Below are 105388 nucleotides of genomic sequence, written 5' to 3' on the forward strand. Positions count from 1 at the left end.
TTGTCGGTCTTTCCTCTCCTTTTCCCCAACCCCAGCCTCCCTACTGAACTAGAAAAGACCTCCCCACTGAACAAACAATTACCGCCTCGGGGGCAGAGCTAGAAAAGAAATTTAGTGAGGGTAAAATTAAGATATAAAATTTTACTAGTTACAATATGAAAAAATATGTTTAACTAACAAAGCATGAAATTATGCGTATAATTAGTCTATAATTTAGCAACAAAATAAAGTATCTCTCAAATGTCAAATCCCTAATAAAGGTGACAGGTGCCGAACCTGTACAATAATAAATATCTACTCGAGAAAAATACAGATTTTGTATATAGCGGTGAGTATGGTCGAACCCACAGGGACTGGAGATAATTCGTTTTTTTTAGAGTCCAAAGTATGGGGGGTTTTGGATTGAATGCTAACTAAATAAATTAACTGCAGAAAATAATTAATTAAAAGAAATAATTGGAGAAACTCTAGCCAAGGGTACACTTCAGAAATGGTTCATGCAACTGATCATCGATTCAAATATAATTCCAACATTTATTAATATATTAGTTATAGTTGTCATGCATGCGATAAACAACCAACCTTTCCTTAGTTTTTCGATAGTTAAGGTACGACCGTTAACTATTTCTCTAACCCAAAAATAATCTTAAGTACGACCGTAAGATTTAATTTCTAGATTGCATTAATAATTAGAAATACCCAATCCTAACTAACAAACACGCTACGAGGGTTTGTTTAAGCTAGATCGTATGTTCCCCTGACATAAACCCAATTACGCCAGTTGCTACTGAGATAGAGATAACGAACAATTACAGATTTCATTACCCCTATTTAGCAAAATAACCTATTTGAATAATTAATTATTGCGCACTAATCAATCATACATAAGGGTTACAACAATTAAAAGCAGGAAACATATAAATACCAATAAATGAGAAAAACAATTAAAAGTGGTTTAGATCTCACAGTAATTGCTGAACCAATTCATCAGTTGTCCCCTCGACTAGAAGAATTTAGCCACGCCTCATGGAAAAATCTCCACGTAATTTAACTGAGGTCCAGGCCATCAAAAGAACCAAGAAAGAATAAAAACTAAACTATGCCAAAAGCTAAGCTAAAACTATTCATTATAGCCGCCTGTACCTTTCTCCCTTTCTAAAGCCAAAAGAAAGTCTAATGCTATCGCTAGTGGTCCCCACTCAATTGAGAGTCCAAGGGCCAAAGAATTGGTGCTTTGCTAAAGTCCTTGTTTTTAGTTTCCTCTCTACCCGTCAGACTCCTAGTACAAGTCCACCCTTTTCAGCATAAAGAGAGGAAATCCCTTTTTGTAGCATCCTGTGGAGCCCCGCTTGTATTTCCTTTTAGAACTTCCCATGTGTGGAGTATTTTTCTCAATAAAATCTCCTTTTTAGCACTTGTTTGCTCCACTCCCTGTAATTAGAGCCAAATACCAAATATAAGTACATTTCAACAATTAAAACAATATTTGGCAAGAACAAAGAGGGAAATTAATCATAAAATTAACAACAAATTATGCCCTATCAAAAGGATTCTTCCACTTCTCCACTCACAACTCTAAAAATTTTCTCTAGATTTTTGTTAAAATGAAATAAAAATGAGCAATATTTGTGAGTTCCAATGTGTTGTGAAAAATGTTTAAAAATTTTCAAATGGATTTCTATACTGGGAGCATATTAGAATAGATTTAAAAAAAGAATAAATGTAATTTGAATCTCTTTCTTTGTTTAGACAAGGTAGTGTCATTTTTTTTAGTTGTTGTTAAATTATTTGATATAGGAGATACAAACAAAATATACACAATTATTTTAAATTTTGTTTAAGGATAGTGAGGATAATTTCATTTAAGTGTGAGGCCAAGCCTGCAATTTTATATGCAGATACAAAGAATTTAGTGGGGACAATCCTCTAATACTTTAAATTTTATTGAAGAGTAATGGGGATAATTTCATTTAAGTGTGGAAACAAAACCATAATTCTATACATAGATATGGAGATTATGGTGGGGTCAATTGCCCTCCACTAACCCCCACACTGCCTCCATCACTGTTACCGCCTGTAATCAAAGCGGACGCAAGAACCTCTGCGGACGCTATCTCAATCTTCTCCTCAAAAATGTCCTAGAATACATTATGCTTCATTTTGTACACCAAAGGAAGCAAGTCCATCCCAATTATAGCCCTTTTTTTTTTCTAACATTTTCTTGACGAAAGCAAGCATTTGACAAATAAATCTAAAATTTTCGAGCAACTTTCATAAGCCGGCAAATAAACCAATTATAGCCCTTTCATGCGGGGTTTTTGTTGATCCCATCAAAATCAATGTACGTCATGGTGAACGTATAGCTATATAGCGGTGCTAATCACTTGCTAGAGGGTGATATGTCATGTAGCATAGGCTAAAAGGCCAGCCTTGATAAATTTGAATAAAAAAAAAGACGTGGGAAAAACCAAATCGATAATTCACGAAGTCATATACTGGTACAAAGTTCTTTGTTCAAACAATGGATCGTCACCATTAGCCTTTATTTGTTCAAACGTCTCGACTCCAACGGACTTTGCGCACTCAGAGTCAAATTATTGGACTTTTGGTCTTTTAACATGCTATATTTCTACAATCCTATTCGGGTTTTGCCCTCCGCGACGCTGTTTAAAACTTCTAAATAACACAAGAAACATGACGAAAAGCATGTTTATTTGATTATAACAGGAAAACATATTGCCTAGAACGGTTAATATGCATATGTTAAGCAATTTGACTCAACTTAAAATTTTGTAGTTACAAGATATTAGGGTTTCTTTATTTTTAGTTAAAAACATTAAAATTTTTTAGTTTTTGAATAAAACTATATATATTATTCTGACTTTCGATCTGCAATAAACAAGTTCTTACTTCTTGGGTGTGCTCAAATTATGGATGATATGTAAATATTCAAAGATTGGATAGATTTTCTTCAAGACGCTATTCTGCTTATATAATATAGGAAACTCTAGTAGATGTGCCCTTTTTTGTTTTTTAACTATATAGAGGGTCTATAGGGACTCACAACAAATATGAATTTAGAATACTTAACCAAACAAATTATGTATTCACGAAAAGAAATTGCCTTGTTGACGTTAATTTATCATGTGATTTTGACACATAAACCTATAAATAATCTAGGTTAGGTTTGAACGTTTATAATTACATAAATACTTGTTGATGACACAACATGATCCAATCCTTCTATGCACTCGCATGATACCACATTTCGTGATAAGATCGCGAGTGTGTTTGGACAGGAGATTATTTGAAATAATTATTATAATACTTTTTGTGATGTGATGTATGTGAGATAAAAAGGTGGTTGGAAAGATAAAAAGATGTGTTGGAAATATTTGTGACGCAAGAAAATTATTTTTGGCCAAATAATGGCTATCCGATTTTTCTTCATTATGCATCTCATATTTTTATTTAGGGTTAAATGCAAACCCCCCTCCCCCCCCCCCCCCAAACAAACTATATATGCAGTTGTAGTTTACCCTCTAAACTATAATAATAAGCATTTTGCCCCCTTGAACGATATGTTTGAACAACACTATCCGTACTATCTTATATTTTTTCTTTTTTCTATTCTTTTTTTTCATTTTTTCCTTTACTCCCCTTTCTTTTTTCCCCTTCTCTCATAGAACTAGCCAATATTTCCCTCCAGGGACGAAAGACTTACGTCAAACTTTTTAAAATTTTTAAATTGCTTTTTAATTTGTTTATTTGTTAAATTCATTCTTAATAATTCATCATAAACTCTTTGTTATTGCAAAAGATATGTAGCTTGTAACATAAAGTGTGTTAATCTTGTAATTCAACAATTTAAGTACCTATAAACCAATTAGAGTTCACAACTATTCAACTATTTATAACAAAATTAACATATTATATATCACGTAAGAAAGAAAAGTTATATGTGCAGTGAAACAAAAGATAAGAATAAACAACAATAGTAGTTCATTTTTTTTTATTTGTTATTGATACTAGTAATAATTGATTAATCAATATCTCTATTTTGTTCTTATATATTTGAATATTTCAATTTCTTAAATGACATTGACTTCAACATTTGGAAAAAAAATCTTGTATACCATAAATTTATTTTCTAAAACATTGACACACGAAATTAAGATATAAACAAGTTTTGACTAATCTAGTATACTGATTTAAACAATGCTTAAAGAAAATAAAAAGGAAGAATCTAAAAGAAAATTATAGGGAAAAAAGAAAAATAATGATGCTTAAGATAAAAGATATAGATTTGTCCAAATATAATGTGAAAGGGGACAAAGTACTTATAAAAGTAACTCAGAAGGTAAAATGCAACCAGGTATATGGTTGATGGAGGAGTTTTTTACATTTGCTAATAATTCAAGAACATTTGAAGCAAATGTTAATCTTTTTATTTTTCCGATAGATTCGACTTTTACAGTCATCAACTTAATATTGACATAATACTATATATATCAATGTTTTGAAAATCAGACCGGTTCGACATATTGAACTGCAAACTAGCCATATCTCTAATCCGATTCAATTGAAAAATCAAAGAATTAATTGAACTAATCAAAATTAGTCAAGAACCGATTGAATCGGTAAAAATAGAGAGGTTCAATCGATTTTTATTAAGTTTTTATTTTATAAATAAATATTTTAGTTTTATTCAAAATTCTTAATACTAAAATGAATAAAAAATTATTAAATATTTGAATCTGGGTCGAACTGTGAACCAGAAGATTTTTCGGTTCACACTTCAGTTCGGGTTTAAAAACATTGATATATATAGTAATTAGAATCCGAAATCCCTGCAGTTGGTGGGCCAACTGCCATGCAATCATTTGCTCAAGATCATGCAAGAAAGATACGATCTGATCTAATTCGCATTAAAATAAACTCAAAAAATAGACGTTATTTGAAGATAGATGCATCACTCATTGTTAAATAGAAAAGAAAATCGATCTATAGCTATTCTAGGAAGCGTTATAGCCAAATATAGTAAATCCTAGTCTTACCCAAAAAAAAATTTTAGCAAATGCTAGTTACCTAGTAAGAAAGAATTATTTTATAATATATTACAAGAAGTGAATTTTTATTACACATAAAAAAGCTAGAGAGAACAATTTTGCTAAATTTTCAACTTCCCAAAAAGATCAACAATGCATAGTTATTAAACCTATCGGGGATGAACCTTTCAAAAAAAAAAATTTTGGGTCCACGGGTTACTGGTTCAATTAATGGGTGAGTGGTTCAACCGGTGGGTCACTAAATATATTTAAATATTATGTCTCATAATTTTTTATATGGTTGAAATTATAAATTATGCCATAATAAATGCTCGATTAGTCTAATTTATTATAGAATCATTAATTCTTATAAGAATTAACAACCTAAATTTAATTAGTAATATACCAAATTTCAAGTATAAAATTTTATCTAAATGTAATTATTTAGTTTATTTGTGAATTTTAAGTGCAAAAGTTTATTAAGAATGATATTTATCTTTAAAATGAATTGTGTAACATATTATTTTTTAAGTTAATTTCATAACTTATAGAGCTTGAGGAATAATAAAATGTTATTAAAAGATTCCAAATAGAATTTGTTTTCAAGAGATAAAATAAGAATAAAAGTCTAACATATAATATAAGAAGGATAAAATCATCAACAAATGGGTGGCTATTCTGGGGGCAACTGTAGTCTACTTTCTTGCATGAGGTTCTAAATTCAAATGTCTATTCTAGTATCTTCACAAAATTTTTCCCTTAACATGTAGCCGGTTCCTCCCGCCCGGCTCAACAGCTGGTTCATCGAATCTCTACTCTTAACATCTTCACAAATTTTTTGCCTTTAACATCTATTCTAACACAGTGACTTGTACATCACTCATTTTCCCTTAACAACATGTGATGCTGGAAAGGCAGTAAATCGAATCAATTGGTCGGTTGGTCCACCCATCGTACCACCCAGCTTCTATATTTCAGCAAGTTGTGCACTCTGCAGGCAAGGAGGAAAAAACCATAATAGAGTTCTAAAGTTCCGACAATATTTCATGGCAAACAAATCCGGCAGCTTACATGTTGTCATGTTCCCATGGTTAGCCTTCGGCCATTTCATCCCTTTTCTAGAGCTCTCCAAGTTCATAGCTCAAAAGGGTCACAAAGTTAGCTTCATTTCCACCCCCAAAAACATCGATCGCCTCCCTAAACTCCCACCGAATTTAGCATCTTCTATTACTTTCATAAAAATCCCACTTCCCCCAGTTGATGGGCTACCAGAAAATGTGGAGGCCACGGTAGACCTCGGCGGTCTTGATGTTGCCTTTCTCAAGAAAGCCTATGATGGCTTCGAGCCCGATTTGACTCGTTTCTTGGAAGACTCAGCTCCGGACTGGATTATTTACGACTTTGCTCCATACTGGTTACCTCCCATTGCGGCTAAGCTTAATATAGCGAGATCGTTCTTCAGTATTGTTAGCGCCTCAACTGTGGTATTCTTTGGACCATCTTTTCATGCAATGATCAACGGTACTGATCCCAGAAGTAAGGTGGAGGATTATATAGTTCCGCCGAAGTGGATCCCATTTGAGAGTAAAGTGGCTTATAAGCTGTACGAGAGTAAATGGATTGTGGGAGCTAGTAATCTAGATGGCTCGGGTGCATCGGATATGTATCGGATTGGATCGGTTATAAAGGGTGCAGACGTCGTTTTAGTGAGACATTGCCGCGAGTTTGAAGGCCAGTGGTTAAATTTGCTTGAAAATTTGCAACAACGGCCTGTGATGCCGCTGGGATTGATGCCACCCAAGGTGGAAAAAAGCGGCCTTGAAAGCAACGAGTCATGGATTGCAATCAAGAAATGGTTGGATGGTCAAGGTAAAGGCTCGGTGGTTTATGTGGCATTTGGGAGCGAGGTGTCCATGAGTCAACTGGAACTCGGTGAGTTAGCCCTCGGGCTGGAGTTATCCGGGGTGCCGTTTTTCTGGGCTCTAAGGAATCCATCTGGGCTGCCAGAGGGGTTCGAGGATAGAGTCGAGGGAAGGGGTATTGTTTGGAAGAATTGGGCACCTCAGCTTAACATACTGAGTCATGACTCAGTGGGTGGGTTCCTGACTCACTGCGGGTGGAGTTCGAGTATAGAAGGACTCATGCTTGGTCATCCACTCATCATGCTGCCGTTCGTCATCGATACAGGGTTGGTTGCTCGGATTCTGGAGGAAAAACAGGTGGGCATAGAAATACCAAGAAATCCGGTAGATGGATCGTACACGAGAGACTCAGTGGCCAAATCGGTGAGGTTGATCATGGAAGAAGATGAAGGAAAATCCTACAGGGGCAAAGCAAAAGAAATTAGCGCAGTATTTGGAGATCGAGAGCTGCACGACGGCTACTTACAGAGGTTTGTAGATTACTTGGAAAAGAACGTGCGCAAATCCACATGAGAAGAATTAGTACTATCTTGTAAAATTTGGCACTAGTATTATTGTACAATAATCAGTGCACTAGTATCCATTGTGCAATTTAATTTTTCTGGTTGCATTCTTGATCTACAAGCATATAACTTCAATTAATTATGTTGACTGAATCACTATAATGTATTGCTGCCTTAAAACTGAAGGGGTTTTTGATATTCAACTTTCAACAACACATTAACGACTCCACATAATCTGCTGCTCCATGCAGCAGCTGTCCAGTGCAAGTATTAAAAGAAAAAAAAATATTAAATAAAAGATAAACAGGTCGCCTTCAAATTTGTTCATTTGAATCATTCCTTTGGCTAAATGAATCACGAAAGCAAACGCCCATTAAATCCCGGGGAATAAGATACAAGAACAACTTACCGCGGAACACACTGATTTTTCCATCAGACAACTTCAGATCTTTCTAGTGTCATGAAAAGATTCTCAATAAACAATTGCTGACAATCTAGCGGAAGAAAACAAGAAAAGAAATTGTTAATATATGTCAACATCGACCACCAACTTCAGATCTTTCTAGTGTCAGTAAATGTAATACATACCCAATAATCGACCACCAACATCTAATAAATGTCAACAAATTATTGTGCTAAGATGTCATCAAACAGTGAGGCGTGATTCATGCTGTCTACAACTATGTAATACCATAGAACTCTTTGAGGAAAAGGAACTTAAACAATACCCCAAGTTGAAATCTGTCTTCCTAAAGCCCTGAATTTGTCCATGGCCAACGAGTCCAAGTTGCACTTAGTAGTGATGTTGCCTTGGCTGGCCTTTGGGCATTTCATCCCATTTTTAGAACTCTCTAAATTCATTGCTCAAAGGGGTCACAGAGTCACCTTCATATCCACCCCTAGAAACATCGCACGCCTCCCAAAAATCCCTCCACATCTTGTTTCTTCCATCACCTTTGTTAAAATACCACTGCCCCAAGTTGAAGGACTACCAAAAAATGCTGAGGCCACCATGGACATCCACACAGATCAAATGTCTCTATTAAAGAAAGCCTATGATGGGCTTGAACCTGAACTGACTCAATTCTTGGAGAATTCACTTCCTGACTGGACCAGTTTCAGCTAAGCTAGGAATTTTGAAATCCTTCTTTTGTATTATCAGCGCCTGGTGAGGATGGTCATTTCGGCTCGGATCTCCCGAGACCTCATCCGGTGGTACATCCTGAAGGACCACCTCGGCACATTATTCACCCAGGCGGTCAATACTCTACTGCCACCTCGTCTTAGACCTTCAAGTCGGTCGCCGAGGTGGCGGCTGATTAATAATGCCTGCAGAGGGTAGAAGATGACGTCTGACACCTGACAACCGGCGAACTGACACCCTGACATGCCGTCCGAACCTGGTGAAGATCCTGCCACATCCTGTCACAAAGACTGGTCAAATCAACTTGATACTCCATCATGTCAAATCCCTGGGGACCTGTGCAGGTAGTCTCCCTCTCTCCAGGTGATTCTCTATAAATACCCAACATCTCTCCGAAGGAGAGAGATGACCAATTTCTGGTAGAACACTATCTCCACTCATTGCTTTCCTACTTCTCTATATCCGAACTAACTTAAGTTTCGGAGTTATACCGGGGGATCTAGCCCCTTTTCTTATCCAAACAGGTGACTTCGTCCAAGAGAGTTGCCCAAGGTAAAGATACTCCTCCATTCGAGGTGACTCGCTCCTGCAGGCCGAAAATCACCTCTTCAATTGGCGTCGTCTGTGGGAAAGCAAAGACATTAGAAAATGAAGCCTGCGCGTTCTAGGAGCAGAAAAGCTCTCACTATAGAGGCTGAGCAAAGCAATGCAGCTCAACATGAAGATATCTCTGGAGGGCATGAGTTCCCAAGGACTCAGCCCGCGAACGAAGAAGCCATAACTCGTATGGCCGAGTTCGTAACAGAGAACCCCAACATCTTTGAGGAGTTGGGAAGATGCCTAAAAAGACAAGGCAAGCAAAAGGCCGAGTCTTCTAAGAGGAAGTCGGATGGGTCTCCTGAGGACTCGTCTGAGGAAGAATCTGATGGGAGGCGCTTAAGCCGAAGTGCCTCAAAGCGAGCATTTTCTAAGGCCACCTCTAAGGTAGCCTCCTTGACCAAGGCATTTTCTCGAGGGCTCTTGGGGAGACGACCCGAGGAAGAGCCTCGGCCCTTGGGAATACCTGGGGTGGACTGCATGAGGGCTCCACCATTCACAGATGACATAAACGAGGAAAGGCTCCCTCCTAACTTTAAGCTCCCTGCAGTACAATCTTACGACGGCCGAGGTGATCCCGAAGATCACATCCATGCCTTCATCTCGACCTTCCGCCTATACTGCATTCCAGACCCTGTTATATGCCGGGCCTTTCCAGTATTCCTCCGGGGAACAGCTCAAAAATAGTTCTGGGCCCTAGAACCTAGAAGCATCTCGACCCTGGGTGAGTTAGTGAAGAAGTTTCTCCACCGGTTCGTCTCCTCCCGACTTACGACCAGGACCTCGGCTTACTTGCTCACCGTGCAGCAGAACCCGGGAGAGTCACTCCGGTCGTATGTCCGGAGGTTCCATGAGAAAAGCGTTCAGATACCTGACCCCAATGAGCAGGTAACCCTCGCTGCCTTTACCCATGGACTCGTTGTCGGAGAGTTCAATACGGGGATCCATAAGAAGTATCCCCGCACATTGCATGAATTGTGGTTGAATGTCGAAAAGGGCATACAGGCCGAAGACCTCCACCGCATGAAGAAAGAGGTCCAAACCACTCGCCCAAGGGCTGATCCCAGAAAGGGAAAAGACGCTGGCCAAACTGAAGTGGGGTCGGGAAGTGGCTTCCGAAGTCCTGGCCAAGACCGCCGCAGCGTGTTCGACAGGATATCCAAGGGGAAGTCACCCATTCCCGAGTCCGAGTTGACTCCTTTGAATACTATCCGATCTCAGGTGTTGTCCGTAATGGAACAAAACAACCTCGGGAAGGCCCCACCGAGGATGTTTGGAAGCCGAGACAAGAGGAACTCGAACCTCTACTGCTTGTATCACCGTGACATTGGTCACGAAACTGAGGATTGCAACGATCTCAAGAAGGAGATCGAGAACCTCATTAGATGGGGGCACTTGAAACAGTTCATCCGCCGAGGTGGAGGCCACCAACGCGACGAAAACCGGCGTGACAAACGAGGTGACCAGCGCCGAGATGAGCGGCGGACCACCAGAAGCAGTTGCCGACCCCCTGAGGATCCCAGAAAGACGAAAAGGCCTCCCCCAGACGGATCTGCAGGACATGGGTTGGGATATGGGCCGAATATCGCTGGAGTCATTAACACCATTGCCGGAGGTCCGACGGGAGGGGATAGTCAGAACTCCAGAAAGAGGACCTATAGGCAGGCCAATCCGGATCAGGTCGAGTCGAGTTCTCGCCTGTCTGAGATGATCACCTATGGACCCAGTGATCCCGTCCCAGCTGCCTCCAGCAGTCATGAAGTTTTGGTGATTGAAGTCCTCACCAACAACTACATTGTGAAAAAGGTCTACATAGATCCGAGAAGTTCAGTTGACGTCATGTACCTTCGCACCTTTGAAAGTCTTAAACTGGCCAGGGAGCACATGACCCCGGTGAGAACCCCTCTTGTAGGGTTCGAGGGGCACGTTGTGCACCCCGAGGGAATGGTAACCCTGACGGTGACCGTGGGGCACCACCCCCGCTGCCGAACTATCCCAGTGAATTTCGTGGTGGTTAAGGCTGACTCCCCATATAACCTGCTCTTGGGTCGACCCACTATTAATGCTCTGCGGGTGGTGTACTCTACCTACCACCTAAGCTTTAAGTTTCCTACCCCCGCAGGGGTGGCCGAAATCAGTAGCGACGTCTGCGCTGCCCGGGAGTGTTACCTCGCCACTCTACAAGCGGTCTCCCCCTCAATCTCCGGAACGAGGCCCGAGAAGAGGTCAAATATCCTCTCAATAGATAGTATCGACTCTCAGCGAGTTGAGAAGGTCCCGAGGCTGGAGACTAGGGATGAGGTGGAAGAGTTTCCCGTGGACCCCACGAAGCCTGATCAGACAGTTCGCATTGGTACCCGATTGCCCGGTCCTGTCCGAAGAGGTATGGTGGACCTCCTCAGAGAATATCGGGACGTCTTTGCTTGGGCCGCCGAAGAAGTCCAAGGAGTCCCGCACCACCTCATGATGCACAAGTTGAACGTCGACCCCCAAGTCCGTTCGGTCAAACAGAAGAGAAGGCACCTCGGCCCTGAGCGCAGCCGAGCTGTCGGTGAGGAAGTGGACAAGCTCTTACCCACTAAAATAATCCGGGAAGTCCAATACCCAACTTGGGTGTCCAACCCGGTCATGGTCAAGAAGGATACGGGGGTTTGGAGAATGTGCGTCGACTTCACCGATCTCAACAAGACCTGCCCCAAGAACTGTTACCCATTGTCCAAGGTTAATATCTTGGTAGACTCGGCAATGGGATACGAGATCCTCTGTTTCCTGGATGCGTTCAAAGGTTATCACCAAATTGGTGTGAGCCAAGAAGACCAGGAGAAGACGGCCTTCTACACTGACCGCGGCACGTACTGTTACACTACCATGCCATTCGGGCTGAAGCATGCCGGAGCCACTTACCAACGCTTGGTCAACCAAGCATTCAAGTCTCAGATCGGCCGGAACGTTGAGGCCTATGTGGATGACATCCTCCTCAAAAGCCAGACGACCTCTGCTTTTCTGGCCGACCTGAAAGAGGTCCTTGATATTCTCCGGAAGACGCGAATGATGCTGAACCCCAAGAAATGCGTCTTTGGGATCACCTCGGGAAAATTTTTGGGTTACCTCGTCTCAAGACGAGGCATAGAAGCGAACCCGGATAAGGTGCGAGCCATCCAGGAGATGTCTCCACCTCAGTGCATCCGCGATGTCCAGAGGTTGACGGGGCGATTGGCCGCCCTGAACCGGTTCCTATCGCAGTCAGCTTCCAAGGCCCTGCCATTTTTTAAAGTCTTGAAGAAAGCTGACCACTTCTCCTCGACTGAAGAGTGTCAACAGGCGTTTGAGCAGCTGAAGGACTACCTTCACTACCTTCCCACGCTCACCTCACCTCGTCCAGGGGACAAGTTGATCTTATACCTCTCTGCTGCGGTCGAAGCCGTGAGTGCCGTGCTGATAAGGGAGGAAGGAGTCCAAATGCCCGTCTACTACGTTAGTCGAGTTCTCCGAGGTCCCGAGACAAGATACACACAAGCGGAGAAACTTGTGCTGACCCTGATCCATGCAGCCCGCAGACTCAAGCCCTATTTCCTAGCTTACCACATCTGTTTGAGGACTGATCAACCACTCCGGCAGATCTTGACACGACCTGAAGCATCGGGACGTCTTACCAAATGGGCCATTGAGCTGGGGGAATATGACCTCTCTTATGAATCTCGCACGGCAATTAAGGCCCAGGCTCTCGCGGACTTTTTAGCCGAGCTCACCTTTGATGAGGTGAAAGAACCCATCCCAACTACCATCCCGGTCACAGCTGAAGTGGCCATCGCAGGGCTCCAGTAATGGATTCTACACGTGGATGGATCGTCCAACAGTGAGGGTAGTGGAGCAGGCTTGCTCCTCGAAGACCCCCAGGGAGATGTGTGCTCGTACGCCCTGAGGTTCGACTTCGCTACCTCCAACAATGAAGCCGAATACGAAACTGTCATAGCCGGCTTACAACTAGCTCGAAAACTCGGGGCCGCACACATCTTGGTCTATAGTGACTTCCAACTCATCGTGAACCAGATATTGGGTGAATACGAGGCCAGGGATGAGGTGATGCATCGTTACCTCTCTAAGGTCCTCCAGCTGGTGGCGCACTTTGAGTCTTTCGAAATTCAAAGGATACCGCGGTCACAGAACCGGAGGGCTGATGCTCTCTCCCGACTCGCTTCTACTTCTTTTGGCGACCTGAACAAGACGGTTCTCGTAGAAGTCCTAGTCGAGTCGGGTTACGAAGGAGAGGTTGTATATCCCATTTATCCCGGGGACACTTGGATGGGGCCTTTGGTTCGATTTCTCAGCCGGGGTGAGCTCCCAGACGATCGAGCTGAATCACGGAAGCTTCAACGAAAAGCAGCTCGGTACGCCCTCCTACAAGACCTCTTATACAAGAGATCTTACCTCGGCCCCTGGCTACGATGTATCACGCCGGAGGAAGGCTGGAGAATCCTCCAAGACATACATGAGGGACTCTGTGGTGCTCATGTCGGCTACAGGATGCTCGTTAAGAAAACCCTGTTGCTGGGATACTTCTGGCCAACCATGAGAGTAGATGTCCAGGTCATGGTCCTTAGTTGCTCCTCCTGCCAGCATCACGCCCTTGAGCACCACCAGCCGACCAACCTTATGATCCCCATCACCTCGCCATGGCCATTCGAGCAATGGGGAACTGACATAATTGGTCAATTCTCCAGGGCTCCAGGCAACTATGCCTACGTGGTGGTGGCCGTGGACTATTTCACCAAGTGGGTTGAAGCTGAGCCCCTGAGAAGCATTACCGGGGCTGCCGTGCAGAAATTCTTTTGAAAAAACGTGATTTGTCGCTTCGGCTTGCCCCGGGTGGTAATCTCGGATAATGGCAGGCAGTTCGCAGATAATCCTTTCAAGGAGTGGTGTGAAAACTTGGGGATTAAGCAACATTTCACTTCGGTTGGACACCCTCAGGCAAATGGACAGGTTGAGAACTTTAATCGAACTCTCCTTCATGGTCTCAAAACCAGGCTTCACCGGACTGGATCGTCCTGGATGGAAGAGCTTCCTAGCGTGCTGTGGTCCTACCGAACGACGCCGAGATCAGCAACTCAAGAAACTCCGTTCTCTCTAACTTATGGATCCGAGGCTGTCGTCCCAGCCGAGTTCATCACTCCCAACCCGCGAATGGCCGCGTATGCTGCCGAGGTCAACGAAGAGGAGCGACGAGTTGATCTCGACCTCGCCGAAGAGAAACGCGATATGGCCGCGGCCAAAGTTGCTATTTATAAAAATATCCTAACTGGTTATTATAATGCTCGAGTCAGACACCTAAGCTTCAGTCCGGGAGACCTGGTACTCCGGAAGAACTCGATTAGCCGAGCTGAACCCCAGGGGAAACTTAACCCCAAAAGGGAGGGACTCTACCGTGTTGTTGAGTCCAGCAAAAATGGATATTGTAAACTAGCTTACCGAGATGGTTCTCGGGTGCCCCGAACTTGGCACGCTGAAAACCTTAAGTTGTATCACCCTTGAAAGGTACGTGTTCTTAAATTTCACTTCTTTAAGTTATTTCTCACTCATTCTTATTTCATTACAAGTGACAAATAAGGGGACAAAGCAGTAGTCAAAAGAAAACTGAACTCGATCGAAAAGAAGGCACAAATGTGCAAGGATAAAAAGTCAACTTTATTGAAGTAAAGGCCGAGGTTGTAAATGACCTCGGCCCCATTGACAAAAGTAAAATACCGAGGCTATCCATGACCTCGGCCCTCTATTACAAAAATAAGTGCTTCTAAGCACCTCCTGCCCCGGCGTCCTGCTTTCCAATAGTCTCGCCCCCTGCCTCGATTTTTTGCTGTCCTTCACCTCCTCCGCCGGCCTGGTCCTCTCCAGCGCTGTCACCATCTAGATCGAACTTTTGGAGCTATTTGTTGAACTCAACACGCACCTCGGCTAGGTCTCTCCCACATTGGATACCCTCAGCCATGCGGTCGCACAGTTCCTTGGCGTCCTCGTTGTAGTGTTAAGCACTTTGAAGGGACTGCAGCTGCTCAGAAGAAAGAAAGGACGCCACCTTGTTAATGGCTGAGGTATACTCGAACATGAACCTCGGCCGGGTGAGCTCGCCGAGGTCACGAGTAAATGACTCCGACTTCCGGAAGGCCTCCACGGCAGTGACCCCGGCTTCGTTGATGGCCTCCTTGGTCGACTGTTCTTCTTCAACTCTCCTCCTTCTCTCCTCGTCAAGAGCAGTTACGAGGGAGCTGTTTGCGACCTCGGCCTTCTCCCTGACCGCGTCGGCTTCGTCTCGTTCCAGCTCGATGGCCTCTAGCTTCTTTTCCAGATCGGCGATCTTCTTCTTGAGCTCGGCAGGAGGCTCATAATTTTTCATGAACTTTCCATACCGTTGGATCATCTCGGCAAAAAAGGCCGTGGTGGAAGCCCACGACACCGAGGCGCTCTGCATCAGCTCCCTTGCGGAGAGCTTTCTGGCATAAGTACTGTCTCGAGGCAGCACCGAGTGCACCAAAAGCTCCTGAGCCACCAGAGGATTCTTGCAACGATCGTTGACGTTAATATCCCACTCCGGATACCAATGTGATCCGGGGTGCCTCTTATCCTCCTCGGCTGCTTTGTGGGGCACGTGGTGGAGGTTGAACAAAGATGACCTCGTGACGGGGTTCTCTGGGAACACAGTCACACCCTGACCTCGGGGGGGAGTGGCAATTGTGACCTCGCGAGAAGGAATTCCCACAGGAATCGTCGAGGCTCGGGAACCTCCTGGAGTGGCCGAGGTGTGCGAGTCCTCGCCCACGATCATCACGGCAGGCTCGCGGTAGTCTCTTGCCGTGGCGGTTTTCTTAGCCGGCCTGGTAGAGGGCTTAGCGGCGTCCTTGCGCTTTTTGGGAGCTCTCTTGACCACCTCGACATCTCCCGAGGTTATCAGGTCGGAAATCTTCGTCACTGCAAAGCATGAAGAAGAGTTAGTTAGAATTCAAGAAAGATAAACAAAAAGGGAAGAAATGGAAAAATACAAGGTCTGTGAAGCCTAGTCGAGAGTAAGACGGGCTGATCAGAGCTCGTCAAGGCTCGACTAATCCCGCCTTCCACGAGCACCACTTCGGGGAAATCCCAGCAGTTTATCCTGAGGCCCGACCCCGTTAACTTCTGGAAGTTACGCTCTTCTAACTTCCCTGAAGATGTCTCTTTGATCGAGGTGGGAGGCCTCCACCAGAATCCGCGATGGAAGTCATCAGCCGAGACGAAGAAGAAGTTTTGCTTCCACTCTTTTATTGAGCTCGGAGCATCAACCACCAATTTCGGAACTTTGTTTCCGAAGTAGAACCATCCTTTTTCACTCCCGCTGTTCTTGAGTGAGTAACAGCGGCGAAAGAGGTTGACCGAAGGTTCTATCTCCTGATGTCGGCAGAGTAGCTGGAAGCCGACGAGAATGCGGATGGCGTTAGGGGTGCGTTGAGTGATTCTCACCCCCCAGTACCTCAGGCAATCCCGAAGAAATCTCGTCGTGGGCACTCTGAGCCCGGCCTTCAGCTGTTCCTGGTAGATAGCCACTCTGCCCTTTGGTGGCAGTGCAGCTGACTGATGAGGCTGGGGTATATAAATGCTGTAATCCCTTCTCCAGGGATACCTGCGGACCACCTCGGCTATTGAGGCGTGTCCCATACCACTAGTGAAGAACGGCATCTGGCCGTAGTTGAGAGTTGCTACGTTCAGAGGAGTGGAAGGTTCTTGTACTCCCTCGTATCTAGGGATCTCAGTCCCGAGGTCATTATTGTATAGGACATCGGGCTCGACCTCAATCTCTTCGGGCTGCACCTCAGCCGCCTCAACTCGGCGTGATGCCTCGGCACTTCCTTCCTCAGCTCGGTGAGACGCCTCCGTGCCTCCGCCCTCAGACGCGGTCCTTTCTTGGGTGAGGTCAGGCCTTACTGTCTCTTTATGCGTACGAGCTGTTCTAGCCATTGTCAGAAGAGGAAGAAGTGAACTTACTTAGAAGATGTGATTCGAAAGGAGTGCCGAAGAAGATGTGGTTTAGAAGGATTGCCGAAGTGAAAAGATGAAGAAACAGAGCTCTGAGGTGATTCACGATTTTTGGTAAAGAATGAAACGGTAAAAAGGGGACCTATTTATAGGCACCCAGGGGAACAGTGAAGAGGCGCGTTCTCTCTCTCTCCTCATTAATGAAAAGGCTGTTCGTCTGCCTCCGATTTCGCCCCTGTTCATGCACCTGCCGCTCAGACTGGCAGCCATCGCGTCGATCCCTCAGTAGTCCCATCCGCGCAGTCATGATTACTGCATCTCGTGTCTTACACGCTTATCAGCTTCGGGAAGTAACGACTTCGGGAGACCACGACCTCGATTTCCTCGAAGCTTGGGGGGCTTAGTGAGGATGGTCATTTCGGCTCGGATCTCCCGAGACCTCATCCGATGGTACATCCTGAAGGACCACCTCGGCACATTATTCACCCAGGCGGTCAATACTCTACTGCCACCTCGTCTTAGACCTTCAGGTCGGTCGCCGAGGTGGCGGCTGATTAATAATGCCTGCAGAGGGTAGAAGATGACGTCTGACACCTGACAACCGGCGGACTGACACCCTGACATGCCGTTCGAACCTGGTGAAGATCCGGCCACATCCTGTCACAAAGACTGGTCAAATCAACTTGATACTCCATCATGTCAAATCCCTGGGAACCTGTGCAAGTAGTCTCCCTCTCTCCAGGTGAATCTCTATAAATACCCAACGTCTCTCCGAAGGAGAGGGATGACCAATTTCTGGTAGAACACTATCTCCACTCATTGCTTTCCTACTTCTCTATATCCGAACTAACTTAAGTTTCGAAGTTATACCGGGGGATCTAGCCCCTTTTCTTATCCAAGCAGGTGACTTCGTCCAAGAGAGTTGCCCAAGGTAAAGATACTCCTCCATTCGAGGTGACTCGCTCTTGCGGGCCGAAAATCACCTCTTCACCTAGTGTTTGGGCTTTCTTGGACCATCAGACATGTTGATTAATGGCACAGATCCAAGAAGCAAGGCTGAAGACTTCATGGTCCCGCCGAAGTGGGTAGCTTTTCAAACAAAAGTGGTTTACAAGATCCATGAAACTAATTCCGTTCTGCGAATTGTTAATCCCAACGTTTCAGGTGTCTCGGATGCATACCGAGTTGGAATGATGACCAGGGATTCAGACGCTGTTATTGTAAGACACTGCTTGAAGCTGCTAAATGAGATACATCCCACTCCAGTGATGCCTCTGGGATTAGTGCCACCCCATTCCCGAATTGACAACAAAATTGATGATGAGATGAATGATGAAGCTTGGTTTCCAATCAAAGAATGGCTCAATGGTCAAAACAGAGCCTCTGTACTTTATGTAGCATTAGGGAGCGAAGTGCCACCCAGTCAAACAGATATCAGCGAGCTGGCTCTTGAGCTATCAGGGGTGCCTTTCTTTTGGGTTCTGAGGAAGCCACCCGGCTTCAGTGAATCTGAATCAGTTCAGTTGCCTGATAAGTTCAAAGAGAGAGTTCAGGTAAGGGGAATGGTATGGAAAGGTTGGGTGCCACAGTTGAAGCTACTGAGTCATGAATCCATTGGCGGGTTCTTGACTCACTGCGGTTGGGGTTCAACTATAGAGGGACTCGCATTTGGTCATCCACTTATTATGTTACCCTTTCTGCTGGATCAAGGGTTAAATGCTAGGGTTCTATAGGACAAGCAGTTGGGGATAGAAGTGGCAAGAAGTGGACAGGATGGGTCATACTCGAGAAACTCAGTGGCCCAGACAATTAGATCGATCATGGTTAAAGAAGAGGGAAAGATAATCAGAGACAAGGCAAAAGAAATGAGCGGAGTAGCAGGAAACAAAGAACTACATGATGCTTACATAAACAAATTTCTTGAGCTTTTGGGGCTAATTTCTTAGAATATTTACATTAAAAAAAAACAACCGCCAAATGCACCTCTGACATGGAATGTTTCTCATTCTATAGCTGCCGTGCTAACTCAGCACGACAGCACAGTTTTTCACTGCAGACGTCTGTAAAAATGTCGGGTGGCAGCAGGTGTCAGTCGCGGACGTGCTGATTGGGCACGTCCACGACTGACAGAAGCAGACTGCCACGGTCCTGTAAGTCAGGTGCGGACGTGCTGACTAGGAGCAGACTGCCCAGTCAGCATGTCCTCAGAACTTGTCCTCAGACTCGGAGCAAAGAAATGAGGTTGTAGAAAGATATGGGATTTTCTTAAGGGGGTTTGCCCCTCTCCTGAGCCAGTGACTTTCTTCTGTTTTTTGCCCCCGAGTCTCCACAAAGCCAACAACCTTTCAGCTGCAGAAACTGAAGATGTTTTCTAGCCATGGATCCATGGACGAATTGAAGTGCGAGGTCTGTTTCTGGTTCCTCATCATCAATCCACAATATTCATGCTCTTCCAAACACTCCCAAAAAAAAAAAAGGAAAGAAAGAAAGATCACGGAGGACTGAATTTGAGACCATGATGATAATTTCTCTGAGCAAATGAAATTTTGGCACTGAGACAAAGTGGCCCGTATCTTGGTTGGGCAACTCGGATGGCAGAAGTAGGAGAATCTGGTATGGGTTCTCTCCGACATGCAACCGATTTTTGCAGTGATGGCGGTTTACTTCCTCATTGCCTTACTGATATGACGGATCTGAGCCTTAACTAAGTTCCATTCTTTTTTTTTTTTTTTTGTTGAGAATCCATATTCAACAAGCTCGCTTCTCACCTCAATCCTCATTAGAGTTTTCTTTCTTTTCCTTTCTATCCTAAACTCACAAACTAGCCTTGGTCTCTACATGCTTTATCAGCTTTTTCAGATCGAGAGGCGTCGGTAGAAGGAGGACCCCTAGAATGAGGCAGTGTAATTGTGGGGGAGGTAGGGAGTTTTGTGGAGGGTTCTTGCCCCTAGAATGGAGGGTTCTTTCTTGCCCCTAGTTAGATTTTTGAGCTAAGCCCGTATCTTGGCTGGGCAAGAATCACAAGTACTACTAGTGATTTTTGCAGCCATGGCGGGCTTGAGCCATTTTCTGTCTGATTAAAGGCAAATCTGAGCCTCCTTTCTCTTTTTTCTTTACTTTGCTGATTTATTTTTCCCTTATTTGCTCTGTTTTCTTGTACAGTTTCCTCATTATGGTATTATGTGTCAAAATTCTGTTTTCATATCCGAAGCTTTTTTTTCCTCGTTATGGCTAATTTTCACATGGCGTTGTCGGCCTTTGTCACGGGCAGAAAGCAGGCGCCTGACACCTTTTTTTTTTTTTTTAACTGTCTTCTGCAGCCGTGCTGACTGGGCACAGCCTCAAGCAAGCATTGGCTTTTTGACCGTGCTTACTTTTTCCAAAAAAAAAAAAAAATCAAATTTATTATGCGGTCGTGCTGAGTCAGCACGGCACGTATATATTAAGAAACACCCATGTCAGAGGTACACTTGGCGGATTATTTTTTTTTTTTACCTATAATCTAAGGAATTAGCCAGCTTTTGGAGGATACTCAACACAAACCCAAGAACTAATTCCGACTGTAAGTTTTTTACAACAAATTTGATCAACTTGAAGTTTTTCACAACAAATTTGATCAACTTGCGCCCCTCCCACAATATGTTTATCACTAGTTAATTCTTTTTCTTTTTAATTTTTCTTTATGAAAGTGCCATGTAGTAATTCAACTCTTCGTTTCTTTATATTAGCATGCCGCCTATTAATATAAAATTAGTGTCTGGTATAACTTTTAAACATCAAATAACGAATTCCCCTTAATTTCTTTTTTGTAAAAATGTCCTACGGTGATCTAACTCTTACTTTCCTAATATTAACAATCGCAAGTATATCACTTTAATTTAGTGTATGATTACTTTAACTTTTAAATAGCAACTAAGAAAATACTAATTTTTTCTAGATATTAATTATTAGAACTTTGAAGTAGCAACTAAAAAAACACTATACCAATAGGAAACAAAAGACGAATATCTTCATGGCACAACAGCCCACACCCAGAATCAATAAGTATTAGCACAATAATTTCATCTGTAAAATCTTTTTACAAAATTGGCATTCTACAACAAACACTAATATTTATGTAGGATTATGCTATAGAACTAAAAGAGTGGGAAAACTTATCAAAGAATGGTACCTTTACATCTATACGAGAAGGTATTTAACTGAATTATCCTATGAGGCATGCAAAGTTAACTCATTTTCCTTGAAATCAGGCTTCAGTGCGGTATCCCTACCCATCAATTCTTGGAATCCTTTGATCTTTACAGGAGGAGGCCTGACCAAGCAGCTGGGAATAGAATTGTGCAGAAGTGAGTATAAAATGGGTCACACACAAGAAACTCGGTGGGCCAGACAGTTAGGTTGATCACTGTTGAAGACAAGGGACAGATATTCAGAAACAAAGCAAAAGAAATGAGTGTAGTTGGAAACAAAGAGCCACATGATACTCAAGTCAACAAGTTTCTTGAGTTTATGGAGGATAATCAACACAATCCGAGATCTGATCTTGACATGCACCAGAGTCACAGATTCTCTACTCCACATTGCAGAGGTGGTTCTGGATCTTCTAAATATTTTTCCTTTATAAATTCATCTATCCTAAGAGCAAAACATTAAAATGTCAATATCAATAAGTAATTGCAAGCTACTTATCACAAAATGTTACAGGCTATCCCAAAAGACAAACGTAACAGGCATTAGTCCAAGTGCACAGTTGATTGTCAGCATCGCAAGTGTACAGCTCAAGATTGTCATTGTACCTCGGGTTGGTCGTAAATGTATTGCTATGTATATTATATATTATCCTGGCATTCCTGATCCAATGCTGTTTTTCCCTAACATAGGGTAAAGGTTGCCAATTTCCAAAATAAATTTGAGATTATATTGAAAACAGAAGGGTCAAGTGTTAAGCAAGTAAACATCACTAAGAAACCCATAATCAGTTAAAACAATGCCTCTCATATTGCCGTGTAAAGGGCTGTCAACAGGGCCCGGTTAGCCCAAGCCCGGCCCATTTAGCCTGCAAAAGCCCAATGAGCCTTGTGTTTGATCGGGCTGGGAAGAGCTTGGTCATAATAGGCCCAAATTATATGTGAGCCAAACTTGAATCTCATTAGCCTCAAGCCCGATTGAGGCCCAGCCCATTCATATGTATAATTATAATTTTATATATATATAAATATATATATTAATTGCATATTGAATAATATATACAATTTATAAATATACATATTATAACATTAAAATATTAATAATTTATATACAAATTTATAATAATTTATAAACATTAATATATTATATATAATTATGTAATTAATTATGAACTTGAACCCAAAGCTCATATTATATGATCTGAGCCCAAGCTTGAGCTTTCTGACCTAGGCCTGAGCCCAAAAGCCCCATTTATTTTTTGAGCTGAGCTTGGGCACACCAAATCCTGCTCATGGAGCCTGATTGCACCCCGAGAGTATAACCCACAACTCAATACGAGTTTAAAGCTTTGGCTTATATAATACAATGTGCCTATATGGCAACAGAAGCTGTCACACACCTCTTTTGATAAATGCAGAAGCTATCACCCAATGGTTGATTCGAAAACAATCTGAGAATTAATTTAGAGGTCACTTCAAGGGCTGCAAACGAGCTGAACCGAGTTGAGCTTTGGCCTTATCGAGTCGAATCTTGACTTAATTTCATCGAACTCGAACTTTAGCTCGAGCTCGACGAGCTGGTAATTTTCAAACTCGAGCTCGAGCTCGACTCGATTCGAGCCGAGTTCGAGCTCAAAAAAAATAAAAAATAATTATTTTATTTTCAAAAAAATAAATAAAATAATATTTTTTCTTAATAAAATATTAAGGATATTTATGTAATTTTACTATTAAAAATAAAAAATATATATATATATATATATTCGAGTTCGCGAACTAACGAGCTTAATGTTTTGAGCTCGAGCTCGACTCTGGCTCGACCAGCTCGAGCTCGAGTCGAGCTTGAATCAAGTCGCTCGCGAGTCTCGATTCGTTTGCACCCCTACTTCAAGGTATATCTTTTCACAATATCTTCCCATTAGCATTTCGAGAACCAAGTACAGTAAGACAAAAACAAATGAAGCAAGCACATGAGTACACAAACGACGAATAGCAGCAGACTCCACACAACACTACATATACTTTTTCAAAAGTGAAAACATGGAAAACAAATAATAGATTCTTTCCGGGTGATACATTCTCTGCCATGAATCAAAAGTCAAGTGGGCCACGTATTGAAAGGACATTCCTCTAGAACACTTATTATGTTTTTCAATATGCTTCATATGTATCCTACCACTAATGGAGGAAAGCTGAGATTAATTACACAAACAAAAAGAAAGAAAATAATAAATAACGCTAGTAAATTTTTTGCAGTATTTAATGGACATAGGCATCTATTACCAACATGAGAGAATCAATAAAGTTAGCATAACAATTTCATTTTCAAAATTTTTTCAGAAATTGTCATTGTGTAACACATTAGATTTAAGTAGAATTTGCACATTGGAACTTGACGAGCAAGAACACTTCTAAAATAGTACCTTCTATGCCGGAAGGTATTAAACTCAAAGCTATACTATTTGGCCGGTGATGTTAGTTTGTTTTCTTCCGAATCATGTTTAAGTGTAGCATCCCCACCCATCAATTCTTGAAAGCCTTCAACCTTTACAGGAGGAGCCCTAGCCATCCCCATGTTCCTAAAAAGGAAGCACATGTTAGTAGAGATATTGTCACATCCTAGCTAGTATTCAACAATCAAAGTTCCTTACGGGGACTGCATTTGAGGAATTTGAGGCGAAGACATGGGCCTGAACTGATTGCTAGTTTGGAAAGATGTCATAGCAGCGATTTGTTGCTGACGAAACGGCTGCAGCTGGGAATGCCGGGAATTGATTGTGGCAAAGGTATTATTGTCCATTGGGAAATCAGATGGATTTTCAACCTTGACTTCCACCATAGGCCTATCCTTGTCCATATTTATATTCATGTTCATACCAGGACGAGGTGTTGACTGCTGTCGTCTTCTCATTCTCTCCCATTGTTGATGCTGCTGAAAAGCCAGATTCTGGGAATTAATCATCTGTTGAAGCTGAGGAAGCATTTGCCTTGGAATCTGTTAGTAGGAAGAATATGTTACTACGTTTACAAGGAGGCTAACAGTAAAACTTGGCAGACTAATTTATTCAGCCAAATTCCTTTACTATTAGACCAAATAAGGAGCACAAAATAAAAAAAAAATGTAAAAGATGAGCCAAAAAAGGGCAGACGTACGCCTTTTTTCCACAAATGACAGTTCTCCTACATGTGCATAGTCATAAATTGCCTTGGAATAAATGTCAGGGACGACAAATACACCTAAGCCAACTACAACTTACTGGCCAATTTCTTATTACTACTGCCTTTTAGAGTTTAAAGATGGTTTGAAAACTGTAGCAAGACAACTTGCATGAAAATTTCACCATGGACAGTCCTCTGATCTCCCAGAAAGTTAATTGTAACACTAAAACATGGTGTCATATTCTATACACCTGCTGCGATGGCCGGATGGGTCCTTGGTTCTGTGATTGCAATTGCAACTGAAATCCCTGTACTTGTTGCTGAGTTTGCGGTACAGGATTCCTGGTAGCATCCTTCACAAGCTCAGACAGTACCACAAGATTACTGTTGAGGCAACATGGGGGAATGCATTAGAAATAAACTTGAAAAGAAAAAATGTTGTCAACAAAAATAATTACCGTATCAAGCAGATTACTCATTAAGTTCACCGCTCATTCTTTATATGGTTGCTAGCATGGCATCAATATTTGCAAGCTATAGAAATCTATGTGTAAATTGGCTACCAAAAGTTTGTTCCCCTGAAAGTTTACACTATCAGATTCTGGATTACCATGCTTCAGGGAGATCTTATATTTCTTGCAAAAATTAGAATGTGATGCATAATTCAGTACGCATAATTGAGCATCATCAGCATTCAGGTATAATCAAGAAACCATTTACATTAACAATTATGAAATTGACAATATAAGACTTTGTACAATCTGATGTGACAAGGATTGATGTTCACCTATATCCAGTTGTGTGAAGGAACATCTTTAACAACTCCATGACTGAGCATTGCTTTCTGTAGCTATCAGCAAGTAGCTTTAATGTACAACCTAATTTGCATACACGACTGCTTAATAACTGAGACAAAACTTCCAGTGGCATTTCTGAGGAACCTTCAAAACCAACTTTAGATAGGAAACGAGCTATCACTTTCTGTGATAGCTGTGATGCTTGCTCCTGACCCAGAAGTTTCCCACGCCCATCATAACCAATCCTTCCACGATTTTGATTTCCTTTCGGATCCATACTTAGGTATTCTGGTCTGATACCTAGCCTTTCAATCATGATAGGACTCTTGGTAACGATCTGAGGTAAGGTGTCTAGAATCCCATTGAACTCCACTTTTACGTTCAGTGAAACTCTATGTTTCTGCAAGACAGCACTATCTGGAACACAATTCATACTAAACATAGTTTCAGGGAAAAACGGTGCTTCATCATCAAGTGCATTGTTGTCCTCCACTATTGAGGTTAACAGCATGTTTGACCCGCTGTCTAACATGGAATTGCCAACACCAATGTTCTGATCTACCTTGAAAGCAACTCTCTTTCTCTTGTGATTTTCCGCAACCCTAAGATAATTATACATATGTTCAGGAGTCCTTTTTTCTGTTTCCTGATCTCCGAAGGATAGTCTGTATGATTTACTTGCTCTATACTTCTCAAAAAACTGAGCATACCATGTTTCAGGTAATTCATCGAACTTGAACCTTTGGGGCAAAGAACCAATTTCTGATTCAGTGTGTCTCGATCCAACACCAAAAGATGATTTGCTCTGAAAAGAGAAAAGAGTAAATAAGTTGGTGAAGTAGTAGAAATGGAGAAGAAAATTAAATTAAAAAGACCAATGCATGATGTCAAGTCAAGCATGAACAAGAAAAACTTCTTTTTGTGGTAGTGCACGAAAAGAAAAGAATATAACCTACGAAGGAAAGCACAACTCTAATACACATAGTACAGGAATGATAGAATCTCCTACTACCAGATAGAATGCGATGAGAAGTTTAGCAAGCAGACCTAATTACTAAACTTCATAAGCTCTGGAAATAAATTTCAGCTGAGTTAAAGTATTGGTGCAACAAAATATGAACGAATTGTCAGCCAAACTTGGTAGAAAGGAGTGCATACAAAATGAACAAAAATCCCCAGGGCGTGGCGGGGGCGGGGAAGGCCTCTTGGTACTTCATCATTGATGATTTGACCAAGAAAAAAAAGATGCTCTAACCAGAACAAATTTTTCACATCAGGAAATAACCAACAAATTAATGAGAACATAAAGAGGAAAAGAAAGAAAGAACAAAAAAAGCGAAAAAACTTCTAATGTTTATCGCAGATGTCAGTGCATAACCTTCTTGTTTGTGAGAGAGAGAGTTTTGACTAAATTCCGACCATTCTATTTCCAAGAAATTACAACTATAATCACCCAATTAAGTTTAAAATTAGAATATCATCTAACCCTTCCAACTAAAAAGCATTTTTGATAACGCTAAAGCTCTAAGGTTGGCATTTATAAATTGATACTCAGACATGAGTCTTCAAGAGACATGATAAAAGCTCTTTTTTCCTGACGAGCCATTCTGAGCAAACAGTGGCTAAAAAGCTAATTCAAGCTTTGCTTTCAGCTTCCATTCAGTTAGGCAATGACATCTCCGAAAAAAAATTAGATGCTTCAGATTTTAGAAGCAATTTTATTCTCTTCTCAACAAAAAATAACAAAAACAACTCAACCATTTTCATTTTACGTTAACAAAATTTATAACTCAAACACCTCTGGCAAATGTGATCATACATCCTCATCATTTGACACCTATTATCCAAGAATTCATGAGAAATTCAACTTATCTAGCAATATCATCCCATAATCTTACATATGGAAATCTATTGACTGGAAAAACGCTCAATCATATTCCTAATTTCATCACTTTGACTTCAAAAATCAACCAACAATTGAGAAAAAGAAAATAAAGAAAACAAAACCGAAATTCTGAAAAGGAAGAGAGTTTATTTAGCAAAATGAAACCTTTGATGCCGTCGCATTTGTAGAAGAAGCAAGAACACTATCCGACCGTTGAGCAGCTTCCTCCAAAGTGAAATACACATCATCACCGTGCAACTGCAAATCTGAGAACAGAAAATAAAATTAGTCAAAACATAACTAGAATACTCAATTCCTTAAAATAATTCTAAACTCAGTAATTTTCCCGTACAATTTGGACTCAGTTTCGAGATTGCATTCGAGGACGATGAAGGTGATAATAACTGAGGATTATTATTAGGAGATCGGAGGAAGAGAGAAATTGAGGCTTTATCGAAAAGGAGAGCTCGTGCTCGGAGCTGGAGGTGTAGCAGCGCCCTAGTTTTAAGCGAATCGACGGCGGCGGTGGCGGAGGACGAGGAGGAGGTTGAGGAGTCGGCGGGATAGTCAGCTCGCATGAAGGCTTCCCAAGCCGAAGGAGAAGCGAGGAAGTGAACGAAGCTGGAGTGGAGGGATTCGCCGAGCCACGTGCGCCATACGCCGTGGCTCTCCAGCTTCCGAGCTAGCTCGTAGCCTCTGCCGTCGTCTCCCAGCAAAGCCATGTGTGTGTGTCTGTCTGTCTGTGTGTGAGGAAGATGGGAGTGATGACTCGGAAGAGCGATGACGGGTGAGTTTTGCGGTCGGGTCAACGATGCGGCGGGTGGGTAACTTGATTTTGTTGTTAATCAGAGTATTGGTCCTTTTGGACAAGTTCCCTAGTAAGCCCAAGTTGAAGTTTTTTTTTTTTGGGGGTTCTGAAAAAAGGTTCGCTTTTTTTTTTTTTCCCCCTTCTGTAAAGACAAATTTGACTGGTATCCTTATATTGTATAAGAATGAATTTAGGGTAAAAATTTCAATCGTAAGAATGAGACTATTTTGAAAATATGAGAGTATTTGAAGTGTAATTGAAGTATTTAATATGAATCATTATAACTGATTTGGTTTTTTTATAATTACTTAAATGTCCTCAGACATTTAAAACTATGGATAAGTTTAACATGTGACAGTATTCGATATCCAATTAAATATTCAGTACAATTGAATTCAACTTGTATTTTAGTGACATTACATAAAAATTCTTTTAATCATTTAATTGTATTAACATCTAAATCTCTTAATTTCTTAAAACCTTTCTCAACAGTTATTTGCAAACTTATGATATATAAATGTTAAGACACAATTAATGCTGATTAGTAGAGAAGTTTGGTTTCTTGGCCGTTACCATAGTAACTCTCATCTATTCAAATTCATTTCATTTACCTATAAACTTTGTTCCACTACAATCATGTAGTCTATTGAATTCAGATGTTGCTATATTAGCTACTACTCTTTCCCATTTTACAACATCTTTCTCAATAGGTTTGTTTTCTTTAACTAATCTACTTTTTTTGTTGTAAGAAATTTGTAATCTTGCAAGTTATATATGCAATACTTTTTTTAGTGTTTTAATTCAATTGCCCATGTTAGATAGGCTTGATAGGGAGGAGATCACATTTGTTAATTGTTATTTGTGGTTTAGAATAAGTTTGTCATCATAAATTTTTTCATTAATAGATTGCATCTACTTCTTTTGTTGTTTTAACTATTAGTTACAGTAATTTTCAAATCATTTGCTACATTTTTTATGATTCCATTTAGGCAATTTTTTACTTCATTTGATTTGCCAATATATTTAACTATCTACTTAAAACTATTTGGCTGCAAATCTAAAGTATGTACTTTATTACTTTTAATTGTTTTCTTGAATTAAGTGGATTAAGATGTTTTAGTACTTCTTTAAGGTAATTATTCATCTAGATTAGCATGTTAGTTATTGTATATCTTTGCAACTAGGTCAAAAACTGATGTTTTGTGATTGTAATCCCATCGAGAAGGAAATGTTTTGCTATATGTCCTAAATCATACAATAAATCATAATTGATTGATTTATCAATGTGAAATTTTCATGATGATATGTCCTTGGAATCAATATAAATCCAAGAATTTGGCTTGCAAGAACCGAAATTCCACTAGCAATGATTTCTTCAAGTAGACTAATTTTTCAAATCTCACTTATATGACAAGATAATAAGATAGATTGCCCTCATATCAAGATCAAATTCAAACTAAACGATAAAATTTAACATCTCTAAAATGCATGAGTAGATATAAGTAGATCTTTTATTCTATTAGATTAGACGCAAAGTTATTAATCGTATTTTATAATTATATTTTATTGCATATTATATTTTTTGACTCAATATGTAATTTATGATTTTTTTTGTTTAATATCACATAATAAAATTGTCATACTTCAATTCTTATACTACAAAATACTAAATAATAATTATTAACTATTTTTACTTACAGGTATTAAACTCCCGCGCATGGCGCGGGTTTTTTCCCCTAGTTTTTATACTATATAAGAATGAGTTTAGGACAAAGATGATTTTTGGATTTTGACCGTAAGGGTGAGGCTATTTTGGGAATATAAAAGTGTTTGAAGTGCAATTAAAATATTGAATACAATTCATTATAACTAATTTAATTTTGTTATAATTACTTAGATGCCCTTTCAGACATTTAAATTAAGGGCAAGTTTGACATGTGACAGTGTTTAATATTCGATTGAACATTCGGTACAACTGAGTTCAGCTTGCATTTTAATAGAATTATATCAAAACCCTTCTAATCCTTTAATGTATTAACATCCAGGTCTCGTAATTTTCTAAAGCTTTTCTCATCAGTTATTTACAAACTTATGACATATACATGTTGACAATTAATGCCAATTAGCAGAGAAGTTTGGTTTCTTGGTCGTTACTATTGTAACTCTTATGTTCAAATTCATTTCATCTACTTACAGTTTTGTTCCACCACAATTATGCAACCTATTGAATTCAGATGTTGCTATATTAGTTACTCATCTTCCTCATTTTGCAATACCTTTTCTCAATAGATATGTTTTCTTTAGTCAATCTACTTTTTGGTTGTAAGAAATTTGTAATCTTGCAGGTTGTATGTACGATAATTTTTAAGTGTTTCAATTCAATTGTCCATATTAGACAAGTTTGATAGGAAGGAGATCATATTTGTTAATTGTTATTTGTGGTTTAAAATAAGTTTATCATTATAAAATTTTCCATTTATAGATTGCATTTACTTCTTTTGTTGTTGTAACTATTAGTTATGGAAATTTTCAGACGATCCATTTAGGCAATTTTTTCACTTCATTTAATTTGTCAATATGTTTAACTATCTGCTTAAAACTATTGGCTGCAAATCTAAATTATGTACTTCATTACTTTTAATTATTTTCTTGAATTGAGTAGATTAAGATGTTTTAGTACTTTTTTGAGATAATTGCTCCATTAAATTAGCGTGTTAATTATTGTATATCTTTGCAATTAAGTCAAAAACTGATGTTCGTGATTGTAATATTTATCGAGAAGGAGATGCTTTGTTATATATCTTAAATCATAATTAATTAATTGGTCAAGGTGGAGATCTCGTGATGATGTCTTTGGAATCAATATAAATTCAAGAATTTGGCTTGTAAGAATCGAAATTTCACTAGCAATAATTTCTTTAAATATGCTAACTGCTCAAATCTCACTTATTTGACAAGATAATGTGGTTGATCAAATTCAAACTAAACAACAGATTTTAATATCCCTAAAATGTGTGAGCATATATAAATATGGCTTTTATTTTACTTCGTCAGACGCAAAGTAGTTGATCGTATCTTATTTTGACTCAATATGTAACTTATGATTTTTCTATTAAATATCACATAATAAATTTGTCATACTTCAATTCTTATACTACAAAATACCAAATAATTATTATTAACCATCTTTAATTACAGGCACAAAACTCCAGCACGACGCGCGAGCTTTTTCCCCTAGTCTTTATACTATATAAGATTGAATTTTGGTCAATGAATAGGTTGAATTTCAACCGCATAGGTGGGGGCTTTCTAGGAATGTGAAATATTGTATATTAGTTTAAAAATTTTACGTACAAATTAAGGAAGCATGTATTTTGATATGTTTACTGAAATGACCCCATTTTAATACATTTAAAATTGTCACTGATGAGTCATCTGGGTATTGATGGAATGTGTAATTAGTGTGTAATTATTTTTCCATTTTGTACAACCCATATATGCTTGTATGTTGGTGTAATTACCAGAATATCCCTTAACTATCAATAATTCCCCTTTTCAGTCACAGATAACCGTTTGAGATGTTGCTTTGTCTGAAACATTTGAATGTCAATCGGATTTAGAAAATGAGCCAACGATCTCTCTATCAATGGTAGGAAGCCATTTCTCTATCATTTATAATCTGCATTTATGAGTCACAAACGTTGGTCATTTTATCCCCCTTTTAGTTTCAAGAGTTAAGTTTTTCCTTTTTGCCTTTGTCTATAACGATTTGCCTCATCGTTTTCTCTTTCATTTGAGCTCAACTTTGAAATTACCTATTATTTCGTCATTAATTATACCCAATTCAATTGCCAAACCGTTGGTATCTTAAAGCCTAAATGATTGATTATCAGTTTCTCCCTATTAGCATTTTAGGATTGGGATAATTCTACCTGGTTTCATACTAATCAGCTCAAAATGCTCTTCAATCTCAGCTACTCCTGGTGATTCAGCGTGAGGTTAGATTTCACCCCCCCTCAATTTTCAGTTCCTCCCTTAATTTTGTCAGTGTGTTCTTAGTATCTAAAATTAGCGACTCTTATCGCGTTGTCTAGTTGCAAGATAGCATTTTTCGTGTTACCTAACCCCAATTGGTCTGGGTTGGTTATAACCTTATAGGTTTGGAACAACAGCAAGAAAGAACTCTCGATGGGAATTCTGGAATAAGATTAGTTTTCTGTGTTGCTCTGCCTTTTGCATTATCAACGACCTTCAATTTGATACAATTTTATTGTAATGCTGTGTGAATTGATTGATTATATCATTTATTTTTTCATACTAAATTTTATTTTTTCTCACAATGTACTATTGTTTGTTCAATAAAAAAATCTCCTTCCCCATAAGCACCAAACACCCGCGCGATGCCCGGCACTCCCCCTAGTAAATAATAATACGATGAGTTCTCGAAATCCAACTTAATCGGTAGGAGCATTAACTAGAAGAAGTGAAATCTCTGGATGTGGGATCAAATTAACTATTATTGTAACTTAGAAGATATCGAGTTTCATCTTATATTTAAACATATAAAATAGATAATGTGATTAAACAACGAATAGCTTTTTGTCTGATTAGTACTTTTGATTGAGTCTGGCATAATCTAAAATGTATGTTGTACTATACGTGTAATGTATGTTGTGGTATACATGTAATCACTTTGAGAATATAATTCAATGGATTGAACTAATTATTGATTCTTATTAGCATTACGAAGTTAGGAAGACTTATAAGCTATTTTACAGTGGCTACGTGCCTTGTTTTTTGCAATATATACCAATCATGGTAGTACAAAATTTTTCCCCCTTTCATAGGAAAACTTCTAAGTTCTAGCAATATTCTTGAAATCCCAACAAATCAGCCTCAACAAAATTTTGAAAGCTTCAATATGGATGTTATGCTGATGTCAATTGAAAATTTTTGCTGGTGTCATCATCCCAGAAGGAGATTCTCAAAGGAGGTGTCAAAACACTCCTTTGAACTATAGTAGGATCCGTAAACCTGCTATCCCATTATATAACCTCTTTAGACTCTTCCTTCCTATAAGATAGAGTAGTTTAGATTATATAAATGTTATCGTTGTAGAAAAAAATAGCATCGTAAATGTTGGATTTAGGTAGGTACAAGAGTAGTAGCTAGTCGAATTGGGCCATAGTCCTCAAACATCCACCGATCACCCATTGGATGGAGGGGTATGCAAATCTGAAAATTTTTAAATTTTCGACTAAATTTGATTTGAATTCAAAAATTTGAAATTGAGAATTTGAAAATCAAAAAGAAATTCTGAGTTTTGTATTTGAAAGTGGCAAAGTTGGTTCAAATTCGAGGCTATGCTTCTTAAAAGCGAAAATTTCGATTTCAAATTCACAAATTGAAATCAAAATTCGACTACCTAATTCGATTTCAATTTTGTATATATAATAATATATAATATATGTAAATCATTTTATTATATAATAATAATAATATAATACCTCTAACTCACTAATTTAGGTTAGTTTTTTTTAATATGAATTTGGTGGATTCGATAGGATACTGAATTCCAAATTGAATCCAAAGCAAAATTGAATTTGGAGTTTTGAATTCAAAAACAAAATAGGTCAAAATTTACAAGGTTCAATTTACCAAATTTTTTGAATTCAAATTTCCAAAGTATCAATTTTGAATCCGATGCACACCACTAATCGGATGCATATTTTGGACGAACACCACCTATTAGGTCTGTCAATGGGTTGGATTCGGGCTAGAATTTATCATTCCAAACCCGGACCCGTCATGGTATACCCGTTCTGGATTCAAATTGTCTACCTAACGAATCTTCTACTCTATCTCCTGGAACGGGGTTCAACAGGTCTCGAATCTGGGTCAGGTCTATCAAAAAAAAAAAGAGTCCCTAGTTTGCCAAGAATTAAAACAAAGCATGTTTTGCATCAAATTACAAAGTCATTCAAAGCCAATCACAAACCTAAATAACAAATTACAAAGATAAAACACAAATCACTCACAATATCAAAGAAAATCCAACGAAAATTAACAAGAACAGACCTCAATATATCAAACCGATCGCGTCTAGAATTCAAAACAGCAATCTGAACAGTCTTGAAATCCCTAGTAAAATCAAATCATTCCTCTTCAACCGTTTCAAATCAATTAAAGCCCACAGTTTCCATCATACCATCTTTATCTCTCTTCTCATGATCAAAATAAATCTGCTACACTATTCTCTCCATCAAGTCAATCCACTCAAGCCACGGATAGACCAACTCCACTTCCTTTATTTTACCATCCAACAATTCCCTAGCATTCTTATGACTAACCTCATTTTCATCCTTCTTCGATTCCAATTTCTTTTCTGACAACTCGGCCTCGACCGGATTTAAGTATGTGGAGGGTTGTTATTGTTGTTGCTATTTATTCTCGAATTCGCGCTAGGCATGAATTCACTGCAGGGTTTGATCTTTCTAGGAGCGTTCCTTCTCAATAGCATTGATTTGTTCGAATACAAAGCTCATATGAGCTGATAAAGAATAGGGTTTTGGAGTGGGGTCTGAGAAGGTAGATGGTATGGGACTGGGCAAATGATAAAGAAGAGAAGGGTAGTTTGGGGAATATTCTGTTAGGGTGGTTGACAGGTATCGAGTGTGTACAGTAATAAATACTTGCTCAAATAAAATTAAATTTTATATACACTAGTAAGCAGGGTCGAGTCCACAGGAACTGGAGAAATTTGTTTCTTCTTAAGTTCAACGTATGAGAGATTTTTGGAAAATACAAAAATAACTAATTATCCAACTAATAAAATAACTAATGGGAATAAATAGGAATTAATCAACAGTAGATACGATTCTAGCCAAAGGTGCAACTTTTCAGACATGATCCATTCAACTGATCATCGATGCAAAGATAATACAATTACTCGTTAATAGATTAGTTATAGTTGTCATTCACGAGATAAACAACTAACCTTTCCTTACATTTTTTATAGCTAAGGTACGACTGTTAATTACTTTCCTAACCAAGAAATAACCCTAGATATGATCATAAGATTTAATTTCTAGATTGCATTAAGAATGAAAAAATCCAACCCTAACCAACAAATACACTACGAGAATTTGCTTAAATTAAATCATATGTTTCCCTAACATGAGACCAATCATGCTAGTCGCCACTAGTATTAATTTGGTAATAGATTATTAGGTTAATTTGAATATCGGACCCATGATATTCAAATAACACAACAATCATAAGAAGTTAAACCAGAAAACGTTTGAATACTAATGAATAAAAGAAATAAATAAAATAATTTGATCTCACAGATGTTTGGTACCGCGTTTTCAAGTTGACCTTCGACTATCAAAGAAAATTAACTACTCTTCATTGAGAACAATCTAAGCAATTTCATTGACAAAACTTGTACGAACATTCGATAATGGAGTAAAGATAATTCAACGAGAGACGAATAGAGAAGCCAAGCGATCGCCCTCGGTTGTGACTACTCACAATCCCAATGTCTCTTCTCCTCCTTATTCGGTTTCCTATAAAGTCCTAATACTTCGGCCGTTCATTGGCCAACCAAAAATAGAATTCTAATTGCAAAAGGAAACATCTCCAACTAATGCTAATTCTTCCCGAGTAAAATATGTAAGAAAAATGATAATATCCTAATTTTCCGCCAATAATCCACGTAATCTCCTTCTTGAATTGGGAAACTTTTGAAAAATCACTTCTTTTATCACTTTTTACTCCACCTTCCTATAATTAGCACCAAATACCAAATATAAGTAAATCTATCAATTAATACAATATTGTCTAGAATAAAAGGAAAAACAATCATAAATTGAATGACAATTTCATACCCTATCAATTTTTCGCATACCTAAATCATACTTGTTCTCAAGTATGAGAACAACAAATCAAGCAATCAAATTCAAACAATGGCTATCGCTCAAACCTTCTATTGCCAAGATACAATTAAAATATATGTCAAACATTAGTGGCAATCTTCAAGAAATGTCTCTCCAGTTAGCTTTACAGATCAAGAACTCTACCAATTTATAACTAACTAATATAAGAATATAAAATATCCAATCACCATTCGTTAGTAAACGATTTGACTATTAAGCAAAATCTCGACATTAAAACTCATGGATCAGCGGACTAGTAACTCATTCACACACTTTCATATTCATATACACTTTTCACTATTAGTACAATTTTTTTTCTTTTCTAAGAAGTTCCCTACACTTGGATTTTTCTTTTAAGGAAAAAAGTTTAGTCTTCAGCCATTCAAACCTTTTGACGTGAATTTCGACATCATCTAAATGAAGGAATCTAGTTACTCAGCTTTCATCGCTTAAAAATTACATATTCATAACTATCACCGCTTTTTGACGCGAAAATCGACACTTGTGGTGAAAACCTCTGATTACTAGGTAATGATACGAGCGGAGTATAGTCAAATACTATTCATAAATAAACACCAAATTAAAATTAAAAATCACATAAATTCGCTTCATTTCTTAAACACGGAGAACTAAGATTAATGGCTGAATCAATTTGCACAAAAAATGCTTGATAAATATTTACAATATTTAAAGAAATTAACCAAAAAATACAAAAGTCACAAAATCTTAAATATTCACCAAAGTTACATCCTTAGATTTAACCATGTCAAACTTAACACCTTAAAGTATAAAATCTTAACAATAGAAAAATTTAAGAATATAGCCATCATTTATCAAAGATAACCATTCATTTGCATAAAGATAGGCAAAAAATAGATAAAATTTGAAAAAAGATTGAACAAAAAATTCTAACAAAAAATGTCTACACTTGTACTTTTCTAATATACTACTCTCCCACACTTAAATATTATATTGTCCCTAATGTAAAAAAATAAAGAATCAAAAGATGAAATAAAAGAGACAACGAAACTTTTCTGAGAACTGAGGGGGTCCGTGGACACCTACGGGTGAAGAGCAAAAGATATGTAGGGTTCAATTGTGGCCAACCAATCATCCAGTTGATGAACTTATCCATGTAGGTGCAGCAACTTGGCATCGAGGAATGATGGTGGTAGAGGTGCAAATGTAGACAAAAATTGACAAATTAGGATCACCATCAATTTAAAAATTTCTCCTTTAATGACACGATGGCAAAACTGATGAAGATAAAAGCTATGATCAGTAGCCGAAGATGTCAGGTGGCTCATGATGAATGAGAAAGAATCACGCGCGATGAGCGGTGACAACAGCAATCGATGAGCAGCAGTGAAATATAAGGTCCTAAGGTTGCGGCCTTACAGCTGGAAAAGGAAAGAAAAGAAGAAAAAGAAAAAGGAGAGAAGAAAAAAAGTGAAAGAAAGAGAAGGAGAAAAAAAAAGGGAAAAAGAAAAGGAAAAGAAAGAGAAATTTTTTTTTTGATTTTTTTACCCTTTCCTAGGACAAGACGTAGGCATGTCATGATAGTAAGAACCCTTCTGATAATGATTCGTTGAATTGAAAGTTACCACATGCCCTGTTGACGCGGGCACGTCATGTCGGCCAATCTGCTCTAAAATTGAAATAGGAGCTTTCCATACGGGTTGGCGTGGGCACGTCATGATAGTCCAAATGCTTCTGACGAAGAACTTGAGAATTTGCACATTACCATGTGCCCTATTGACGCGGGCATGTTATGTCGGGAGGATATCTACAATCATCCACAATAGAAAATTAAACCAAAAAAATTGTGAAAAATCTAAGAGAAACATATTGAAACAGACAATAGAATTTAATAAACAACTAAAATAAATTGGATTGCCTCCTAACAAGCGCCTTTTTTTAGCCTTTGGTTAGACGTTGTCATGTTTATTTATGGAAAATAAAATCTTGTGACTCATTTCAGTGATTCATCTTCTATATAATCGTGATAGCTCTTGTAAATAGAGTAATCCTTGAGCATACAACTACGGTCTTCCATGGATTAGTACATAGTGCCAAACAAGTTGACAATAAGTTTAATTTTTCACTCACTCCTCCATGAAATGCACTTACTAGTTCAAGATATTTTGCCATCACCACTTTTAACTTATTCTTATCAAAATCTTCTGATATAATAAAGTCAATCTCGCTAACAGGAAATAAAAAATAAGAGTCAAGAGAATGTTGATTAAGAAATGGAGGATATGTTACCATATTTGGAGATTATTCACTGAATTCATTCACTTGAGCGATTTGATAATGGGGTCTCATTTCTTGCACTTGAATTCTCTTTTCAGCTACATCTTTAGATCATTTTTCTTGAGAATCTTACAACTCCATGTCATTTGTAAGGATAATTGCATTTTCATCTTTCTTAAGGTCAATGATAGTCTGTGAGAGCAATTCTTTATAAATTAGAGAAATCAATTTGCTCATTGTAGATGCCAATTCACACCCTCCATCTTCCATCTTTGTAATTATCCTTTGTGTCTCCTGTTAAAAATAATATTTTATTTTTTCAAGAGACATATCTGATGTAAATGATGGTTCTTGACGCATTTCATCCTTCTTCTCTCCACTTCTCATTTTTGTCTTCTGTTCAAATCGATATATATATTAGCAGTTAGTAATTTTATCATTTCTTCAAAAAACATACCTGACATGAATGATGATTTTTAAGACTCTTGTTGTTGAAAACCTCTTGTTTCCTGCTGAAGTCGATGTATATTAACAGTTACTAATTTCATTATTTCTACAAGGAATATATCTGATATGGATGATGGTTATTGCTGTTGATATTGATGTTGAAGACCTATTGGTACTTTTGCATAATTCAAGTTGAAATTATTTCACCATCCTTGATCATATCTGTTTGAATAAGGATCATACCATATTTGAGATTGGAGTGAAAAATCTCTAAATTTATTGATTGAGGCATTCAGGTAATTTTGAAATTCAAGACACATACCGGTTGAATGATCCATTGCATAATAAATTTCACAGGTTGCAGCAGTCTTTTTTCTATAAGAAAATTAAGTGAATGTGAATATTGATCATCAGAAAAAGCACAAGTCTCATTATCTTTCATAGGAATAAAATCCAGTTTATTATCAAAATATTGAATGTTAGCAGCCATAAACTAGTGAATAAATGCTAATAAGAGAAAAATAAAAATAAAAATAAGATGAGCTTAAAAAAGAAATAAATTAATCAGGCACCAGTCCCTCGTAACGGTGCCAAAAATTTATAGGTGTCGAACCTGTACAATAATAAATATCTATTCAAATAAAGTATAAATTTTGTATACAATGATAAGTAGAGTCGAATTCACAGGGACTAAAAAAATTTGTTTCTCATTGAGTTCAACATATAAGGGATTTTTAGAAAAAATAACTAATTATCCAACTAATAAAATAACTAACGGAAATAAATAGGAGTTAATCAACAGTAGATATAAGTCTAACCAAAGATGCAACTTTTCATACATGATCCATTCAATTGAACATTGATGTAAAGATAATTCAATTACTCATTAATAGATTAGTTATAGTTACCATACACGCGATAAACAACCAACATTTCTTTACTTTTTTGATAGTCAAGGTATGACCGTTAATTATTTTCCTAACCAAGAAATAACGACTATAAGATTTAATTTCTCGATTGCATTAAGAATTAGAAAAATTCAACCCTAACCAATAAATACGCTACGAGGGTTTGTTTAAATTAGATCATACGTTTCGTTAACATGAGACCAATTATGCTAGTTGCCACTAGTATTAATCGATCAATCAATTAATCTGACAATAGATTATTAGGTTAATTTAAATATCGGACCCGTGATATTCAAATAATACAATAATCATAAGAAGTTAAACTAGAAAATGTACGAATACCAATGAATAAAAGAAATAAGTAAATTAACTACTCTCCGTTGATAACAATCCAAGCAATTTCATTGACAAAACTTGCACGAACATTCGACAATGGAGTAAAGATAATTCAAGGAGAGATGAATAGAGAGGCCAAGTGGCCGTCCTCGATTGTGACTACTCACAATCCCAATGTCTCTTCTCATCCTCATTCGATTTCCTATCAAATCCTAATACTTCGGTCGTCCATTGGCCAACCAAAGATAGAATTCTAATTGCAACAGGAAACTTCTCCAACTAATGCTAATTGTTTCCTAATAAAATATTTAAGAAAAATAGTAATTTCCTAATCTTCCGCCAATAATCCACGTAGACTCCATCTTGAATTGGAAAACTCTTGAAAAATTACCTTTTTTTTATCACTTTTTGCTCCACCTTCCTATAATTAGCACCAAATACCAAATATAAGTAGAATATATTAATTAATACAATATTGGATAGGATAAAAGGAAAAATAATCATAAATTGAATGATAATTTCACACCCTATCAGTGGTGGCAGTGGTAATGGTCGAAATGTGCTAGAAAGTGTAGGTTTTTTAGGCATCTGTAGAGGAGGAGCGATTTGGCTGGTGGTGGAGAAGTTAAACCTTGAGATTGAGAGAAAGAAGAGAGAGAAAAAGGTGTCTATTAAACCCTAATCAAATGGGTCACAAATATGAGTTTTCCCATTTCCCTAATCAAACATCTTGCTTCTCTTGGAAGCTTGGAAACCGGACGGTGGACTGGCAGAGCAAAAGAGAAGAGAGAGTGAGAGGGATGTGCAGCTAAATTGGGGCATTGGGGTTTGGAAAATTTGGGAATAGAAGTATTATTGTTTTTATAAGTATAGATTTTTTTAAATTATTAATTATTAATCTATTTAAACTGGTTCGAGTCAAAATTTTATATTCCATATCCAACTTTTATTAGAGTAAATGGATCTGAATCTGGGTTCAAATAATAGAATATTTCCCTATCCATACCCAGAAAAATTTGACCGGTCCAGTCCGGTCCGAATGTTGACAAGCCTACCATCTATCACCCGTCAGGTTCGGAACAAGTAAACAATGATCTCGTATTTAGATCTCCTCGAACAATTTTCAACCAAAGGAACCCGACCAACATCATTAATTTCAATTTGCTTTTAGTACGAGGCCCAAAATCATGGGAACAACTCCAGCAGTCCAGCCCGATCAGCAAAGCACGAAAAATTTTCTGGTCGTAAATAAATTGCAATTATAAAAAGTCAAAACCCAAGACCGAAGACCCATTAATATCTAAAAACCCTAGCGTTCTCTTCCTTCTGTTTCGCTCAGCTGCAGCTTCTCCTCCCCAGTCCAGCGGGGTTTTCCACCACCGCTACCCTTCACAGCGCCGCCACCACCTAGAGAAAATGGAGGTGGAAAACACTTCTTCTTCACTCCCGGTAAAACCCAATTTCCAACCCTTGAAAGCTCACGAAATCTCCTCGGGCCAAGTCCAATTCCGCAAAGTCCCCGTCCCACCTCACCGCTACACTCCTCTCAAGAAAGCCTGGATGGAAATCTACACGCCAATCTATGATCAGATGAAAATCGACATCCGAATGAATCTCAAGGGCCGAAAAGTCGAGCTGAAGACCCGACCAGACACCCCGGATATCAGCAACCTCCAAAAATGCGCCGACTTCGTCCACGCCTTCATGCTCGGTTTCGACGTGTGCGACGCCGTTTCGTTGCTGCGATTGGATGAATTGTATGTCGAATCATTCGAGATAAAAGATGTCAAGACTTTGAGAGGGGAGCATCTGTCGAGGGCTATTGGGAGATTGTCGGGAAAAGGAGGGAAAACAAAGTTTGCCATTGAAAATTCGACGAGAACTAGGATTGTCATAGCTGATACTAAGATTCATATACTGGGTTCTTTTGCGAATATTAAGATTGCGCGGGATTCACTTTGTAGTCTTATTTTGGGGTCTCCCGCAGGCAAGGTTTACTCCAAGCTTAGAGCTGTCACTGCCCGTTTGGCGGAGAGGTTTTGAATTATTTTTAATCTGATAGTAATTCGATTGTAATTTAGTTAGTTAAAAGAGATGGATTCTGGAATTCTGTTTTTGTGAGATTATATATGTTGAGCATCATAGAATATGAATTATGGTGAGAGAACGTTGAGCATAGAACATTTTTGTGAGGATTTTATTTTCTCAATTTTACTGATGCGCTCACTTTGAGATTTCAATTAATGGTGCAATTTTGTCTCAATTGTACTGGTTGCTGTATTTGAGATGTGAATTTATGGTGCAAATTTTACTTCTCGATTTTTGGGGACAGTTCATTTTGTTTGCTGTGATAATTATGACCGATGATTAGGAGATTTTTATTGATCATCCTGAACAACTACATTGCCGTCCTGAACGAGTGTTGCTTTCATTTGATAGGAGTTAAGAGTAATAGCTACTGCAAAGGTTATGAACTTGTGAAGAAATAGAGCTTTTCTGGTGCCTGTTCGATGTTGTATCTGAGTTTTGTAGTAGTGTGACTTAAACTCAAAGTGGGAGCTGTATCTGTCTCTTTGAGCATTGCATTCTGCGACAGTTGCTTTAGGTGTCTTTTCGCCCTGAACAGGTGTTGTTTTTCATTTGGTAGCAATTAGAGCAATAAGGTTATGAACTTGTTAAGAAATGGAGTTTTTCTGGTCACTGCTCCATCTTGTATCTGAAATTTATAGCGTAGTGACTTAAATTCGTAGTGGGATCAGAGCGTTCACAGGTGAAAGTGCCATGGAGGTATATCTGTCTCTTCAAGCATTGCATTCTGGATTACAGTTGTTTTTGGTCTCTTTTGGGAGCATTAATATTTGTGGCAACTAAAGGGAGAAACATTGGTTGTTTGCAGTAGTAAAGACGTCTCTGCTCTTTTCCAATTGTGTCTTTCACTCGGAACAGGTGTTGTCTTTCATTTGTTAGGAATTAGAGCAATAAGGTTATGAACTTGTTAAGAAATGGAGTTTTCCTGGTCGCTGTTCCATCTTGTGTCTGAAATTTATAGTGTAGTGACTTAACTTCGTAGTGGGATCACAGTATTCGCAGGTGAATTTTAGGTGTCTTTTGGGATGGATAAAACTTTGTGGCAACTAAAAAGGGAAACATTGGTTGTTTGCAGTAGTAAAGGCGTCACTGCTCTTTTCCATTTCCTTTAGGTAATGAAGCAAGAAATAGCACTTTTCATTTTTTGAATCACAAGCCAGTGCATCTGTGATTTTGAGTGCGTGCGAAATTTGTTAGCAATACTACCACCGCTATGCTCGGGGTCTATTGTGAGTGAAAGCTATCATCAAACTGTTGCTGTAGCTTCTTTGTCCTGTCCAGACTCCCTATGATTAGGCTTAGGAACTAATGCCTTAATTTGATCTTTGGAAGTTGGTCTGAGTACAATCATCCAGTTATTTTGGTATGGTGATCATATTCTCGGGTGCAGTACTCGTGTGATCTTGGGGTTTATTTTCAGGTTATCCAGCTACGTGTGATTATCTATCTGATGTTTAGGGTACCTTTTAACAATTATCAGAGACTGAAGGTGTTCATCTGCTTGTTTTCTCATGTAGTTATTCCTGAATTTGTCTTTCAGTCAAGGACAGCTATAATAATGAAGAAATTTCTGATACATAGGCTACCTTTAGATGTCCTGCACTAACTCTTTTTTCCTCCCATAGTTATTATCTCTGACTTGTTTTATCCCCTAGAACGAATGAGAAGATGATACTGAAATTGCCATGGTGTCACCTGTGCTTGCAGAATTAGCTGATCTATCATTATGTCAACCTTAAACAATGAATTAATAATTCAGAAGGGATTTGGTTCGGACATCAGAAGGCTTAATCCATCTAAAGCACTTGAGCAGCATTCAAGAGGATGCATGTGATGTCATGTTTTTATTATCTTTTATAAAGATGTATCGCCATCATGATGGTTCTGTTTGTATTCGCAGTTGCCATTTTCTTGTGATCTTTGTCTGCGATTACTAACTTAATTTGAGCTAAGAAGCAAACCTCATCAGTTGGAACAACTGAACCACGATCCTTTTGGAGGCAGCTCTAACCAATGCAAAAACTGGTTTTTTTCATCTTTGTTGCACCCTACCTATCCATCTCCAGACAATTTCTCCAGGTTGGTGCCCCACCCTGAGTTCCGTCGCCAAATCCCATCAGGAGCTTGGAAACCATTGAAGCATGCAGGGTTTGCGTAATCTTGCATATAAAAGTTGATTTTGAGGCCCACCATTAACTTTGACAACAGCTACTCGTATAGTTTCTAACTGGGCAAAACAGATTAGTGTTGTTCCATCGACAGTTTGACACATCTAATTAAGATTTGAGGTTAGTCCACGTAATGTACTCCTCAAAATTGAAGCTACTATTGATATTCGAAAAAGCAGACTGTTGCAAAACCATTAGATCCATGACCATATTTGGTTCCATTTATACATGAGGTTCGACTTCTGTTCTGATGAATCTCAACCGTTGTGATTAATTATGTACCTAGTTCAGTCTGAGAAAAAGAACAACTGTCCCCCGTCAAAAAAAGAGCAAAAGGTTGCCACTTTGCTCTATAGAACCTCAATTTTTGTAAATATATCCCTCCCCAGTTCACTTTGAAAATTTTTTTTTTAAAAAAAAAAAAAAAAAGAAGTTGGGGGAGGGTCCCCAAAAAGAAAGAAGAGTCAAATGTTGCTACTAAGCAGTTGATCAGTCAAGAACAGGCAGAAAGCTTTAAACCCAGATGCCTAGAATGTTCTCTTTTCTTATTGACCCAAATGCCTTTTGCATCACTCACAAAATTCTGATAAACTCACTTCCCTGACTGGTGGTGAGGTTGGTGGGTTCTTTGTTTTGGATGCATACATGTGTTTTTTTTACGAGGTAATATGACACTATATGGGAATGGGACATATAATTTATGTACATGCTCTCAGACAATTTTTAAACTGCGGCTGGTTAGTTCACCCACTAAACCATGAATCTTCCCCTTCAGAAAGATAATAAAATGTATTTTAAAGTCCTCCTTTGCAGCCTTGGATGGTGATCTTGCTGAGAAGTCTGTGTAACTAATTCATTGACTACTTTAGGAAGGACGTATACCCAATTCATTAACTTTGGCTTTAAAATTCTGCCGTTATTGATGGTATGATAGTGGTTTAGCCAAAGATTTTATTTTTTTTTTCTACTGACAAGAAAGCACTTGTTTGTTTTGAGTTTGACCTGAAACGAACTCAAAGTTTAAGATTTCCTTAAAAAAAAAAAAAAAAAAAAACTCAAAGTTTAAGATAACCTCAATGGAACAGATCCAAGGTGAATGTTTTTTTGTCCTAACCATTTCCTCATTTTGGCTGCAAATTTTTAGAAGTCCAAATTGCTTTATCTTTAGTTACCATACACTACTGATGGATTGGTGGTTGATCAGATTTGCAGTTGCTCCTCCCATCAGGGGGCAATCTTGGCTAGGCCTTGGCAAAACAACCCAATGCAGAGAAGTACAAGTTATTGATTTGTTGTTAATCATGTCCTGGAGAAAATCGTGGGGTTTTACTGCATTTTTTGGTGCAAAATATATGGAAACCTTTAACGCTGCCTTCCTTTGCACTTGCAACCAGCAATATCAAGCAAAATCACATTAGAAACGAGGGCATGATTTTATTCACTATACTGTTCATACTTCCATTCAAGAAAGTGTTTATATATATATATCTATCCTAATAAGCTGTTTAATTATGAACAAACATTTTTGTTTGAATGAATTATTTTGAAACAGTTTTATCAAAATATTAATTGTTAACGAATTGAAGGATTCATAAGGGAAACTACAAAAATATGTCCAAATCATGGAGCACAAGAAAGGAATAGAAATTAGTTTCTTCAAGGCTTGGCATTCGATAAACATCCTTTTCTCCTAGCAAGTGCCAAAGCAGAAATTTTGACATGCACCCGAGTCAATGAACCCGACCTAATATTTAGCCTCAAAATTCTCATGGGAAATTGATTTTAACCCGACTGATAGTAACACATTATTATTATGTCTTTATTCTATTGCATGCGCGCTCTTCTCCCGATTTTTCTTTGTATTTATCTTTCTCCTCTTTTCGTGTTTTTTTTTTCTTTCCTTTTTTGTAGATGATACGGCTATTTGTTTTCTCCAGCCGTCTATAGGTAAATTAATCGAGTGTATAAATTAATTTCCTTTCAAGTAAATTTGCCTGAGAGGAAATTCAAAGATTTTTTAATGAGGAAATCTTATTTTATATACATTGATAGTATACACACTGTTACGATTGGATGCATGACACATGAGTAAATTCTAAATTTTAAATTTAAAAATAGATGAATTGTCGTGTATCTAACGGTAACGGTGACAGTGTATAAATTGTAAATATATAAAAGATTAATCCATAACTTTTTCCTTCTTGTGTTTTCTTTTCGTTTTGGGTACGCTACAGTTGATTCTTTACCTTTGGACATTGGGATTTGGATTGCTATTCTATTTCACAGTTAGTGCAAAGGGTACAGAATACCCCAAGTAGCCAACCATGAACAAGCATATTACTTTTCCCTTTTCACCTCAAAGAGGAGACAAAAACCAAAAAATGATCTTCAAACATGAAATTATTCTTGGAAATTGTTTTCCTTCTTTCTCCAACTTCCAAACATGATTAGATTACTGCTGCTATAAATTAAAATCAAAGGTGGCGCCAAAAGTTGACATATAGAAGTTTGAGTACTTACATTGAATTGATTTTTCCAAAGCAACCTAAAATCTAAGCTAGAGTATGACATCAAAAGAAGATTTTCCCTGTAAAATGCCCATAATAACCTTGATTATACCCCAGTAATTACATCCGTCGGTTGGGTTCGTTATCGCTCTTTTATGTGCCTGTATTAGCAGCGGCAGTTGCGCCAACAATCACGAATGTAATAAGCAACGGCAGACATTTTATCAAACTATTTTAGCACTAATATTTGTGTTAAGGTTTGATTAGATTTTGACTTCATTATATTATTGAAAATTTCTATGATCCCTTTTGATACTACTCTTTCAATTTGTATCTTTCGTTAAAGATAATAATTTAAATTTTAAAAATATAATAATATTTAATCTAAGGGTCAATAACACTTTTTTCACCATCCAACGGTGAATTTTCACTTATGAAGATGATATCCTAATGGGAAATGTAAAATTTCCCTATATAATTACTAAACATACCCATGATGATTCCGATTCTGAAAGATAAAATCTAAAATGACCTTTATAGCGACGGTTATTACAGTTGTGGTTCTTGAACTCTGGTTTCGATTTCTTTCGATTATAGTTTTAGCTCTTTTAGTTATGTTTAAATACTTGCTGTTATTAAATTGATTTCAAGAAAATATGACAATGAATATTAAGAAAAAAGAACTTTATTGTGTTATTATGTGCAAGGAAAAAGAAAAATAATGCAAATTTTATGAAAAAAAATATCTCATTGTTGATTAGATCGAATTGGTCTTAAATTTAGATTAGTCGTGAGGTATAAACTTACTAATGAAATAGGACAATGAATTATTGATTTATGATTGAAATTACTGATATTATGTGCTAACTATTGATATTGAACTCTAAACTACCTAAATAAGTTTAGGTAGTAAATATTTTTTCATACAATTTAAACGGATCGTAAACTGTTGGTTCCAATTATCATTCAATTTTTTTGGTGAACTTAAATCCGAATCTTTAGTCATGGTTATGATTTCGATTCCAATTTCCAAAATCTGCTTCGGATTGCGGTTCAACAAACCACTGGGACGGTTCCGACCCAATTCCGGTTCAAATACGAACCATAGCCACCCCTAAATATTAGTGCAAAGTTAAAACCGAACATGATTTGGATTTTGCTTTTTCCTTTTTCTTTCTTTGTTTTGAAGTTGTTTATAAATATGTCTTGCAATATAGTCCATTAACACCGCAAAGGTGGTTTTGTGTTTTTGAGGTTTTCCCTCTCTGATAAGTCCTCTCTCTTCTTCCTGTTCTTCTTTCTCTTGCTCAAAGAATAACAACCTCCACAAGATATTCCATCTCCAATTCTCTCCATCTTCGTTTCCAACTTCCTTGCTTTCTGTCCCCCTTCTCTTTCTCTTCCTCTCTCTCTTTCTTCCGTTCCTTCTTTTTCAAGAAGAAGAAATAGAGAGAGAGAGAGAGAGGTCACATTCCATGATGGCTCAAATTTAAAATCTTCGTGGCCTTCATTCATATTTCCATTATGTAACCAGAAAAGAGAAAAAAAAAAAAAAAAAGAGGAAGAAAATTATTCAGACGCCTCATGAAATTGAATTGAAAGCCTTTTGATTTATATTTGAGACAACGAAAAAAAATCCTATTTGGCTCATCTTAACAAATTTTCATGGATGGTAAGTAATCTAATCTCCTCTTCTTTTCCCTAGATAGCAATAAGAGCATGTGTCTTTATCTTTGTTTGGAAAAGGTTAATGAGAATGTGTGATATTTTGATCATTTCAATCATTTTTTGAGATGGGATTTTTTTTTGTGGGAAGTTATAATTCTTTAGGTGGAACTTATATGGAAAAGGAAGACCAAGCAAACTCACAAATGGAAGTAAAAGAAGATGCCGCCAAACAGGATGGAGAAAATCAAGAAACAGAGGAAGCAGAAGAATCAATGATGTATAAGAAAATAAAGAGATATCTCATTGATGAGCAAGCAGCATCACCAATAGGTGTACTGGAAATTCCGACGTCAGGTTCTTCAGATTCTGATCAAAGCAGCATCAGCAGCGGGGAAAGGAGCAGGAGCTTTGGTTCCTCATCTTTAGATGAAAAATCAGAAGCAGCAGTTGAGGGAGGCACAGGTGGTTCCAGCAAGGATGGCCATGTTGTGCAGTGGAAGAATTTGTTTGATAATTTTAAGAAAAGATCAGTAAGGAGGTTTTCGGTAGTTCCATTGTTGTGGGTTGGACAAGAATTTACGAAGAAAAGTGGGAGGAGAAAGCTGGGCAGGAACTGTAGTGCTGAGGAAAGCATTGACTGTGGAGATATGATTGTGCCTAAACCATCTTGGAGGAATTTTAGCTATCAGGAACTGGCTGAATCCACTGATAATTTTAGCTCTGGTAACAACTCAAGTTTAATGCCTATTTCCATCCTCATATGGTTTTTCTGAATGCCCTGTTCCTTGTTTGTTTTTACTGTATAATTATACGTTGCAGGCAAATAACTTTAAACCATGCCTTTTGCTCACCTCTCTTTTCTTTATCGTTTTTCTGTTTAGCCTGATATATGAGGTTGAGAGTACATCTTCTGGAGCAAGTTGGAGTCTTAGGATTATGTGTTGAGCTATAAAGTATGTCATGATTTATGTCGTAACTGGAACAGCTGAAACTCTGCTGTGGGGAATGAATAACATGAGGGGCTTGAAAGTTTAAACTGATCCATCAAAGATAAGTTAATAAATTTTGATTCTTGCATGCTCATGTAATGGGATTCTTTTATTCCTTTGAGGTTTCAAAAGACATGATGGTCGATTCTTTGTTAAAGGATATTCTTTTATATTCCGTCCATTTTTTTTTAGGACGGTTGATACTTAACCTTCTTTTCTTTTTCTTTTTCTTGCTGTTTTTTCATCCCTTTTGAGAGCTGGGACAACTACCAAAATATTGTTAGCTTTTTTGTTCTGAAGACAAAAAATCACAGAATCATAAAACATCATGTGTAATTTGAATATTTGTGGTGGCATGCGCAGTTAACTACGCCCCTTATTTTTTGAGTTGGTATATAAGCACCCAACTCTAAAGTAGTCAAAAAGAAACTGTGCTCGAAGAGACTATTGCAGCAGCTGCAGACTTTTTGACTTGTCAAAATTTTGATGCACAGAAATGAGAAAGTGTGAGACTGGGACCAGACCCCGGACCACTATTGCTGACCATTTTTGCATTATTTATGATTGAAAAATCTAAATGGACTGCGCTCTGCAGTGATTGTCCAAACTTGTCCAATACTGTCAACTGCCGGTAATAGACTAACTGCCCAAGTCAGTATAAATTTTTTTTGGTAAAATTATTGCTGACAAATTTAGTCTTTATATTGTAGATTGAGATGTAAAAGGAAATGTTCCATTGCCATTGCCATTCCTTGCCCGGCATGGCGAGAAATTTCCTGATTTTTTGATAAAAAAGAATTCAACATCAAAGCAGAATTGTTTAAAGAATTAAGGGAGAGACAGCAGCCACAAACTATTCTTCTGATGTTGATGGAGTAATACAGGATATTGTACCCCTTTGGTCCCCTAGATGTTCACTAAGTATTGTATTTCAAGCCTTGTTCTAATGCTAGATGGGCAAGTTAAAAAGGCAAGGGCTGAGAAATGTGGACATCTATACCACGATTGACGATACTCATAAACCAACTAGTCAATTGTTTGCTGCTGGATTTTGCCAGTATACATCTTGTAATAGATATACAAATTCTTACAATTAAAGGACGCTTGAATGGCCCATGATCTTTAATTGCTTTCAGTGATGAGTCACGTAAATAAATTAATGCCCTGCTTGAACCACAATGATTGAGTAGCATGTAGGTCCACTAGAATAATAATCCATGTGACCAGGTCTCTGAAATGTGGAAATCCTGCTAATTAATTTCTGATAACAACTTGACACGAAATTTTGGCAGATAAGTTGATTGGGAAAGGAGGACATGCAGAAGTTTACAAAGGATTCTTACCTGATGGTCAAATTGTTGCGGTTAAAAGAATTACCAAGAAAGAGAAGAATGATGAAGATAGAGTTGGTGATTTCTTGTCTGAGCTTGGGATAATTGCTCATATCAATCACCCAAATGCAGCCAAGTTAATTGGCTTCAGTGTCGACAGTGGTTTGCATCTCGTCCTTCAGTTTCTTCCTCATGGCAGCCTGGCATCAGTGCTACACGGTGCTGCATCTATTTGCCTTTAATTCCCTTTTACATTTCATTTTTCTCCTGCATTCTAGCCGTATCTATACCAAGAATTTTATATGTGGGCATGCTCCATTGTAGGCAGAAACTGGAAAGGTATATTACATAGAAGAAGACCTAATCCTATAAACTTGAGTTTTTAAATGTTTCTGTGGCACGAAAGACTGCTGAATTCATAATTCTGGAATTATAGAGCATTGTAATTTAACAATTCATCATGCAGTATTATGGCTAATGGAGAGAAATTCGGTTCTCCAGGTTCAGCAGAGAATTTGGAATGGAAGACAAGGTATAAGGTGGCCGTTGGGGTAGCTGAAGGATTGCAGTATCTCCACTGTGAATGCCAGAGGCGCATAATCCATCGAGACATTACTGCATCGAATATATTACTGGCCGAAGATTACGAGCCTCAGGTATTGATCATGACGGCGAAGTAAATTTTCTCGTTTCTGTTGATACGCATAGGGTTGAATGATTTGTCTCGCATTTCTTTGCATTTGCAGATATCTGATTTTGGACTAGCAAAATGGCTTCCAGAGAAATGGGCTCACCATGTTGTTTCTCCCATCGAAGGCACCTTTGGGTACAGCAGATCAGCTTAATTGGTTCAAATATGGATATGGTAATCTGTTATACACTGCTAGTGCCAATCATATGTTTATCCATCTCGTTGCAGATATTTGGCTCCAGAGTATTTCATGCACGGAATTGTACACGAAAAGACTGATGTATTCGCATTTGGGGTTCTACTCCTGGAGCTCATAACAGGTCGCCGTGCTGTTGATTCATCTAGACAGAGCCTTGTGATGTGGGTACGGTCCAATTAGTCTCCAACTTTTTTAGCATAATTAGTCTTATGTTAACAATCTAAGAATTCGAGATGAGCTTTGATTTCAAGGATTTACATCTCAAGCTTGTCTGCAGATCAATATGTCATCTTAAGCTTGTTTTGACTAATTTCACTTATGTTCCTACTACGTTGGTTCAACATAATCCTAATACCTGGAATTCGCATATACAGGCAAAACCATTGCTGGAGAAGAATAATGCAAAAGAACTAGCAGATCCTTGTCTGGGAGGTAAGTATGATGCCGCCGAAATGAACCGTGCCATGTTTACGGCTTCAACATGCATTCATCACCTACCCAGTCTGCGTCCCAGCATGAAGCGGGTAAATCATTCTTTTTTTTTTTTTGTCTCGAAGTAGAAGGGGTCTGCCACTTAAGGCTGCAATGGATGATTATTGTTGAAGGTTGATACGTTCTTTTTCCAGGTTGTTCAACTATTGAAAGGGGAAAAGGAAGCATTAGAAGTGAAGCAGAAGTCTATGGGGGGAAGAGCATTGCTCTTGGATGCTTGTGACTTGGAAGAATATTCCTGTACAACTTATCTGAAGGACCTTAATCGACATATGGAGCTTCTAATGGAATAAATTCTCTTTGTTTTGGTTCATGCTGCACCAGTGTCATCTACTGCTGTTGATTCCACTGATGCTGTTGCTGTTGCTGTTGGTTACTGAAGTTGCTAAAACCAACCTCAATGCTGTTTTGTACATAGAAGCCTCAATTAGTTTGATATCTTTTCAAGGTGACTAAATGCTGTTCATGTCAGCTGTGCAACATCAAATGAGGAACCTTTATGTTTTTCACATGTTCTTCGTATTTCCAAGTCGTTGGTTGCTTTGCACAAGGATAAAGAAGAAGTGCATAGCAGCCAAATGATGCAGAGGAAAGGAAGGAAATTGGTGTAACAACAGATACTCGTTTACTTCCTTTTGTTGCAGTTTTCTGAAATGATGAGGAATTTTGATAACTAATCAGATGGTACTGAATCCTGGAAGAGGCAATCTGCATCTCATTCTAAAAAGTTTTTTTTCTTTTTTTAAAAAAAACTTCTCTTCTGCTCCAGAAAAGTAAACAAATGCAGGACAACTTTGCAGTAAATTCATTGGCCATGGAGAAAGTTACACCTCTTAAACCAGAATGCTACGCACATTCTCCTGCATCATATGCCTCGTCTGCTAGCTGGACTTTGACACCTAGAATAGAGCCCTCACATCAGAAGGGTATCATTTGATTCCCAGTACAGTTACTAGTGTTATTTCGTAATCAAAACATTAATTATCATTCTCAAAATAATGCAGAAAAAGTAGTAGTGCTTAAATCAATATGACTTCGACAAGTGAAATCAGCTCCTCCTCTTCCTCCTCTCCTTGGCCTCCATAACTTTTGGCCCTACTAAAGCTTGCAAGACAGAAATTTTGTGTCCAAGTATTACAAAATTGTTTGATTTGAAACTTTTTCTTAAGCCTTTCTTTTTATCAATTTATGTCGATTTATTACAGGGAATTTTCCCCCCTTTAATCCAGACTAGATAGCCGGCCCTTGTCAAAAAGCCAACTCTAGAAGTCTGCCATGTAATAAAAAGATTACTCTTCCCACAAACATTAAGGGTAGATTTAGAAATAGAACAACTCAGTTCCTTGCCATTTCAGTCCACCAAAAGCACCTACTAACAATAATTGCCTCTGCTCTTCCTTTCTCCAGCAAACTCATCGCTCTGTCTGTCCCCACAACTAAGCCTCGAAAGCCTAGGCCTACATTGCCGGATGGGGACAGATGTCACTCTCCAATTGGCTGTCCTCATCTTCACCCTGTGCATCTTCTACCTCCTGCACCACCTTCCCAAACAAGCCCTAAGTAAACTCCGGTCAAAGGCCCGGCCAAACGTCCAAGCTCACCGCCACTTCATTTCGGGGGCCCAATTCTTGGCCCGAGCCCGATCCGTTCAATTCAAGAACAACCAATCCACCGCTTTTAACCTCGCTAAATCCGCCGCGGCGGAAGCCGACAAAGCACTAGCCATTCAGCCCAAAGACCCAGCCGCTCATATTCTCAAAGCCGTGGCCCTCGATGTAATGGGCCATAAAGGCCCGGCCCTGAAGTCGCTTGACGTGGCCCTGTCGCCGGCGGTCGTGAAGGGATTGTCGGAGAAAGATAGAGGGGATGCGTTGTTTAAAAGGGCCGAGTTGCAAATTGCCATCAATCGGAGGAGACGAGTTGACTCGGCCGTGTCGGACCTGGTTGAAGCGGTGAAACTGAGTTGTGATAATGCTGACGCTTTTTGCTTACTCGGACGGTGCTACGAAATGAAAGGGCTGATGGAGGAAGCCAAGAACGCTTTTCTCGAGGCCTTAAAGATTGATCGTGGGCTCGATGAGGCTCGCGAGGGATTGGGCCGTGTGGGTTTTTAAAGTTGGGTAGAGGATATACTCTTAGGTGGGCTTTCACTTGGGCTTGTAATATTGTAAAATCTCGATTTTCTGTAATGAACTGGGAATTTTTATACTCCAATTTCCCTTTCATGGTATGATTCCTTTCTATTTTCTTCTTCTTGTTGGATGAACTATTTTTTTTTTTCTTTTTCCCTAGCAGAGAGGTTGAATTTAAGAAGCAAGAGGGGGGCAGGAGAACTAGAATCTAGAACCTCTACTTTCTGAAGTCTCAACCTTAGCCGTTTGACCAATCTTGTTCAGTTGGATGAACTTGATCCTCTGTGCTAATGTTAATGAATCTGTATTTTTAACGTTTGTATCATTAACACAATTACCATCGTGCTTGACAAGAGAAAGAGGGGGAGTGGGTGGGGAAAATTTGAAGGGAAATGGTAATGATGGTTAATTCAGTCGTTTGTCTGAGAAGAGCAATGAACGTCCTCTTATCATTTTGGTTAGGCTCCTTAATCCAATCGAAGACAAGTATTTTACATGATTTTTTTTTTGTCGTTAATTACTAATTTTTAATCTCGTGGCCATAGAGGATGATAGAACAGCCTGTAGCAAAGCCTAGACAAACAGTCATCCAACAAAAACTACTGTTTTCTGAAGGAGGGACAATGCTTGAGCAGCTCAATTGACATTCCTAGTCTTTTAAGGCCACAACAAAGGGGAATGCAAATTGATAATGGCATAGGGACCTTGCTTGATGATACATTTTCACATGCAAGGAGTGATTTGATTTGGCAACATATGGTCCACGCCATTGCCTTTACCGGGCCAAGTAACTCGGCCGTCAAGGGGACAAAAGTAGTCCATAAAACTGTCGACCTGTTTGTAAATAACTCGGTGGTCGAGGAGACAAAAGCAGTCCATAAAATTTCCGACATGTTTGTGTGATTTTTCATATCTTGTTAGTTCTGGACCGTTCAGCAAAACTGGTTTGATACAGGAGGAGCTACTCAAAACATGGAAATCTGGGGAAGTCAAAATTTTTCCACAACGAGTGCTCCAATACCGCCATTAAACCAGCAACAGCAAGGTCTGATTCAGCTGTCAAAGATAATTACAAGTTTTAACTTCTTCTGCCTAGAAAACTAAACCTTTATCCGTCGATTCATTCATACGAGCACATATCCCAGCCATGCCATGGTTAAATCTATGCTAATATGTCTTAAGAGGGAGGGTCAGACGAGAAGGGTCAGCTTTAAGATAAATACCAGGGACGACAGCTAATATAGAGCTAAGAACATTAGGAGGTTCATAGAATTACGCCGAAAGCGTAAACCAGCTTGTGATTATGATGTCAATAGGACTGGTGAGGCCAGAGGAAAAACTCAGCAGGTGATGGGAGTAGAGGCACTGGAGTGATCATGGAGATAGGGCCAGTAGTATCAGGAGTACCAGTATTATTGGAGCTGATTTGGTGGAATAGATTGTGATGGTAATAAGGTGGTGGGGTGTTATCAAATGGCACTCCGCAAGGAACTGAAGAAATTGGCTGAAATGCAGCAAAGTTGATAGTGTTGCTGCCGTTGCTGCTGCATTGAGTCTGCTGATCACTGCTGATGGATGGTTTCTGTTCAGATTCCAGAGAGAGTTTCAAGCGCTTTGCCGCACCACCAATGGGAAGAGCACTCTTCATGATTGCTTCAACGTCATATCGGTTCATCTCAAAGTTAGTCACTGCATTCATCCCCCTAAACTTGATTGCTGCTATGTCATATGCCTCTGCAGCTTCCTCCTCAGTAGCTGCCACCCAAAAAAATAAAGTTAATATTTGGCGACAGAGTCGATAATAATAATATGTTACCAAGTAGTATGATGAAGTAATAAAGTGACACAGTAAGACAAGAACCTTACTCAAGTCATTTGAAAAAAAAAAACAAAATGTGAAGCCTAATATACTCACCAAATGTCCCGAGATACAAATCTTTGTTCCCTGCAACGCGACCTATCCTAGCTTGCCAGCGACCCTGTTGATGATGCCTGGAGAAGAAAAAACACAGATGAATACACAAATCAATCAGCGCTAAAGGTAACAGTTTAGTTCCGCTAATAGCAATTGAATCATTTCATCCGCGGTTGATTACTATTGCCAACTATGAAGAGAAAATATGATACCAAAACAATTAAGACAGTTATAGTTGTTGCTAAACAGGCTTCTAACCTTGTTACGCCCCGGTATATAGATGCTCCGCGGGAGAAACCACTACTTTTTCTGAAATTATATCAGAAATTTGTATGAGAATTCGACAATTATAGAATAATAAGCATCCCGAACTTCAAAGCCGATTGCAAGGCAAAAAGGGATTAATTAGAGGCACATACCTTCTCAGTGACGCAATGAACTCTTGTTTGGTGACATGCTTCATTTCCTCGAGTTCTTTGCTATAGTTGGAAACCTGTTTGAAATATACAGTCCAGTTTAAAAATTAGTTCAGTTGAAGAGTAATTCATGCATGCAACTACAGGGTAAACGGGTTTAGTTATTTGGGAAAGGCAAAAAGGCCAGGTATATACAGGGAAATTGGTGGTGGCAGTGGGACCCCAGTATTTTAGGGCTGCTAAGTCATAAGCTCTTGCTGCCTTTTCTTCCTTGTCATACCCACCTGCATATTTTGGTAGATTCTCCATAAATAATTCAGAAAGACGCAAACTTTGAAACATGGGTCTCAAAGAAAAATGGTTGTAAGCTAGGAAAATCACTTACCCAAGTAAACTGCAGGGGAAAACAAAATTCCACATTTTCAGGCGAATCAAAAGGCCATTCCATGCCAAAAAAGGATAAAAACATCAGCACTACAGACAGAAGATGGTCAAAATATCTCAGCCATAAAAATATATATATATATATATAGATTACTCATAGAAAAAGGAAAAGCAGATAAAGAAACTCGGTTGCATGCGCATTGAAGCCTTTATTATCCCAAGTCTGTACCGAAAGAGCAAGATCAGTACCAGTACAATTTACGTCCTATATATATTCCCCCCAAAAAAGTCACTATGACATGTCCCAATTCCGCACCACTTCGATCAGTCCTCTTCTTTCTCAAAAGTCACTACCAAAATTTTAAACCATTAAAGCTCTTCTCAAATCCTGTTCCGTAATGTGAATTCAATTATTACTACAATTGTCTGTCAGAGATTAACCAGAATCAAAGCCGTTTAGTCACAATTCATGCTTGCTCACGAATAATAAAGCTTTTTTAGCAGTCAAAAAAAAAACACCAAGAAAGAGTACGAACAAACACCAAGAAAGAGCCAGAATCTCAGTAATATATGAAGGAGCAGATATCAATTATGCCTTCAAGTTCGAACCCTTTTCAGCAAATGTATGCTAATTAATTAAGCCCACTGGAAAAACTGATATTAAAATAATCAAGGGGTGGTGTGAATCCGGGAAAAATGGTGGGCAGTGCATTCAACTTTCATGCGGGCTAGTATGGGGATAGAACTTAGAAGGGCAAGGGCAATAGGAAGAGGAGGGATGACAAGACTTGGTCAAACCAATTGAGAGTCACTGGCCCAGAGAAAGAGGGGGGCAGGGGGGAGGGGGGGAAGAAAAGCAAAAGCGAACTATAAAGCAAACTGATAGAATTCAGAGGCTCAGATAATAGTGTTCAGACTAGCTGAGGTATGTAGACAACCTGGGGTGTGGTCAGATAGATTAGATAGAGAAGACCATAACAAAGAATTTTATGCACAAGAGATTGAATAAACCGGACAAAATTTTGAATCAAATAACCACCGGTGGAAGAAAGAATTGCAAGCTGTCCTGTACAGGAGAAGATCAGAACAAAACAAATCCTTGCCCATATGAACAAAATGGCGGCCCATCTGATCATATCAATGAACGAAAAAAGAAAAAGAAAATACTACAGCAGCAGCAGCGGTACTAGACACTAGTAGTAGTATTAGACTATTTACTTCTCCTTCATAGTCCACCATGCCAAAGTACAAGTTTGTACAATTCATATGCCATCACTCAATCAATCAATCATCATAAAAGTTCTGAATGGAAAGAAAGCAAGAGAAATGTACTCCTATTACTCTCCCTCCACACCTGAGTCCTGACCCCTCAGTTAATGTGATTTTCACTTGCATGCAACCTTCTTATCAGTCATTTATTCATTCCCCAGAGCCTTATGCATTCGAATCACAAAAATGAAAAATATTCCTATGGCCTTGTCCTTACAAAAAAATTAAAAAGAAAAAAAAATCCTGGCATTACCTTGACGCCCTTTTCTGGCTTGGCCCTCCCTCCTACAGCTGTTATCCCAGAGATGCGCTTCGTATCTTCCTGTCCATCTGTGTCTGGTATCATCGAAACCAAAATTAGCCCATTTTCACAGCCTCAAAGATAATCAAATCCCGTTTATCATTTCCCCCCCCTTTTTTTAACAAAAGAACACTTTAATTAAATACGCTTTTCACTTTGCTCAAAACCCAAAAAAAAAAATCCATAAGACAGTGACCGAACTATAGAAAAGCCTGAAAAGAAATTCATAAAACTGAAAACCCAGTTGGGATTAGTCATTTTCACTAGTGATTAGACCAAAAAAAAATTTTAAATATGATATTTTGAGGGGAAAGAAAAGAATATAGTATTACCTAGTAACGCCTCTATAGATTGAAGTCCTTTGACCGAAAGTATCAGTAATTTTCTTACAACTCTCGGAATCAACAGCGACAATGGCTTTCTGATCAGGAGGGTTCTGGGCATTCACACCCAAAGACAGAGCTCCGGTGGGGCACTGGGGATAGGCCAACTCGGTGCCCGACTCAATAGACTGGCCGGTGAACTCAGCACACATGACTTGGGTTCTCGCCACAGAGGCCGAGTCATCAACCTCTGAGCCCGAGTTAGTCGAAAAGGCCTGAAACCCAGTTATGTTTTTGAGATCCTGATGGTGATGATCGTTGAAGTAAGCTGCTGCAGCAGCAGAAGCCGAGATATGAGTCAAGGACGAGTCTTGGGTCTCAGTTGAGTCACCACCTAGAAAATCTTCTAGCTTTGGTGGTGCCTGATTTTGGTCTAGAAAGGTGGTATAAACATTCATGTTGCTTTGTTCCGTGACTTCTTCAGGCTTTGAGTTTTGCCACCCTGCAAAAAAATTGTCACACCAAAAATAGTATAGTGAATATATGCTGCTAAAGAAAATACAGTACAACTTGATCCGAGCTGTTAATAAGCTGAAATACGTGAAAGGGGTGTTTTTGGTGTTAGGCAAAAAAATTTGTTCGGTCAGAAAAAAATGGGGCAGAAAAAGTTTCAACAAAATCAACTCATGACTCATGAGGGGTTGTACAAATAAGGTACCATTTGGATTTAAAGAAGAGGTATGGAGATTTTTTGAAAAAACAAAAAAAAAATTCTCCAGTAACGGAAAAAGTATGACGCAATTGCATAATCTTGTCTTTTAGCAATATTTTCTTCTATGGTTGTCTCAGCAACCAAACAGAAGGTTGAGCTGTTGACGATGCACACTTAGGTCAGATTTTGAGATTAAATTTCTTTCTTTTCCCTTTTCAGGGCAACAAAAAAAGGGTTTTGAAGTCTGAACAAAGAAAATGAGGTAATGTGTAGTTTGTAGTTTTTGTACCATTGGTGTAGAAGTGATCGGAGTAGTAGTAATGTTGCTGAGAATCAGCATCAAAAGGAGCGAGTTTCATGGTGGACTGAAGCATCTGAGGCTGAGAAGCAGAAGAGCTCAGCATTTCCATTGAGGAGAGTGAAAATGATAGCCAGTTATTTTCTGGTGCCATTTTATATATATTCCTCCCCTTGCCTTCTCGTGCCTCAAAGTTGGTTTTTTTCAAATCTTCAACTAGTATGTGCTACTCACAACTCGCTACCAGTAAAACTCGAAAAAGAAACTTGCACAAATTGAAGTTTATTAGCCATTTGATGATAAAGACCCCATATCATGGACCAGAGCAGAATGTGATGAGAAAAGCAAATCTATATGCTCATTGAAGAATGTAGTTTTGGAGTGTAAGTTGCTTCGAGGACTAAAAGAGGTCTTAAAACACTAAAAAAAGGTAGCACATGCAAAGTGAAGAAGAAGAAGAAGAAGAAGAGGTAGATGGAGCTAGAGAGACCACACAAGTTGAAGCAGTAGTAGAAGTATATATATTAAAAGGATTGAAGGGGTTGTTTAGTTTCTTGTTTGCAGATGAAAGCTTCTTTTTTTTTTTTTTTCCGTTTTTTGGGAGTGTTTGAAGGAGAAAATGGGAGCTAGCTGGGGAAAGAGAAGAGAAGGGAAGAAGGTTGAAATGAGCAGGTGGAAGAATATAATGGGAGCAAAGAGCGGCTTCATCTGCCATCCGGCGGAAACTTAGAGGGATACTTTGAGACTAGTGGTAGATTACAACTATTTGATTTTAGTATTTTTTTGGGGGGGTGAATATAAAAATCTAAAATTTACTTGGGGGTTTAAAAAAATATTAGTAAAAATAAGTGAGCAGTGACTTTTGGCTCTGCGGAGAAGAAATTTTGTCTGCGAACAAGGTCGCGAAAGATCCGGGCTGGCGGACAATTTCATTTCGTTTTTTCTTTCCTCTTCTTTATATTTATTTTGGACACTTCTTTCTTTCTTTCTTTTTCTTTTTTTAACTTAAAAAAATGTAAGAAGAAAACCTTTTCAATTCTTTTTTCCTTTGTTTAATTTTACCTTGTCAGGAAGGAAAGAAAATTTTCTCTCCTTTTTTTTTTTTTTTTTGGTTTTTGGGGGGGGTGGGGATTGGTTGTCCTCTTTTTTTGACTTTGCAGGATGGCCCTAATTCTCACACTTGTCTTCCATGCCGTGGAATCTGTGTGTTTCGATATGAGTATGCATTCTACACTTTGTCAGTGCTGATTTTACCGTTTACGCTTTATTTCTTTATTATTCTTTGACAAGTCTTGAAGACACCGTTTTCTTTTTCTAATTTTCAAATCGACATTTCAGAGCTTGTTGGAATTGCTATTTTATAAAATATATATATATATTCTAATAATTTGATACATGTAAAATAAAAAGGTAATTAAAAATGTACTCATAACAAATGTAAAGATTTTTTGAAAAAAAAAATGACAATCCAAGTAAGAGTTTATGTATATAGTACTAATTTATAATTTTATTTCGCGGGCATAAAACAAGTCCTCCTCCCAATATTAGATTTAAAAAAAAAAGCATATGCCTTAAAAATTGCTTCTCTTAATTTTATTACTTTGTTTATAGCAGCAAAAATAATGCGAAGATGATAAAAATGAATCTTCGTACAAATGGGTATTTTCTAACTCAAAATTTAGAAAGACGTAATCTGGAGTTAGGGGCATTTCTTTTTCTACTTATTCGTATTTCCTTATACATTCAAAACAATATCCTACAAATGTTTCTTTTATTACACAATAACTGCTCAAAGAAATAATTTTGACAGAAATACAATTGCGCCAAACAAAACAGCTATCAAGAATGCATTTCTCTCTAGTTGATGATGATGGTCAAAGCCAGGAAAGTTTTAGCAAGTCCCTTGGACGGAGGAGGGGCTGGAACGGTTGTCAGTCCGGAACATTCACGGTCATGATTAGATCAAAAAAATTTATGCGGCTCAGATCATTTTTTATAACTCGATTTTTATGCCGTGTAAGACTCACAAAAATGTTATTTTAGTGTTACTCGCTGTTATTCTATTGTTACACCTTGTACAGATGATGTTACATTGTGTGCAAATGATGTTACATCTTCCGGAACGATTGCTCTGACAACTGTTCCAACCTCGGATCCCCCTTAGACAGCGACCTTTGCTGTTTGGTTTCTCAAAAAAAAAAAAAAAAAAATCTCAAATCACACCAACTCACTCAAATCAAAATAGAATAGTATAGTAATTTGGGATGAATTGAAAACTTTAATGTGTAAATTGTCAAAAATAAAATTTGAGAGAGGATGAAATGATGATATTTCATAAATTTAGAATGTGCAGTATCTAAAATAAAAAAATTTAGCATACAAAACTGAGAATCGTTATTTAATTTTGTTTTAGTGAAAGAATATTTTTCTTTCGAAATTCTTTTTTGTTTTGTTACTTTTCAATATTCAAAATCCAAATAAAACACCCTAAAACAATAAAGAAGTTTTCTTCACCGTCATTTAGAGGATGCTTCACTGAGGGTGAACAAATCACGCGAAATATTGGAGGGGCTTCAAAAAATTTTCAACTTTCTCGTGTACCACGTTTTTTAACCAAACAAAGAAAAATTATATCATCCCCATTTATTTGGATGCTTCATTGAAGGTGAACAAATCATGCCCACATTGTGGTAGGGCAGGCTGTGAAAACTTTTCAAGTTTCTCAAGTACCACAAAACAATAATTTTTGTTGATAAAACATCGCAATTTCATTAAAATCTGTACTAATAACAGATTTGAAAAATAAATACTAGTACATATTTGCAGAACAGATAAAAATTACACTGTAAAACTTTAAAAAAATATCTTTCAAGACTGAACACATATATATTTTTTGCAGTTAGTTAGCCCTCTTTTTGTCATTTCAAAATAGCATTGCATACTTGCAAACTGCATTTGCACGAATTGAATATCTATTTGCTAATAATAGACAATATAATACTTATCCCTTGGAGTATGCTAAACTGCAAATTATCATCTTCTGATGACTCGTATATCCAGAAGTGGTGCAACATACTTTAATGCTGATGGGATTCCACTGTATTTGCTTCCTTCCTAAAAGGGCAAAAAAAAAAAAAAATAGTGGTAAATTTAGGCGTCAGCACCTTTTTATTATTAAAATAAAATAAAAAACTCAATAATGGCTCTAGAAAGAAAAGCAATTCTAGGGGAGAACAGAAGCCCCAAAAAACAGGAAACAGTAAACCAGATACTCAGGAAATGTTCCATATATCGCAAAATTGAGGGAGCTCCAGGTTTTAAGGGGGGGAAATGATGGCAAATTATAACTAGAACTACAATCCCTATTCCTTTCTCCCTACAAATACATCTGTACGCTTTCTGTGAATGCCACATCGAGACCGGTAACACCTACTACGCTACGCAGCCTGTACTCTTGCTCTACGTGTAACGTAGAGTCGTAGACCAGCCTTGGAAAAGTTCCTCTTTTTCTATTAAATTCACGTTATACTTTTCAAATCCATACGTACTATGGTGGTAGTACTACGTCGTACGTGTTGCGGATTATGGGAGTGGACTATTTGGACTTTGGGAAGAGAGGATCTACAATCACCTAAGAGGTTCGTTGGATCATGAAAAATGCTTGGCTGAAATTATAAATAGGGGAGGGCGGGGGGGACCTGTGCGAATGATTTTCTTGTCTCTCGTTTTTAAATAATATAAAATGTAAATTTATATTATTTTAAACTCGATTAAATTCGATTGAATTCAAATTGAGTTCGATTAGGATTTGATTTGATCGAATTCAACTAGTTCAAAACTTAAGTTTAAAAAATTGTTTACTACTCAAATTTGATTTGATTCAATTACACTCCTAATTACGATTTATGGAGCATAGGCCGATTTGAGCATCTTAGCTGAGTTCTAGTGTATTTCATAATGTGCACTGTACGTTGGTATAATAGAGATGCATAAGAAGCATTTTGGTGTATTTTGAGATTAGTTGTATAAAAAGTACAACGAGTCGAGTATATCCCAAGCATACAGAAGTAGAATCAATAAGGTGTTTGATCCGATATGCATCGTCAGCTTCTTTTGTTCGGGGCGTAAACGAGTCGGATTGAGTTTGAAATTGAGACTAATGCTCCAGCTAAAATTCTTTCGTACGAGTTTGTTGAGAGCTCTCAATCTTTGACTTCTAACTCAATTCAGTTTTAGTTTATTGAAGTTCGATTGAATGTAGCTAAGTCGAACATGAGTGATGTAATTCAATATTTTTAAAACAATGGTAGATAAAATAAATATTTCATAATAACAGATATGCAAAAAAAAAAAAAAATTAACATGTATACATACAAATAATTAAATTAATCTCACCGAGCCCTTAAATTATTCAAACCGCTCAAGCTTAGATGCTTGAATTCAATAAATGCAAATTCATAGCTCAGAGTATGGATCGAGCAATCTCGTGAATAGCTTTGTTTGCGCTCGCAGCACACCGACTCGGAGGCGGTGGGAGTGTGTAACGTTGGTCGCTTGATCAAAATCAAAACATCATCGGAGTTTTGTAATCGGAGAGAGGCTGAGAGCAGAGAATGAAAAGTGTTTGATTTGTAATCGGAAAGAGGACGGACGCATGTAGGGCTCAACACGTAAGCAAGCTTGATTTGCTGAAACGGCGGTGTAATCAATCAGCTACGCGCACTCTACCACTGGTCTAGCGTCCAGGTGTGGAACCAGGAAAAGTCGTTTTGGATCTCTGGCACCGCAGTTTCTTTCTTTCTTTGTTTTTTCTCTTTTAATTAATTCTGTTTGCTTTGTTTGTTTGTTTTCGCTTCTTACTCAGCGGCAGTATTAGATAGCCTACGGTGGGATATTGATAGACAGATACAGGACATAGGGCCCACGTGACATCGCGCGCGACGTGGCCTCTCGGGTGTTTCATTGAAAGGGACACTTTGTTTGACTCCATAAAACAAACTACTCTTGCCATTTGAGTATCAAATATAGTTCGAGTCTCCGCTCCATTGGATTGCTCCGCGCATTTAATGTGTTTGGACCAGATTGGAGCGTCGAGTCCGGATTACAGAGAATTAATCGGATCTCATAAGAATTGATCCGGACATTCCTGTGTCGATAAAAAATATATATATATATCAAATATATGTTTTTTTTGTCCAAAAAATGTTATAATTTTTTTTTTAAATTTTTAATTAATTTTTTATCACATCACTGTAGTTTTATACTATCAAAACTAATTTTTTGTGAATCAGAATCGATTACTTAACATGTCTAGGAGTCGGTCCAAAATCAATAGAAGAGTGTCATGTGAATATACAAAGAATTCAAGTCGCACCTAAATAATAAATAGAAACAAGTGGGATTCTCTTGGCATGCGTGAAGTTTTTGTATATCCGCGCGCGCGAAATTCTCTTTGTAATCCAAAATTAATTACTAGACATGTCAAGAATAGTTAATCATCAGGAACGTAAAATTAATGGAAGGATGCACAAGTTGTTAGGAGTACTACGAAGATTATTTAGTGAATAAATTTAGAGTTGAAGGGGTTCTTTTTTTCTATCAAATGACTAAAGTATTAGTCCTAAGTTTGAATTTTAACCATAAGAAAATCTTCATATGCCACTAGTCTAGTCATGCTTAAAGATCTTGAGCTCCCACTACTCTCAGCCAGGCTAAACTAGAGTTCTTTAATTTGCAAATTATTTATTAAAAGAAAGAATAATCGAAGTCTACGGATCAAGAGAAATCTCTACGGGTGCAACTGACCAAATCTTTTTTGTTCTTTGTAATTCGACTTTGAAATGACAAAGCTACGTGCAAGATAATGAACTTAAAAGCCAAACATTTGATAATTCGCCACCACCAGAAGTCATCATTTTCATATCAGTCAATTTGTTATCCTCCCTCTCTACAACCAGAAAAAAAGGAGAAACCACATATGATATCACATCCCAACCAAGAACTCGATCTCCTTTCTTCCTGCAACTAATCAACTTTTGTCCAGGCCAATGGAGGGGGGGATGCACGTAACTGGAAATCTGCTGCTGCCGCTCGCAGAAGAGATGTTTATTAGCTCAACAGGTGAGGGGGGGGGACCTAATTTGCAGGAGAAGGGATCACAGATCACCTGATTCAAAGAAGCCAAAGAGAGACCTGTTAATTAATTGAATTCAAGAAACAAATATTAATGGGGATGCATGTAAATGTGTTCAGTATTCATGCTCTTTACCCCCCCCCCCTCGGGTTTGAGGATCCGGCCGACCCTGCCGGACCAACTTGCACCTTTTGCGTTCATATGGTTTCCAACCCCAAGTTTTATAGTTTCCAAGCTTTGCTGGCCATGGACTATATATATAGTAATACTACTATATGTTTATATGCTGCTGCCTGCTGCCTAGCCAGCTGACTCGTTACCTTTTATCCCTGCTTAAACGCCATGTGACATCACACGTGCTGGCCTAAAACTAGCGAGGGTTTGGATCAAAGACAAGCAAGTTGCCCAAAAAGCGAAACCAAAAAAAAATATCTATAAATTATATATAATTCATTATAGTTTCTTCGTACTGTTATAAGTACTGCATAAGCAAAAGGTCGTGAATGTACGCACGCTTTCTTGGCACGGTAAGGTTCCTTGCATGCATGCATGTTTTCTTCTTCTTCTTCCTTTAATTTGATGACGATGATGGAAGTAGCGAGCATCATTTATGAAGTGGGTGGTCGGTTTGTTACGTGGTATGGTATCGTAGCTAGTGGCGCGATATTAAAATGGTATTGCCCATGATTTGGTATGGAGTTCCAAGAACGTAGTATTAAAATTGAACTTCATTTTATAGACTAATGGAATCGAGTCTAGTTTTCACTTAATGAACAAAGAATTTACAAAGTAGATAGAGGTTCGTCCAAGTTTTCTAAGCGCTAAATGAGAAAAAAGTCCAACGGACTCTCACCTACACAGACATGCAAAGCAAACTCTGATTTGAGAAGAAAACCAAGCATAATCGAATCTTTGATTTTGGATAAAACCCCATTTGGACTAATGTCTGAATGAAATCTATCTAGCTGTAATCTGGGATCAAAAAAATAAAATAAAATAAAATAAAATCACGCATTTAAAAAGAGGAAAACGAGTGGATTTAATCCCATGTGGAGGAAATGTACCACCTTAATTAGAAAAAATATCATCATAAACTCTAGTAACATGCAAAGCACGAAACCTTATCAATTTCATCTGCTAAGGGGTCAAATTAAAAACTACAACAACAAGAATTTGATGTGCGGTGTGGATTTGATGATCTTGATCGAGTGGATCCTCCTCCTCCTCCTCCTCCTCATCATCATCGGCGTTCTTATCCTAAGGTTCTTAGGTCTAATCTAGTAACTACCTTTTTTAATTATTGTTTAATCATAAAATTATGCTCATAGAAATGATTTTAGGTCCATAGGCTCGTGCAATGCAATCACCCTCTCTCCCGCTCTTTTGACCTTTGACCAGAAAGGCACGTGCGCGGCATCTTTTGACTCAAATACTCTCGAGGATTCCGGGGGGGAACACGCACGTGCACTTTCTGCTGTCTGGCATAAAATAATTAATAATAATAATGCCGTATTAGCATTAATTAGAGATTAGTGGTGGTCTTCTTAGTAATTAGCATTCAGGATTCTCTCTCGTGTACAGAATAATGGTACGCACACACATCATTATAAATAAATCTCTTCCTCCACGTAGGTAGCAGGAGACAGAACTTAAATTCGATCATCATACTATGGGTCCCACTTACCACGCTTGATTGTGTTAATTTTGATCATATCATATCATATGATGATGATCAGGATGATAACAAAAGCTTCACTAGTCTTGCCCTTTCCATCTCAGATCTTTTGAAATTCTTGGAGACCACTTTTGTCAAAAAGAACTGGTAGTAATTTGGGGTCGTGATTAAATACCAGCGGAAGCGTGGGAGAAGGTGAGTCCTAGATTGAGCTAAACCATCTTTATTAGAGTATTTGTTGGTAAAATGACATTCGATTAGCTTATGGGCGAGTAAGGGAAGATGTATCCTAAATCTTTTTATTAGTATTTGTTTTCTAGTTTGTTGGTGAGATGACATTCTATTCCATAATTTATTGGTGGACTGGAATGATGAACATGTTTGGATAGTGATTTATTTGTAAAAAAAAAAAAAAAAATCTCTTTTATTATATCACAAACACACATTTTCTAATCAATCTTTTTATCGTCCTGAAAATTGAGGAAGTAGAAACATTTTCCTGAATCAAAGCCCGCAACATATATTTGGCTTTTGCTTTAAAAACATATTTTCTTTTTACTTGTTTCCATTTTCAAAGCGCTTGTGGTCAAGAGAGGCTATTCGAATTTTTTTTATTGAAAAATTCAAGATTTAAATCCTGTGCCAACTAGCCGAGGATAGAAAGGGTGTGGGAAAGCATGAAAATTTTAAAAACAAAAAAACAAAGCACTTGAGTTAGTGCGTGTAGAATGTTGGCTTTCATGAGAAAATTTTCAATCTCAATGCTTGATTCTGTTCTTATAAATTGTCATGGGCCTAACCTCTTAGATACATTCCAAATGGATCCGCTACCGCTTGCCTGGATTTATTTGATTGATATAAAGGCCAAGCAAGCCCAAACTTCTGTCTCGACTCTCGATGTTCTGGCTAAAGTCTAAAATCTAAATACCCAAAAGCTTATTTCCGCCTGAAAAAGGAAATAATTCAGAGAATGGAGGTGCGGGGAATCGAACCCCGTGCCTCTCGCATGCGAAGCGAGCGCTCTACCATATGAGCTACACCCCCAAGGCATTGGTTGTTGAAACGATTAATAACTTAAAAATCTATCGTTAAAACGATTAACTAACCCTTTTTTTTTAAGGGTAACAATTAAGTAACTTGAAAGTAGCTACTTATTCTAGGATGGAAACCTTTGTACACCTGATTGTGTTTGATCCAATATAAATCAAGCGGTAACATGTTCTCAATCGAGATGTTTTTCAAGAATAATTACCACTCAGTAGATGGTATTGATACTGTACAATACCCAGAAAAAGGGGAAAAAAGAAAAGAAAAGGAAGGAAGGAAAGAAAGTATTAGGTTACTAGCAGACTAATATGGAGAACTGTATATACTCTTAGATTGTACTGCTGACAATCACGTACAGATGTATTACGATATCTGACTTACTGTCTGTCATTTTTTGCAAAGCTGGATTGTTAAACGTGTGATTATGTCATTTTTGATAAGGTTGCATGTTTGATTAGCCATAAAACTGTCTATTAGTGTGTTAATTGTGGCAAAAATTCAACAAACTTTGTCATTTTTATCTATTTCTCCACCATCAGTCTGGGAGAATATCCTAGGATACTCAAAATTTGAAAGCGGCATAGTTTTTAAATGCAGGATTTTTTTGTATACCAAGTTTTGGAACGCAGGATTCTTGAATAGACCATGTCTAGTTGAAACTTTCTTCAGATATTTGATATTGAAATGTAGGATTCATATGGTGCAACATCCACCTTTAAAGAAGATATTAATATCTGGTTTGGGCATCAAACCCGATTTAGTTTCATCCACACCACCAAAAATCACAAAAATATATAGCTTTTACCTCTTTAATTTAGTCAATTTTGATTGATTTCTTGCTACAAAATTAGACCAAATTAGTGTGCAATCAACGGAAAATTCCTTCGCATTAGCAAGCTGGCTTTGTAAGGTAAGCAAGGAATTATTACAGGAAATACATATATGCATAAAAGACACTAGTGTCTGTCTAATGAACCGAAGCTTGCCTTGCCATCACCGTAACAGCTGAGCAGATAAAAGTCCAAAATTGGCCGTCTTGCCAGCCCATAAACTAATAAAAAGCACCCTTTGAAACTAAGCATGTTAATGATTTCACCCTTTTTGACAAAATTCAAGAATCAGCTGCGATTAGCGACCCCTCTTTTCCATTTTCTTTACGGTAAATTTTCACACCTGACCCTCTCCTCCTTAACATGGTTCTCGAGTTGGTAGCTAATATAAAATATTGGCTCGAGTCACTTTTCCTGTGTAATCCCTCTAGCCAAACTTAGTTCATTTAATATCAACCTAACAAAGTTTGGTTGTTGCCCCAAGTATATATATGTACTCGTGAGGCTCCAACCAGTGAATGAATGAAGCTGAGAAATGGAAACTGATCAGCCTGCAGAGAGGATTTTTGTAGCCATTGGAACAGACTTGAATGATGGTTTTGCCACTCTAGAATGGGTACTAAAGAAGTGGAATTCTCATCCAATCAAAATAGTCATTCTCTTTTCAGATAATTACATCTGCAGAGACTATGTTTTCACCCCAAGTAAGCTATCTGAAAAACCTCATTTCCTAATATTTTTCTCTTTTTGTTCCCCTAATTTTTTTGGGTTTGTGTCACGTTTCCTTGATGAATTCTTAATTTTCTCCCCCGCAGTACTCAATTACTAACTTGGGTTTTTCTTTTTCTAGTTGGAAAGATTCCTGCCAGCTCTGTACGTGAAGAGAAGCTGAAAGTTCTTGAGAAGTCTGAGGAAGCAAAGTCTGATAAGATTCTATCCAAATATATAGCTTTCTGTGGCAAGGTCTGGTAGTACTTTTAATGCTAGCTTTAACCAAAGTCAGCCTACATTAAATGCAAAAGTATCTGAGCCTAGAAATTGCCTGATTTCTTGTTGGTTTTTTTCACAGGTCAAGGCTGAAGGTCTCAGAATCGACAGATATGAAGAACCAATCCATAAAGTTGTACTGGGATTGATAACAAGTCTTCCCATAACCAAATTAGTCATGGCCTTTTCTCTGTTGAGGCCCTTATCATGGTGTGCACATTTTTTACTTTTTCTATTTCCTTTTCGAAGGTTGAGGTATTTTTGTTGATCAGTAGTATCTGCTTATTAGCGGTTGATTAGTTTGCCATTTTCTTGAATGATTATTTTGTAGGAAATCGAGAACTGCCATGAATGCATCATTTTATCTCCAGTCGAAAAAGCCCAATTTCTGTGAGTTGTTTGTGATTTTTAATGGGAAATTAGTATACCTTAAAGAAGAAACTAATGAAGGATTCATAGAGGATGATCAAGGAGTTATTGTTGCAAGGATAAAAGAAAGGCCTAGTTTTAAGGGCTGGATAGGGAAATTTTTCCCTGAAAATGCCAATGGAAAAAATCATTGTGAATCACCTTCTTCTTCGTCAGCTAGCAATGGTGGTACGCCTGATCAGTGGGAAAAGTACGGTGAAGAGATTGAAAATTATTTCAATGAATTGTCATCTTCAATTGCAAATGAAGGAAATAGTGAGGAGGCAAATGACACCTCCATCAGTATTTCACCAGAGCTGAATATGGCGGAAAACATGGTAACGACAAAATTGATATTCTTTAGAGAATTCTGTGGCTTTGATTATTTTGAAGCACATGTAGATATGTGTTTGTTCATCATGTTCCCTCAACTTTCTTGTACCAAGAAAAGTGTCTTCTTTATCTACTCCAACTTTTGACTTTTCTTGTATATGACGATAGTGATAAGATGTGAAATGTCCTTCGTTTGTTCTTGCATATTCTACTTAGTGATAATCAAGGCCGCCCCCTAGCAACCAAATCCCACTATTGAGTTGGTGACTCTAGGCATTATGGTTTAGCATACTTTTTCATACACATATATATATATATATATATATATATATATATATATATATATATATATATATAGCTATCTTGGGTATATGAACTACTTGTTTTCAGCTTTAAGGGATTGGTCCATCCATAAGAAACGCTCACATATTGGCAAAATTTTTAGGCAGCAGCAGAGAAAATTGAGATTCTTGAGATAAAAATTCGTGACACTCGAGAATCAATTCAATCAAATAAAGAAGAAGCCAGGGCCAATGCAGAAAAATGTGCAAAAGCCAAATGGGCCATTGGTTTGTGTACTGCTCGGGTAAGGAATGTTTTAAAGTCTCAATATTCATCAACATCATTCACGAAACCTGATTGTTTTTCATGTTGTAGGCTAATGACCTCGAAGCTCGGATTCACGAGGAGATTGCAAAAAGGATGGATTTACAGAAAGATTTGGACAGCACAAAGGAAGAGCTCTTCGAAATTCAGAGTGAAGTTGAGGAAAAGAGGAACAAACTAAACCCAATCCTAGAACTCCAGCGCGAGCTTTCAAACAAACTCCAATTATCTACATTGGCTAAATCACGCGTTGAAAGCCAGCTAGAGAAGGCAGTGCGTAATAGAGCAGAGATGGTTCAGGAAATAGAGGAGCTAAGACGGCAAAGAGATGTTTTGCAGCGTAGAATCGAGTTTTGCAAAGAAAAAGATGCCATAGGAATGGCTAACAGGTTGAATGACTTGTGCTTTGATTATAGGAAGTTCACTGCTGCAGAAATTAGAGCAGCCACTGATGATTTTTCAGAATGTTTGAGGTTGAAATCAGCAGCAGATTGGACAAATGTGTATAGAGGACGAGTTAACCGAACAACAGTTGCAATCAAGCTCTCTAACTCAGATGCAGCGCTCTCTCAAGATACTTTCTTGGAAAAGGTGAGTCTTAAACTCTTAATACCATCTATGGACTAATGGTATTCAATTTTGAAGTACGTTTTCTCTTCTACGAAAAGTTCAACACAAAATTTGAGCATTCACGTTATGCAGGTGAAGCTTCTCGGCCACATTCGTCATCCTCATATTCTCGGCATGATAGGATTCTGCACAGAGCCAAAATGCATCGTCTTTGAGTACATGCACAATGGCTGCTTAAGAGACATCTTATTCTCAAACCACAGGGGAAGAAACCATGGTTTAAATTGGCACGCTCGGATACGTGTTGCAGCTGAAGTTTGCATGGGACTAAGCTTTCTTCACAAGGCCAAGCCAAAGCCCCTAGTTCACGGAAACCTCAATCCTTCCAAAATCCTCCTTGATAGAAACAATGTTGCCAGGATTCATGGTTTTAAACCTTGCCCGTGCAATGATGCATCTAGAATGAGAGCAGATATTCGAGCTTTCGGTACCTTGCTTTTACAACTTCTTACCGGAAGGAATTGGGCAAGGGTTGGCGAAGAGGCAATAATGGTGGATGGTGCTTCACTTACTGAGGCCTTGGATAAAATGGCTGGACCTTGGCCATTGGACTTGGCCATGGAACTCGGTGGAATAGCAAGCTGCTGCCTTGCCATAGATGAAAGCCTAGACAAGGAATTTAGCAGCACATCTCTGATGAGAAGGATAGAGAGGGTGAGGGAAAATGCTGACGAGCTATTGGCTAATGGAGAGTGTTTGCTGGCTGCTGATGGAGATTCAAGCACAGAAGTGTCAGTAGAAAGTAACGTGCCTAGTGTTTTCTACTGCCCCATATATCAGGTAAACACACAATTCCCGCTACCAGTTATGCTCTGATATGAAGATACGAAAAGAACCGTACCATCTATGGATGGCAAGGGTGTTTGTTCTAATCAAGAGGTTATTCTCATACCAAACTAATATATATTCATCTGTCTCTCTCGTGTGAAGGATATCATGAAGAATCCGCGTATAGCAGCCGATGGATTTTCTTATGAGCTTGAAGCCATAGAGGAATGGCTAAGAACAGGTCATGACACATCACCAATGACAAACTTAAGGCTCAAGCACAAGCAACTCACCCCTAATCATACTCTTCGTTCACTGATCCAGGACTGGCACAATAAAAGATCCATTCCTTATTAAATCAAAGAGATGGCAGTAAAGTGTAATCTTATATGTTATAACAGGATATATGCAGTAAATCGTTTTTTGTACTTATGAACTTGTACTAAATCGAAAGTTTCCCAGGCATACTGGCACCGTGGTGTGCTTTGAAAGAATTTAGGGTTTAAGATTGCCACAAATGCAACACAAACTCATTATTATACCTGAATCTTCATTCTTGATGCATTATTTCTGCACCAGAGGGCAACCAATTCAAGCAAACCCAAACTATAGAAGTAAAGATGTGAAGCTTTTGAACCGGAAACCTTTCCTACGTGACAACTATATAATCATCAATCAAGCAGGCCTGTATGAGATATCAACAATGACAACACAAGAAGAAGATAGCTCATGCAATGAAATCTCCCCTTCTGCACAAGAAAATTGAGTATTGACCTCACATGAAGCAATTCATAAATGGGTTTATACCTAGCAGAACAGCAAATGTATCTATAATCGCCCCTTCTTCATATGAAAACTGACTGTTGAGGTGACATGTATTACTTTGTGTTTTCATTGAACTAACAAACACAGCCTGTTGCTATACTTTCAGCAAAGAAAAAATGGCTTCTGAATAAGATAAACGAATATGTGCATGTATCTATAACCTATCTGTACTGCTTCTCTACACTTGGCACAATCTAGACTATGGTTCCCAACGGTGCAAAGAGCATCCCAAACATTTTGCCCAGCGGAAAAACCGTGCAACCTTACTTGGAGGGGTATAATCTGAAAGTGAAGATGGATCTGTCATTATGTCATCGGTCCTTGACCATAGGTACACCCCTCGTTCCTGCCGGCTACCTGGGACTGTGTTGTCCAATACAAATGCTACCACAAGTGTTACCACCATGTTCAGTGACAGAAGAGCATTGAAGGCGAAATCAAACTGACAAAATAACAAAGAAACATTATCAGGCGCCATTTCTTAATGAAATAGAAGCTAAGAGTACTCATGCATGGTTAATAGGAGAACTTGGATAAATAAATATATGTACATGTCAGCAGGTCAAATTTGCACGTAGCACTTGGTACAAGTAATTACGCATTCAAACAACAGACTCTTCATGTTTGCATGTAGTGTTTGGTGTTGTAAATTTTCACTTATTCTGTCTACTGATGATTCTTTGTCAGAATCAACTGCAAACAAAACCTCTGTTGCATAACCAGGAAACGACAAAAATAAGAAAAATCCAGATAAACAAATGAAAGAGACAAAAGAGAGCTTATAGAAGTCCCCGCTCTTTCTGATTCCAGTTGTATCAACTCAAAAACATTCATCTAGAAGCCTACATTTTATACTTTAGTTAATAGGCAAAACTTCCTCAAACGATCTTTCTGTCTGAACCTCATTAAGGAATGGAAAGATCTAAGCCCTGGAACTTCACTCAGGGGAGGAAAAGATCTCCTAGAACTTGACATCAAAATCAAAAGGCCTTGCATCCAGATGACATCCAGGGGAAGTCGGATGGGATGAATGAAAGAAAAATTGGTTACTTACATCTGCACTACCAGTGTGGACTGGTCCATCAGAAGCTGCTGAATAAGGAATAAGATAGCTAGGTAGTATCAGGCTGGACTCAGGCTGATATTGCTGAACGTATGCTGGAATGGACAAGCCAAGGAACAGTGAAGCACCAACTATCATTATGTTACGAAAACTAGGTGTCTGAGTATATTGCAACGTCGAGAGACCTAATGCCACAATCAGAGCCCATGTGAAGCACAATATGGCAGCTGCCAAAGCAAGTGGAATAGATGCAAGAATAGCACCCACTTTTCCTGAGAAGGCAAGTTGAGAAATGAATAAGTTATACAATCAATTATCATTGCTGATGGTGATTAAAGGTTCTTTATAGCATTAGAGAGAGAGAGAGAGAGAGAAGTGCCAAATTTAGTGAAAATCTTTTCAGCCAAGTATAATACTTGATAATTTATTCCAGGAACCAGGTAAACATAAATGTCATAAGTCAAAAAGCTAGTGTCATCTTGTGACATTTGAAAAGTACTTCATAGCAAATGCATTGTACTCTGAACAATTTAGTACATCCATCCTATGTAATTTGAATGGCAAGGTTATCAATTTAAGCAGTTGTTTTAGAGAGTAAGACATGATTTTGCATCAAAACACCATAACCGAATTTTACCGATTGGAAAAGTAATTCAACAGACCATCTACTAGTGCATGGTAAGAATCATACTAATAATAAACCAAATGGCCTAGGATTTTGGAAGAAATAAAATAGTAGACAAGTATTGTACCTATGAACGAGAAGAAGATCATGAAAAGTGCTCCAAATACCACAGCCCTTCTGTTAGCAACCTTGGTTACAGAAATAGTGTGCAGATTTTCTGTCAAGGTTGTTGATCCAGTCCCTGAGCCCCAAAGCCCTGCCAGTAAACTACAAAAACCTTCCAAACCAATAGCCCTACTCACAATACCAGGAGTTGGAGGCTTCAGGTTAATTACCACAGATGCAGAGTGATATGTCCCAACCTGTAGTTTTGCAGTTGCTTCATTAGTTCAACTGTCGGAACAAAAATCCAGTTCCAGGAATATATCTTTTCCTTGTTTTCTGGTCATTGGTTGGTTGGGTGGAAGCGGAGTAGGTTAATTTTGCCTTGAGCTAAGGATATATGATTTTGGTGCTAAAACTCTTTTTAGTGGATTTATGAACTATATGTACCATAGAGGTTGTTCTGCCACAAAAAGTTTTGGTTGGACAACTAAAACCAAAGCAAATGTTCTTCTTATTCTCATTATGCAAATCACTTTCTGCAAGATGCAGATCAATCAATTCTTGGCAAAAGTTATTATTATAGCACTGGATGTATGTCTACAAGAAAAAAAATATTTACCGAGTCAACTGATGCAACCAGTGACACAAAGACCATTATGATTGATGTCCTCATATGGAAGATAGGAATACCCCACTGCAGAGGATAAGGGATCCTAACCCAAGCAGCAGTTCTCATAGCATCCGAAACATCTGTTCTGCAATGTTTCATTGTGTATGCATGCTTTCTGCAGGCATCTATTAGGATGTTGGAACTTGGTATGTCAGGGTCACAACCTTTGAAATTATATGCTCCACCAGCTGTAAGAAAGAAAGCATATGCCCATATAATTATAGCACTCAAGGGAACCTGCATTTCAGATGACAGAATAACACTTCAGCAGAGGGAAGAGTTGCTAAACCCATCATAGCATTAGCAAAAGGCAACTTTATGAAACTAATCCAAGTGTGTTTTTTTTTTTTTTTTTGTATATCTTGCAAAATTGTAGTACACTAATTCCTCTTCCAGATGATAGAGCCAAGAAGAATAGGATTAGGTGGATCACATGGATCAGACCAGTAAATGATTACATACATTTATTTAGCACCTGAGGAGAACATACTTACTGCATATATTCGAAACACCTTGTGTCCAAAAATGGATATCCCACGAAGGTACTGCAACCATTAGTGTATGAAAATGAGATGAAATTCACTTAATTTTTTCCTCTTTCAATATCTTCTTTTTCAAGAGGCATAAACAATAATTAAGCAGAATTGAACTTGGAGAATTCAAATGTACCATCATAAACGGTAAAAATCTAGCTTAGCTAAAGCTTTATCTAAGGAGGTTGCTTACCAAGGTAAAAATGAGAACTAAGACTATCTGGGGGAGACTAATTTCCACGCAAGAACCAGCTTGGGGAAAGCCATAGCTAAAAAATGCTAAGCCCACTGCAGCTACAGTTGGTGCAACCACAACTGGGTTTATTAATCTGCAAGAATTTTTTGGTTAATATAATGTCACAATAATTAACCCTGTGAGATCTCCAAAACAAGTTAAGCTCAAATGAAGAAAAATGTGGAAACTTGTTTTTTATTTTCTTCCTTTTATTTTGGGAAAGTTGATAGATCACCGAAAAAGGACACATAAGATACTTTGCGTGATAATCTACTTGGTGGTTATCATAAATCTATGGTTGCCAGAGTAGCACTACGGAAAATCGGGGTGGACAATCTAATACTGCTTCTAACTGCAATTTGTTAGAAGTACCTTAGATTACCTTAAAAGGTAGGACATCAAACCACTGAAACCCAAGATGCTCTGACAAATTGAACCAACAATTATGGCCCCTTGTATTTCCCTCATTATGTGCCTAAATCTCTGTGCACAAGAAATAAAACATTCAATATCCATACTAGAAGTAGACTTAAAAGAGCAGACGAAACAAGTCAATCATGGATCTAAATTACATGAGGATATTCTAACCAAATTCAAGCTTGAATAGACTTACATGTTCAGTAAGGTTTCGATATTCTCGAGAATTCATAATAGCTAATGCAGGTGCAAGATACACAAATGAACTCCCTTGAACCAATGGGAGCCGCGTTCCAAAGAATGAATTAAGTATCGTGGTAATGCCAGAGACTAGCAGCATTGTGGAAATTACAGTGGCAGTATCCTTCTGTAATTCATTCAACCAAAAAGGAAAAAAAGTCAGTGATAACTGCTAATACAAGTACCTGTTTTGAAAATGATATTGAAAACAAAAAGGAAAAAAAGAAACTCTTACGTCAGATCCACCCATAATAGGTACGATAATCAATGGAATGAATATGAGTGAACCAGCCAACGACAAGAAGTGTTGCAGCCCATAATATATAAGTGGTACTGTTTGAGGTTGAAGTGAAGAATTATACAAGAGAAGTTAGTTAAAATTTCCATAAATGTCAGCAAGGACAATGCAAGTGGAGAATTTCTAATCCATGCTCATTGAATTAGAGTAAAAGCTACCAGATCTGCATTTTCAATGTTACCATCAAAAAGGTTTCAGAATGAAATACCAAAAGAGATCAAGAAATATCACCAGTTTTTTTTTTATAGCATTAATAATGGTGACAAGAATGGCAAGCAAACTAAAGGATGCATCACTAGGTTTCTCAAAGCACTAAGCAGAACGGTAACCATTTGTTGCTAGGAAGGGTGAACATTGCAGACTCAGGATAATTGGACGACTATTGACTGTTATTTGCCATATCCTTAAATGATTTCGGTCAAGTGACTGATTCCCAGCTCTAGAGAAAAAACAAATTTGTGGAGAGATGGCTAAAGCAAAGGCAATGAGCATGCCCTAAAGGGCTTGCAGTCTATGAAGTCACTGCTTAGTCTCAGAGTCGACTAATAAAATTGGCATAAAAGGAATCTTAAGCTACACAAATTATTATCTTTCTGCCATGCTTGTCATAGAGATATCCCAAGTTAAGACGAAGTTGTTAACTCCATATCAAACTCAAAGGCAGTAAATACTCAAAAATAAAAAAGTAAATTAGAGAATGAGTGACTGGGAACAATCAATCACTGCAACTGCTCATTAAGCTACAAGAGATAGATTGTATACTAGGACAAAAGCATACTAACCAAAACCGGGATTTTCTCTTAGCCCACACTTCATTTTAGGTGATCGATGCCATCCTCCATAACTTGGATCTTCACCATCAGGATTTCCCAGGAATCCCATTTCTCCATCCCCTTCTCCATCCTCTTTTTTCAGCTCAGTAACTTGAGCTGCTGGCTGAACTCCATTCCCATTCCCATTCCCATTCCCAGCAACAGCCACATTGGCCTTACCATTTCCAGCACCATTTAAACCATCTCTTCTCTCCTCATTTTTAGGCTCAAGACCAGCTCTATTCCTCTGATTCTCATCTCTAATTTCTCCATCCCTTTCATTCCTATTCTTTCCATTTCCAACCCTTAAATCCTGCTCAATTTCCACTCCTCTATTCCTTGTCCTCCCCAGAATAGGATCAATCTCAATCTTTGGTGATAAAGATTCCTTTTTCTCAATAACCTTTTCCAAATCCAACTTCTCCCTCTCATTTTCAACATTCCTCCCACTCACACTTCCCCTATCAGTCTCCCCAGAAAAAGTAGACACAAAACCAGTCTTCTTAGCCCAAGATCTTAGCTCTCTGGGATCATAAAAATTCTTTCTTGGCATAAAGGGCTCAACATTTGGTAAAACAGACCCCAGCTTCAGACCCTTTTGTTTATCCACCTTCTCACCGGTTTCTGAGCTCGACCCACCTTCCATATCTATTTTCCTCAAATGGGTCGCACTTGGAGCAAGCTAAAGAATGAAGAATAGTATGAAAATATTGGTCCTTTAGTACATTAGCGAGAAGAAGAATAAGAAGAAGAGAGATATAGAGTAAAAGTAAAGGAAGAACAGAGGCGTGGTTAATGAAGACATTAGTAAGAATTTATGAGTGAAGAAGGCGTCATTGTTGTTAGTCATGATGGCGTGGTTGACGGTGACAGCTGACGGGAGTGGGGAGCTACTGAGTGAAGAATAGTTGAGAGTGAAGGCATCTATCCATCTTCTCATCGGTTGTTGTCTTTTTCGCCGCTTGCCGCTCTCCGGCACCTATCGAAAGTTTCTGACTTTACAGCTTTTTGCATATCAAATTACATAAATGCCCTTCTGCAACATTTGGAATATATTAGTATTACCAATGTGTTTCGATAAAATATTATTTAAATTAATTACTGTAAAATATTTTTGTATGTGTGATGTGTGTGTGAAATAAAAAAATTTAATAAGAAAAAAAATTGATTAAAAATTATGTTTGTAACACAAGTAAAGTAATATTTGACATAATTTTACGCCCTCATAAGTAAACAGTTTGCCTCTTTTTTTTTTCTTTTAGGTTAAGCTGATTTGATGAGAGCGAAACAGCAATCATGTGCTTTTTCTCTTCTTCTTGGAAAGGTTTCCTTAGACTCAAAGCTCTTGCTGCTGCTTTTACAGTCCATGCTTTGACGTGCACAGTCAGCGACAACAAAAGGAGACTTTGGACGAGATAACCAGCAGGGTTTGGTCTTTCTCCTAATGGAACTGATTCTTGATCCAATCAAGGCCTTTAATTTTCTCTTCAAGGAAAGGTGATTCATGAGCAAGCGCAAAATTTCATGTACGGTCGAATGAGCAGAATAAAGTATGATTCCCCTTCTCTTCGTCCTCCTCTTCTTTTTCTTCTTCCCCCTTTTTTTTTTTTTTTAAATTCTTCATTTTTGGTCATTAATTGGAAAATATGTTTTACATGCTGTGGAAACCGCAGAAGATATATTGATGACAGGAAGAAAGGTCGAGAAGTCTTTAGTTGTTGATAAGATCTTCAGTTATTGGATGTCCAGCTGGGAACTCAATTGAATCTCTTTAATGATACCGTCTTGATTTCAATTATGGTCTCTGAAATACTTACTTAAGCATAAAGATACCAGAGATTATGCTCATTGACCAAACAAAAAGTTTTTGTCACCAACTCACCATAGTACTAATTCCTTTCTCTACCGACCGCAAAGCAACGGAATATGCCCCATTTTCTTTTCTAGACATCCATTCGAACACCGACACGATCATAGTGCCCAGAAATGTCGGTTTCTTACACTCTAAAAACAGCAAGATTTGGTGTTAGGTTTTATACAGTATGACTGATTGGTACTATAGTATTTCACTTTTTCTTTTGTTAAATGAATTTGTTGAAACGTAAATAACACAAATTAAAAACCCAAAACTAAGTGGTGTGTAAGAAATTATTTAGTTACATCACAAATATAGTTTTCAACACACTTTTTTATTTTTCTAATAATTACATTTTTATCTCATATATACGTCACGATATAAAAAGTGCTACAATAATTATTTCAAATAATCCTCGTTCCACACACACTTACTGTTCTGATAGACTTAAAGTAGAGATAATGAAAAGGGAAAATTGTTCAAAACGTCCCTCACATTTTGTAAAATAACTTTTTTCGTCCCTCACTTTTAAAAGTGTAATTTTATATCCCTTACATATTCACATTGGATAAATTTAGTCCCTAACTAAGTTTCCGATCATTTTTTGGCCGGAATCCATCATGTGCAAGGCACATGTTCATTTTTGAAGGGTAAATTTGTCAAATTATATTTTACATAATCTCATCTATAGTCCTCCATATTTTATAAAATAAATTTTTTCGTCCCTCACATTTTATCAAATGATTTTTTTCATTCCTCACATTTCACAAAATAAATTTTTCCATCCCTCACATTTCACAAAATAAATTTTTCATTTCTCACTAATTATGTGTGTGAATACATTTTTTTAAACACATATATATGTCTATTTGATTTTGCTTAATAATAATAGTATAAACACATGTATGTAATTGGGCTCAACTTGTGGGCTATCTTCTTTTTTTGTATGATTATGACTAATATTTACCAATAGAATCTTAATTTGCATATTCTTATTGTATTTTGATCGAAAATAGCTTTATTGGCCAACTTGACAATGAATGCAAGATTATTTACTAGCTAATACCAGATGAAATCAAATGATCACGTATAATTTATGGTATTCGTATTGTTAAGTGAAATCAAATAGACACATACATATATTTATGCTATTCGGATTATTAAGCAAAATCAAATAGACATATACTTGTATTTAAACAAAATGTATTCACACACATTTTTTTTAGGGTTTCCCTCACATACATAATTAGTGAGGGATGAAAATATTCATTTTTTGAAATGTGAGGGATGGAGAAATTTATTTTATGAAATGTAAGGGATGAAAAATCATTTTATAAAATGTGAGGGACGAAAAAATTTGTTTTATAAAATATGGAGGACTATAGATCAGATTATGTAAAATATAATTTGACAAATTTACCCTTAAAAAATGATCACGTGATGAATTCTGGCCAAAAAATGATCAGAAACCTAGTTAGGGACTAAATTTGACCGATGTGAATATGTAAGGGACATAAAATTATACTTTTAAAAGTAAGGGACGAAAAAAGTCATTTTACAAAATATGAGGGACGTTTTGGACGATTTTCCCTAATGAAAATATGTTGGCTCAAACGTTAATTTAAACCCACTCCCTCGGTAGCTTTGGCAGGTCTTTTCTGACACGTTGCCGAATGAGGTTTCTTTGTAAGATGGCCCAGGAAAATGAGATCACAATAAATTTTCTAATCTGTAAAAACGCAGACAACATAGTAGTATTATTTATGTTATCCAACTCTCCAAGTATACTTCTTATTTCGAGAAACGAAATTTGACTAATTAAACCTAATCTCAGAAGTCAACCCAAAAGCCGGCAACTCTTGGATTGCTCTCAGGACTTAACTACCCAAATCCCAACCCCCTCAAAGCCGATGTGGGATAGAAACCTCGACAGGGGCCAAGCCCATTGGACCCGCTGCTAACTCTCCAAGTATCCAGCAGAGTAGTTTTTCAATCTCTAAGAAGGCTAGTAAAGTGCAACTTGGATGGTAAAGTGCAATTTTTCAATCGCAGATGGGTCACCCCCTTCCTTAGATTAGGATAGCATAGGATGTCGAAAAAAGTTAAATTGAAAGCACGACATACAATTTAAGTATGTCGTTGCCTGAGCAGACTGGCTCAATGTTTGCCTCAAGAATGGTGTTCATACCTTTTGTGGATACCATGAGATGCATGCAAGACGTTGATCTTGTCTCAGGTTATACCACCGCAATCAGATTACGAGGCTGGTCTCACAAAGGCCACAAGGTATTAAAAACTTAGCAACTAAAGCAAGAATGTGAGAATTTAAGTGTCTTGACCAGAAAGGTTTTTCCTTAGATGGGAGTCCAATCATGCAATTCATGCTATTACTTTAGCAATCCATCTACTAATCTAAAGTGATTTCACAAACCACCATCGAGATTACATTATTAGTCCTTCCCCTGTATTGCTAACATAAAGTCTATGATTTGACAGAACTAAGATCAAGATCCCACTAGGTATGGTCTCTATAAATAAAATGAAAGCACTTCATGCAACATATTCTCATCTTTGCACAAGGTCAATGATCAGAACTACCAAAATCAGCACATTTTCCTTCTTTTTACCAGATGGAACACTGAAAAACAGGGTGGAGAAACGCATTCGGAACTTTGGTTTAAGATGCTCCCCTATGTCTTCAACTCAACAGAACGAATGAGGAAAGCCATTCTATCAATATGTAAACTCAAAGAACACCAAACTGGTCAAGTTTGGTTCTAAAAAACTGTGTCCTTAAAGACTCACGATGTAAGCTATTTTCTTATTATTGGAGCTATCTAAGTTGATGATAACAAAATTGTAAAGACATCTGCCGATTCCTAATAAAAAACAAGAAAACCTTACAAAGTGTGCAAATTTCTAATCCACTGCACCTTTATCCCATAAACAACAATCTCACATCTAAAAGCTTAACATGCCAGGAAAGCTACCTCAACAAGTCATATTAAGGCCAAAAAAAAGTCATCCCATTGCCTAACAGGGACAAATCAATGCACCCACATATTAAAACTAAAAGGCATCAAAGGAAGTCTTACAGTCAGAAATAAGTGAAAAAAGTGTATTGTTTGCAATGTTGCTTCCAATATCTTTATTCCCAAGGTATCACTTTTGTGCATGACCTTTTCTTGTACGAGGCAGGGTCTACTGCAATAGTTGCAATCTTATTTAAGAGACTTCTGCCATTAAGTACATTAACAAGCTACTTTTTTTTCCAAGGAGCAAACTTTTTCAGTCTTATAAGTGTCTACGCTCATAAAATGCGTGCTGAAACCCCATTAGCGATGCACAAGTCGTTACTGACAGCACAAAGAACTCAACAACAAATCAGCGAACAACAATATCTTTCATGATCTTGGGCACAACTAAGGTGACCTGTTGAGGTATTCTGAGCAAGGCAGAGACACCTAAAACAAATCCCAGTATTAACTTTCTATGAAACAAAATAACACTAAATTCTAGAACTAGTACACAATAACAAGTATCCATACAGTGCTTTCTTGTCAAAGACCATACAATGCAGCTAACATCAAGTAAACAAACTTCTATTTCCAGGCTTCCACAGAAAAGGACATACTATGTGCTGGTACGCTACTCTGAAAACGTAGAGAAGACCGAAGTTTTAGCTGCGTATCAACAACAAAGAACTTACATTAGCTGATTTCCACCAAAAACTCCCTTCTGCTTACTCCTAACCCAGCAGAAAAGAACAATTCAACCACTAAGAACTCAATAAAATCACTAACAAAGCACCGGCCTTTTCATAAAAAGTATCATTTACCTCTCATTCAAACGGCCAAAATTCCTATCTTTCTCATAAAAATCCCCCTTCCCCAACCAAGCAAAGTGGCTCTCTGTCGATGCCCATCCAATTAACAGGATATGAGCAACCCTGGCAAGCATCCAGAAATCATAAACATTGACTTGAATAAATGGGGAGACAATTACCAATGTATAAACCATACAGAGACATTGGAATAAAAATCAAAAGAAAAATAAAGCAGTGGGAAATTACAAATTTTGACTATACAAAATAACACGCATCAATCATCCATCGCTATTACTGATAATACATCCAACCAAAATATTAAAAACAAAAACAAAAACAAAAAAAGAAATATTTATTACCCAAGCTACTCTCTTTCTCTTTTTCGCTTAACAGGGTCTCTCTTTTATTATTATTTTTTCTTTCCCTATTTTTCGATACAATAACTGGGATTATAAAGATTTAGCTGATACCGGAGAAAAGAGGCGACAGAGCTGGTCTTGCTGCTCTCTATACCGGCGCTTTAGATAAGTCTCGAGGATTTCCATCACCGACACGAACCTCTTCATCTCTTCCAGCTGCCGGCTCAGCGCGGCTTCCCGAGCCCTGGCTCGCTCCAGCCGCGCCTCCGTCTCAGCTAGCCTGTCCCTCAGGTTTTCCACCACCGCCTCGTTCTCGTTTACGGCAGCCAATCGGGCTGCGGCGGCGGTGGGCCGGGTCGGACCATCCACATCGAAGTCTTCTTTGGATGGTAGCCTTTCGCCTCCGTAGCACATCTTCACTTCACTGACCCCACCACCAAAATTAATCCCGCTTTCTGCTTTGCTTTTTTCCCCTTCCTTTCTGGGCTCGGCGTTTAGACGACGGGGGGTGGGAGTGGGCGGTTATGTTGACAAGAAGCGTGTGAAGACTGAAGAGTTGAATTTGGGCATTTGGGCAACAGAGGGTTCGGTTGGTGAGCAGATATGTCTGTTGCAGAGAATCCCATCCCATCTAATTAACAAGTCATTTTTCTTTCTTTTTCTTGCAAATGAGTAGAGTGGGGTTTATTTTTTATTTTAATTTAATTAGTTCGAATCAATTTTAGCAAATTCAAGTTTGAGAGCTTCACTGTAAAACTTGCTGAATTCTAATTCGAGCTTTAGTAAAATTCAAGTTGAATTCTAATTCGAGTTTAGTAAAATTCAAGTTCTAACTTCAGTTGAATTCAAATAAAAATTTAAAAAGTGTCAATTTCTAGATTCCCATTTAGGATGTCTATTACTCGACTTGTCTTCATACTTTTTTTTGCTTTTTTAAATGGATATGATAGACATTTTATTCCAATAAAGATATGAAATTGTAATAATAACGGTAAAAATAAAAAATAAAAACCCTATGGTAAGTCTAATATACAGAAAAATCCACTGTAATTTCAAAATATACAACATGACAATTCATACTTTGAACTAAATTGTAAAAGTGACGAAATCCGTTAAATTTAACGGAAATGACTTATTGGAAGCAAAAAAAAAAAATTTATACCTAATTTTTAGCAAATATACCTATTCTACCCTTAACCCTCAATTCTTTCTACCTAAAGAATAAAATAAATGATTTTTTTGAACTACCTTTTGTATAATTATATCAGGACATTTTGATCATTTTGTCCATTTCCGTTAAATTTAATGGATTTTGTTATCTTTACAATTTAGTTCAAAGTATGAGGTGTCGTGTTATACGTTTTGAAATCACGGGACGGTTTTTCTGTATATTAAATTTACCACAAGAAGCTTTTTTATTTTTTACCCTAATATTAATAAGAAATTTATTAAAAATGTAAAGGGTCAAGCCCACCATACGAGTCCTAGTATATATATATATATATAGATGTTTGTGTATATGTATTAGGACTTGACTCACAAATTCACAATTCACTAAATTGGCTTAAGCTTAGACTCCAGGTTGGTATTTATCGAGCTTGAATTGGGTTACAAAAACCAATATTGTTTTAACAACATAATTTTCAATAGCTATAATTTTCACTAGAAATTGTTTTAACCAATATTCGAGGCATCACTAAGCCAAACTTTTGGCTCCATTTGGATTTAGCATTTTTTTTTTGAAATATTGTTTTTGTGTTTCACATCTATAGTAATAAACTCTAAAAATAACTTCAAAAACAATTCAAAAAATACAACACATCTCAAGAACTTTAAAAAAAATAAAAAAAAATTCTCTCTTTCTTCTTCTACACACTACCCACCACCCACTACTATTACCACCACCCATCACTCTACACTACCACCACCACCCATCACTCTACACTACCACCACCACCACCCCCCACATCTACGACCCTCCCTCCTCTCTCCTTTCTTCTCTCTCATTCTCATTCCTCTATTCTCCCTTTCTTTTCTTCTCCCTCAATCCCCTCTCCCCTCTATTGACCGCGACTAAGAAAGCCGCAGCTAGAGTGGTGATTGGAATCGCAATCACTACTTGCGAAAGGGAGAGGCGTTTTGGGGCAGCGGGAAGGGAGAGGTGGAGATAGAAGAGAGGAGGAAGGGGAGGAAAAAGTGAGGAGGAGGAGAAAGGGTTGGTGGTGGTGTAAAATTTTTTTTAAAATACTTTAAAAAGTGATAAATTATAAAATATCATAAAATATATTTAAAAAATCCCTAAAATGCTTTTAAAAATTAGATAAAAGTTTTTCATACACACGATCATAGTAAATTTTTTGAAAAACATCCTAAATAACAGCTAATTCAAATAAAGCCATTATAATTTTGGCTTTTGTAGCCCCAGTACTGTTTTGGAGACGCAGATTTTTACCTCGGCTTTTGTCAATAGTCCAAGTCAAGTACAGGGCTTTACGTTATAGGTTAGATGTCATTATTGTCTACGGGCTTAACAGAGAGACATCCAATTAAGAAACTGTAATGAGATATTTCATACTTTCAGAAACAGTGGGCTTGAGTTGATACAAGCGCATTCCAGCTATAATTGGTGCAATATTTAAGTGATTTGCTTTCTTGTACGGTAAAAAAGGAAAATCGTTCAAAACGTCCTTCATATTTTATAAAAAAATTTTTTTCGTTCCTCACTTTTAAAAGTGTAATTTTATATTATTTATATATTCACATCAGACAAATTTAGTCCCTAACTGGGTTTCTGATTATTTTTTGGCCGGAATCCGTCATGTGTAAGGCACGTGATCATTTTTTAAGGGTAAATTTATCAAATTATATTTTACATAATCTGATCTATAGTCCTCCACATTTTATAAAATAAATTTTTTCGTCCATCACATTTTATAAAATGAATTTTTTCATCCCTCACATTTCACAAAACGAATTTCTCCATCCCTCACATTTCAAAAAATGAATTTTTCATTTCTCACTAATTATATGTATGAATACATTTTTTGAAACACATGTATATGTTTATTTGATTTTGATTAATAATAATAGCATAAACACATGTATATAATTGGGCCTAACCTGCGGGTTATCTTTTCTTTTTGTATGATTATGACTAATATTTACCAATAGAACCTTAATTTGCATATTCTTATTGTATTTTGACTGAAAATAGCTTTATTGGCCAACTTGACAATGAATGCAAGATTATTTACTAGCTAATACCAGATAAAATCAAATGATCACGTATAATATATGGTATTCATATTGTTAAGTGAAATCAAATAGACACATACATATATTTATGCTATTCGTATTATTAACCAAAATCAAATAGACATATACATGTATTTAAACAAAATGTATTCACACATATATATATTTTTTTAGAGTTTCCCTCACATACATAATTAGTAAGGGATGAAAATATTCATTTTTTGAAATGTGAGAGATGGAGAAATTCATTTTGTGAAATGTGAGGGATGAAAAAATTATTTTATAAAATGTGAGAGACGAAAAAATTTATTTTATAAAATGTGGAGGACTATAGATCAGATTATGTAAAATATAATTTGACAAATTTACCCTTAAAAAATGATCACGTGCCTTGCACGTGATGGATTCTGACCAAAAAATAATCGAAAACCTAGTTAGGGACTAAATTTGACCGATGTGAATATGTAAGGGACATAAAATTACACTTTTAAAAGTGAGGGACGAAAAAAGTCATTTTACAAAATGTGAAAGACGTTTTGGACGATTTTCCCGATAAAAAATTGTCCCAAACTTTAGGCCTTTCCAAGACCACATAATAGCGGATGAGACTGGATTATAGTTTTTTTTACCAAAAAAAACTTTATCATTTTCCGTTAGAGAAATGACATGTTTCATCTCTCACATTTCGTAAAAATATTATTTTCGTTCCTTATATTTAAAACGAAGCAAATTGGTCTTCTACATTTAAAAACCCAAGCTTTTACATCCTAGAAAAAAACTCTCAGTTGTGAATCAAACTATCTAACAACCCGGTTACGAATTTTGGGGATAAAATTGATAGAGTGCTTACAAAAATATATTTTCAACAAATAAATTAAAATAATTAAAAAATCTTAATTAAAACCCATTTGTTTCTTCAAAAGAACGAAAGAGTGCTAAAACTCTCAAGCACTAAACCCTTAGACACATTCCTTCCTTCCTCAATTTTGTTGCACAACAAAATTGAGGAAGGAATGTGTCTAAGGGTTTAGTACTTGAGAGCTTTAGCACTATTTCATTTTTTTGAAGAAACAAATGGATTTTAATTAAAATTTTTTAAGTGCTTTAATTTATTTGTTGGAAATATGTTTTTGCGAGTGATCTACCAATTCTACCTCCAAAATTTGTAACCGGGTTGTTAGATGGTTTGATTCACAACTGAGAGTTTATTTCTAAAATATAAAAGCTTGGATTTTTAAATGTGGAGGACCAATTTGTTTCGTTTTAAATATGAGGAACGAAAAGAATATTTTTACGAAATGTAAGGGATGAAACATGTCATTTTCCCTTTCCGTTATCACATTTTCTCAATTACTTTTTAAGATCATAGACATCAAATTATAATAATAAATTTTGTATACAAAAACTTAAAAAATAGCGATTCAAATAATGGTCAAAGTTGAAAGCTCAAGAGTAAGACATGAGTTTATTTATAATAATATTATTGAATTATAATTCTCATCATTTATAAGTTAATTTATTGGTTGTATTACTCCGATCATTATGAATTTCTTGAAAAACAAAAGACCACATAATAAACACAAATAAGTAAATCTGTTGTCCGGATTCTGGAGATGTACGATAGAAACAAAAACATCCCTTGTTAGCTTCTTTGAGTGCCATTAGTTGAGTATTAGACGGAGGACAACATATACACTAACATAGGATTGTTGTCAGTAACTATAGACTGTTCCCCTGAACAACACGAAAACCCAAATGACTTTGAACCTCGCTTATAAACCGAAGAAGTTGCAGGAAACATTCTCAAATGCCTTAATTGAGAGTGATTAAATTATCCCATGATTGAGTTTCCCTCAATCAACAGCTATCGAATCGAGAGTCTCTCTCAATCAACAACTATTGACGAGGTTGATACTTGACATCTCATCTGCTGGGATTGAATTCTTCCTCCATATCTTCAGTGGCATTAGATGCTCCCTGCATATTTATTGAACCAAAAAGCAAACTCTGAAAAGAATAGCAGCTATGATTGCAAGGTTCTGAAGGCTTAAAAAAAAAAAAAAAAAAAACCCTCACGAAGAACAAATGAGTCAAAATCTGTAGCTTGGCCACATACATATCATGCATCTGGATATGATTCCATGAAAGCATCACCTCCTTCTTCGTTATGGTCAGAAGGCTCAGCGGTATCTCTGTCACCCTCAGCATCATCTGCATGTCAAAGTAAAAGGTGCGCAACGCAACGTTCAAATCATTATCATTCCATGCAGAAGTGAAGACACAAGGGCAAGAATAGTTGTGCCAAATTTCGCAAATTGATACTCCAAGTTGTGAACTTAGGCGAAACTTCTTGAGTGAATCTTGAATTCTAGGGTCTTTTGACATTTTGATGAAATAAGACTTTTGCAAGATAAAAGAAACCATAATCGCTACGGCATATGCCATTATAGACCAACACACGTAGCAATATATCATGGAAAATAAAATGGTTTAACCTTGTCATTTATTGTAACATTACTACTTTATTCTCTCGTAACTAGAATTTTTCTTGTGCCTTATGTCGCGCACCATTTTGAAAAAAAAAAAAATTTTTAGGTGTCAGAAAAATGAATTTTTGATTTGGAAAATGAGTTTTTTTATTTTTGGTGTCCCCAAATCACATTAGAGAATATTAGCTATCCTGGTACTTGTTTAAACGTGTAGGGCAACGAAAAATGGGAGCAAAAATGAGCTAATATTATAGTAGACATCAAATAATATACCCATATCAAAAACTTAGCAGATATTCTTTTTTTTTTTAAACATTGTTTAGATAATTAAAATTTTTGTAATGACCATAAATCAAGAACTATATATTCATATTTAATTAAGTAGAAAAGATTCAGCAATTCATTTTTCTTCATCAATAAATATTTAGTTTTCAACAGTATTGGTAAATCTATCGATTTAACAATTAATTCTCTTTTTTACACTAAATTAACTCAAAATTAATGGAAGAAATGATGAACAATTTGACTACTAATCAACGATATGGTGGTTAAAAGAAATAATTTATGGGTATGTAAGATTTCAATCATTGTGATTTGAAAAATATTTTACTATAGTTCTATACAATAATTGGATAGAAATCATATATCATTAAGATAACATTAGTTATTTTTTAAACTTATGTTAAAATTAGAGATAATTAATTCATATAATATAATCCAGTTAGGATTCAATATGGACAAAATCCAAATGACCTATAACCCGTTAATTCTCTTTAATTAAGCATGTCATGTAAGAGTGAGAAATAATTCTGATTAAAATAACTACTTTCATATATATACTAGAATTTTGCTCATTGTTTTGCACGATTTTTTTAATTTATTGTGAATTTATACAAATATAAATAATTTAAATAAAAAAATTAACAACAACCTTACATGTTTATCTATTAACTTTAAAAAATTAATGTATTCTAAATGTTAAATTATTTACTAATTTTTAAAGATTTGTTTACATACTTTTATTATAATATGATAATATATATATATATATATATATATATATAAAATGCACCCCATATAAAAAACTTGGTATATATTATTTGAAAAGTTGAGTTGAATTGAGTTTTGAGAGTAGGTTTGAGAGAAAATGTCATAATTTTGAGGTGTTATGAATGAAAGGTTACGAGTTACGACTGATATTTGTTATTGTTGAGTTTTGGATTAATAAATAGTTTAGTATTTTACAACTTGATATTTGTTATTGTTGAAATTTGGATTACTAAATAGTTTAGTATTTGTATTTTGCGATTTGATATTGTTATTGTTGAATTTTGGATTAATAAATAGTTTAGTATTTGTTATGTTATTGTTGAATTTTAGGTTAATAAATAGTTTAGTATTTATTTTCTTTTCCCACGTATTTTTTATACGTATTAAGATTCCTTCCGCTGTGCGCACGAAAAAAAAAGGATAGAATTTGTATATCATTCCACGCAATTAAACGCCGCCGTTTGCACCTGGAAAAATGGTTTTGTCTCCCGCGTCATCGAGCTGAAATCCACAGGTTCATCATTCCCGAACTCTCTACCAGCCACTGTACAAAACCTCCTCCGGTCACCAGCAGCTATGTCGGAACCCGACGTCGACTCCACATCAATCTTTTCCCAGAAAACCCATCTTCTAGATGACACCGTTTTCTACTCAATCTTCCCCGACTTCTCCTTAAACCCCACCACTTCCACCGCCACTATTACTGCCGAGCTCCACAATCTCCACCTCCAAATCCTCCAAACTCTAGCTCCATTCACCACTACCTACATATTCCAACACCAACCCTTCACTCTAACCCCTGTCCTCTCCCCCCTCCCCCACCTCCACGGCCGCCTCCGCTTTGGAGACAACCTTGAAGACGAATGGTTCGTTTCTTTTCTCCTCTTCACGGTCTCCCAAAGCTTCCCCAATCTCTCCATTTCCCTCCACGACTCAGACGGCCAATTTCTGTTAATCGAAACTGCTTTCCACCTTCCCCGTTGGCTCAATCCAAATACTTCCACCAACCGGGTTTTCATCCGCCGCGGCCGGCTTTATATTCTCCCGCCATCGCACTTTCCCAACACTCCTGATTTGATCACAGCTCTGAAATTCTTATCGGAAAATGATAACAACCCGGATATTCTTCGGGCTACCCCGGATGCTGTTCAGCTTAATTTGGAGAAGAAGATTAAAGAATATCCGGAAAAAGCTAGGAAAAATGTGCATGGGGTTAGAATTAGGGTGCCTGTATCGGTGGCCTGGGTTCTAAAGCACGAGCCCTGTCTGATTTCACTTGCGGTTGGAGGTTTTTATGATAGGGATGTGGACAGTATGAAATTCGCGGAGAAAATGGAGAGGTTCTTGCCTAATGGGAAAGAGGAGAGCGTAGTCCAGATGTTTGTGAAAATGTCTAAGACAATGTATGCTCAACTGATGCAGCAAACGTTTAGGCCGCCTAAGTGTTATCCAAGGATGCCATTGAGTAGTGATGCCGAGGCATATAAGGAGGCTGAGCTGGGAATGAAGATTGCCTGTGGGTTTGAGATGGTGTACCAGTTGAGAAAAAGGCAAGGGGGAGAAGGGAAAGGGAGTACTTGGGAGGTTTTTAGAGAAAATCTGGAGAGGAGTGGGTATTTTCAAGGGTTGTTGCCAGGCTCCGTAGAATATAAGAGATTAGTTCAGAACGCTGACGAGTATTATAGGAATAGTGCATTGCATTCTAGAGCAAGTGATATACTGAATGCTCCAGTCAGACGAATAGATGAAATTCTAGCTTTACCGCACTCTGCTGATGATTTTAAGGTGCATGAGCTACCTCCATCGGATGATGATTCATGGCTTTATTATGGGGAGGATGAGCTAAATGCTGCTCTGCAGGAGCGGCAAAAGGAGATGGAACTTTTTGATTCAAAAAGAAAAAGGAAACAGAAGGTGAAAGAGGAGGAGGATGCAGGTCCATCAGCTTATGATCTAGGAGAAATAGCAAATTCTATGCAAGCTTTTGTTAAGAAGATGTCGAGTTATGAAGGTGCAGAGGTTCCAGAAAGCAGGTTGGTTTATCCTTTTCGTTTCGTATTAGAGTGTAGCTGGATACATACTTGTCTTGCTTATTTGGTTAAGCAGAACTTGTGTTTGCGACTATGATGTCCTGGCAAGTGTCTTTAGTTATTCTATTGTGGCAAATTAGTATGTTGAAGTACATTGGTGTCATGGGCTGATATGTGCTGCACTGTGTCAGAGACATGATTAAAACGTTTGCTGCTTTATTGAATAATTTTGAAAAGCTGGAAGGTTGTATCAGTTTTCTACTTTTGATAAGAGTTAACTCGCGAATAATTACTGAACTTAGTGTTTATGGGGCGTTAAAGAACCTCGTATGCTTTAGCATGCTTGATTAGTGGACACATGGTTCAGTTCATATATTATTGTCAGATCTTTCCTTTCAATTGAAGTTCTAATTCTGGAATGACTTACCACCTCCATCTTCATCCTTGCGGCCCAATGAAAGATCTCTCAAACCACTTGCTAGTAAACATCATTAAAGGCTTGGCTTAGCTGCTTATAAAACCTTGTAACATGGGTTGGAAACGGCAAAATTTTTGATGTGGATTGTCTTTACTGTTTATGGTATGGCTTTATAACAATATTTTTTATTTTTTTGGCAAAAAAGAGGCACACTTTTGTGTGTGTGTGTGTGTGTACATATGTATGTATGTCTAGATTTATGTACGTATGTAAATACATATAATTGTGATTGCCTGATTGGTCAACTTTTAGTTTCTTCTGTCATGAACTTTATGTTTTTTTGCTTGTTCTATAGAGACACGAAAGATGTTGACTTCGACGTGGATCGCTTCATGAAGGACATGGAATCAGTATTGAGAGGTCAGGGTTTTGAAGATACTGGCAACGATGTTGATCATGGAGAAAGTTCATCATCCGATATGGACTTTGGTAATTTCTTGGACTAAAAAACTAAGAAATTTCACACATTAGCAGCTCCTAAAAAATCTGCCTGACCGAAAAATTTAATCATGTTATCTTGGATAGAACGGTGGGAGTATCAGCTATTATGATTCTGGGGAAATATTCTGATTGAAAGTTTAACTTGTATTTGTATTAGAGAGAGAGAGAGAGTCGTTCATCATGATTATGTTTTTCTTTATAGTGCATGTGTCAGATTTTATAAAAAGATTAGCCGGATCATAAGCATTTGGCAATTGTTTTTAATCTTTATCTTCCCCCCTGCATATAGCAAGTCGAAGTTGTATGTCATATCTGTGCTAAAGCCCCTAGGTACCAAGGTGCACTCAAGTAAATTTGCCTAAGTTCAATTTGGAGCACCAATTTCCGAAATTTGTTATAACTTCTTATTTTCATATTTTTACATCTGCACGAGTTGATTTGGATGATGTCCATTTCTTACTTGGCCGTGTTTTTGCCGTGCAGATGATTTTGAGGATGACAGCGATATTGCTGAGCCTTCTGACCATGAAGAAGAGGGAGGTGATGCTTTCATGGAGTCATATACAGATGCACTTAACAAAGAATTGAAGCCCACCACACTTGACAGGAGTTTCATCCGTGCTAATGAAGAAACCTTGAAGAAAGACGAGGTCTGCTCTAATATTCGTTCACTTACTGCTGTTTCTCCTTTATTGTATTCATTACATAGGCATTATTTATTTGTGCATTTTGAGACAATATCTGGCCATACTACAGCTTTAGATTAATTTTTTCTGGGTGGGGTGGGTGGTTGTCCGTTTTTTTTTTTTTAAGGTGGAGGGGGGTGGGGGGCAGTGCGGTGTAGGGGGAGCTGCAAGCTGATCACTGGAATTTTTTTACTCATTAGCTAAACAGTCTTAAGAAGTATCCTTTTCAGATCACATTCTTAAGCCTTAGGTGTCTTTTATCATACTTGCTTTTTTGTTTTTGTTTTTTCTTCTAGAGGTTGTTTATTGGGTAATACATATTGTAGGGAATATCTAACGCCACCGAAGACATGGAGGAAGAATTCAATCCAGTGGATGTGGATGTCAACCTCGTTAAAAGTTTGCTTGATTCATTTTCATCTCAGCAAGGACTTCCCGGTCCGGCTTCCAATTTACTAGGACTTATGGGTCTGCAGCTTCCTGAAGATGGCAAGAAAGGCAAATAGATAGGGTGTTCACCCTTACTTTTATCGTACCCTAGTAACTGGCCTTCATACTGGAAAATTTTGAAAATTGTTGATCGAGAGAGACTCAGTAGTCGTCCTTACATATATAACATGCCATAACTAATCACTTGTGTTGTTCACGGTAGCAGTTTATAGTTGTTGATTACAATCCTTTGTTTTCCATCTCAGTGAACTGAAGGAGGCCAAAAAACCTAGAGATTTTTTTTTTGGGGGGGGGGGGGGGGTGTGGGGGTTGAGGTAGAGAATGGTTGTATGAGGTTGCTATGAAGGATCTTAATACTAAATTTTGGTGGGATAATTGAACTGGCCTCGAACCTATTCTTAAGATTGATTGAGGGCCTTTCTAATATGGGTGAAGAAGACATGCTTGTTAAAGATGGTTTTACAGGGTGAATCCTTTACCCTACCCTTGAGTGTTGTGCGGAGGAATTAAAGCTATTCCTAGGCAAATGTCTTCACTCAAATGATATCCTGATGATGTTATCTCTCAGTTGCTTCTACTCTGTTATATTTGCACAAAAGAAGCTTGTAGTTTTGCTGCACTATTCCTAAACCTGATTTAAAGTGGGACATCAAAAGTTTGGCATTTCCTGTGTCTTTGTAGTTAGGATGGATTATCTAAAGCTTTTGTCGCGCGATAAAAATCCAAACAACTGAGAGCGATTTGAAGGATTTGAAATCCTTTATCAAATTTTTCAATCCAAACGAAATCTAAGTTTAAAGTTTCTCTTTTCACTACTACTCCTGAGTTTTAGAGCATCCCTTTAAAATAAAAGAAAAGAAAGCTACACACCCTTTTGATTTCCTCAATTTAGTGACAAATTGTGCACTTTTACTAATATTTTGTATTTTTCAGGTGCATTTCAAAATTCTTATTTTACAATTCTCAAAATTAAACTATTGTGATTTCGTAAACAATCTAAATGCCAATTCCTGTGTAAAAAATTTTACCTTACCCAGATTCTAATTATTTACTAATAATATACTCATACAACAGGATGAGACTTTTGTAAGCATCTTTGTATCTTATCCTTTGTCAATTAAAACAATAGATTGATTTGCACTATCAGATAGATACTAGGAAACCTAATAAGACATTGCATATTCCCAAAACTCAGGACAAAGAAAATTTCCATATTGTGGATCTAAAAAATAAATCTGCCGACAACCCCCCAAACTTTATTCTGCCCAGCAGATTTATATTTACTTTAATAAATTCATTCAGTTTTCTTATTAAAAAAAAAGAATAAATTTGCCTACAATATTCAACCAACTTTATAGATCCATTTGCTAGGTTTTCTCATATAAAAAGCCCTATCAAATCAAGTGCTGTTGTCCATGCTTAGTACCAATTACTTGGAGGAAAAAAAAAGGAAAGAAAGAAAGAAAGTCTCCTTTGTTGTTGAAAAAAATACAAATTGAGAACAAGTGCTATTCCAGATAATAATCCTAACAAAGGAAAACATTTGATAAAAAGGAAAACGTTATATATATATATATATATATATATATATATATGTTTTTCTATTTTTGTTAATCATATTTCCACCATCATTTTAATTATATAGTCTTTATTTATTAAATTATATGATAAAATAAATAGTGAGAGTACAAATAACATTTCCCAAAAAAAAATTGCCTGACTATTTCTGTGAACCTCATCTTTCTCCAATTCCAAGTGGAAAACAAGAATAAAAACCACCAGCCTTTGGACTGATGGCCGCCACCGAAGCATTAAAGTTTGGTGGGGTGGGAGGCAATCACTTGTCACGTTAAAAGTAGATTTGCTTAAAAAAATTCAGGCAGGTGCGTAGTGTACTCCTTTAGTTCGGTGGTGGTTCAATCCCCTTCAAATTATTCCTGGACTTCTTTAAGTCCGTCTCCTCCTTCGAGTGTAGGATAGATTAGATTATATAACAGTTATCGTCCCTGGAAAAAAAAAGTGAAAAACAAAAATAAATAAAATTCAAGATAGAAAATGAAGAAAAAGAAAAATATTAAGAAGAATGGGACCAAAAAAAACATACCTTGTATAGCGAGTGGCTGCAGGAAATAGGTTCTTTGGACTCTTAGGAAGACAACAAAGCTGGACTAGACGTCACTGAAGTCTCGCCTCGCCCTTTTTTGGATTCTTCTCCGCCAGTATTCCAACCTACAGAATCCTTAACAGGGATATACGTTGTACAGCGTAACTGCTTTTCTCATAAAACAGATACTCGTATTTTTCATTCTTCATTGACTCGCTGTTTTTTCCCCGTCTCTACACGCAAGTTCATTCTGTTTTTATAGACAACAGAGGTTTGGGTTGGTTCTATTCTAAATCATCAAGAAACAGAAAAAGAGACCCGATTGAGAAAACAGGAAAATGGAGTCACAAACCATGGATCAATTGAAGAAGGAGCTACCAGTGGAGCAGGAGACCCTTGTGCTTTCTGATGACGTTAAGACTGGTCTTGTCCTTGTTGATATAGTCAATGGCTTCTGCACTGTTGGCGCTGGAAATTTGGTAATTTTGTGATTTTTCTTGAATGCTTTTGCTTTTTTGTATGTATGAATATCAATTCATACATGCATGACGCTTTGATGATTTTAATTTTATTTTTTGGTCTGGTTGTTTCTTCTACAATCTGTTGAGTGAGAAATATGACTTTTATAGATGAGATTATCAGGTCCATTATTTGGTATTGTTAAATTGGAGTTTTTTTTTTTCTTTTTTTGACAAAAGATTGGAAGCGTTTTATGTGCTTGCAAGAATTTAGTGTCTTGTGGGCTGGAATGTGTTTGAGGGAAAGTGGATGCTTATAGGATGAGGAATTATGGTAAGGAGCAGAAATGGAGGATAACTGGGATGCAACTAAACTTTCATCCTTGCACTATATTGTTGGGCTACAGCTAATTTCACTAGCCATGCTTTTCCACAGGCTCCAGTTGCACCTGATAAACAAATTTCTGGGATGGTTGATGAGTCAGTTAGGCTTGCTAAAATGTTCTGTGAAAAGAAATGGCCTATATATGCCTTACTTGATTCTCATCATCCCGATATCCCTGAGCATCCTTACCCTCCTCATTGCATTGCAGGGAGTGATGAATCCAAACTGGTTCCTGGTACTTCATATCCCAACTTTTGAATTAAAACCCAAGTGGTTAAATCGTTTTCTCTCCTCTTATGTTGCTTTTTGTTATGATTTGAAGCTCTACAGTGGTTAGAAGATGAACCTAATGTGACATTAAGGTGCAAGGATTGCATTGATGGCTTTCTTGGTTCAATTGATAAAGATGGTTCAAATGTCTTTGTGGATTGGGTGAAAACCAACCAGATCAAAGTTGTAAGTATTTTCTTGTCTCTCGTTAATTGTTTAAAATAGTTAATTTTTACTGGTGGACTGGGAAAACAGTTTACTTGTACTAACTAGTTATGGAATGCCTTCTGGGTTCTATTTTTCTTTTCCCAAGATTTTGGTTGTAGGGATATGCACAGACATATGTGTGCTTGATTTTGTTTGCTCTGCACTTTCTGCGAGAACTCGAAGAATCCTTACCCCATTGGAAGATGTTATTGTATATTCCCCTGCCTGTGCTACTTTTGACCTTCCACTCCATGTTGCCCAAAACATCAAAGGTGCTTTAGCTCATCCTCAGGTAATCTGAGTTATTCAGGTTGCATTTGCTTTTTGACCACTAGTTTTAACATTGCTATCCTCTTGAGCTACATTTTGGGGGTGGGGTCGTTTGTGGAGCTGTTTTGTTAAAATTCCTAAATGAAATAGGATTGCATACAATGAAGATCTTACATTCTGTTATGGGTTTTACCTCTATCAAAATGGGTTTGGTATCCTAGACGAAGACAAACTTTCTTTTTATGATTTATGAGTCTCTCTCACTCTTCTGGTGGTTTAAATCCCCTCACCGGCCTTGCTGTTTGTTGTAATGTGTGCTTTTTAATTGCTAAACAGTAGCAGTAGGAATCCTTCTTGGAGCAGAACTCTGCAATGCTTACCAACATGGTCATCCCCCCATTGGCGTTGCAATAAAAGAGATAGGAAAAGTTCCACTCTGTTTCTTGCCAATTTACTGCATAACTGAAGTGTTCCGATTATATTTCTTGGAGTATGGATCTAAATTGGCTAGACCTGAGATTTAATTTCTTTAGTGTTGTCTAATGAAACAGGTAGGATACTACTGTATATATTTAGTTGTTTGAAGAGTTCTAAATGCTGGATCCTGTTCTTTGTGTATAATTCAATTTCAAATCTTGAATGCTTCAAGTTTGTATTCGTTCATAACTCTGTCCCCTGACCTTACACCAATCCAGCTACAATTATTGTGCATGTGCCTCGCCAAACAAGCGCCCTTACCTCATCATTTCCTAGGAAATAAGTTCTTTTTGATAGTTTGTTTGTCCCGGTGCTGAATTGCTACTCCATTGCCTACCTCTAATATGCAGCAAACATTAAATTGCTCGGCTGTTCTGAACCTTCAAATATGCTGTTGTCTTTTCTGTACGAAGAATTCTTTCGTCTTCTTATATTTTTCTATTATCTTTTGGCAGGAGCTGATGCATCACGTTGGCCTTTACATGGCTAAAGGAAGGGGAGCCAAGGTAGCATCGGAAGTTTTGTTTGATATACCAGTAGAGATATGATCGATCTCATGGAGGATCCTGTGTATTGTCAATGTAATAAAGGCTTCTAGTGCGTCTAGCTGTTTATCTTTGGGTTGAAAAACAGAAATGACGTGCAAATGTTAGAGGTCTAGTGCTTTGACTGATCACTGTACATTGAAGTTCGTAGTTCTATATTAAAGGTCTTTGATTAGATTTCATGGTATTGTTATTACCACTAAACACGAATAAGGTTGTGGATTTCTTGTACTCGTTACTGATTTGAAGTTTAAATCCAAAAACGACACAAAAAGGTGCAACTGGTCAAAAATCCCATTTCACACATGCAAACTTACAGGGCATAACCTTACAAGACGTAACAGTCCAACAATATTTTCTGACTGGAAGAGGGAAAAAAAAAGTTTTATCTACCCGCAGATTACTTACAGTAATAATCTCCAGGATGAGAAAAGGGAAAAAAAAAAAAAAAAAAAGAATCCAGAAAAGACAATATCTACTACAAAGATCTACAGAGGTAGCCCAGCTCTGAGGGTCTGATACTTCCTATTAAATGAAAAGATGGAATGCTTCTGCTTCTTTAGTTTAGTTCCAAAGATAAATGATCTTAATGGAATTTTTGATCGACTAGCTGTATGGGTTAATTGTGGTTGATTATTCACAGTAAGCTCAAACTCTTCGTCCAACATCCTAAGGGTCTTATCAATTTCCGTTTGCAGTTTACTTACATGATCCGCGCCTGCTTGCAACTCCGCGCTTACCATGTTGTTTTCTTGTTTCATGTTCATAATCTCCCCTTGGAATTTGGCAGCTTGATGGCTGGAGAATCTAATTTCTTCGTCTTCGACACCTTCCTTTAAAGCAGATGTGATCCTCTCCTGGATGCTGCATAATGATGAAAATCTCCGTTCAAGTTCAGCCTTAAGCACTACACTTCGCTCTAACCACACGGTTAATTCTGCCCGGATTTCTTTCAGGTGCTTGTATATTGGTCGGACTTCAGATTTCAGGTCACTGGCGCTCTCCTCTTGCTTCTTTTTTTCCTTTAGAATTGATATTTCTTGCTCCAAATCTTGGACTGTGGTTCTGAATTTCTGCACCTGATGAAATGTAGTGCTAAATCTTAGCCAGAAATCCAAGTTCTCATCCAATATTGCATCAATCTCCATCCTGAGTTTTTCTTCAACCTGTGACATGACCATAGGCTGTTCCATTAGGATTGACTTTATAGCTTCATCTTCATTGTCTACCAGAGGAACATCTGATGCTAAATCCTCAGTACTTCCTGCTTCAGGTTTGAGGATTCGATCATCTTCCTTCACATCCCTACCTTCACCTTGTTGACCATCCAACCTCTTTCGCAAGCATCGAATTTCTTCATCCCTCTTTGCAACTGTAACCCTCAATCCTCTTATCTGCAATGCCAGTTCAAATTGATGATTCCTGGCTTTTTCCATGTCAGTCAGTTTCTTCTTGGTGTCCTTATAGTTCCTGAGAATTGTTGTATATTCTGCCAGTAGAATCTTCTCTTTATCCTCCATTCCGCTCAGCAGCATTTGTTGCCAGTTGAAGTCATCTTTTTTCTCTGTCTCTACTTTTGATCCAGCTGAGGAAAGATCTCCTTTTTTGGCTGCATTGTTCTCATCAACTCTTATCTTTGCTATTGGATTCTGAAATGTCACGGTCTTCTTCGCAGCCTTATGACCTTCTTGCCCTTGGTCATTCACAAATTCTCCAGAATTCACAGATTCTCCAGAATCCTGTTCTTTGATGTCCTTTATGTCTTCACTGTTTGATGTTCTGCATTCTGCATCATCAACAGCATTAGCTGGATCACTTCTCTCTGTTGTAATGGTGGTAATCTCTATTTCTTCATCTGGTTTCACACTGTTTAGCTTCTCCGACAGATGACCAAGACTAGATCTTGCCTCAGCAAAGTTTGTCTGAAGGTGGTTATTTTGCTTCTCAACATTTTGGTTAAGATCTTGGATACCATGCAACTTGTCCTCTAATTTCTTCACCCGGGTATTCAAATTCTGTGTGTCATGAATCAGGTTGGCTTTGTCTTCCTCCAATACCCGGACTTGTGAATGAAGCTCATCTGCTTCTGTTTTCATCCTGTCTATAAGAACAGTCTGAGATGACACTGCAGTTTCTAGGTTGATCACCTTGTTAACAAGGTCATCAATCTTCTCTGCTAGTTGTGAAACCGTCAGAGAGCCCAAAGAGCCCACCTCAATTCCTTTCACCTGTATTTCTTTGATTGCACCACCAACCTCTTGATTCGACCTTTCTGTCTTATCTCCAGCTGTTGCAGATTTGTCTTCTTTTTCATTCGCCTTTTCCTCTTCATCAATAGTTTGGTCGTGAAGAAACTCCCGCCTGATGGACTTGAGTTTCTTACGAGCATCTTCAATCCTTTTGTATTCCTCTCTTGCCTCTTGGTTAAACTTCTCTTGCTTCTCCTGCAACTGAACCAAGGTTTCTTGACATGATTTGAGAGCTGCTTCAGCCATTAATGTCCGAGCCTCATTATCTTCAATGACCTTGTCTACACCAAATTCATCTTGCAAGCTGCAGACTCTTTGTTGTTTTTCCATGATCTGATTTTCAATTCCCCAATACTTTGAAAGGCCACTTTGATAGGAGCTCTTCACAAACTCTTTAACAGTTTGCAATCCCAAAATATCTTTCTGAAGCTTATCAATCTCAGCAAAAGCTTCACTTTTGGTCAAACCAGATTTAGCATCTGTCCTCTTAGCCTCATCTGCTATTGACAACTTCTTGGCTTTTAAATTTTTTGAGGCATTAATGAGACCCTTCCAATCTCTTATAGGAGCCTTTGGAACCTTAGGAACTGTTGGAGCATTTGCATTTAGAACTTGTGGAAAACCTTTTGGTAGTTTAGGAGAAGAAAAATCATCCTCATCATCCATTGCTAGTTGAATCTGATCTGGAAAGAGTGTGGCAAGGGTATTGTTGGCATTCTGCAGCTCTGTTGACAAGTGATCATAGCGTTCGGCTAAGGCTCTGAAAGCTCGATAAGATTCCTCCACAAAAGTTATCAGTTCTGGCCTCTTTTTGTAATACATTTCTGCCCTTTTGGCAAACGAATCTCCATCTTCTTGAATGAGCTTTAGGATGTATTGTACCTTCTCTTCCATATCTGCGAAGCCATCAAGGGTTAGTAAGTAGCATCCAAATAATTACCACTCAAAACTCGTACATGCGCAAGGGAATGTATCATTTTACTAATACATGACAATGATTGAGTTGTATTTCATCCCTTTTGATCACTTCTTATCAAGTTATCTCCCTGTCGTTCTGAGATATCTAGCCATTTGATGACATCTTTTTGGCTGAGCTAATTGCATGATGTGTGAGCTAATTGCATGATGTTGGGAAAGACAAGTCTAGTTTTTTAGCAAGTTTGTATTATACAAGTTTTTAAACAATTTTTGCTACAGAAATCTCAAAAACTTATCAAAATTTTTAACCTACACACTTAAAATATCCAAAACACAAAAAAAAAAAAAAAATTCCTTCCCCTTTTCTTCTTCTTCCTCCCCCACCACCACCTCTGTCGCCGGCCACCACCTCCACCGCCGGTTCCGGCCCCGATCACCTCTTCCGGTGCCGGTCGTCTTCTTTTTTTTTTTCCTTTTTCCCTCTCCCCCTCTTCCTCCCCTACAGCCCATTGTTTTCTAATTTTGCTTCTTTCACCGGTGTCCTCACCTCTAAATCTTCTTCTTCTTCTTCTTCTTGCTGTTCTTGCTTCCACAGGGACCTAACGTGCAAAATCTTGAAAACCCAATTCCCTTTTCGCCCATCATGATCCAGCTCATCTTTTTCCTCATTATTATCATCCTTTTCCTCCACCAAAACTGGGACGACGTCTTTCACGGATATGGCAGCGTCATAATTGTTCTTACCTCCCTTGGGCCAGAGAGATCTAAATGGGCATCTAAAGGGGCAGAGGGGGGAGGAAAGGGATGGTGGGCAGAGGGCAGTGGCGGGGGAGAGGGGAGGAAAGGGGTGGCAGGGGAGGGAGAGGGAGGGGGGAGAGGAGAAAAGCAAAAAAAAAAAAAATTTGTATGTGTTTGCAGAGGCAGTTTCGGGAGAGGGAACAGGAGAGGGGGAAGGGAGGAAGGAAAAGAAAAAAGAAAGAAAGAAAGAAAAAGAAAGAAAGAAAAAGGAAAAAAAAATTTTATCTTACAAATATTTTTCTACAACTTTTATAGTGATCTACAGTAAAATTTTATACAAATACCCAAAAAATTCACATTCCAAACAGGCCCAAAGTTTGGAAGAAATTTCATATTTAACTTAGAGCATATCACTTTATTATCTCCTACTATCGATTATATTCTACAGAGTATAATAGCAATGACTCACAATCTCACAAAATTTAAAACTTTTAAAATTGTCATATGAAATCCACAACCTTTTTTTTTTCTTTTCTTTTTTACATGTCTATTATTCGTGTAATAGCCATGATCATGGCTATTACGCTCCCACTATAAGAGCGGGTATAATTGTTGCGGTCCTTTATTACGCCCGCCCTATTGTGCATGCCTTTAGGATCGAAATAATGGGATGTTCCTGAAATAAGTTGTTAACGTTTTAATATTGTCTCAAAATCATCACAACATATTATCGTCATTGTAGACACGAAATCACGGAAAACAACGTAATTTTTCGACGAAAAATTGCAAT

At 37.7% G+C, this 105388-nt stretch overlaps 12 protein-coding genes, 2 long non-coding RNA genes and 1 other non-coding gene across 23 annotated transcripts; 8 read left to right on the top strand and 7 right to left on the bottom strand.

Annotated features, from left to right (window-relative positions):
* Positions 1–5658: 5658 nt before the first annotated feature.
* Positions 5659–28100, bottom strand: LOC113700132 (uncharacterized). Of its 5 annotated transcripts, none has more exons than XM_072057736.1 (7): positions 27596–28100; positions 27409–27509; positions 25349–26163; positions 24813–24945; positions 24054–24397; positions 23826–23981; positions 5659–7967 (listed from the first exon to the last, which is right to left on the bottom strand). In XM_072057736.1, exons 1-6 carry the CDS (start codon positions 27963–27965, stop codon positions 23861–23863), a joined length of 1884 nt encoding a protein of 627 aa, XP_071913837.1. In that variant the 5' UTR covers positions 27966–28100; the 3' UTR covers positions 5659–7967; positions 23826–23860. The 5 variants fall into 5 exon arrangements, with proteins under 5 accessions (XP_071913837.1, XP_027076425.1, XP_027076424.1 ...); XM_027220624.2 differs by lacking the exon at positions 5659–7967 and adding an exon at positions 21244–21539; XM_027220623.2 differs by lacking the exon at positions 5659–7967 and adding an exon at positions 21244–21620.
* LOC113700116 (putative UDP-rhamnose:rhamnosyltransferase 1) lies at positions 6095–7580 on the top strand. Its single transcript, XM_027220581.2, has one exon. It carries the CDS (start codon positions 6095–6097, stop codon positions 7481–7483), a length of 1389 nt encoding a protein of 462 aa, XP_027076382.1. The 3' UTR covers positions 7484–7580.
* On the top strand, positions 18238–19161 carry LOC113699512 (UDP-glycosyltransferase 91D2-like). Its single transcript, XM_027219879.2, has 2 exons — positions 18238–18768; positions 18949–19161. The coding sequence occupies exons 1-2, from the start codon at positions 18238–18240 to the stop codon at positions 19159–19161; spliced, it is 744 nt and encodes a 247-aa protein (XP_027075680.1).
* Positions 28101–41223: 13123 nt separating the features above from the next.
* On the top strand, positions 41224–42254 carry LOC113698245 (uncharacterized). Its single transcript, XM_027217995.2, has one exon. It carries the CDS (start codon positions 41352–41354, stop codon positions 41976–41978), a length of 627 nt encoding a protein of 208 aa, XP_027073796.1. The 5' UTR covers positions 41224–41351; the 3' UTR covers positions 41979–42254.
* Positions 42255–47927: 5673 nt separating this feature from the next.
* On the top strand, positions 47928–52745 carry LOC113698809 (receptor-like cytosolic serine/threonine-protein kinase RBK1). Of its 2 annotated transcripts, none has more exons than XM_027218757.2 (8): positions 47928–48370; positions 48515–49089; positions 50648–50905; positions 51188–51342; positions 51433–51512; positions 51606–51741; positions 51951–52100; positions 52203–52745. In XM_027218757.2, the coding sequence occupies exons 2-8, from the start codon at positions 48540–48542 to the stop codon at positions 52359–52361; spliced, it is 1488 nt and encodes a 495-aa protein (XP_027074558.1). In that variant the 5' UTR covers positions 47928–48370; positions 48515–48539; the 3' UTR covers positions 52362–52745. The 2 variants fall into 2 exon arrangements, with proteins under 2 accessions (XP_027074558.1, XP_027074559.1); XM_027218758.2 differs by having other exon boundaries at positions 48230–48370; positions 50648–50848; positions 52203–52577.
* Positions 52746–55083: 2338 nt separating this feature from the next.
* On the bottom strand, positions 55084–60516 carry LOC113698509 (AP2-like ethylene-responsive transcription factor AIL6). Of its 2 annotated transcripts, XM_027218354.2 has the most exons (9): positions 59810–60516; positions 58818–59310; positions 58438–58520; positions 56917–56925; positions 56727–56815; positions 56535–56608; positions 56374–56424; positions 56116–56192; positions 55084–55955 (listed from the first exon to the last, which is right to left on the bottom strand). In XM_027218354.2, the coding sequence occupies exons 1-9, from the start codon at positions 59970–59972 to the stop codon at positions 55510–55512; spliced, it is 1485 nt and encodes a 494-aa protein (XP_027074155.1). In that variant the 5' UTR covers positions 59973–60516; the 3' UTR covers positions 55084–55509. The 2 variants fall into 2 exon arrangements, with proteins under 2 accessions (XP_027074155.1, XP_071913838.1); XM_072057737.1 differs by lacking the exon at positions 59810–60516 and having other exon boundaries at positions 58818–59518.
* Positions 60517–65587: 5071 nt separating this feature from the next.
* LOC140010763 (uncharacterized) lies at positions 65588–66194 on the bottom strand. The gene is made up of 2 exons (XR_011817877.1): positions 66087–66194; positions 65588–65984 (listed from the first exon to the last, which is right to left on the bottom strand). It is a non-coding gene; the product is annotated as an uncharacterized lncRNA (long non-coding RNA).
* Positions 66195–68597: 2403 nt separating this feature from the next.
* On the bottom strand, positions 68598–68670 carry TRNAA-CGC (transfer RNA alanine (anticodon CGC)). The gene has a single exon. It is a non-coding gene; the product is annotated as a tRNA-Ala (tRNA).
* Positions 68671–69675: 1005 nt separating this feature from the next.
* LOC113698507 (putative U-box domain-containing protein 50) lies at positions 69676–73782 on the top strand. The gene is made up of 8 exons (XM_027218351.2): positions 69676–70207; positions 70354–70466; positions 70573–70700; positions 70822–71236; positions 71677–71817; positions 71889–72428; positions 72540–73247; positions 73398–73782. The coding sequence occupies exons 1-8, from the start codon at positions 70039–70041 to the stop codon at positions 73590–73592; spliced, it is 2409 nt and encodes an 802-aa protein (XP_027074152.1). The 5' UTR covers positions 69676–70038; the 3' UTR covers positions 73593–73782.
* A 200-nt stretch (positions 73783–73982) lies between these two features.
* LOC113698508 (nucleobase-ascorbate transporter 11-like) lies at positions 73983–80324 on the bottom strand. The gene is made up of 10 exons (XM_027218353.2): positions 79029–80324; positions 78184–78281; positions 77905–78075; positions 77674–77774; positions 77250–77385; positions 77018–77068; positions 76473–76760; positions 75876–76110; positions 75115–75395; positions 73983–74502 (listed from the first exon to the last, which is right to left on the bottom strand). Exons 1-10 carry the CDS (start codon positions 79702–79704, stop codon positions 74260–74262), a joined length of 2280 nt encoding a protein of 759 aa, XP_027074154.2. The 5' UTR covers positions 79705–80324; the 3' UTR covers positions 73983–74259.
* On the top strand, positions 79922–80853 carry LOC113698510 (uncharacterized). The gene is made up of 2 exons (XR_011817783.1): positions 79922–80000; positions 80321–80853. It is a non-coding gene; the product is annotated as an uncharacterized lncRNA (long non-coding RNA).
* Positions 80854–84297: 3444 nt separating this feature from the next.
* LOC113698267 (protein SKIP34-like) lies at positions 84298–85747 on the bottom strand. 2 transcript variants are annotated; one of them, XM_027218028.2, is made up of 3 exons: positions 85210–85747; positions 84752–84862; positions 84298–84596 (listed from the first exon to the last, which is right to left on the bottom strand). In XM_027218028.2, the coding sequence occupies exons 1-2, from the start codon at positions 85510–85512 to the stop codon at positions 84785–84787; spliced, it is 381 nt and encodes a 126-aa protein (XP_027073829.1). In that variant the 5' UTR covers positions 85513–85747; the 3' UTR covers positions 84298–84596; positions 84752–84784. The 2 variants fall into 2 exon arrangements, with proteins under 2 accessions (XP_027073829.1, XP_071913839.1); XM_072057738.1 differs by having other exon boundaries at positions 84298–84661.
* Positions 85748–92316: 6569 nt separating this feature from the next.
* Positions 92317–96173, top strand: LOC113697964 (protein ecdysoneless homolog). Its single transcript, XM_027217601.2, has 4 exons — positions 92317–93925; positions 94696–94829; positions 95325–95491; positions 95854–96173. Exons 1-4 carry the CDS (start codon positions 92469–92471, stop codon positions 96031–96033), a joined length of 1938 nt encoding a protein of 645 aa, XP_027073402.2. The 5' UTR covers positions 92317–92468; the 3' UTR covers positions 96034–96173.
* Positions 96174–98111: 1938 nt separating this feature from the next.
* On the top strand, positions 98112–100875 carry LOC113699208 (nicotinamidase 1-like). Its single transcript, XM_072057739.1, has 6 exons — positions 98112–98242; positions 98344–98560; positions 98976–99159; positions 99247–99380; positions 99508–99693; positions 100604–100875. Exons 2-6 carry the CDS (start codon positions 98420–98422, stop codon positions 100694–100696), a joined length of 738 nt encoding a protein of 245 aa, XP_071913840.1. The 5' UTR covers positions 98112–98242; positions 98344–98419; the 3' UTR covers positions 100697–100875.
* A 92-nt stretch (positions 100876–100967) lies between these two features.
* LOC113699207 (kinase-interacting protein 1) lies at positions 100968–104791 on the bottom strand. 2 transcript variants are annotated; one of them, XM_027219403.2, is made up of 2 exons: positions 104408–104791; positions 100968–103838 (listed from the first exon to the last, which is right to left on the bottom strand). In XM_027219403.2, the coding sequence occupies exon 2, from the start codon at positions 103834–103836 to the stop codon at positions 101182–101184; it is 2655 nt and encodes an 884-aa protein (XP_027075204.1). In that variant the 5' UTR covers positions 103837–103838; positions 104408–104791; the 3' UTR covers positions 100968–101181. The 2 variants fall into 2 exon arrangements, with proteins under 2 accessions (XP_027075204.1, XP_027075205.1); XM_027219404.2 differs by having other exon boundaries at positions 103931–104791.
* Between the last annotated feature and the right edge of the window lie 597 nt (positions 104792–105388).

This window comes from Coffea arabica, chromosome 7c, assembly GCF_036785885.1.
Source record: "Coffea arabica cultivar ET-39 chromosome 7c, Coffea Arabica ET-39 HiFi, whole genome shotgun sequence".
Classification (NCBI taxonomy): Eukaryota; Viridiplantae; Streptophyta; class Magnoliopsida; order Gentianales; family Rubiaceae; genus Coffea; species Coffea arabica.

Coding starts and splice junctions, on each gene's coding strand:
- LOC113700116 (XM_027220581.2), top strand. CDS start 6,095: ATGGCAAACAAATCCGGCAGCTTACATGTTGTCATGTTCCCATGGTTA.
- LOC113699512 (XM_027219879.2), top strand. CDS start 18,238: ATGTTGATTAATGGCACAGATCCAAGAAGCAAGGCTGAAGACTTCATG. Junction 18,769..18,948: donor AGTTCAAAGAGAGAGTTCAG/GTAAGGGGAATG, acceptor AGGGTTCTATAG/GACAAGCAGTTGGGGATAGA.
- LOC113700132 (XM_072057736.1), bottom strand. CDS start 27,965: ATGGCTTTGCTGGGAGACGACGGCAGAGGCTACGAGCTAGCTCGGAAG. Junction 27,510..27,595: donor CTCGAAACTGAGTCCAAATT/GTACGGGAAAAT, acceptor TTCTGTTCTCAG/ATTTGCAGTTGCACGGTGAT. Junction 24,398..24,812: donor CCATCCGGCCATCGCAGCAG/GTGTATAGAATA, acceptor TCCTACTAACAG/ATTCCAAGGCAAATGCTTCC.
- LOC113698245 (XM_027217995.2), top strand. CDS start 41,352: ATGGAGGTGGAAAACACTTCTTCTTCACTCCCGGTAAAACCCAATTTC.
- LOC113698809 (XM_027218757.2), top strand. CDS start 48,540: ATGGAAAAGGAAGACCAAGCAAACTCACAAATGGAAGTAAAAGAAGAT. Junction 50,906..51,187: donor CCTGGCATCAGTGCTACACG/GTGCTGCATCTA, acceptor TCGGTTCTCCAG/GTTCAGCAGAGAATTTGGAA. Junction 51,742..51,950: donor GACAGAGCCTTGTGATGTGG/GTACGGTCCAAT, acceptor TCGCATATACAG/GCAAAACCATTGCTGGAGAA.
- LOC113698509 (XM_072057737.1), bottom strand. CDS start 59,503: ATGAGTCATGAGTTGATTTTGTTGAAACTTTTTCTGCCCCATTTTTTT. Junction 58,521..58,817: donor ATCTATAGAGGCGTTACTAG/GTAATACTATAT, acceptor CGATGATACCAG/ACACAGATGGACAGGAAGAT. Junction 55,956..56,115: donor TTTGTATCTCGGGACATTTG/GTGAGTATATTA, acceptor TTTGGGTGGCAG/CTACTGAGGAGGAAGCTGCA.
- LOC113698507 (XM_027218351.2), top strand. CDS start 70,039: ATGGAAACTGATCAGCCTGCAGAGAGGATTTTTGTAGCCATTGGAACA. Junction 70,208..70,353: donor AGACTATGTTTTCACCCCAA/GTAAGCTATCTG, acceptor TTCTTTTTCTAG/TTGGAAAGATTCCTGCCAGC. Junction 71,237..71,676: donor TGAATATGGCGGAAAACATG/GTAACGACAAAA, acceptor CAAAATTTTTAG/GCAGCAGCAGAGAAAATTGA.
- LOC113698508 (XM_027218353.2), bottom strand. CDS start 79,704: ATGGAAGGTGGGTCGAGCTCAGAAACCGGTGAGAAGGTGGATAAACAA. Junction 77,775..77,904: donor ATCGAAACCTTACTGAACAT/GTAAGTCTATTC, acceptor TCTTGTGCACAG/AGATTTAGGCACATAATGAG. Junction 76,761..77,017: donor AGGTGTTTCGAATATATGCA/GTAAGTATGTTC, acceptor TCTGAAATGCAG/GTTCCCTTGAGTGCTATAAT.
- LOC113698267 (XM_027218028.2), bottom strand. CDS start 85,512: ATGTGCTACGGAGGCGAAAGGCTACCATCCAAAGAAGACTTCGATGTG. Junction 84,863..85,209: donor TCTGTCGCCTCTTTTCTCCG/GTATCAGCTAAA, acceptor GATGCTTGCCAG/GGTTGCTCATATCCTGTTAA.
- LOC113697964 (XM_027217601.2), top strand. CDS start 92,469: ATGTCGGAACCCGACGTCGACTCCACATCAATCTTTTCCCAGAAAACC. Junction 94,830..95,324: donor ATCATCCGATATGGACTTTG/GTAATTTCTTGG, acceptor TTTGCCGTGCAG/ATGATTTTGAGGATGACAGC. Junction 95,492..95,853: donor AAACCTTGAAGAAAGACGAG/GTCTGCTCTAAT, acceptor TACATATTGTAG/GGAATATCTAACGCCACCGA.
- LOC113699208 (XM_072057739.1), top strand. CDS start 98,420: ATGGAGTCACAAACCATGGATCAATTGAAGAAGGAGCTACCAGTGGAG. Junction 98,561..98,975: donor CTGTTGGCGCTGGAAATTTG/GTAATTTTGTGA, acceptor GCTTTTCCACAG/GCTCCAGTTGCACCTGATAA. Junction 99,381..99,507: donor AAACCAACCAGATCAAAGTT/GTAAGTATTTTC, acceptor TCTTTTCCCAAG/ATTTTGGTTGTAGGGATATG.
- LOC113699207 (XM_027219403.2), bottom strand. CDS start 103,836: ATGGAAGAGAAGGTACAATACATCCTAAAGCTCATTCAAGAAGATGGA.